We start from the raw sequence: 127,693 nt of genomic DNA, 5'->3' as shown, positions 1-127,693 counted from the left end.
ATCATTTTATAAGAATCAAGTAATAAAAAATAAATAAAATAAATAATAACAATAATAACAGCCATAAAAAATTAGTTAAATTGTGATATAAAGAAAAGTAAATAGATAGTGAATGAAATATATATACACGTAGACATATAAGACAAAACTATTGAGTTAACAATTTTGGATGTAATTGACAATAAGTGAGAAACCTCGATGGTCCAGTTGTACAAAATAAACTTTTTGGACGAAAGTCGCATAACTAAGCAAACCTCAGGGACGATTTGGGCACTTTACTCTATTATAAAGAAAGAGTGAAAAGACATGTCTACCCCTGACTTAACGATTCAATTTAACGGGGTTAGTGATTTGGTTGTAGTTGGCAAGAATTGAGAAATGTGAATGATCCATATGTAAAAAATAAACTTTTTGGATTAAATTCGCATTATTTACCAAAACACAAAGACGAAAATAACACTTTACAATTAACAATATCACGTGCATAACTTATATATTATGAATTTGTGTGTGTGTGTGTAACAACCAACAAAAGATTTCATTAATTTGAAACGTTAGCAAGAAACTAGACCCGTCAAACAAGCAACACCACCGGACAACAAAACAACACACAAATGAGCATAATACAAATGCAAACTAGCAATGGAAAATCCACCCACTTTACAACCCGCAGCTGTCACACCCGAAACCCACACCAATCCTCCCAAGACCACCCGAGCCTCCGCGATCTATTCTTGATCCAAAGAAAGCCAAGCGTTTTGACTTCACCCAAATTGAGACATGAATCGATGTCCCGTTATGAACCAAAGGGTTCCTTTTCTTTCATAGGCATTGAAGAAACACTAAGTGACCCCGGGCAGATTATGGATAATCTGGGGGCTAGATAATGTTTCCCACGAAGGTTAGGTCCAGCAGAGTAAGTTGTACTTTAGGGAACCTGCAAAACAGACACCGTAAGCTCGTCACTGAGAAGGGGGGGGTTCCTCCTTGTGACCACCCTCCGGCGTGAGAATCAGTCTATATTGCTCTTTGAATATAAAAGTATATGAATACTATTAGAGCAATTATCAAGTAAGTTATACAAGATAGTAGATGATCTTACCATTCCAAGATATTGGAGTATTTATAGCCGAAGGTAGGTTTTCTAGAAGGTACAGCCGGCTGAATAGTATTCCTGTTCAACCAACAGTGGATTACGCACAGGCCATACTGGTTGGTGGGTAGGTTACAGCCAACAGTAATAAAGTCGGCTGCACTATTCCACCAACTGTAGACCATGCACGTCCCCCTGACTGTGGATTGTACGCAGGCCATGCTGGTTGGTGAATAGGTTACGGCCAACAGTAATACTATTCCACCAACTGTAGGCTGCGCCTGCTCCACAGTGAGGGTTGGTGAGTAGGCAGCGGCTAATAGTGACAAACAGTACTAGAGGGTGCTCCTCCTCGCACTGTTGTCGGTGAGCTGTCACCCTGTGATTGGCTCATGGGCTGTTCTGGTCAGATCGTCTGTCCTATCCATACCTTGGTAGGTATGGTACAAAAGATCTTTCAGAATCAGACTGGCTCATTTGGGCGGGATTGTTCCCGCCTTGCTCATGCCTTCATGTGACTGCTGAAGTAGCTAGTCTTGTACGTGTAGCCCTGCTGTCTGCGGGTAGCCTTCCCTGATGGCTTGTATCCGCAACTGCGGGAACAGGCGGGGTACTTCACCATTGGGAGGCTTTCCCTGCGTGTACAGCTTGCGTACTGCGCGTAAGATTCTATGAGCATGGTGGGTCCTGCGGGAGCAGATGGCCTTTGCGCAGACAACCCTGTTCAAGGTGAGTCTTGCGGGACCAACTGGTCTCTGCTGGGACCTACCTCTTCAAGTCCCCCCAGTCCAATGTTCTTCTCATGCGTGTTTAATAAAGTGAGGTGAACTTTTGGACTTAAGCAAAGGGTTTTGAAAAGGGTTTTGTAAGGTTTTCCATGGGAAGTCCTTGTCACTTGCAGAAATGCCCGAGTTTCCTGCTTGGTCTTTGGGTATGATGCGGGTAGGTCTGTAACCTCCTCGCAAGTCAGGAGCATTGAGTCCCAGTTGTATGTATTTTCCATGAGGTTTTGGTAGTTTCGAACATAGTGATCAATTATGTTAAGACCACCAATTCCATCTTGGAGCTTCAAACAACGTAGTTCTCGACGCTCCCGCTATGCGGGGATGTTATTTCCGTTTCCGCAAGCATTGCCCAGAAGATCCTTCTTGGTTTCAATTCCCAGCGGAGCGCTAGGTATGTGAAGGGTTTTGCCTTAACACTGTACCTGCGCTCGTCTTACGGTTACTTTACTTCCAAGGTATTCCTGGCGTTAATTCCCTGCGGGTGCTAGGTATGTGAAGGATTTTGCCTTTACACTGTACCCGCACCCGTCTTATAGTTACTTGGTTGCCGAGGAATACTTGGCTTCAATTCCCTGCGGGTGCTAGGTATGTGAAGGGTTTCGCCTTAACACTGTACCCGCATCCGTCTTATGGTTACTTGTTTGCCAAGGTTTTCTTGGCTTCAATTCCCTGCGGGTGCTAGGTGTGTGAAGGGTTTCGCCTTAACACTGTACCCGCATCCGTCTTACGGTTACTTGTTTGCCAAGGTAAGGGGGGATTTTCCCGCTTACTTTTTAATATTTTCGAATTTTGAATTTTGAAATTCGAAGAGTTGGTGAAAAGATAAGAACAGTCCAAACCTCTGAAACGTCGCGCGACAGTTTCTTCTGACTGTGTCAGGACGTGCAGGAAGTTATGGTGACGTGACAGAACATGGTCATTCCAGTCGCTTTTTCAGGCGCGTGGGCGTGATTTTTCTGGCGCGTGGCCGCGAAATTACTGGCACACGTCCTTTCAACAGCTGTTGCCAGCCTGCTTTTTGCCACGTGTCATAGTTTCATTGCACCTTTGATTTCTCTCTCCTCCGCATTAAATTCACCGCATTAATTGCGATTACTATATAAAGGGGAAGAGAGTTATCTGTAATTCACACTTTCACCTTTCTTCTTCTTCTCAAGTAATTTCCGGCAAATTTTTCTGTTCAGTAAAGCCTTACTCTGAAATCTTTTTCTTTTTTCCACCATGTCTTCTCATGATACTGATGATCAGAAGACTGCTGGCGAATGCCAGTGTTCTCTTCCTGTCGATCTGTACCAGTATATCGTCAGGAAGTTCATGCTCGAGTCTCTCGAGCCTGAGTTTCCTGAACCCCACCATACTGTGTACGATGCCCCTAGTGGCAAGATCGGGGTTTATGCTGCATTCTTTGTCTACGGAAACCTTAGGTTTCCGTTGACAAAGTTTGTGTACCGTGTCCTGGAGAGGCACGGTGTGCACCTGACAGAGGTGCACCCCATGGCCATTGCCAAGGTCCGGCACTTTGAGTGGGTGTGCCGGATACTGGGCCTTGAGCCCTTTGTTGACCGTCTGATGACCTTCTACACTTGGAGGTGCATCCAGGGGTGGTACACTCTTACAACCCGTATAAAGGGTTTAAAGATTTGTACCACCGAGCGGAGTCTTCGCTCATGGAGAAGAGAGTTCTTCTTCATATCCGCTCGCGCCGTCCCCATCGCCATGAAGTTTAAGAATGGCCAGGCGCTTCCGAACCTTCCCGCCCTTAACTACGAGGAGGCGGAATGGTTTTCGAAGATATCCCGGGTCCAGTCCCCGGTTTTCCGTTTTCCGGAGTCGGCGATGGTGATGCTGGGGATGAGCCGGGTGTGGAAGGCGGCGAATGCGGATAAGGTTCCGATCGTCCTTGAATATGGTTCGAACTCTACCCCTTATGGTATGTCTTGTTTCTTTTTTGCTGACTACGATTTTTTCTAACTTTCTTGTTGATTTCAGAGGGTAACGATCTTCAGTCGCTCCTGAATCCGCGGGAGGAAGATGGTCCTGCGCGGATGGGTACTCGTGCTCTGGACGAGAACGAGTTGCCCATCCTCGAGCAGACTGCGGGTCGGTTTGTGGAGGTTTACCCGCCAGGCCAAGAGATCCTGAGCCACCGTCGGCCAGGTAAGCCTATCTTCTACCCTGAACCTCTCAAAGCTGTGCCTGCTGCTGGAGTTCATGACATTTCTTCTTCTGAGGAATCCGCAGAAGGTCCTCCACTGGTGCGGAAGAGAAAGGCTGCCGTCGCGAAGGGCAAGGAGAAGGTGGCCTCTACGGCCGACCCGGTAGTCCTATCTGACTCGGAGTCAGATAATGCAGAGGTGGCGGGGAAGCCCGGTGGTGAAGAGACCACCGCTCCGGAGGCTGCAGGTGTCACCTCCGAGGAGGCAGCGGCAACGACGGTTACCGGTGGCAAGAGGCCGGCTCCATCGGGTTCGCCCCCGCTCGTCCGTGCGTTCAAGCTCAAGAAACCCCGTAAGTACCCCCATAATTCTTGTCTAGATTTGTTGTTTAAAATAAATTTTTCTAACACTTTTGCTTGTGTAGGTGTGGATGTTGACGCATTCCAGGGTGGAGTTGGAGCAAGTATTCCCCCGCCAATGACGGTAGGCTCGGTCAGCCTTCCCGAGGCATCGACCCAGGCGTCTACGCCTGCTTCCGCTGGTTCCAGCCTTCCTGAGGCTGTTCCAGCTGAGAAGGTGTCTCCGCCGGCCGTGAGTGCAATTTTTACAGCATCTTTCACGGAGCCGGCGGTTACTGTTGCTGAGGAGGTGGCGCCAACCATGGCTACCACAGCGGCTGCCACTATACCTGCGCCACCGGCACCGACGGCCGGACCTTCAGGTATGCGCCAGGCTTCCCGCCGATCTATGCCACCTTCCCGTCTGCCTGACCTGTTGGATGGATTTCCTTTAGGTTCAGGTGATGGGTTTGGCGGCTATCGGCCTGTTATTGACCCTACAGGTACGTAGGGTTCTTTTTCCTTTACATATTTTTATCATCTTTTCCTAACTGCCTTTGTTTCTTTTGCAGTGTCGGATTCCAATGAAGTGTATGTTCCAAGATGGAACATACGCCGAGGAACAACCCTTCGCACCCCTGTGGAGTGCGTGGACTGGGCTCGCCACGCTGCTCCTCATGGTGCGTTGGGGGAAGCCATGGCTAGCTACCAAGAGGGTAGGCTAACCAATGAGCTTCGGGTTCTCCAGGCCCGAACGCAGCCCCGCGTCGAGCTGCTTTGTCGTGAAAACGACAAGTTAAAAGCAGCTCGCGCCAAAGATATATCTGAAGCGCGGGCTCTTCGGGAGGAGAACCGGCAGTTGGCCGCTGCCGCAGCCGAGAAGGAGAAGGCATTCAAGGCCCTTGAGGTTGAAGTCCAGGCGCGACTCGAGGCCCGCTCCAAGGCTGCCCAAGCTGTGAATGAACAGCTTCGGCTGGCCAAGGAGACTGCGCGAAACTCAACTGAGAGGGCTGCCAAGGCTGAAGCTGTTGCTGAGCCACTTCGCGAAGAGAATGAGCAGCTTAAATGCAAATTAAAGGCTCTTCAGCATGCTCATGACGCCTTGGCAATGGAAGATGCCAAGAAGCTGCAGGAGATCCTTGACCAGAGGGGGGTGCTTGACCGTACTGAAAGGAAACTCAAAAGCGTCGAAGAAGCTGCCGCCAAGGAAGTTCAACTTGCCAACCTTGATAAAAGCGGAGCCGAACGTGCTTGTAAAGAAAGTCAAGCTACCCTCCAATGGTTGCTTCGAGAAGCGTTGCCTCAGGTATCCTCTTTTTCTTTACGCTTTCTGCTCGTAATTAGAAAATGTTCTAAGTATTCTTTTGTAGGTTGTGCGTCAGGTCCTCTCAGAGACCTCTTACGACGATGCAATGAGCGCAGCCCTCAACGCTTCTCATGAGGATGGGCAGAAGACTGGCTTCCTGCTTGGTCTAGGGTTTGCTGAGAGAGGCTTTCCGCCCTCCAACTTCCCTTTATTCAATGTTAATACTGAAGCTGCTTATGACCAAGCTGTGAATCAGTATGCTGCCTTCCCGCATCCAGTGGTGGAGAAGGTGAATGAAGTCGCTGCTGCTGATGATGGGCTAAACATCCTTAAGGCTTTCCTTGGGCAGCCGCGCTCTGATGGTGCTGGCCCAAGCGGAGGTGGCCCTGAAGCCTGATCCTGAAGATCCCTTCCCGCTGCTAGGATAGACTTAGCTTTGTATAGATTTCTTTTAGGCGGGTAGTTACCCAGCCCTTGTAATTGATTGTGAAATATTAATCTCTTTGCGTATAAGATTGTTATTTCCTTGGGTTCTTTGCTTTATAAACTTATGACTTGCATACTTAGTTTAAATTAGCAATTTCCCAAGTGCTTAGAATAAGAACCTTTGAACGTGGTTGATAATGGGTTAAAGTTTCGCCTCCTCCTTCGTGATTGTGCGGGTAAAACCGTCACTTGCACTTGGTAGGATGGCTAATCTTTACCCTTTATCTGACCTGCGTGTAGGTTTTTCAAAATTTCTAAGGCATTAAGTTAAACCTTTGAACGTGGTTGATAATGGACTAAAGTTTTCGCTCCCTCTTTCGTGATTGTGCGGGTGTAACCGTCACTTGCACTTACTAGGATGGCTTTAACTTTAGACCTATATCTGACCTGCGTGTAGGTTTTTCTTGTCCTTTTTTTTTTTTAAGTGTTCATAAGTTAACCTTATAACGTGGTAGACGGTAAGTTAAGTTTGGCTTCCTTGTTCGTGATTGTGCGGGTAAGACCGTCACTTGCACTTCCAAGGATGGCTAAACTTTACCTACATCTGACCTGCGTGTAGGTTTTCCTTAGGAACTTTAACATTTTGGCGTTGTGTTTATGCGGGTATTGCCGCCTTCCACACGCAACTACTTCTTCCCGTAAGGGAAGTTCATAGGTTACAAGCTATCAATACATCGTGAAAGGAGAATCATTTCCATTAGAAGTGGCTCTAGGCCTTTTCTTTACAAGTTGGAATTGATCTACATATAACATTTGCGTAATTGAGCTCCATTCCATGTTCTAGGGATGGGAGTGCCATCGAGCCTTTCGAGCCGGTACGCGCCCTTTCCCAGAACTTCTTTGATGATGTATGGCCCTTCCCAAATCGGGGCCAACTTTCCTGGGCGTTGTTGGTTCGAAGCCTCGTTGTTACGCAGTATGTAGTCTCCTTCCTTGAAGTTGCAGAGTTTTACCCGCGTGTTGTAGTACTTTTGCATTTGTCGTTTGTAGTTTTCTTCACGCACGGCGGCTAAGTCTCTGCGCTCTTCGGTTAGCATAAGGTCTAACCGTCTTTCCGCATCATTGTCTTCTGGTTGGATTAAGACCCTTGGTGAGGGTAAACCGATTTCGACTGGGATCATGGCTTCAGTGCCATAAGTGAGACTGAACGGGGTTTCTCCCGTACTGGTCTTCTTCAGCGTTCTGTTTGCCCAAAGGACGTGCGGAAGCTCGTCCACCCAGCCGGATCTGTGTTCCAAGAGTCTTTTCTTGATGCCTTCGACGATGCTCTTGTTTGCTCTTTCTACCTCACCGTTACCTTGCGGGTGTGCCACTGAGGTAAAGGTGTGGGTGATTTGAAGTTCTTTCAGCCACTGCTGTAGCTTCTTGTCAGCAAAGTTGGTGCCATTGTCGCTTACCAAATTCTGTGGAAGTCCAAAACGACAAATAATAAATTCCCAAATAAATTTTTTGATATGCTTTGCGGTTGTTTGGGCTAAAGGTTTCGCTTCTATCCATTTGGTGAAGTAGTCAATGGCCACCACTAGGAACTGAACATTCCCAGCTGCTGTTGGAAATGGGCCTGTCACGTCAATGGCCCACTTCTGAAATGGCCATGAGGAAGTGACAGGAACAAGTTCATTTTTCGGGCGATGCGTGTTGGGTGCGTAAAGCTGACAAGATCTGCATTTTCTGATGTATGCCAACGCGTCCATATGCATACCCGGCCAGAAGTATCCCGCGTTGTTTAGCTTGGCTACCACAGCGCGGGGGCCTGCGTGTACTCCACAGATGCCTTCGTGAACCTCCCTTAGGAGGTAGTCAGCATCTTGGTTGTCCACGCATCTTAACAATGGGCCAAGAAAGTTACGTCTGTAAAGGGTGTCATTGACCAGCTGATAATTCAGTGCTTTACAGCGTAGTTTTCTTGCCTGTGACTTCGACTCTGGTAACGTTCCTGCTTCAAGGTATTTTATTATTGGGGTCATCCATGTTTCTGTACCGGTTTGGATGACACAAATTTCCTTGTGCGGGACTGATGGTGTTTCGAGGAGTTCCACGCGGATGTCCTTACCCAAGTGGGTGAAGGCCAGTGATGCAAGCTTGCTTAACGCATCCGCAGATTTGTTTTCGCTGCGCTTGACATGTATCACTTTACAATCATTAAAATCGCGCATGATGGCTTTGGCCTGGGCAAGGTACAGGGCCATTGTGTCATTTACAGCCGTGTACGTCCCGTTTATTTGGTTTGCCACTAGCATGGAATCTACATGGGCTTCCAAATTTTTTACACCCATTTTACGCGCAATCCTCAATCCGGCCAGGAATGCTTCATATTCAGCTTCGTTATTCGTACTTGGGAAATCCAGCCGAATAGCATAAGTATATTCCTGGCCTGCTGGGTTTGTTAATTTTAACCCTGCGCCTGAACCCTCGTTACTAGCTGCTCCATCAGTATAGAGTCGCCAGACCTCATCGATTTCGTGTGCTGGGGAGGGTTGAACCTCCTCCTGGCACTCTTTCTCCCGCGCAGCGGGGACTTCGGCAATAAAATCAGCCAGGACCTGGCCTTTAATGGCTGGTCTCGGCTTGTATTGAATCGCATATTCTCCCAATTCAATTGCCCATTTGGCTAGGCGTCCCGATAACTCGGGTTTGCCTAGAACATTTGAGAGTTTGAAGTTGGTGAGAATAGTGATTGGGTGACCCTGGAAATATCGTCTCAACCTGCGTGAAGCGTGTATAAGTGCCAAGACCAGTTTTTCCAGGGTAGAGTACCGGGTTTCCGCGTCTGCCAGCACGCGGCTAACATAATAGATTGGCATCTGGATGCCTTTTCGTTCTACAAGCAGGACTGCCCCAGTTGCTCTATCTGTTGCGGAGAGGTATAGGATCAACTCCTCTCCCGCTTGTGGTGCTGTGAGTGTTGGGAGTTCGATCAGGCGTGATCGAATCTCCTGGAAAGCTGCTTCCGCTTCTGGTGTCCAGCGGAAGTGCGTTTTCTTTAAACAATTTCTTAGTGTTGACACAAAAGGGAACGACCTATCCGCATGGTTTGCCAAAAAGCGGTTAAGCGCGACTAGTCGTCCATTAAGTGTTTGAGCCTGTTTTATGGTGGTAGGTGATTCCATTTTGACAATGGCTTCGACCTTTTCAGGGTTCGCTCTGAAGCCATCTTTAGTAATAATGACCCCTAAGAACTTCCCTTCTTCCACCCCAAATGAACACTTGCTCGGGTTGAGCTTCATGTTTATCTTTCTGAGCGTGTTGAAAGTTTCCTCAATGTCTTTCAACATCGTCTCTGGCTCGGGGCTTTTGATGACCAAATCATCCATATAGACTTCCAAGTTTCTCCCAATTTGGGCGTGAAACTCTTTGTCCATTAGTCGTTGGTACGTGGACCCCGCGTTCTTAAGTCCGAACGGCATCATTTTATAACAAAATGTGCCATCGGGCGTCCGAAAGGCGGTTTTGTCCTGGTCATCCACAGCCATGTGGATTTGATGGTACCCCTTATACGCATCCAAGAAGCATTTAAGGCGAAATGGTGCCACCGAATCCACCTTGAGATCAATTTCTGGCAACGGATAACAATCTTTGGGGCATGCTTTATTCAAATCTTTGAAATCTATGCACATGCGCCATTGTTTGTTATTCTTCGGTACCATTACGGGATTTGCAACCCATGTTTGATATTTGCTAACGCGCACGATGCCCGCATCAAGGAGTTCCTTGACTTGGGTTCTGCACGCGTTGGTTTGCTCGGGCCCCATTACTCTGCGCTTTTGTACGATCGGCGTTACGGCCGGATCGCATTTGAGCTTATGCTCTGCCTTTCCCCGGGGTACACCAGTCATGTCGGCTGGTGTCCACGCGAAGATGTCTGCGTTTCGCTGCAGTAAGCGCTTGAGTAAGGTGCGTGTTGGATCAACAATTGTCGGGCCAATGGTAACGGCCTGATCGGGATATTTCCCATTGAATGCCCACTGTTCAGGCTCAGTGATGGTTTGTTTGGCCATCTTCGGTTTGGGTTTAGAGGAGACAGATGCGATGCATACCTGGGGAATGCCCGTGATCATCGCTACGCCTTCAGTTGTTGGCCATCCCATCATGCCGTGGACTGAGGATACCACAGCGTTGAATCTTGCCATCCCGTCTCTCCCGAATAGGATGTCATACGTATGATGTGGTTTTTTCATCACAACAAAATCCACATCCTCCGTGCGTGAATAATTCCCATCAGTGAGAGTGACGGGGAAAGATAGGATGCCCAAGGGAGTGTTCATGCTGCCGTCAAACCCTTCCATTGAAGCGTAGACCGTCTCCAGGCGTTCCTTGTCTTCATCATCGAGCTTGTCGAAGAACTGCCTGTACATCACTGTCGACGATGCGCCATTGTCAACGAGGGTGCGGGAGGTGATGTAGTGCCCCAGCTGGCTTTTAATGACAATGGGGCCTTCTTTGTTTGGGCCTCCCGGCACTCGCGGGAAGCGCACTTCTGCTTCCTTCCATGCGCATGATTCGGTCATTGGTCTCTTTCTTCCTCTGACCTTACCATGGACCATGTTGATGCTAATGTCGACGGGCTTCCGTCCGTTACCCCTGTACCTGTTGTCGTTCCTTCCTCCCTTCTTGATAGATGCCACGAGGTGTGCGAGCCTCCCATCCTTGACGAATGTCTCGACGATGTCCCTCAAGGATGTGCACTCCTCAGTGCTATGGCCCTTTGTCCCATGGAAGTCACAAGACTTGCTTTGATCCGCATTGGGTTTCTGTCGGATCACTGGAGCTTTTGGCCATGGCAGTTTTTCCGTGGCAAATATCTCCGTGACGCTCTTGGTGAGTGGCGTCCAGCGGTTTTTTCGGTTCAAAGGGTGCGTTTTGTCCCTTCCGCCAACCAGAGGGCGAGAGCTTGAGGGGGCGTCAAAGTTTATCCTTGACTGCCAAATACCTTGCCGCCTCTTTTTGTTTAGCCGGGCGGTTCTTACATTATTCTCCCTTGTCCTCTGCGTGTAGAGGTTTGTATTGTGGGGGAGATCTCTTCCCAGCTGTTTCTCTGTTTCGGCAAAGCGCTTGGCTGCCGTCATTATGGCATCCCACGTGGATGGCATACCGTCTTTACCCGTCAGAGTGCGGATGAGTTCTGGGTATTCAGCGCCCTGAATGAAAGCGGCGCGAACGAGGTCTTCACTGATGTTGCCCAGACTCACCTTCTTGGAGTTGAAGCGGGTGATGAAGTCTAGTAAGGATTCATCCTCTTCTCTGACACAGTTGAGGATCGTCCACTGCTCCTCAGTGTGTTTCCTCTGTTGACTAAACTGTTGACTGAACTTGTTCTGGAAGTCTGCCCAGTCATAAATGTGGTGGACCGGTAAACGGTCGAACCATGCTCTGGCTGCTCCTACCAGAGTCATCTGGAACATGTAGCACCACGTGGGTTCCGTCCAGTTACTGACGGTTGCCCCCGCAATGAACCTGTTCAGATGGTCATCTGGGTCGGATAGACCATCGTATGTGCCAACGTTGGACATTTGTTTGGCACTCCTCGGGGCGATTGCTTCTGCAATGTCCCTTGCAAATTTTGACCTTCCTGCGTTTGTAGCAGTAGGTCTAAAGGCCTTGGAGAAGTCGCGAGAGCTTTTTTCCGTGACTGGTTGGAATGCTTCCCCAAAGTTCCTTTTTGGCTGGGGATCCGTTTCCTTACGCTTCCCTTTCGCCCTATGGCGAGGGTTCGCGTCGGTGTCGGAGTCTTCCCCCTCGCCGTCTGAGTACTCGTACTCACTACTCATGTTGAGGTGCTGGCGAGTACTACCGAATTCCTCAGCTTGTTGGACTGAACGCAAGCGTTCGTCCAACTCAGCCTGAAATTCTCTTTGACGTGCCTCGGCCCATGCCTTCACTTGATCAAGTGTTTGGCGAGGGGCTCGAGGTCGTTTTTCCAGCTGGGCATCAGTGAATCCCAGTGGAATATTTACTCCACTTGCCCCTACATGAGTGACTGGGGTAGTGTTCGTAAAATGTATTTCACTTGCCCCAGCTTGGGTGGCTGGGGTAGTGTTTGTAAACATTGTGTTGCCGGTGTTAACCCCAGTGGCTGGGGTTGTGGTTACCGGAATTTCTCTAGTCATCTTGGAAGTTTTGAAAAACTGGAGAAAGATGTAGTTCTAGCTTTATGCACGGATGGCGCCAATGAAGAAACACTAAGTGACCCCGGGCAGATTATGGATAATCTGGGGGCTAGATAATGTTTCCCACGAAGGTTAGGTCCAGCAGAGTAAGTTGTACTTTAGGGAACCTGCAAAACAGACACCGTAAGCTCGTCACTGAGAAGGGGGGGGTTCCTCCTTGTGACCACCCTCCGGCGTGAGAATCAGTCTATATTGCTCTTTGAATATAAAAGTATATGAATACTATTAGAGCAATTATCAAGTAAGTTATACAAGATAGTAGATGATCTTACCATTCCAAGATATTGGAGTATTTATAGCCGAAGGTAGGTTTTCTAGAAGGTACAGCCGGCTGAATAGTATTCCTGTTCAACCAACAGTGGATTACGCACAGGCCATACTGGTTGGTGGGTAGGTTACAGCCAACAGTAATAAAGTCGGCTGCACTATTCCACCAACTGTAGACCATGCACGTCCCCCTGACTGTGGATTGTACGCAGGCCATGCTGGTTGGTGAATAGGTTACGGCCAACAGTAATACTATTCCACCAACTGTAGGCTGCGCCTGCTCCACAGTGAGGGTTGGTGAGTAGGCAGCGGCTAATAGTGACAAACAGTACTAGAGGGTGCTCCTCCTCGCACTGTTGTCGGTGAGCTGTCACCCTGTGATTGGCTCATGGGCTGTTCTGGTCAGATCGTCTGTCCTATCCATACCTTGGTAGGTATGGTACAAAAGATCTTTCAGAATCAGACTGGCTCATTTGGGCGGGATTGTTCCCGCCTTGCTCATGCCTTCATGTGACTGCTGAAGTAGCTAGTCTTGTACGTGTAGCCCTGCTGTCTGCGGGTAGCCTTCCCTGATGGCTTGTATCCGCAACTGCGGGAACAGGCGGGGTACTTCACCATTGGGAGGCTTTCCCTGCGTGTACAGCTTGCGTACTGCGCGTAAGATTCTATGAGCATGGTGGGTCCTGCGGGAGCAGATGGCCTTTGCGCAGACAACCCTGTTCAAGGTGAGTCTTGCGGGACCAACTGGTCTCTGCTGGGACCTACCTCTTCAGGCATGAAACACATTCTCCTTCTCCTTTCGAGACGAGGAACACTTATGCAACTCCACCAAATCTCGAACACAAAAAATAATGAAATCAGGCGTCTTACACTGTTGAGAAATCAACCTCCACAAAGTTTGCACAAGGCCACACGGAACAAACACATGCTCGACCGTTTCCTCAACCTCTCCACAAATTGGGCATTAAGTTGAACTAACCGGAATATTCCTTTTCCTCAAGGCGTCAAAAGTCGGCAGCCAACCTAGTACCACCCTCCATGCCACGGACATGGCTTTCTTCGAAACTAAACCGTTTCAATCAAAAACATAACCGGGCCGAGAGTAAGAGTTTTCCTCAAGATGACCCCTCAAACTACAAACCATAAGCTCACCAGACGAGTGATGAAAAGCCCTCTTATTTGTTTTTCGGTTTTTAAGCCCTCTTATTCTCCATGTTGAAACTTGAAAGTTAAACAACCGAATGGCTCTTCACCATATATATTTAATATGGGCATTTACATATATCACCTTTAAGGCCTTATGGTTTGCCAAACACCTTATACACCTTATTAACTTTTTAAAAAGTTTATAAGTTATAAGTTGATGAAAATAAGGAATCCCAAACACCCCCTCAGTCTCTGTTCTATGAATAATATGTTTTTATTAGGTATTGTAAATTGATAAAAAGGGTAATTGAATGGTAAAAAATGAAATATGTAATTAAGGTTTTAACATTGAGGAAATATGTAATTAAGAGGCCTAAGAAGAGATATATGTAAAATCCCTATTTAATATTTAAGAAATCAAAAACACAATTCTACAAAATTATAATTAAAGTCCATTTATGCCTTGTGATATAAAAATCGGATTTGATTAATTAAATACATAGATAATAAGGGTTTCCTTATGCATCTCCTTACTAACAATCACTTTATTATTACTTAACTGATAGTTGAACTCTTTCTTTACATACATGCATGCGTGCATATATCTTCGATTTTGTAGGTTCTTTTATTTGTTTATAGATAGCTATATGAAAATATAGCGTGTATAAGTAGGGGTGAGCAATTCGCGGTTCAGAACCGCTAGAACCGCGGAACCGGAACCGAACCGCCAGATCCGAACCGTATTATTGTATTTTGGGTCCGGTTCCGGTTCTTAAATTTGGCTGAAAACAGTTCCCGGTTCGGTTCCGGTTAGAACCGACGGTTCCAGTTATAGAACCGCTAGAACGGGTTAGGTTTAAACTTTGAAGATTATATTTAAAATCCTATTTATTTAGTAGGCTTTCATACTTCCATGTACAATTGACCATCCACGTTCTCACTTTCCCGGTTACATTAAATCCTTTACAATATCATAAACAATAATCATCTTCCACGACCCTAAATCTGATGTAAAAAATAATTCTTTTCTAAAATATTTTGAGTTATTCTAATCTATTTTCAATCCCCTTCATTAAAATATAATATGTTGATATGATAATGTTTTATTTTATGAGTTGTCGCTTGTTTCTTGCACCTTTTAATATTTAATATTTAGAATTTTAATTGAAAACCGGTTCTGGCAAGAACCGTTTACACAAGAACCGTTTAACTCGGTTCTGAACCGAACCGAAACCGTTAAAATACGGTTCGGTTCTGGTTCTTATATTTAGCATTTAACGGTTCCGGTTCGGTTCTCGCGGTTCTAAACCGTTGCACAGCCCTATGTATAAGTACATACGATTTACATGTGTATCATCATGTGAAGCCTAATATAGTTTTTAATTCCATGTGAAGATAAGTAAGGGCCTCGTTCTCAAAAGTTTTGGACCGCATTTAAGAAATTATACATGCAATGGATATTATAATGTAATTTGATTATTTGATCAATTAGGTTGTTATTTATTACAAGTATTCCACAATGTGGCCTTCTTGATCTTGGTTTGATCTCTATGTCGTGCTTATTAACTTTCCGTGTATTTTAGCATTCACTTTGGTGTCAACAGGCCGTGTAGGCCCAATATATTAACCAATTTCTTTAATGGCCCATAACATAAACTATTAAATATCACACCAAACTCCACCCAAAATCATTAACCTAAATCTGCATTCGTTAATTCAATAACTTTAAGCCGCCGCCGCCGCCGCCGTCTATAACCCTAAATGGTAATGATTCATTGATAATGTTAGAGGAAAAGAAACGTCATCGCAGGGTAAACATTCTTTAGTTATTGTTTCGTTACCAATATTTTTTTCTGTCTTGTTTGGGGCTGTTATTGTTAGAGAAATATGTTTTGATTTTATTGTAAGCTTTCGATTCTTTCACGAATATAGCAGTCTTATTTGTTATCGGTTTCATGATGCAGGGCGGTGAAGAACACATAAACGCCTATGACATGTTGATCGTTCATAGAAGGCAATTTAATGCATATGGTAATATTAACGTTTACAATTATTAGATTTTAATTCAACCCCATATTAGTAATATGTGGGTTTTATCGGGTTTTGGGTTTATTGTTTCAGGTTCTTTTGATTTTTTTAATGGTGAAAATACAGCCTGATAACCTAACCCTTTTAGATTTGTCTTTTTTTGGTTCTAGGGTTTTTTGAGTCGAGTTATATCGTGTCGATTTAAATCGGGTTTTGGGTTAAGTAACAAGTTTAATTTAAATTTATAGCAAAAAGAAAAAAAAAGTAACAATTGGCGAAAAGGATGCTATTTGGCAAGCTTTATGTCTGCAAAGTGCATAAAGAAGCTTCAAGTTTGTTTGTTGTGTTGGCTTTATTTAGTCGGCCCATAAATAATATTCGAGAAAAATAATGATTATAACTTTATATGTTTATTCCATTGCATATCTTATTTATCAATCAAACTATTAAGTATAAACACTATTAACAGTACTCTAGAGAAAGAAAAGTTAAAAACTACCAAACATTAAACATTAAGAGTTAATCATTAAGTAATATAAAACAAAACCATTATCTTAGACTGTATGCTGTCATTGAAGCCATCACTGGATTCATCCTGTAATATTATGCCATACAATGCTGACTGGACACTCGTTGAAGCTCATGTTGAAGCCACTTGACCCATGATTCAGGTGAACGGGGGCTTCAACGAATTTCCTATTTTTTTATTTCTAAAATTTAAAACAATATTATAAACTAAAAAATATTTTTTTTAATAAAAAAAACATTAAACATCTTTAAAAAATTTAAGAAAACATTAAAAAATACAAATTTATTAAAAAAAATACAAAGTTATTTCCTTTCTCCGCCTCTTCCTCTTTCTCTTTCTCTTTGATCTTCTTTGATTTCCTCTAGAATAAGCGCATGTTCTTGTTCAAATACCCCTCGGCGACTCGGATCTAGGTTGCTAAATTCCTTGGTAAGAAAGTCCAAGTTCCTCAACCTTTGTTTAGAAAGTCTCGCTTCCGCCGTCGCCGCGATACTACTCGATATTTTAAGAAACGTCTTCGCCAATTTCTGAATCGACATCGGTAGTTGTTCTTTTTCCCTGGTCCCTTCCGAATTGGTTGATTAGGACGTGTGGTTGATTTTCTTGCCCGGGCATGCTTAGGTCGATCCCTAAATGAGCACCCAAGCCAACTCAACCCATTTAGAGCACGACTTGAGTATTCTCAATAACTAATCCTCGTCCCACGTTTTTATCATCCCGTACTTATTAAACACTTCGGCCTTCCGCTCTTCGCAAGTGAATTTGTAGACTTGAAGATCATCACTCCCGCTCGCTCGCAATTGACGAGTGTTTCTGTTATGTAAATTCGTAAACAGTCTGACAAATTTGCGAGTTTCAGACCACCTTCCCGATATCATATTGTCAGCACGTTCTCTACTTACCACCAACGTGTAGAACAATGTGTCAGCACTTCGGTTTACTTGTTCATTCGTGTATGCGAGTGTTCTTAACTGTTGATGACTTGCGTCTGTGAAGGGGGATCGTGGACCAAGTGATTTCATCAGCAAAATGCCAGATGATGTTCTTGTTATGATCCTATCTCGTTTGATTGTAAAAGATGCCGTGGTCACAGGCAGTCTCTCCACAAGATGGAAGCACTTGTGGCGTAATTTGACTCGACTGGACTTCGATGGCACTGAATCTTTAAACAAGATCGGCAATGACGAGATGCTTTGTGGCTTAGAGCGTGGTAAGTTCGTCAACCAGGTGAATAATGTCATCAGCAGTCACAATCATGGGATGGTCCAACGTTTTCGGGTTCGCTTCGATTTGGATTGCAGTTACTCTGAATGCATTGATGAATGGATTCAGTTTGCTATAGACAAGAAAGTTGAGGTGCTGGAACTGAACTTGGCAAAAGAAAAGGTGTTCCTGATCCAGATAAATACTACAATTTTTCGGGCGTTAATGCGATTGTCAAACTTCCAAATGTAAAGAAATTAATGCTGGTAATTGTAGTTGAAGAAGACAATAGTCTACTAGAGTACACTTCAATAGCTCGGGCGTGTCCAAAATTAGAGACCTTTTCAGTATCTGTAAGTAGTTGTGCTATATATGTCTTTAATATATTTAAGGGAAAATTTATAAAATAGGCATCTTGACCAAAAGTTTATCTAAAATAGGCACGAAATTTTCATTTTTTTTTAAACGAGCCAATGAAGAAAATAGGCCAATCACATTAACACACATAAGATGGTTAGGCTCCATTAGCCATTAACCATGGAAAGCTGTTGTACTTGAGAACCTTTTTCTGACGCGTATCCCGATTGAGCCGAGACACTGATACTTAGGCACCTCTGGAGCCTAACCACTCAGTCCAATTGCTTTCCCTGGTTTCAGTGCTGGGACAAATGGTGTCTAGTGGAGCCCAACCATGTTATGTGTGTTAATGTGATTGGCCTATTTTTTTTTATTGACTGGTTTTGAAAAGTAAAATTTTTATGCCTATTTTATTAGTTTTCTCTATATTTAAATTAAAGGCGGTATATTGTTTTTGCAGCCACATTGGTATTCACCCAAGAAAAGGAGGAGGAAAGTAAGACATGTTGTAGCTCCTGAAGGTCACAAACACCTGAAGCTTCTTGAAATTGTTGGATATTATGGTCGAATCAGTGACCTTGAGCTTGCTGTGTATGCCATAGACAATGCTGTTGGATGCAAAAAAATCGTCATAGATCCTGTCTGTGATGCTTTTGCATACAACTTTTCGAAGAGAGAGGAAGCTGCTTGATCTTCTGCCAAGCACCAGCTCACACCGTTACTGCCTTCTGGTGTTGATTTGGTCTTACTCTAATATGTAACTCATGTATAAGTGTTGCTAAATGATGTACAAGTTGCTACTACTTGATTACTTTAGTTTTTCCCTCTTAAAATGCAATATCCAGATTTAGGTCATGCTAAACGTACCATTTCTTCTGATCTTACCATGTACCGTTTGAAACACATGTGATACATGCCGGTTGTAAGTATAGAGTATATTTTTTTATTAGTGTCACATCACGTAGTAATGAAGTTGCATTCATTCAACTTGTTAAGAATATGTTGAAGAAAGTAGAAATCGGAACGGTTAATCTTTTCAAGGCATTACGGGTCACATGTAGAGGCCATATTTCCCCACCTATCGTTACTCAAATGTAAAGATTTTGGATTTTCAACTAACATCATCAATATTAACACTTATCGTTGCTCAAATGTAAAGATTTTGGATTTTCAACTAACATCATCAATATTGAGATCCTGTTGAGTGTGTTTTGAGTTAACCAACCAAACTTGACTCTTGTTTTGAATCCTATTACGCAAAGTCGTCGAGTCCATTTGGCTGATAATCATGTATAATGTTATCACTTGTTCATTTTCAAGAAATCTAAAGAAATTGATACTTGATACCATGAATCACTCTTATAAAACTTGCGAACTTAGTTGCCACCGTCAACACCTTTATCGTTAATGCCCAAGCCCATTATAAAGCAAATACATGTGAACTCACGTTAATAACTATTTCTAAAACGACATGTTTTAACCTGCTAGAAAAATGGCATTACGAAAAAATGTGCCCACCCTTGAAATCAACCTTGAAGCATATGAAATATTTAGAACTAAAAGATGAATATAGCGCTGAATTTACATCGTCGTGTCTATGAAAATTTCCAAAAGCATATAACATGCTGGAAAAAGAGTTATTGTTTTTCTTAAAGTTTAACCTGAACAAATAACAACAATGTGAACATCAAAAATAAAGCTTAGCCTACAACCAAATTCACTTGTATACAGGAATGGAATATAGTATATTTTACAAATCTCACACTCTCATTAACCTTTCCAGCCAATCAACAAGCTTCACCTCGTTCCCACTCAGTTACCGCTTATCGCTTAAGCTAATAAATAACACAAAATATTAAAATTCTCGTAAGCAATTCTTGTCATTATGTAATAGAAGCTTCACCCCATACCCAGTTATAAAACCATGTTCCATGCCCATAGGGTCGTAGGGTGTATCCGTTTATGGTCTTATGTGGTTAAAAAATTTTAAGTTAAGATGACCATTACCCGAAACCCAATGTTAAACTCATCTCAAAAACAGACTTTAAATAGATACTCAACTACACTTCTTAAAATTCTATAAATTTAATAATATCAAATCTCTAACAACTTAAACATACTAGTATTATTTCTTTAGATTATATAATATATTAATATATATTCGGTTTCAATAGGAGTAAATGGGTTAAGACAATCAGGCCGGTATCACCTAAAATACCATACATGTCTATCTCTAAGTCTAACAACTCAAACATGCTAGTTTATTTCTTTGAGATTATATAATATATTAATATATATTCGGTTTCAATAGGAGTAAATGGGTTAAGACAATCAGGCCGGTATCACCTAATACCATACATGTCTCAAACCTATGAAACTTTTTAAAACTTATCCCATATCCAAATACTCGTCACAAATGTCTCAGGTTTGAGTTTTTCTATCGGGTTCGGGTCAAAAGCGTAAATTTTGGAAATTGATTTAAAATGAAAACAGGTTGAAAGCGACCCAAAGTGTATTTAAAAGCTTACCATCTCTTAAATCATTTTGTTCAAGATATTTAGAAAGTATTTTAATAACATAGCTTTTGCAATCATTTTTTATGCAACAAATCATACATAAAAATCAAGAGAAAAGAACAAAAGCCTTTATGGGTCAACCCAGCCCAACCCAACTGGCCCGACCCGTAGCCAAAAGCATAAACCTTTATTACCTGAATATTCTGCAGCTTCATCCTCTCCTGAAAATGCTTGACGGGCTAGAACCATCACTTAGATTCAAATCAGCTTTACTTTTTCTAGCAAACTTTAAGAGTCGCTTAAACCCTTTCGGTCCATCTTTTTGGTTCACCATAGCAGGCGGCTGCTGGGCATTTCCCCACTCACAACTGTCAGCTTCACTCGTGGTCTCCTCAAGAAGCATTTGAAATAAAGAGTGGCGAACACGTGGACTCGAAGCGCCAGCTTGCGCACCAGGATTGGCTGGACCTGGTACTTGAAGCGGGCTTTCTTTACATAGAACAATCTCATCCTGATTATTATTATTATTATTGTTATTATTGTCTTCAATTTCTACCCATGCAGTTGGTGATATTGAAATTGTTGGCTCTTCTTCAATCTCTTTCTTCTTAATCCCGTCATTACCTGTTTTATTGAACCGATTCTGAATAAACCCCTCCGGTTCCTCACATTTAATGGGAGTAAGCAATTGTGCTTCCGACTCCGTACACGATTCTGTGGGTTCGCATTCCATCTCTTGGTTTTGACTTTGACTTGTGATTTCAGTAGCTTCAACCTCAACCGCTTGGCTATTATTATTCTCAGATTGAATCATATCTCCAGTATCATCAGGTTGTTGTTCCTCAGGTTGAGCCACCACTTTACTCTTGACAACAACCGGGCCAACACCAGGCCCAATCCCGGTTCCTTTACGAAGGTACGGTTTCGTTTCCAATGGGACCACACTGCTTTTCTTAGTAACTTTGTTGTAAAAACTGGGTTTAGTAGTGATGGCGGCGGCAGCGGTGGTGGCGGAGGAGGTGGCGGCATTAGGAGTGGCTACCGGAGTCCGGGATTTCGATTTTGCTATCGGTGCACTTTTCGTCACTGTCGGCTGCTTTTTCTCTTTCACAGTTTTAATATTCTTGTTACCATCAGGTGGAGTTGACTTCAGAGTCTTTGGTTGCGGTTTTGACTTTTCAACTTTTGTGCTTGATCGTACAGTGGACGATGTAGTTTGAGGTTTTCGAGTCAAACTTGCATTAGTAGAAGCGGGCCCAGATGGAGTTTTAGCAGGTGATGCACCTGCGGGTCTTGGTGAAGGGGTTGCGGGCCATGACTTGCGTGTAGCGGGCAAAGGCGATAGTTTATTTGTAGTTGAAGTTGCAGATTTCTTCGCAATAGGACCTTTTGAGGCTTCCTTTTTGGTATTTAGCAACTGGGTTGGGTTTTTTTGTGAATTTTGAGGTTTGAATTTGTTCACAATGGGTTTTTTTCGGCTATCAGTTACGTTGGTAGATGCCATTTCAGCTTTTTTCTCATCAAGAAACTTCTCCATCTCTTTGAATTGGGATTCTTTCTCGGTTTTCTTTCCGGAAGCTTCTTTTCTCAGCTTTTCGTCTCGTTTTTGTTTATAATGATCATAAAATCCACCTCTTTGCTCCTTTGGGTTATTTTTACTTTTGCTATTATCATTTGTAACGCTATGACGTCTAACCGGTTTACTTTCCATCATTTTTTTGAATAATTGGTTTAATTCTGCTTCCTTTTGTTGATTCCATTCAATTGAAGCAGGATGTTTTTCATAAATTCCCTCACTTTCATTCTCTGAGTTTTCCATTTCCAGGTTTAATATGTCAGCTTTAGCCTTTTTGGGTGGGGATGATTTAATGTTTTTTGCAGTTTCAGAATTTTGACTAGTTAAAGACTCTGCATTGTCACCTGGCACTCTGTCATCATGGTTGCTCGAAGAAGTTTTGTTAATTGCATCGTTTTGGATTTGGGTAGCAGTGCTTTCACTCATACCCGAGCTCCATCTTCGCAGTACAGCTTTGTTTGCAACAGGCGCGGTCAACACCGTCTTTGACTTCTCGGTTTCCACTGCTTTTTCTTTCTGTTTGTTTTCAAATAGACTGATTTTATCTTGCACACTCATTCTCAATGCATTTTGCTTTGCGGGTGTCTCTGAGTCTTCTTCCTCATCACTAGCGTGAGATGTGGTGTCTTTCTGAGTTGATAATTTCTCTCTATTTGGAAAATAGTTCAGACTTTTGATACTAATTGTAGCCGCCCTGCGTGGGCCCGCTCGTCCGATTTGAACCCGTCTCATTGGAGATGCTAACCTTCTCGGTGTTGCGGATCTTGCAACAGGTCGGCTTCTTTCAACAGATGGTTGATCTTCTTCTTCACTTGAAAATGAATTTTCACTGTCGGTTGAGCTTTGTCTTTCAACCTGTGCCGCTTTTGCAGGTGAGACACCATATTTGACAGGTGGATTTAACTGTGAAGTGTGAGTATCAAGAACAGTTTTTTCTGGTGTAGAGTCTTTTGAAGATGGGAATTGATTCAATTCTGGAAACTTCTGTAATGAGTCCCTGAAACAGACAACTGAAATGGTAAATCTAGATTCCACACATTAAAGAAAGTTTATTTTATATGTGAATAATACCTTATATCTTCTGCTCCAAAATGATGAGCAAAGTTTTCCAAGTTGGAGAGATCTTTAGGTGAGCATGTTATACCAGTAGCCTGATTAAGGGCCTCACCTAATTGTTGTTTCAATTCTGAGAGCCTTGAATCCACTGCTCGTAGTAGTTCATTTCTAACAGAATACAAGTCGGTTGAGAAAATGAAACGCATGAAAAAAAATATTTTTTAAGATGATAGATACAAAGAACGTACTTTGATTCAAAGGATGATGTCATATCAACTTCAGCCTGTTAAAGCATGAATCAAATAGGAATTGAAATGAACAAATGCATAAAAGCAGAAATTATATGATGTTGAATGTTGATAACATAACTTATTAACTTACCTTGGCAAACAATGAAAGCTGGAACTTTCTGGTCTCTTCTAATTGAGTAATTTCATTTCCAATACTAAGAATGTCGGGTGAACGAGCAATGTTCAAGAATCTGACAAGATGAAATTACTAGCATGAGCAAGAAGAGAATCACAGCCTTTCAATCCATGAAAAATAAATAAGAAATATGTAATAAAGATTATATAATATGGATAATGGACCTTGTTAATGTGACTGTTGTAAACCAGTCAGCATTACTGACACCATCAGGTGTTAGAATCCTGAATTTTGAGTCATTGGTTTTGGATGACAAATCTTTTACTTGAGGTAAATGCAACAATAGTTGTTGCAAGTCTCCAGTTGCCACCTTTTCAATTATATTGCTAGTTGATACACATGCCTCATACCTACAGAATAGCAAAGCCTTAAACATTTAGTGATTTGTAGCTATTTATATTCCTATCTAACATTCTATGGTTAATTCCTAGGATCGTCTGAGCCACACCTAATTCTAGCAATCTTAAAGAAGTACAAGTCCTGCAAAAGAATATGCTGTTAACTATTATTTCTTTTCTGTATACACTGAAGCTGTTGTAGATCCCCATTCAATTATTAGCTTTGAAGTTTTAGCAGAGGCATATAACCGACAATAGCATTTTGATTTCTTTACTGGCAAAGGAGAAAAGGGAGCAAAACGCATAAAGCCATCAAGTGGAGGTTGCACCAAGGTATGGTCTCTGATTTCTAACAAGTAACAACTGGCATCTAAAATTCTTACAAAATTAAACAAGACCATGAGACTAGCAATAAATCACAAATGAACAGCTAAACAAATCAAGCTTCAGATTATTTATGGATAATTAACATAAGACGTAAGTTATCATATGCTTCATTGACCCAACTAGATCAATCAAGATTCCGCCTTGCACATTACTTTAACTGGTATACAAATGATCTCTAGAGGCATATTTTCACAGTCCTTGTAGTTACATATGATCTGGAGTTTTTGGCACATGCAATGAGGTCTTAAAAAAATTTTTGAATTGAATTTTAGAGGATTCAAAACCAAGTGAACGGATATATTTGGCAAGTAAAGTCTCAGTCAAATAAATTCAAAAAAGGGTAACCTGTTATGGCTTGGAAATATCTGGAGCTCAACATAATCAAGCGGTGCAACAAGATCAAATCTTCCCTCCATCTTCAACAACCTGAATCAATAAAATTCCTAAATCAACTTCCATTCAATTTCAATTTCTGAAATACCTAATCATAAACTCACTTCAACAACAATGTAAAACAGCATACAAGCAAATTCATTTGTTCAATACTAACATCTCACTCCAAAGTTGCAGACAGATCAACACGTACATCCATTCTAAACTCACACATAACAAATTATCAACAACCTGAATCAATAAAATTCCTAAATTAACTTCCATTCAATTTCAATTCCTAAAATTCCTAATCATAAACTCACTTTAACAATAAATCAAAACAACATACAAGAAAATTCATCAATTCGATATTAACATCTCACTCCAAATTTGTATACAGATGAACACTTACATCCATTCTGAATTCATACATAACAAATTATCAACAACCATTCAGAGAGACACAAATCATGACCTAAAAAGACCTAAATCAACTTGAATTTCATTTCAATTCCTGAAATACATCTTCATCTTCATAAACTCACTTTTAACAACAAATTAAAACAACATACAAGCAATTTCATCAGTTCAGTACTAACATCTCAATCCATATTTGCATACAGATCAACACCTACATCCATTCTAAACTAACATCTAACAAATTATCAACAATCATTCAACAAAACACAAATCCTGACCTAAAAATTCCTAAATCAACTTGAATTCAATCTCAATTCCTGAAATTCCTCTTCACAAACTCACTTTTAACAATAAATTAAAACAGCATACAAGCAAATTCATTAGTTCAGTACTCACATAACAAATTATCAACATTCATTCAGCAAAACACAAATCCTGACCTAAAAAATCCTAAATCAACTTAAATCCAATCTCAATTCCTAAAACACCTCTTCACAAACTCGCTTTCATCAGTTCAACACCAATAACACGTTACTCCTAATTTGCATACAGATCAAGTGATCAACATCCATTCTAAACTCACACATAACAAATTATCAGCAATCATTCGCCAAACCACAATTCCTAATTCAATTTCATTTCCTAAAATACAATATACATATTCACAAACTCACTTTAACAATAAATCAAAACAACATACAAGCAAATTCATCAGTTCAGTACTCACATAACTAATTATCAACAATCATTCACCAAACCACAATTCCTAACCTACAAATTCCTAATTCAATTTCATTTCCTGAAATACCTATTCACAAACTCACTTTAACAATAAAGTAAAACATCATACAAGCAAATTCATCTGTTCAGTACTCACATAACAAATTATCAACAATCAATCACCAAACCACAAATCCTAACCTAAAACCACCTAAATCAACTCAAATCCAATCTCAATCCCTAAAACACCTCTTCTAAACTCACTTTCATCAGTTCAGTACTTCATTGCCAACACTCCACTCCAAATTCGCATACATATCAACACTTACATCCATTCCACCAGCAATCAATCAGCAAACCACAAATCCTGACCTAAAACGCCTAAATCAACAACTAACCAGCAGATCTAGCCTAAAAAAAGCCCTAGCTACAACAATCGCACCTCACCGACAGCATTTCAAATCGATTCGCTGGTAATCAAATCCAGAATCAAGTAAACGTCAGTATGCATGTATGAATCGAAGCAGTAAACAAACACGGAGTGCAGTGTAGTGTACCTAATTGAGCAATGTATATGAAGTCAATGGCGGAAGAAGAAGTTAGTTACAGATCTTGAATGGTGAGCTCGAGTGAGTAGATGTCTGTATGTACTTGATTTTCGGATTTTTGTCTCAACGGCGGTGTGACGAAGGCGCGTTGGGTTACGATTATTATAATTATTATTATTGTTATTGTTATATATTATTTAGCCAAGGAAAAATAGAGTGTGGTGTGATGTGTGTGTGTTGTATATATAATTGTATCGATTGATGCCGGACTACGCGGCGCGTGAGGTGACGTTCTACTTTTGAATGAGTGAAAGCGATGGGGATTTCTGTATTTTTCTTTTTTTATTATTGTTATTATTATGTTTTTTTTTTTTAAATCTCACGTAACAGTAACCAATTTTCAAAAGTATTTCAATTAAGTTACTGATACATATTTTCTTTAAATCGGGTCACTAAATTTTCAAATCAAGTCTCACCAATTTTTTTGTGCGTCAAGAAAGAAATGGAGGATAAGATATGGGGGTCGGAATTTGCAATATATGTAGTTAAATTTAAAAATTTTTAAAAACGTTAATTATATTGAAATTTAAAAATAAAAAATAAAATTCACATCGCCACTCAACGTCAACTTAAAAAAAAAGATAAAAAGATTTTCTATGTGAAACAAAAAAGAAGAAGGCTAAAAAAAACATGTTAAAACCTTTAATTTAATCAAACATGAAAGTTGAGTGAGTTAATTGGAACACTTTTTAAAGTTGAGTTACCTAATTGTAACACTTTTGAAAGTTGGTTACTATTCTCTAAAGTTGTCCCTTTGTTGTTATAGAATAGCGACTATCTTCAGTATGACTAACTGGGTGTTCACTGATACTGGTTTGGAACTCACAGATTATTTCTCCCGAAGGGCATAACCATTGGTTCTCGGGTCCTCTTGTGTCCTCGGAGGAATTTTCTCCCTAGATGCCACTTGACACTAGTTTCGCCGTCACAAGAGTCGAAACTCTCTAATGTACTGCAGGGCCGTCTCCGAGAATTGTTAAAATATTTTGGGCCGGAGGCAAAAAATATTTCGGGTCTTAAGTAAAAGGCGTATTTTTTGGGTTAAACAATTTAATTTTTAAACAGGCTTAAGCATGTTTCAAATGAGACTAGAATCCACAACCTTTTAGGAGTCACACCCCTTTACCACTAGACCAAGCTAGTTGTTAAGTAATTGGGTTTAAATATTAAATATACATATTGTTTTTCATAAAAGTACATATAAATTAAAAAAAACATTTTGAGCCTAATGAGGTGTCGGGCCGAGGGTCATCAACCACCCAGCCCCTTAGGGTCAGCCCGTAGGCAAGATAATACCCATATGTAGCTCATATTCGAACTGGTGATTTCCCAAAGGAAGTCTAGTTTTATCTCACTATCATAAATAACTGGGCTAGCTAGAAGGATTTTGTTATTATTATTATTATTATTTGAATAAATTGATTGAATCTACAACTTTTCTTATATCAAATGGTAAATTTTGTAACAAATACTCCTCGTGATTACAATTTGATTGAAATATTAAATATGTAGGTTAAAATTCATATAGAGTGATTGTGGTAATAACTTTTTTATGATTAATATTTGGGTTCAACTTATGATATCTGGATAGAATTTCTCTTGTAGTAATTTAGGAGTAAAAGTAGATGACTGTGCGAGTTGTCGTCAAGAAAAGAAAATTATATGAAGGGAGTTAGAGGAACATATCACCATTTGTTTGGATTGAACCATCAACGTTTAGATTAATATTCAATTTGTTAGGGTTGAATCATCCATGTTTTAATTAATAGTCGTGTTTTGCAGTATAGATGAGTTTTTTAAAAATGTAAAATGACTAAGAACGTAAAACAGCTGTGAGAATGTGACATTAATATATTTTTCTTTTCAATTTTAAGCCTTTCATTCATAATCACATGATTACAAAACTAAGACACACTTAGACCAAATACATGCTATGAAATAAATGTTAGGTCTTTTTCAACTTCTTATCCTGAGTACCATCATGTTTTGAGATAATTGTTAAATCTCATTAACATGGTTGTCATCTATATAAACCATCACTTGTATCATAACTGATTGAGCTCTATTTTAATCTTACAGATTGGCGTATACTATCTTGTTTACATTCTTTTGTGTTCAATTCTTCAATGATAGTGACACCCCCAGAACTCGGGCACGTCACTTATGTTGGATTACACATCACATACACAGTATGGACTTTATTAAAAACCATTACTAACATTACGTGACAAATCAAAACTTACTAATATAACTTCAATAAAAGTTCTATCCTTGGATGTACTTTAATCTTACATGGCTCGTATCTAATTTGTTAAAGTAACATTCAATAACACTTCACTACTTATAATAGTTCAAAAACCAGTTATAACAAATACAGGCATTAAGTATTTTACTCTATACCATGTTGTAAAATTCTTAAACTTAAAAACTTCTTAAACTACCCTTGTCAAATGTTGTATAATACAGTATAGTCTCTATAGATATATTTTCCTCCTTTTTATTTATTGTGTGAATAAATCTACAATGTTTCTTAATCCAGTAGCATATTTTGTAGCAAATGCTCAACATGATTACAATTACAATTTGATCGAATATGTAGTAATAGGATTTATATAAAATCATTTCTGTCTTGACCATGTGGAATCTGGGGCGGACCTATGCCCAGCCGACGGGTGTCGACTGACCCTGTGAAAAAATCAAATTTAGTGTTACACATTTGATTTTATCGCGAACGAACCCTGTAAAATTTTGAAACCAACCTCTGTGATAATAAGAAAAGTAGCAAAATGAAATAAAAAGAGATTATAAAAAAATTTCAGTCGTATCTGTAACTCTCTTGTTTGAAGAAGTTGGAGATAACTCATTCATGAAGAAGATGAGTTAGTATTGGTTTTGTTGTTTTCAAGGTTAAAGAGAAAGAAATAAGTGCATTGAAACTTTAATATTGCTTTCTTTTTTCTTTTACTGCATATCTATAAATAAAAAGTATATACGTGGGTTTTTTTTGCTTTTTGTGTAGCATAACTTCTTTTACTTGTTATCAACCTATATTCAATTTTTTATATTCCTATAGTTTATTAGTTTTTTTTTTCACTTTATATTGAATTTTAAACTTCAATCAGCTTATTTAATTTATAAGAAATTAACCAACTTTTGATAGGATTCTTTATTTTTGTTACTTATCTGTTGTTCAATTTATTTTAAGGTTTATAATTTAATATACTCTTCTATATTTTAAACAAAAATAATTATAAACAATTTTATCACGTAGTAATATCATTCTTAAGAGGTTTTTAATAAGAAAAACACTTAAACCGATATTTAGGCTCATTAAGTGTATGGATGCTACATTATTCTTCATTGCCAATAATAATTGTTATTTTATTGTGTACTTAAAAGTTAATTTAATATAATTTTATTTATTGTGCGACCCAACCCGACCCGAATTAAACAGAATTTTTTTTAATAGATAGCGATAGACTACTGACCGAAAATTTCCCGACCGCTATAAGAAAAAAGCCTGGATCCGTCACTGTGTGAAAAAAGTTCTTGTTCTTTTAGAAAAATTTTCTATTAGAGTTGTTTAAAAGTCGAAATAGATGGATGTGTGAGTCCTCATTGAAAAAAAATAAGTTATATGAAGGGGTTTGGAGGAACAATCACCATTTGTTTGGACTGGACCATCAATGTTTAGATTAATAATCGATTTGTTAGGATTGAACCATCCATGTTTTAATTAATAGTCCTATTTTGTAAGCATAGACGAGTCACTTCTGTTGGATTTATGTACACATCACATATATCGGTGGCAACTCTTGATTAGTGACAATTATCAAGCAGTTGCAATCTCTTAACCGTTCTTCATAAGCAACAGTTCTAAAAAATCTACCTCCAACTTCTTCTTTCCAACAATCGTTTGTGGTTATTTGTTTGGGTCACATGTTACCAACTATAAAATGTACGGAATGCTAAGGCTGCTCGCTGTGGAAGGGGGCAAAGTTGCCCCCACAGTATCATATCACCGTCGCGTAGGTTTAATGCCCCCTCAGGGCCGTCTTCGAGAATTCAAATACCTAGGCAGAGTATTAAAAAAAGGCCCATAGGCTCTAACGAGTAACGAAATAAATAAAATAGTTTTTTTAATCGACATTAACGTTATAACAATAAAAATAGCAAATATAGTAATAAACTCAAATATAATAGTAGCTAACCTCTAACCGATGATTCGTGAAGCTCTCATAGCATTCTTAACAGCAAACTGTTTGATCACCTATACATATCTATATTAAAATATTAAAGAAATCAATATATATATATATATATATGATTAGTATCATTACAGAACTCTTAAATTATTTAAAAATTTGAAGGAACTCTTAATAACTAACGTTTTTTATAAAACTTTTTGTATGCTAATGTTACTTGAGTGTAGTTTTACCACTATTGATATCTATATTTACGATTGCAATTATGAAAATTAGTTTTTTACACGTATCTATGTTTTTTTACACATATGTAAATTTTTTATCACATAAATTTTACACATGTGTAACTTGTGATTTATATATGTAATCAAACATTTTTTTTAAATATGATAAAACAAGTCTCAAATAATGTTAATATATAAAAAAAGTTAAAAAAATATTTAGTTTTTAAGAGTTACTTCAAGATCTTAACTTTTTTTGAGTTCTCAAATAAAACTAACTAACTATATATATATATATATATAGGGGATGGATCATGCAAGAAGTCAAGTTATAGCGATAAGTGCGAGAAGTCAATCTGGGCCATTGATTACATTAATCAATGGTATATATTGATAATGACAAACTAGTAATTATTAATAATCTCATATACATGGTTTTTAATGTGAAAAGAGTATTTTTGTAGTTTAAATGTATGCACTCAATAATGAAACTCCCACTTGTTACTCCTAAACTTAAGCTAAAAAGATTTATAATTATCAAAACATAAATGATTTAAATTAGCTAAATTTAATATTCGTTATTTTTTATATGGATATAAATTTTTTTTCTTTGTTAACGTTCTTTAACTAATGATTTTGGAAAAAACAAATTAATACTTTTATGGATTCTCTGCCATTGTAATATACATAACATCAGTTTTACATGCACTACATTGTTAATTATGACTATACAACATTTGAAAATGTGTCTACACTACATCAGTTTTACCTATACCCTATGTTAGTTATGTCTTCATAACATTTGAAAGTGTGCCCACACTACGCTAGTTTTGCCTACACTACATTAGTTATGACTACACAACATTTGAAAGTGTGCCTACACTACATTAGTTACGACTACACAATATCTGAAAGTATGCCTACACTAGTTTTGCCTACACTATAGTAGTTATGACTATACAACATTTGAAAGTGTGCTTACACTATATTACTTTTGTCTACACTAAATTAGTTACGACTACACAACGTCTGAAAGTGTACCTACACTACACTCGTTTTGCTTACACTACATTAGTTATGACTACGGAATATTTAAAAGTGTGCTTACACTGCATTAGTTTTGACTACACAACATCTTAAAGTGTCCCTACACAACATTACGTAACTATATATACATTACATAAGATAAACCTACAGTATATTAATTGATTGAAAATCAAAGAGAAAAAAAAAACACTTCACATTTGAGATCAAATAAAAAATAATAATAATTTGCCTTATTTTAAATAAAATAATTTTTGATCAAATGTATTTTAATGGTTCAAATTTTAGATGAAATAAAAAAAATAGATTGTAACTTACCACTAGTTAATAACTTATCATTAATTAAACTATTAATGAGTATAAGTTACAAAAAAAACACTTTGTATTTTACTCATATACTCTTGTATTTAAATAATCAGAAAATAAAAATTGATTGGTTAGAATTTCTTCTTGTAGTTCTCGCACTAAAAATACTTCTGAAATGAACATAATCCTATATATATATATATATATATATAACTAATGAACTTGTAAATGAATAATACTATAATAGCATTATGCATACTTACCTTCATGAGTTCAAGTCTTCAACAGTTCTCTTCTGGCTTCGTCCGTTCGTATAGTTGTAACAATGCTAGATCTGGATCATAATAGTTTCAACAGCTCTCTTCCGACTTCTCCGTGAGTCCGTCCGTCTTCAACAGTTCTCTTCTGACTTCTCCGTGAGTCCGTGTCTCTGTCCATCCCCTTAGGCTTCTGTTCTTCCCTTCTTCACAACCAGGTAGGTCACAATTAGTCAATTAGGTTTTATATTTTGGGCTGCCGGCTACTCGATCGTGTCTCCGTCAGTCCGTCCGTCGGCCTTTTGCTTCCTTTATCTGCTTTATTGCCTATTGGAATTCAATCGGTTTATAGTTATTATCATCTTTTTTTTATATTTTTAATTAATTTAAGCCCAATACCACAAATGAATTATGGTAACACAAAAATTGTGCCCAATAAGAGGATTAATATCTATTCCTATTCTATAAAGAAATTTAAAAAATATATATATATATAAAATAAAATTGTGAGTGCTCCGGCCGGTTGTCCGGGTTGCACCACTCAAGAGCCGGCCATGTGCCCCCTCTACGTCCTGTTGTGGTTTGTTGTCCCATTATATGTACGTATGTGAGAGAGAGAGAAAAGTTAGGTGGTCCCACCTCACCACTCACATGTCGCCCTTCTTCACAACCCCCCCCCCCCCCCAATCGCCCCATACCGATGTTCGCCCCCCAACCAACAAAAGGTCTAATTATAAGAACCTAAAGGGATGAATAGTAAGTTAATTTTACATTTTTAAACTTTTTTTAAAAATATAATATATTGCTATGAAAACTTCGACGAAATAACAAGAAGTTTAAGGTTTGATAAATATTATCAGATGGACACAATTATCTGTAGTGGTTCAGCTGTGTGTTAAATAACACACCTTGCATCCACTCCTAACTCCTAATTGGTTTTCAACCAACAATTTTGTCTTCACTCTTACCTTTCTAAATTGGTAAAAAAAAATTGTGTACAAATTTTGGGAGATCACTAAAACTTCTTACTTGTTACAATGTAAATAGAATCACCACTAACTTTTCAATTTTAATGAACTTGTCACCTCTCTCTTCTCACTGTCTAGACAGTGATCAATTCTATAGTTCTATACATTCTCACTCGCTACTAGAGACCACGACATATGCAAGTATTCTTATAATGGTCACGATGTATATATAGCATCTACATTTCTTAATGGCAACCACTTAATCTTGATCTCTTGGTCTTTCACTTGAATTTATATGAACAAAATTTAAATTTCGGTAAGTGTAAGAGAGATACAAAGTATTGAACTTTATAAAAACAAATTTGAAGTACTAAAATCTGATAGTTGGTCCGTGACCATCTCAATAATATTTTGCAACTTTCGTTCTTTGTTGACTTTTTGCTAAAATGTTAGTTTTTCAGAAGTCCAAAGTGATAGATTGAGTTGTTAAACGATTAGTGATAACATAGATTTTACCTTCTTCATCAGGAATGAATTTGAAACATTTTTGGTAAAACGAACAAATAATGAAATATTTAGTAATCACAAAAGGCCAAGCCTTGCGTTATTTTGCATACTGTGTATTCAATACGACAAAACATGTTGGAAGACTTCTTTCTTTGAAAAACTTTTAATAGAATTTAGTAGAATTACATGCCCAAGACACAATATAGCAATGTTACTATTAATTGTACGATCAAAAGATCACAAAATAAACAAATTTATTAAATATATACACATTTTAACATTACTTATACCTAAGACCACCCCCAAGTCTAGGCATATAATTATTAGTGAAGTAATAATGAATTTCGAGTATTGAATAGATTGGGAACGAAATATCTCCCTTTTCTCTTTGATGCGTGCTTTAGATGACTGATACACGACTAATAAGACGTACTTAGAACTTGTTCGACAAATCTTCTTAGTTTTGTTCAGTTTAATTAGTGGACTGTTGATCAACATTCGATTTGTGATTTCATAATTACTTCCCCACTTAAAAAAAAATCTATTCATGAAAAAATTATGGAGAGTTGCATTTTTGCTTGCAAATTATATATATGTACATACAAATTTAGTTTTGAAATACAAACCCATTATTTAAAATTTAGGATCACGGAAACTCTTTCCAAGAACAAGTACGAGGATTGAATTGAAGTGGTTTGTACGTCTTTGCATATTTCTGGTCATAATTTCAACAATTATATCCATGCATGCATGCATGATGTCAAAAAAATAACACTAAACACAGCACATTAATTAATTATTAATAATATTAGCCTTAGGCATAATTAATTCCTATTTCCTACTAAAAGTTAAATAACCACCATGCATATATATATTTCTACGATCAAGGATAAGTTTTGGTAGATGCAGAACCATATATATTATATACATATAGATTATTGGTCACATGGGTGACTGCTATATTCTCACTTTAATTACTCGAATATAATCAATATATTCCAAATAGATGATCTGCACCGCAGTGGCAGCTGAGATCTCGATCACAATTATTATGTACGTACATTATATAAATAGATAAAGGGTGTTCGGTCATCGGTGGAGATATCTATCTATTAGATTAGACTAAGAGATATACACCTCTCAACAAAATTTCTTTCATTTGTTACGTTTGCGTCACGTCAATTTTCTCCCTATCATTCAACATCACCATTCAACCAAAGAAATACACCATGCTCCATCATTCTAATTTATCATTCCATTATTTAATAATAAAAAGAAATGAAAAAGAAAATAAAAAAAATTGATTGGTTAACCCTCAAATGAGAGGGGAAAGGTGGATGAATGACCATCCTGACAGTGGTCAGTACCCTCGGGTCACGCATGTAAGCTGCCACGTCAGACCAGCGGGCACCCCCATTGGTGTATACCGGTTGGCCTTACCATTACCACCGTCACTATACTACTATGCATGCATGTTCAAAATGATAAATTCGAATATTATTTTAAATATTCACAGTGTCTAGTTTTCTTTTATAAAGTTAAAAACTTAAAATCAAAGAACAAAAAAAAAAGTGAAGTAGAATTAACATCTGGAGCACGTTACATTTGATGCCTTGATGAGGAGTACATTTGATGCCTTCAGTTACAAGCAACCCTCACAGTCGATGATCTATAGCACGTGTTAAAACCGTTAGCGAGACCAAAAATACTTATAAAAAACTTTGTTTTTGTTAAAATTTATATCGGAATATTCTCAAAAATAAAAAAGACAACATATATAGTTTTTTTTAATTACCGTATTATAAATAAAATTTGTGAAGAACATTTTGTTACATGCTTGCATTTGATTGCGTCAAAAATATTAAAAACATTATAAAACTTAAATATTGTAGTTGAACCTCAAATAGTATTCGTGGACGTTGATTACGAGGCATGAAACTTATTTAGTCGTGACAATTAATGATTAATAAACGTGCTCGTTACGGTTAGTTTAAGGACACACGACAGCTTTTAATTGGTTTTACAAACTACTCGTCACGACTAGTTTATAACACATATTTATGAAATTTTTATAAATGATACCTAAAAATAGAAATTTGTTTTCATAAATGCTTATTTTAAGAATTTTCCCAAATATTTACGGCCAAGCCAAACTATGGCCACATCAGAAGGGGCTGGCGAGGCGTATGCATGGTCCTGGTGTGCCTAGGTGGGCACCCCCAACCCACAATAATAAACCACAACATTATAGTTTAACTTACAAGTCTTTTTACTTTTATTAACATGTGATATCGATATATTAGTCAATCTAACAACTTATTATTATAGTGTGTGTGTATATAAAATAGTAAACAAATCAATGATTGGGGTATTGGTTTTCATATTCATGTCTAATCTAATTTAACCATACTATTAAATTAACACAAGTTGCATATAACATTTAACTAGACATTCCATATAGGATGTCAAGTAGATGTCATGTCACTATTTCTTATTATATTATAACTCATGACCCATTTTCCTATTATAACCCGTAAGGCTTTATAAAATTTTGAAAAATATATTATTGTGTGATACGGGTTTCAAACCCAAGACCTAATGTTTCAAACCAAATGCGCTTACCAACTCCACTAAATTGATAATTGTGTTTGATTTCTTAACTTAACATATATAAATGTGATTTCTCTTCAAATATAAAACCAAAATTATTTATAATTATTAACATTTTCATAATTCGCAATATGACATTGTTTTCTCATATCTCTTTAACACAACCATTTAAGATTGTTTGTCGTTTCTCTCTTTATTTTAAAATATAATACATTTTTATTTATTTTCTTTTATAACCTTAGTCTTTGTAAAATTTAGTTTTTAAATCTGTGACAACATTTTGTTATAAATATCATTTTTATACACGTAATATTTAATACAACAATATCGATATGAACGCTTTATTTGAAATAAATCAAACATTAAGATTTGGTTTTCAATTTCAAATTATAGTGCATCATATATCAAAAACTTAATAAAAAGGTCATAAATAAAAATTATTATATGAAACAATTGAATTTACGTATTACATATAATAATTTTTTATTTTTATTATATTTTTCACCCGTGTAGAACACGGACTCTAACCTAGATACAGTAGTTAAAGAATACAATTAAAAAATATTTGAAAATTTGAAATTGGCTATAACAAATTAACAATAGTGAAGACAACCTGCTTTTCTTAATGATGTTTTCTGATGTTATATTACACACACATAATAATCCGTCTTTTAATGCATAACAACCTTAGTTAATGTCTTTACTTTAAGACTTCTTTAAATCAAGAGCTTTCTAACTTAATCATCTAATAATCTTTTAATTGGTTAATCTAGGCTATCAAATTCTATTTCATCATAACATGATTATATACAAAAAAGCGAAAGATAACTGCTGGTTCAAACCGGTCCTATAGAAGAACCATGACATGCAATGTACTTTAAAAGACATAATTAGTTTAGAAACCGATTACTTTAATCATTTTCAATCGCTTTCACACTCAACCACCACCAAACCGAAAGTGGTAATAGGTGAATCTTAAAGGAACAATTTCAATATGAAGTTTTATGAAATTCCCACCAAGGTTTAAAGTTATGTTATCACAACACCATCATGCACTTTTGCTTTATAAACAAAAAAGCATTTGTAGTGGAAAGTAAAAAAAGTTTCAACCACCACCTCCCCACCACATGCCAATAGAGTCACTTTATACTCGTTTTTAGAATTGTTACACCAATTTTTTCTAGAAGCCATGGCCTTTAAGTCTTTAACCTAGTGAAAGCAATGAATACCTATAATCCTATGTATGGGTATGAGGATTCCCAATTCCTTGGGCATTAACCACATGCCAACTACACCAAAACCCTATGAAACCAAACACCATCTTGAATTTTAAATGTCATTGGCATATAATACTAAAGGCACAAACCTTAACACAATTACCTAAAGATGGGTTGATTTGAGTTATCATATAGTAGATAGAATGGGTCAGAGTCGTCCCCGAGAATCTCTAAAAATTTCAGGGCTTGGGGCAAGTAAAAAAAATGGTCCGCTAAAATATAAACTTAATTGGTAACTCATATATTATTTATGTAGTTGTGATAGCAATAGACAAAATGAAAGTATTGTAGCAAAATGATCTAATTTATATACTTAAACGGATCGTGAACCTATCCTAGCATTATTGAAAGCAAATGTTTCGATCAGCCTTTTGTAATCCATACTCTTTAATATATCATTCTTAATAGAAATAATTATTTAAATGTGCTATGGTAATGTTAAATTATGATTTAAATCGCCACATAAAATAAATTGCATATAACTAAATAAGTAATAAACGATAATAAAACTTTATATATATCAATTTGGATTTATAACAATTTATATGGTAATATAGCCATTTTATGTAAAAAAAAAAAAGTTATTAAAACTATATGTAACCGAACTTATTTCTGACAAGTTTATTTGGTAATACATCCATTTTGTTAAAAAAAAAAAAGGTTATAAAAGTTGTAAGGGTGGAATCAAACTTGAACATTTGAGATACAAGCAAACATGTTTTCCAATTTCACTATACAGCATTATTTATCAAAAGCATATCTATATACATAAATGTATTAATTGTATTTTCTTAAAAAGTTTTAGGCTCAAAGGATGGCTGGGCCTTGGGCCTTAACCCTCCTCACCCCTCCCTTGGGTCGGGGCTGCAACGCGTGAAAGTGATCCCGAACGTATTTAAATGTTTACAACCTCTTAAGTCGCTTTATTCAAAAACATATGGTATTGCTATTCGTATTAAATAAATTGTTAGCGGCAGCACTGAGGGGGGGGGGGGCGATGGTCGGGTATTGTGTATACATATTAGTGTGTTAGTTATGTAGTTTTGTTTAGTATATTGTTAGAAGTTTGGTACTTCATGCGTGCTTTTGTATTTCAGGTAATTGATCTTTAAAAGTGCTAAATTGGAGACCTGTACGAGCATGGAATGATAACTTGAAGTTTTGGGAAGTGTTAGAAGGATTCGGGAAGAGTTTGGATAAGAAACCTGAAGCCGATGTGAAAACTGAACAAGATAGGTTGACAAAAAGCGACCAAGAAGTAAAACGAGCATATCCTGGGCTAGAAAATGAGTTACTGAACCCATAATATATGAATTTTGGGTTTCTCAACGAGAAGAATCCAAAAATGAGGTTATCTTCCATCGCGATGGGATGGGCATATGGCCATCGCGATACGCGATGGGTCTCACAGACGGGAAAAAAAGGGTTTTGACCTATATATTCTATTTTACGAACCCTAATCAGATATAACGACTTCCAGCCATTTTAGGACGACGGGGGGTGATTCCGGGAGCCCCAGATCACCTTCGATCACCTCAGGATTCGTAATTCATCATCCTGAATCAATAGCCGAAGGCTAATCGAAGATCATGAGCAGTTGAATCCTCTTGAGTCATTCCTGGGATGTAAAGTTTGTAATTTTTCAGTATTTTCTTCATGTATTAGAACAACTAATTGTAATTATCTTTTGTTAATCTATGAGTATTGATGTTTAGTATTGCTGTGCATTCAGTCGGTTTAGGTTTTTTTTCGATCAGAACGATTAGTTTGCCGGGTGCTATAATAATTGCTCGTAGGGTTGTGTTGACTAGTTAATTACAAGAAAGCATACAATTGCCCTTAGTTGAGTCACACTGGCAGGGACCATTTGATAACCAGTGCCGTGTGTTAGCGATTATGAATGCCTACGGTTTAGTTTGTTAAACAATCTTTAGTTGAATTAGGATAATTAATCCGTTAGGTTGCATGAGTATACTATTAATTGTTTACTTGAATTTCCCAGGTGTGATTTCTTTGTTTATTGATTGAATCTTTGCTAATTACATAATTAATTTTAAAACTGAATCATTTGTTAGTGTGATCAGCATTTTTGACAAATCTTCATAATTGTTTCTTTATAATTGTTTTGCAAATATAGTTAAATAAACGAACAAACGTATGACATTGACCACATGCTTCTTTGGATTCGATACCTTACTTATCCTGTTTATAGGTAAAATTAGTTTTTGCATGATCGGTATGACATAGTCATCAGGGGGCAAAAAATGGTTGCACTAGATTCGAGCCATTTAGCCCGAGATAAAACTCACATTTTGACCTAAACCGACCCGCACAGTCTTTTTTTTTTCATCTCTATAAACACGCGAATTAATGCAATCCATGGTTCACACGTTTTACGACCAAAATTGAATTAATCAAAATCATGAAATTTGGGTGCAACAATAGTCAAGATCAGTGCTCCAAATGAGGAATTCGGCTCTATTTTGAGAAAAGCACTCATGATATTATAGCTTGCGACTCCTAACTTCAAAGTTCAAACATATTAGACAGTTATGCTCATTTTAGGTTAAGCTTCTCTCTCTCTCTCTCTCTCTCTCTCTCTCTCTCTCCTTTCACCTATCCACACACCTTTAACGTGGGGTTCCATACGATCCTATAACTCCTATACGATCGTATATAGGGCGTGTGGGTAACCAAAGGGTGTACGAATATCATATCCCTTGAAATATGCATAAGGGATTTTGACAGTCACATCATCAAACTCCACAAAACCAGGCTATTATATGCACAGTAAATTTACTACTAAATCATTTAAGATAAACCAAATATCATGAGTACGTGTCTAAAACCTAACATCATAAATATAATGTCAAATATCCTTAACTACATAATTCCAAATTCCTTTTTCTAATTATCTGTTATACCTCGACCGAATGTATCACAGATTTCAGATTGAGCAAGAACAAAATATAAATCGCGACTCGCGAGCAACAATAATCACGCCAAATGTTTTAACAATTTTTGAAGAAATTTTAATACCATAAAGCAGCCTCCCTCACTCCTCATGTTGGCATAACTCCTTGAATCAGCACAGGCCCAAGTGACTTCAACAAGTTGGTGTGGGCTTAAGGGTCTTTTTTTAATGACTAAGTTAGCCTTAATGAGATTACTTGTTAACCAACTTGTGTTAAGTGTTAACATTATGTTTACACTTTACATAATTGAGTCTGGCGTTATGTAGGAGAGTTGTAATCATGGTTTTTGAGTTATATTTCCTTGATAATAATATTAGGAGTTATTCAGTAATTTATTGTGTGTTTAATTTAGTTTGGTGTTCATATCGATTCAGGACTTGACTCGGGTCCATGGGTATCATACTTCTCCGGATGCTATCATTGCCCAAAAAATGATAAGCTGAAAAGGGCTCACCTTTCCTAGTAGGAGGCGCCAAAATAGTGCATTTTCGAGTATAGACCATGAAAATGTCAATCCACGAATAATAATAATAATAATAATAATAATAATAATAATAATAATAATAATAATAATAATAATAACAACTTAGCAAGTAGAATCAGGTTAGTATCAGAACTAATAACAACTAACAAAAGTCACCAACATCATAGTCACTGTCATGGTACAAACCTCAGGCAATATTTTCTCAAAAACATGATCTTAACATTCTGTTAATTGTTTCAAAGGCACATAAATGTAACAACATATCCTTATCACAATTCACACCCATGTATATTTTTACATCTTTAGTCGTATTTTACATGATGCGATTTAAATCTTTAGTCGTACTTATTATTCACAATTTTGCTCCTGCATGTTCATTTCAAATCCATTGTTTTCACGCGAGCCATGTATTCGGATAAGCCCGCTACTTAAAAGAAAAATGTTTCCCAAAATATTTACCCAAGTGTGCATTTAAAATTTGGGCTATGTCACCCAACTAGGGTTCATCATAGTGTCTTTGTGCCCATTATGTAAATACCCAATGTGCGACTAGGGTTCATCATAGTGTCTTTGTGCCCATTATGTATATACCCAAGTTGCACATGTGAGAGTATAATACCAATTTAAGATATTATTATTATTATTGGTTACTTTATCAACAACAATCTTATATAATAAAATCACCTTTACCCAATTAAAATCAGACCTGACCCTACCTAAAACTTGAAAAAAATCCAGTCAAATATCAAACTATACCCAAAACCTGTTCTTGCAAGATCCAATTTTTACTTTTGTTGACCATACCTGGAAGGCTGAAACTAGTTCTTACCTGGTTCCGATTGCTAAAAATACCCAGTTTACGCACCTCAACTCATAAACCACCGCAAGTCCGCAATGAGTTAAAAGACAAGTGGGTCAACCGTCAAAGTCCATTTACATGACAGACGTTACTTTTTAGTGAGCTCACAACACATAGTCTACTAAAATTCATAATTTCATAATTGACTCTAACCACCGGAGCAAAGATGTAATGTACTATTAATTTTACCATAACTCAACTTTTTAATTAAGAACTCATAGAAGCAAACCCAACAAGAAATTAAGATAGATTACACCTGTCAGCACAAATGAGTCAAAAGAGATAAAAATAACTTTCATAAATAAACTACAAAGAGATGAAAACAACTTCAGCTGCTCAAAGACAGCCTGATGATACATTACTTGATGCTCATGCAACCAGACAATTGCATAATTCATCCACCCGGGCCAAGCATACCAAAAGGGAAACAACAGATACAACTCAACAGTTACATGGTGTTTGGTTCGATTCGGTTTACATTTTGGGCTTAATAAACCCATACTCTGAAAAATCAACCCAGACACCTCATTAGTTAGACCACACATGAACCAAACCGAGCCTATTACCTGTGTAAATCTCGTTACGCTCTTCATCGTAAAAGAGTGCAGTAATATCCTCCAAGGCTTCAGAAACCGAGCTTGTAATCCTCCGCCCCTGAGCACGCTGCTTTGAGTTGCACCTGCATCTTCTACTACCACTAGACTTCACAGTCTCACTGCAAATGCAATCATTCACTAATGCACCATCGATCGCCTTCACTTTGGCAAGACATTTTCCCGTTAATATGTTGCTAATATTAATCGAACCCGCTGCTGATGCTACATTAATTCAAAGAATTTAGTAAGACGATCAAACAAAATTCTAAAACTTATTATTTAAAAGGTGAATTGGTAAATTATTACCGTTTCCATCTGTTGCAGAATCCTCTGAATCAGCTTTGCAATAAGAGATGATAAGATCTTGATCACTTGTGATGTAGATATTGTTGGTGTTGCAATCTGGATGCCATAATAAATGATCTTCAAATGATGTCACGAGCTCCCCACGAAAGTTCCAAACCGCCACTGTTCGGTTTCTGAAGGTCAAGAATAACTGGTTCTCATATAGAAATATGAATGCTGATGGTGTCATAAACTCGGTCCTGCTTACTTCTGTTAGTTCAGAATTGCGTACCTACATAAAATACGCTTCTTAGATTTGAAATACCAGACATTGGAGTTGTAACAAGACACTTTTTATGCACAAAAAAAAAAGTTATCTTCAAGAAAAAATAGACTTTTAAATATGATCACAGAAACTATATTACTAAAATTATACCCTATTTTTTTAAATAAAATTATATAGGACCCATGTGACTGTTTTGCGTTAAAGATCGCCTTTTTCTACTTGCTCATTTGACCCATTAACGCATAGCCCGAATAAACACGTTCATAAGTAAACCAATCAAAATTGAGTATCTGGCATATTGCTAAAGAGTGAGAATAAGAAAGATTCTTACATCAAGAATTTGAAGATTCTCATTCTCTTGCTTAACAAGAAGCTTCTCATTAAACTGTTCAATGAAATCGACCTTCTTGTTTCGATGAAGAAGATGATTGAAAGTTTTCAACACCGTTCCATCTTCAATGGAGAGAATCTTGAGAGGGACATGACCGCTAGCTTTGTTAAATATCAACAACATGATACCAGGGCTGTTTTCAACAAAATAAAGAAATTGTCACAAACCATATAAACAGTTATCAAATAATTTCAACGTCAAGATAGGAAGATATTCACCTTATTTTGATCTCTTGGACATTTTTATCTGATATCGAGTATAACATCATGTAGTTTTTCAAATCAAACACCTTGTAGATGCTGACAAAAAAAACAAGAACAAAGATTTAAGCCAACAGAACATATTGAAACATTGTGAAATTTAATTAAGAAATTACCTATCTTGTGCTGAAAATGTAAGTACTTTGCCATTAACATCATCAAACTCCACAAAACCAGGCCATTTCAAAGACTCGGACTCAAACAGAGCAAAACCTGCATCTGGTTTACCTCTTCGTATGTATCTGACACAATTATAATCACAACAAATTTAGTAACAAAACTTGTAAAATCAATAATAACTAATGAGTTTTCACGTACTCAATTCCAGTAGTTCTGCATTTCAAGGAGCTAAAACTGTCTGATGCGTAAACTGAAACCGTAATGAGAGAATCATTGTTTTTATTGTAAAACAAGCTTCTTATAACTTCATCTGGACTGACATTCAGGAAGCATATCCTCTGGCTAGTTTCTGCATTAAAAAATACTATTTCAAATACCAACTTTCATCATTAATTACATTTCAAGAAATATTTTTCTCCCTAATTATACCTCGGCTATATGCAGCACAGATTCCAGATTGTGCAAGTGCAAAAACTATATCACGTGCAGCTACAATCTCAACAATTTTTGACCTTTTCTTAAGAAATGGCAATACAGTAGCACAGTGTCCCTTTGGATCATGTGTATCATACTCTTCCTGATGACCCATCAACAAATATAACTTACAAAGTAAAAAATATATATACCTCAATGAAATCTTTGGCATTAAACCAACCCAAAACTAAGAATATTAGACATAACCAAGAAGTATAAATCTTGTCAATTGCTATGAGCACCTAACACTTACACACGTGTTCACTAAATTAAACAAAGCGAAGTGATATTAATCATGCACACAAACATCAACTGAAACACAACTATAATATATTTTTAAATAAATAAATCCTTTATATAACTAATTCCACTAAACCTAAACAAAGTTAAGTGATGTTCATACATGCAAACATTAACCTAATAAAACTATGATATTTTCCACAAAATAAATAAATAAATAAAAGAGAGCCCCTATTGTTCCTGATGACACGTCAGCAATTATAAGTCACATAGTAAAAAATGTGATCCTCAATTGCAGCAAATAAGAATTAAATTTTCTCAATTGCTATGAACACTTAACACTTACCTACATATTAACTAACTAAACAACTTGAACTGATTTTTATCATACACACAAGCATCAACCTAAACATAATAACTACAATATAATTCTAAATAAATCCTTTATATAACTAATTCCACTAAACCTAAACAAAGTTAAGTGATTTTCTATCATACACACAAACTAAATCCTTTATAAAACTAATTCCACTAAACCTAAACAAAGTTAAGTGTTGTCTATCATGCATACAAACATCAACCTAAATATAACTTTAATAGAATTACACTACAACTGTCTATAGGAAGATTAATAATCAAAAGCAAAAGAATGTTTCTAAATATAAGTTACATAGTAAAAAATGTCCTCAATTGCAGCAAATAAATATTAAATTTTCTCAATTGCTGTGAACACTTAACACTTACATACATATTACCTAAGGGAGAGGATCAAGAGAAAACTCACCTTTAGAGAGAAAATTTAAAAACTCCTAAAGAATTATTTTTAATTAAAAATAAAAAAATATTTTCAAAATTCTGTTTTAGCCATTATTCTTATATTTTCTTATATTTCACTCGAAAAATATAAAAAAATAAAAATAAAATAAAATAAAAACAAAAAAAAACCCGCTGTAATGCACATACGTATTACTGTGCGATATTGTTGCATTACACGTGTATTACTATGTATTTTTGAGTTTAATAGTAATTTTTTGCATATATTCAATATTTGTGTATTGTATATGTGTAGTAGTGTTGTATTATACGGAAAAAAATAATAATAAAATAAAAGTCGATGTGGTGCACATGTGCGTTAATGTTGTATTACACATATGTACTAATGTGTATTCGATGTGTGTATTAGTCTTATATTGCATATATACAATGGTGTGTATCAAATATGTGCAATAGTGTTGTATTCTATGCAATACAAACACTTTTGCATATATGCAATGCACACTATTACACATGCGCACTATACCGACGAGGTTACCGACAAGTTTTTTTTTTTTTGAACCAATAACAACATATAAGAATAATGGAAAAAAAAAAGAAACTTCAAAAAAAAAAATTTTAAGTTAAAAATAGTTTTTTAGAAGTTTTTAAGTTTTCTCTTTAAGAGGAGTTTTCACTAGAACCCACCCCTATTACCTAAACTATACAAATTAAACTCATTTTTAACATAACTATAGATAAATAAACCCTTTATATTACTAAATTCCACTAAACCTAAACAAAGTTAAGTGATTTCTATCATACACACAAACATCAACCTAAACATAACTATAACATAATTCTTAATAAATAATTAAATAAATCCTTTATATAACCAATTCCACTAAACCTAAACAAAGTTAAGTTATTTCTATCATACATGCAAACATCAACCTAAGGGGGTGTTTGGGATTTGCTTATTTTAAGCAACTTATGACTTATTAACTTTTGAAAAAGTTAAAAGGTGTTTGGTATTGTGTGTTATTCTGAGGGGATAAGTTATAAAGTCACAAAGTTGTAACTTATTAACTTAATGAAAAGCTATAAGGAGGTAAAATAAGGAATCCCAAACACCCCCTAAATATAACTTTAATACAATTACACTATAACTCTATAGGCAAATTAACAATCAAAACAATAACTTTAAACACAAACACAAACCTGTAAACATATGTTAATAGCATACATATATTAACTAAACTAAACAAATTAAACTCAGTTTTAACATACACGCAAACATCAACCTAAACAAAACTATTAACAAAATTCTAAATAAAAAATCCTTCATACAACTAAATTCCACTAAACCTAAACGAAGTTAAGTGATTTTTATCATACACACAAACATCAACCTAAACATAACTATAACATATTTTATAAATAAATAAATAAATCCTTTATATAACCAGTTCCACTAAACCTAAACAAAGTTAAGTTATTTCTAATTTTCTATCATACATACAAACATCAACCTAAGGGTGTGTTTGGTATTGTGTGTTATTGTGAGGGGATAAGTTAATAAGTCAAAAAATTGCAACTTCAACTTATCCCAAAAGTTACAAGGAGGTAAAATAAAGAGTCCCAAACACCCCCTAAAATATAACTTTAATACAATTACACTATAACTGTCTATAGGCAAATTAAACTTATTTTTATCAAACAAACACACAAACATTAAGCTAAACATAACTATAAAGCACAATTCTAAATAATAAATAAATCCTTCATACAACTAAATTCAACTAAACCTAAATATAACTCCAATACAATTACACTACAACTATCTATAGGCAAATAAATCAATAACCAAATACAAATACAAATACAAACCTGTAAGCGAATGTTTCTAAACCTCTCTTGAGCATCACACATACTAAACGACCGGTCTCGCTTCGAGCAAATCTCTCGCCGTTGAAGCTTCTTCACAATATTCAAAAACCCATCACCAACTCCGCCACGTGGCCGCTTCTTGGCCACCACTCTCCGCCCACTCGACACCCTCGGACTCGCCGTTATCCTCCGTCCATCCATCACCGTTAACCAACCCAACACAACACAAATCCAAACCTTAGAAACTAACACAAACACACACTACCAGCATATTCAATGCTTAATTACAAGTTTACAGCATAAATTCACCGAATTGACCAAATTCAGCAAACGAAACCCTAAATTTGGAAACGAAACCCTAAGTGTGAAAAAATTAGGGGTTTTTGGGTTGTAACGTGGAATTGATAATGGGGGTTTTGAATTTGAGACCTGAATCTGGTGATATGAGATGTATTGTGTATCTAAAGGTTGTGTTTCTCTCTCTAGAAATGGGGTTAGAGAGAGAAATGATAATGATAATGATAATGATAATAATGGAAGAGAAACGTAAAATGAATAAATAGTGTAAGAAGATATTGTGTTGTATTTTATAATGTATTTGGCGTCCGCTTTCATTTCAAAATTTTCAAATTTACAGTCTCTTATTACTGCCTTTTAAATGATTAATACTTCTTATTTCTTACAATATTTAAAACTCACACACCAATTTTTTTTCCCTATACAAAATTGTTACTTTTAGTAGATTATGATAATGAAATATTTGAGTTAAGTTTTGTGAAATTTTCGGTACGAATTTCGATCTCACCCAGGGTTTTATCCCCCTAAGTTTACGCCGGAGAGTCATCCTTTTAACTCTTTTGGTGGCACAACGACTTACGTTATGGTATCTGGAGGGAACGCCTAAGTTAAACTCTGAAGTCAGCGTGGGCCTAGTTAGGGGTGTGCAAGAAACCAAAAAAACCGATTCGATACCGAAAAATCCAACCTGAAAAAACCGAGCCGAAACAAAAACCGGCGGTTTGGTTTTATGTTTATGTAAAAACCGAACTAGCGGTTCGGTTTTGGTTTTGCATGTAATGAAAACCGAAATAACCAAACCAAATTTCTAGATTTTTATTTTTTATTGTAAGTAATTTATAAGAATTTAATAAATGTGTAAGCCAAATACTTTTAGCCAAATGTATAATAGTCTATTAGTTAACAATTAAAAAAATTATTATTTGTACCTAGATTCATTATTTTCGGCTAACTTTCTTATGGGGCTTAAATTTTCAAGCTCGAATAGCAAAATTGAAAAAACCGAAAAACCAAAACCGAACACTTTCAAAAATCCAAAAACCGAAGTTTTGGTTTCAGCCCAAAACCGCACCACGCACACCCCTAGGCCCAGTTAAGACAGCATAGTCTGCCCAAAGTTGGACAACGGGGCGCTCCAAATTTAGAGTATGCGGTGGTCTAAAAACACACTAAAGTTGTAGTTCTAAAAAAACAAAATAAAACTAAAATCGAAAATTCAAATCAACAAAGAAACTGTCGAGTCCAAGAAACACTTCAAGATAATTACACATGGCTAGGCGTGGGCGTCTAATCGGTTTTGGTATAAAAACTGTAGTACAACTTTCGTTGTTTCTGCATTTTTATGTTACTTTTATACTTAAGTGTTTTTTGTTTTATGTTTATAGGTAATGTATCATAATTCATAATTATTGTTACTAGTATCCATGTCTTTTTTACCTTGAATCCTTAATTACGTTTACATGACAAAAGGGCATTTTCAAAGTCGAGGATCTCAATGGGGAGGAAGGTCTTTCATCGTCCAACCCTTTCAATGTGGAGGGGAGCTTTTGCTAAACGAGAGATTTTACCGAATAACTTTAAATTTAAATGCAAGAGAACCCTAAATACTAGTATGTATGTGTCAGTGTGTGTAACAGTTAAATAATAACTCAATAATCAATATATGACAAAACATCTATAATTTGGACCTAGTTCAAGCTTGTACTTGTTATTAACAAGCCGAATTTATGTCTCTTAAGCTGAATGAGTGAATTTTGTCAAGTTCGGTATGCTTGATCAATCTCATTCGACCTTTGAAGATTGTAGAGGTAAATGTCTGCGAATCTCGGCCAATAAGCATTTTTCATTTTTCATTAGGTTAATTTTTATTTTAAACTTTCAATTTGATTTTCTTTCCCATCCCTCGTGGTGTGGTGGTAGATGCGTTCAAGCCTCACAAGAGGCAAAAAGGGTGGAAATTATTAGCTGTTAAAAAAATTTGACTTTCTTTAAGCATTTATATTTCTGAAACTGTTACATAAATGATAAATATAATAATAAAGTCAAGATACTATATGATCTCATACATCAATTAATCCTGTTTCCTAATAAGTATATATCAACATTATCACTGTACTTGAATATAATTATGAATATTCTTGATGAATCTTTCATGTTGCTGCTTGCAGTGGCTGTGATTCGATTCTCCCAAAGACACGCATCAAGAAATTATCGACAATTGTCACGAACTCGTGTGGCTTTTCCTCATGAGGCAAGTGCCCACATTTCTTTATTACTTCAAGGTGAGATCCCGGGATGGCTTGCGAAAGCCTTACCGCATTCCAAGATGGCACGAGTCGGTCACTATCACCCGTGATGACTAGAACTGTTTCATTTGTTCATAACATTAATCAGCGTCTAAACATAAGTTTAGCCCTTTAGGTGTTTACCTATGTGAGTATGTGTTTACACTATGAATGCATTTATGAAAAAAGGACACCAAAAGGGTGCGGTGCGTCAAGCATACGAACCTGGACATGAGATTTCATGCAATCTTTCTGTTAATGGTGGATTTGATTCGGGCAATGAACCAGCCACCATCTCTGCTGTGAATTCCACAAGAGCTCGATCCCAACCCTTTGCTCGTAATGGCTGCAAACAAATAACAAGCGGGTGAGACATATTACTAAATGCAATTCAAAAGGGCCATGTTTGACTGTTACGGGCCAAGCTAGTTACTTACTGAACTTCAAGTTTTGCGAAAATTACCTTTTTGGGTGAAAAAAAAAAGATGATACTAAAAAGACCGCGGGGGGGGGGGGGGGGGGGGATAGAACTAACAAGCAAACATGCTTACTCTTGTATAAGCCTCAAGAACACTGTCGGTAACTTTGCTTGCATCATACCAAGCATTTTTAATTGCTGATATCCCAAATTTACCTATAATCATCCTTACCTGACAAAAACATAAATCAATACTATTAAAGTTCTATTAAACAATTCTTAGACTCGAAATAATTTAGGGGTGGCATTCACTTTGGGTTGGGGGTTGACGCTAATGAACCCAGACACGAAACATGTCAAAGATATCAACCCTAGCACGCACGCACTTAAACCACGTAACCCGAAGAAGACCAAGGTAACCCGTTTATCTAATTATCTAAACAAGTCAAACGGGTTGACTGGTTGTAACCATGTTGTAAATGGGTTAAACAGGTTGTAAACAGTTAGGTGGGTTGTGAATGAGTTGTATTAAAGTTGTAAACGGTTCGCGTGTTGAACCAATGAGTTGTGTATATGTTCTTCTAACTAACGGGTCATCCATTTAATTATTGTACAACACTAACATGATCCATTTATTAAACGGGTTAGGACTGGTTAACCTGAGCACAACTGCCAACCCAAAATATGACTATAGATCATAAATAAATTGACATATGAATAGTCTCATTACCAGCATAACTGCAACAGAGGACCGAAAGAATGCAGATAAAGCTTTCTTGTACAAAGAATTAACCATATTAACCATCCCTTTAAGCAAACCTATTACTGTCTGAGCTATAATTCTTGAAAATTTTGACACCACACTCAACAGACTGAAAAAAGGATTTTTAATATCATCTGATTCTGACCCGCCTTCTTGACTATCTGCTTTGACTTTTTTAGGTGAAGTCAAAGGAGCTACAATTGCGGGGGCGACAAGAATCATAGCTGCAACACGTTCAGGTGCTTGAAAATATGTTTGAGCCACTACAAGACAACCAGCAGAATGCCTGCATCTCATTTGCATCATAAATGATCATTTTACCCTTTTGATAAGCTTGAACTTAATTAAAGAATCATCACATCACAAGTGAGCCAAGATAGAATCATATATGACAATGAAGAAACTTTGCATACCCGACAAGTATCGCTTTCTCAGCAGCCAAGAAATCAATGAAGTACAAAGTTGCCAGTACAGCAAACGCCATAGAATATGGATTAAGTGGCTTTGTATCCCGGGTACTGCCCGCTGGCGCATGATTAAAAGGATTATCTACCCTTGAAGTCAACCCAAAGGCGGGCCTATCGAATGCTAAAACTTTTGAACCAGAAACATTTGCCAAACGCTTCATAACTGCATTCCAAGAGAACAAAGAGGCTCCAAATCCATGTAATAGGATCAAAGGGTATTTAAGTTTTACCATTTGAGATGAATCAGAAATGGTTTCATCATGTGACAAGCTGTGTGGTTTGGATTCTGGTTCACATATCTTGTGGTGTAACTCTAACCCTTGAAACTCACAAAAGCAACTGTCGGGGTCAGCTAAAACTTTGGGGTCAACTAACTCGTCTTGGTCAATGCCAGCTATTTTTCCTGCTTTCTTTTTCTCGACAGTGGACAATGGTTCTGAAAATAACTAAAATTGCATTCTATTAATCATCCAAATTATGAATATTGTATACACATGTAAAAAGTAAAAACACAATATAAAAGTTTGATCCATGGTTATTATAAGCCCTTGTTTCTTGCGCCTAGGCCCATTTTCCAGGCGAGGCCCAATATATGCATTTCTAGAGTTCTAGTCCCGTAGTCCCTAGGCCCTCAACTCTTGAAGTTGACGACACGTCTATTGGTATAGATGATGGATAAAGAACAATGAACATTTGAGCCTTTACTAGTTATCATTACTTTTTGAAACTTTTGGTTTTCATGTTTTGAACACTTTGATACTTTACTTTGAACATTTTGTTATTCAAGTTTTGGAATTGAATTTGAATGACTCTTTTAAAACTTTTGGTACTAATTAGATTATATAAAATGTTATATAATAGCATCTGTTTATTTAATATGAAGAATAGTATTATTTTTCTAATACATACCAATTTTTTTTTTTTAAAGTGCATTTTGTTTTCTTAGGGCCTCACTTATTTTGGTCAAATTGGCCAAATCTTCGCAGTATTTGAAAATTTATACTTATTCTGAAAAACTACATATAAAATTCCAATCCGAATAATAATCCCTATTAATCGCTTAATCACTGGTTGGTACCCCACCCCAGACTAGCGCCTAGCAACACATTAGGGTTGTTCACGAGTCAAGCCTGAGCTCGAAATTAAACGAGGCAGCTCGGCTAAGCTCGAGCTTGAAGTTAAACGAGCCTAAGATCTATTCCACCAGCCGTGCCATGATCTGAGCCGAACTTATGGTGATCTCACCTCGGTTCAGTTTGTTTCAAATCAAGTTTTTTAGCTAGTTTTATTCGAATAATAAACTATTAACTAACTACTACTTTACGGTAAAAGGAGCACCAGTAAATAGTAATTACCGGAATATTCAGCACCAGAGCCGGTAGATGAAGAGGACGCTAGGGTTTTGACGGATAAACGGCCGTTTGTCGTAAGTTGTAACTGCAACGGCGTCGTTTTGAGTTGAATCGCCGGGAAAGTAATAAGGAACGGGCGGTTGGATAATGCGAGCTGGTTAAATGCTACCGGAATCGTCATGATTATTATTATTATTATTATTATTATTATTATTATTGTCGAGAAGTTGATTAAATTAATTAATCAAACCGGTAATGGAATCAGTAGCCGGAGTTCAGTTCCACGGGAACCAACCACCGGCCTTTTATCTTTTATAAATAAATAAATATCCTCAAATATGTAATCACATTCACAGGCAGCCTTTACATTTATTTTTTTTTTATGCTAAAAATAGTCAAATATATATTTTTTAAGTGCGTTGTAACTTCTCAATACCCGAGTCACCGAGTGCGTCTTTCTGATATGGAATTTCAACCGTCCATATTTATTTTGGTGTTTCAGACCCGACTCGCCCATGAAGGGAACCGAGCAATGTGGAAAACCTCCTTCAATTAGCTATCGAATATGAAATCTCAAAGATCCAAAGTCTTAACCTATCACTCACATGCACCAGAAGACCAATTGGAATAGTAAAGTGTATTGGAAAGGTTTGAAAAGGTTAAATTTACTAAACTTGGAATTAAACATTATATAAATGAAAAATTAGATCACGCCTAGTGGTAATAAGACTTGGGTTTTTCAGTGGAGGCACAAGTTCGATCTTCACTGATGGCACTTTTAGTGTATATTGGCAATGAAAGATTTGATAGGTTGTGAATTTGAATCCCGAGCCCACCCCGGTTTTAGTCCCACCGTGTGTTGTGATAGAGAATTTTGCTCTTGCGGTGGCACAATGACTATCGAGTGGCAGCCAGTGGTAAGACTTATCGGGAGAACGCCCAAGCCAAACTCGAAAGCCAGTGTGGGCCCGGTTAAGACAACATAGTCTGACGAGAGTAGGATAACGGGGTTCTCCAAATTTAAGAAGCGCGGCAGCGTAAACACAAGAAAAGTCACGGTTCCAAAAAAAATTAAGAAAGGGTAAGGTTAAATTTGTTATACTTAGGAATTAAACATTGTATTAATGAAAGTTTAGATCATGTGAATTGTAAATTTAAAAGTTAGAAAATTAAAGATCATGTTTTACCACAAATTCTTGTATGTAGTTTTTCATGGGTTGCAAATTGTTGGAGGTTCATGTGGCGTGAATCAAGAAAGACGGTGAATCATTCTTGTGTTTCTTTTCCGCTCAAGTTAAATATGATATGTTAATTATGTTGGCAGTGAATTGTTACCGTTTTTATTTTTTCAAACATTCTATTAAGTGAAGAAGTGACATCCAAGGTTTATAAGATTTAAGTTAAATTCACCAAAAATGGTGCCATATGCCGAAATGGACTCAAAACGTTAAATTGGTGATTTGAACAACCTAACCGGCTAATATTGATTTACATTAGTCAAATGTACTTAACTAAATGCGCAAGGTTTTGAAGCTACTGTTAGAGATTAGGGAGTAAACGGCAAGTCAAAAGCTGTGATTTCACTTCTTGGTGTTAAACTAAGCTCGATTGATGTCTACACTTAAATAATGTTATTTTAGCAGCGTTGGTCATTAAGTTGCTTAATTATATCAATAGATGTGACACTTCACACTTGAATACTTTTGTTTGATTGAAATTTAGGAAGCCATCATTCTTGGAGTGGAACATGCAACGAAAATATATAAACACAACGCTGAATACATACTACTTGAGTATTGGTTTATTGTATGTTCTAACAAAAACATTGTGAAATTCATGTCCATGTTATTATGCCTTCGCCTTACATTTACCACATAATTCAAGCTAAATAACCAACCTTCACAACCAAAGTTAATAAACTTCCCAGTTTGACTTCGGAAGATATGAGGTGATCAGGTTCCTATTGATCTATTTACTGCTATTGAAACATACAAAAAATGATGTTTTATACAGCGCAAATTGGAATGGTTTTGACTATGTTGATTGATCGTGTTGACCAAGCATTGACCCGCATCTATGTATTACCTCCTCAACCCAAAGTCATACTACAAACTATGGCAGTAAATAACATGACACTAGTTTTGTTGCCAATGTCACTATGCAACCAAACATGAATTAAAGAATCATCTTGCTTGTTATATTTGTGAGTGATACATATCAGAATCTCATCTGTACAATTTGGTAAGAAAATGAAAAGAATTACCGTAACTCTGATTGAGTATACAACAGCCATGGAGAAATCCGTGTGGTAATATTTGAATTTTTAAAACAACCGAAAAAATAGGCTAGTGGACCCATCACCAAACGACCGTATGTCAGCTGGTCTAACCAAAGCCCTGCATAGAGGACACGTCCGCTCCCTTTCAAACCTAAAAATAAAACAATCGTCAGGCGTCAACAAAATTTGTACCAACAAATGTTTAAAATTGCCCCTGACCCATTTGGACCCATTTGACGTTATCAAGTTTTGTAAGAGTGAAACCTAGTTTGACCCGTTGTATAACTTGAGTTGACCTAAATAAACCTGTATGCATAAATGTTCTACCCAGATCAACACATTTGGATATATTTTAACTTAGCAAATTTTATAAGAATGACACGTTTTGACCCATTGTATAATCTGCATCAACCTAGGTGAACTTGTATGCAAAAATGTTCCACCCAAATCAACCCATTTGGACCTGTTTTAAGCTGGCAAGTTTTATACGAGTGGCTTGTTTTGACCTGTTCAATAATTTAAGTTGAGCTAAATGAACCAGTATGCAAAAATGTTCCACCCAAATCAACCCATTTGGACCTGTTTTAAGCAGGCAAGTTATATGCGAGTGGCTTATTTTGACCCGTTCTATAATTTAAGTTGAGCTAAATGAACCCAATACCGGCCCTTGTGTATAATGCAATAAAGCATTTGCTTAGGGCCACCATATATTTGAGGCCTCAATTTTAAAAAAGATATATATGTGTATATATGTTATTTTAAGATCCTTTGACCATATTGATTCATAATTCAATCTTATTCTAGCGATAGCAATGAATAAAAGGATAATGTCTAGAAAAGTTACTTGGTTTGTGTGTGAACAAATAAAAATTGCATATAAAAGTCCAACTTAGTATTTATCTACTTGTGCAGATTTGAATATGTTTTTCTAAAATTGTTAACTACATTTTCAAATCTTTAATTTGGTTCCATATTCTAAGTAAATTGTTGTTTTCTTAAACCCAAACCAACCAATTTTAGATCGAACTCCTTTAATTAACCTTGATTTGCATTCCGATAACAAACTTTTCTTAGCCGAAATAAACAACCTACTTGTAAATAAATTAGGTATCATATAAGTTTGTTCTACAAGTGTTTTTTTAATAATTTTCACGATAAATAAAAGTCAAAAGTGCGAACATAAAATTATAGAAAGAGGGCCTCCGGTTTTTACTTCGCTTTGGGCCCCCACAATGCTTGGGCCGGCCCTGAATGAACCAGTATGCAAAAATGTTTTATCCAACTAAACCGAAAACGAAGACGCCGACTCCAAGTAATATCATGTTGGAGAATTTACACAAATGGCACGCCAACGTTGTTTTGTAAATCAAAAAGACACCTAAGCATTAAACTTGTGCACTCCTTTGTATCTACGTGTATGTGTGTGTATGTATGGGTATAGTTTAAGGAGAATCTGACCATTCTGAAACACAGTCTTCACAGAAAATGTGATTGCAACATAGCAATATAGGTGCCTGCATCTTTTCTTGGCATATGGCACACATGTCACCCGCCTCACTTACCTACTAGTAACAAACAAATAACATGAAAAAGAATACGGCAATGTCTAAAATGCCCCTTAAGGTTATAAGTTTGTAATGATTACTAATGGGCTGTCTCATAACATATAATGCCTTAATAACACACCTGTTCAGATGTTGCATATGACCCGTAATGCATTTCTTTTCGTGATAAAGCCTTCAATGCAGCATAGAAGGATCCAACCTATAGAAAAGATAATAATTCAAACACATAATAAAATTTGTTGAAATGAAAATAGAAAATTCTGGAATTCTTGATTTTTATACCTTACCAACTACCGATGTAAGCTTAAATGTCAAATATAACCCTGTTATCAAAGACGAAAACAAGCTCCCGTATTCTTTATTCAAAAAGAATCGGTACCAAACTGGTGCAGGCAAAAACGCACGATATAGCAACAAGGCGTACTCTACCAAAGTTAACATTTGACTCTAAAATACCAAAAATACCCCCATCAGAAAGATAAATCCAATCAAAACTTGGCACGTGTCCGACTTTAAATTACCTGCCTACGAAAATTATGGCCCCTGCCATTTTTATAGTACATAAGCAGCACCAACTTTAAAGTCATAGCTGCCTGCCGGACCATTGTATCTGCAATTCATTAATGTTCAAGTGAAAAAATGTAACACTTCAATAAATGGAATTAATTTCAACGTTTATAGACTTAATAGAGTTATAGTTCATACCATTTACAATTATTATGAATATAGCATGCCAAAATGGTGGTATTGTTTTTGGTGGAATCATGAACAGGGGATAACTAAGATCATTGTTTTGATACCACCAGTATACTCCGATCACATGAAGCATGAAGATCATAATGTAGCCGATAAGAACATATAACCTTCTTTCCCTCTAAATTATTACCAGAAGATGATTAATTTGAATTATTGGAATACTGGAATTTCAATTATTGTGTATAATCATACCTTTAAAGCTGTCTGCTTTCTTAGAATATCATTTGACTTGTACATGAACGCGGTTACATATATTGTTACAAAGCAACCTAAAATCAACCATCAATAATACATAAACAATTAAAATATGAAATAATAAGTTCTGAGTACGGATGCGTAAATTTGTACCGAGTACCAATATCATACAGGTACTTACTACCTGGGGCTGTGAGCAAACCGAAGCGACGAGACATTGTTCGTGTTCGTTTGTTAAGCTTTTGTCACACAAACGAACGGTTCATGAATGCTTTACCAAACGAAATTTCGTGTTCGTTAAAGAATCGAGCTTGTTCGTGTTCGTTCGTTAATTTTTGTAAACGGGCGCTAATGGACACTAACGGGCACAAACGAACGTAACCGGAAACTAACTGACAAGTATAAACCGAACACCATCCTGGTACCGATCACACCCGCTCGTTCATTAAGCTTTTATCGCACAAGAGAATGGTTCATGAACATTTTACCGAACAGAATTTCATGTTCGTTAAGGAATTGAGCTTGTTCGTGCTCGTTCATTAATTTTTAATTTTGTAAACAGACGCTATTGGACACTAACGAACACAAACGAACGTAACCGAAACTAACACAAGCAGAAACCGAATACCGTCCAGGTACCAATCCCGTCAGTTAATTTTGTAAACAGACACAAACAAACGTAACCAGACACTAACGGACACAATTACAAATCAATACCATACCGGTAACAGTATTCCTTTTGTCATTTTTTCGGTATTATATCAGTATCATTCGGTTTCGGTAATTTTAATGGTACCGGTATCTATCAGTACGATAATCTGCTTATACTAACACACATTTTGGGTCCCTAAATACCTTGCAAGTGTTGCCGAATGAAGACGACGATCAACAACAACGAAAACGGAAGAATCTGTTCAATCCATCTCGAAACCTGCTGCAAATCATACCTCTGTTGACTCAACGAATCACTACTACTACTGTTATTAATATTATCAGTATCATCATTATTATTATCATTATTATTGTTATTATTATTATTATTATCCACGTCAGCAGAATCTCCGGCAACCGATTCACCACCACCGTGTTCCTCCGTTTGATCTCCATCGCCCATTATCCGAATCGAAACATCACCGGAGTCACTCAAACTCCGAATATTAATATTATTATTATTAGGATCCGGTTCATGAGAACCGTGGGTTGAGGTAGGGCGTAGAAAGCCGGAGTATTCGAAAACGGTAGTAACTAGAGCTTGTAAAAACCGAACGACTGGAAACGACGTCGTTGTTTCCATCAGTCGGAGGGTTGAATTGATGATTACGAGTTATATATTTATAAGATTAAGAGAATGAATAATAAATATTTATTAGAGTTGAAAAAGAGGAATGGATTGGGGGAAATAGTGAGAGCATGAGCATGTATTGTCTGAAGAAGAGGATATACGGCGACAGTCAACATGAAATAAACATAATTATTTTTCGGTATAACTTTCTTTTTATGGATATGTTTTGTTTTCTACATATATTAATTAGGCTATGTTATTCATACACCAAGCAGGTTATTCAAATACCAGGAAGGCCTATATGCTATACGACTCGTATAGGTGTGGTGTCAGGTCATTTTCAAGTCAGGCGTGTCAGTTTTCATTTATTTGTATCGTATAGCCCTTATACGAGCCGTATAGGGCTATACGACTCGTATAGAGTCTGTTTGACTCGTATAGGTTTTTTTTTTAGGTTTTTTAAAATTACAAAATATTAAAAATAACATCCGAGTTGTTTACAAAATAGAAACACGTAATTTAAAAGTAAATATTTTGCTATATACATAAAAACATACAAACAACATGAGTGTTTTTGGGTAACAACTTTTTATATGTGGTCATGCAATCCATTTTGGTTGACGTCCATGTGAGTTATCTAAGCTTTTGAAATATAACTGCTATAAAATAAATACGCTTGTTAATGCAGATGTTTTGATTTGTATTAACTTGTATTTTGAAATATAGCCTTTATAAAATTATAGTAGTTCAATACCCTATAGTTACATGACGAATGAAATAGAGGTTGTTGGGTTGGAGCAAGAAAAACTGATACATGGCCTATACGGGGTCGTATACAATCTATACGGCTCGTATAGACCATAAAATAATTATAAATATTTGGTTAAAGTACAGCTGACATGCAGTCTATATGAGTTGTATAGACCCTATACGGATCGTACAGGTCTATACTGCTCGTATAGGGTCTATACTAACAAGAATATCTATACGACTCGTATAGACTGCAAAAAGCTGTCACACTATCACCTCTTTACGCATGTTAATAAGTTAGGCCTATACGACTCGTATATGTAGGCCCTATACGAACCTTATAGCCTTATTCATACACCATGAGGATGGTGTTTGTATATAACAACCCTATTAATTTTATGAAAAGTTGTATTTTTTATGATACACCACGAGACTTTTATATGGGTCGTTACGGTCGTATATGGTTATACGAGCGTATCGAAAGCTTTTGTAGAAAAACATCATGATATAATCTTAAACGAATGTTTTCGGGATACAACTATAAATTACTTAGCTAAGTACGTTATGCAAATTTAAATTCAATTTATCCTGTTATATTATTCAGTCTTTCAATATTTTACTCATCTTTAAGTCTTTATGTAAATATAACTTCGTAAGGCAGCGTATTTATATTTTCTCTAACTTTCAGGATAAAGATAACAAAACACATTATAAAAGCGTCTAAATTTTTTTTTTAAAAAAACTTGTTTATACGGTCGGGTCGGTTACCTATATAACCCGTATATGGCTATACGAGTCAACAAAAACAATGACTAAGATGTCTGACACAAACTGACACAACTCATGGGCTATGTGAGCCATATAGGCAAAAAGTGATGTGTGGGAATCCATACTGTGGTTAAGGTATAAAATATAAAGCCATGGGTTCAAATTCTATAAAGTGTAAACAATTTAGTCGTTAAAAAAAAGCATTATTATCTTTTAGGTTCGTGTAGCGTTAAATAATGTCTTTTTGTCTTTACCAGTGGGTGTGTAGCGTTTCATGGTGAATTCGTAAGAGTGTAATGACATTTAACCTGACAGGTTTTAAGCACTTATAATATTTGGGTATGTATAGTTATATGTACTTGGTGAATTACACATGTATTAAATAATGTATTATTAGGAGAAGCTTACTAAATAGGGGCATGCTAGGAAATAGGGTGTGTATGGGTCGGTTTTAGGCTAAACTATAACCCTAACCGAGATGTCAGTTAATGGATAACATAATCATAACCAATCACCTGTTATGACAGATTCGTTAATCGGTTTTGAAGATATTACCCAAAAAATAATGTTATTGTGCCTAAATGTTTGGTATCAAATATTACCCAAAAAAAAAAAACCCGACATGACTTCATCCAAAACATATATAATCCATAATATTAACACCAAGTATTAAAAAATGGCATTATATAATTCAACAATAAAACCTAAGTTAATTTGATAACAAAAATGTGAAACCAAAAACAACAAAATTGTATGGTCTGACAGAATAAATATCTAGTCATTCCCACTTTAGTGGGATTATAATGAGCTTAAGGTGTGTAATTTAAGGTTATGGATTTATGAGTTTAAATCCTGCATAGTGTAAAAATTTATTCGTTAGAAAAAAACGATAAATATCTAATTTCCTAATATTTTAGAATTACTTTTTTTTGGAAAATATAAATTATACAAAAAAAAAGAGACATAGGTTGACCGTTGCACTTACCCAGGTCACACGGATGACAATGGAGCAGTTCGCTAGTTGTTTTCTGAGAATATATAATGGAATAAATTCTCTGTTATATTTAAACAAATATTTAAAATGAGGGTAAATTAAAATAAGAAAGTATGATATTTGTAGGAAGGATAATAAGTAATCTTATCTATTAAATTTGAATTTAAATACTTAATATTAGTTTGAGAAAAAACTAAAGAGAAAATAAGAAAAATGACAAAAAAGGAAATAACACATATTATTGACTTTCTTTTTTCACATGCAAGTCACATGTCATTTTTCCAATCATTTAAAACGCTCATAACTTTTTTATATGACATTGTTTTTACAAAAAAAAAACCACCATAATAACGAGTGCTTTTGTATCTTTAATATGAGTATCATATTACTATATAAAAATAAAAAAAAATTAGTGGGTTTTTATGCATTATGTTATAGGTGTTGACTAGTGTGTTTTTTCTTCATTGTTTTTTTATTGTGTTTTTTTTTTCATTACCAAAAATGTGTTTATTCATCGTGTTTTAGTATAGAGCTTTTTTTTTTCTTTTTTCTTTTAATTATGTCTTAGCATTGTGTTTTACAATGATATTTTTTTATTATGTTTTAGCATAGTGTTTTTAATATTGTGTTTTAGCATAATGGTTTTTTCGTTGTGTTTTACATAATCTTTTTTATATTGTGTTTTAATGAATTGCTTTTTTTTTCTTCGTTATTTTTTATACATTGTGTTATAGACTATGGTCAATTGTTTTTTCGTCATTGTGCTTTACAAATTGTACTTTTACTAAATTGTGTTTTAACGGATTTTGTTTTAACATAGTATTTTTTATTCATTGTGTTTTTTCGATATCGTTTTTTTTCATTACTAAAATTGTATTTATGTGAAAAACACAAATTGTGTTTTACCATAGCATGGTGTTTTTTAGATAAAAATCATAATTGTGTTTTTGAGGTATTTTTTTTATCCACTGTTGTGTTTTAACCAGAATAGTCTTTTTTAACTTTAATAGTCTTTTTCAACTAATACACAAAATCTGTATGCACAAAAAAGCAGAACTCAATCATAAATTGATATATAGCTCCGGCATACAATAATATACAAACTCTAAATATGCAAAAGTTCAAAATCGAACAATCTCCATGTTCCGGCGAAGCTCCAACGTAATCGAACTGATACGCAAAGCTCCCAATATTCTGTCACGAAATCGAACCGATACTTACACATAATCGACGACAGTTGGTCAAGCAGTAACATCGACACCCAATTCGAACGTTATATGAAGAAATCAAAGGTTTTAGATCTGAAATCGGTTATCGGAGCTGATGGCGGAACCGACTGGAACAAATAACGACGGCTTTGAGATGTAGGGGCTCGGTGATGGACGGTGGAGCGATGGGGGTAGATTGTGACGGAGGACAAACTATGCCGGCGGTGGTGGCAGCCTGATGCCTTAGTTGGAGCTAGGTGAAGATGATTGATTTAATTGGACAAAAATACCCTTCTTAGCCGAAAGTTAAACTCCTTATTTGAACTCAACCCTTCCTTTAAAATGATTATTAGTTTATTTATAAATCCAATCCTAATAGGTTATATAATATATAGAGGATAAAAAACAATTTAAAAGGAATTATACCTTTCCGTATTCGTAGGTAGAGATGGGCAAAAAAACCGGTTGGTGAACCGGTTCAACGGTTTAAACCGAAAACCGGTTTTTACAAAAACCGGTTATTTAAAAACCGGTTTGACCGGTTTAGTAAACGCCGGTTCGTATATCGGTTGCAAGTTATAGAGAAAAAACCGGTTACTGAACCGGTTATGGAAAAACCGGTTAATTTTAAAACCGGTTATTATGAAAAAAAACCGGTTTTTAACCGGTTAATTAAAAAAACCGGTTATTAACCGGTTCTAACCGGTTTCTAAACCGGTCCTAACCGGTTAGACCGGTCCGAGTTTTGCACCAAAAAAACCGGTTAATAAACCGGTCCGGTTATTTAAAAACCGGTTTTTTTCCAGGCCAAGAAAAACCGGTCCGGTTATTAACCGAACCGGTTTTTTAAAAAAAACCGATTTGTGCACCTCTAATGGTGATATCATATATGAGCATTAGTTGGTTGATGATAGAAAATTAAAATTCAAACCCAAATTAGTTGTGTTGTAACTTTCTTAGATGAGACCGGTATACCAATAACAACCATGGTTACAGAAAGGATATGATCCCGGATAACAACATAGTCGACAATGGATAACGGTATGTGTGTAGGTCACACAATCATTTAACAATCAACAAGTAGAATTCATAGTTTCTCAACTTCACCCATTAACTACATGGGTGACCAGTTACACTTACTTCATACAACCAAGGTAACATTATGCGCATTTACCATCTCATGCCGTATCCCAAATAAAAGTATAAATACTTACCAGTCATGACTCATGAGGAAAACAGTCTACGTTATCTTACCTACTATCGTTTACACGATATTGCTCTCTCGACCATAAACACATACTCATTCTCACACGAGAGGTTTGTCACATGAAAATATTTTCTCACCAAAGATGTTCAAGTTGAGGCTGTCAATGTCTTGTTATGTAAAGATACAACTCACATAAGATTTTCAAGTTGAGTGCCCGTGAACCATCTACCCGCCGCCCATAGTAACAGGAATTTCAAATTTGCTTCTGACGCTACATTGACGAAACATGGCAAACCAAGTATAGCTGAGCAAAGTGAGAAGGCCATCAATTGAGCGACATTTAGATTTCAAAGTAGAAGATAATCCACTCAATGACGCATGTAAATGTTATTTTTGGCGTATGAAGCGTTACATTAGGGTTTATAGTTACTAAAGCAAAATAATCATTGCATGACGATATTGTTCAAGTTTTCTTTATATAAATAAACAGGTTTGTAGGGAAATAATAATCGACCACAAGCACCTTCTTTTGATGTAGATCTTAATGATTCTGTGTGTCTAATTAAAAGTCATATGTGACATACTTAAATTTAGTGTATTAACTTCGAAGTATTTTATTCACAAAATAATGATAAATGCCAAACATATAAGAGAAACGTGAAAAGTTGTGGTAGAAAGTAAAATGTTAAACTTTTGTTTAAAGTCTAAATAGTGATAGGAACCTTATTATCATTTTATCATTTTATCATTCTTTAACTCTTTGATATTTAACTTTAACTCTTTGATATTTAAACTTTAAGCGTGACAGAATGCCTAACTCTTTGTGTGCGTGTGTGTGTCAAAAGTCACCTTCCGAGGCCTCATGTGGCGCCCCAGTGGCCCGAGAGTTAGCCAATGTGTCACATTTATAATTAGGGTCAATTGTTTCGTTCTATATTGGATTCATCAGACAAGCACCAACAACAACTGCTTGTGACCAGAGGTGTGTTCAGTGTGCAAGCACACCGAAACATGTTCACGTCTTTGTCCCTCTACATCGTCCCTTGTGAAGTCCATACTAGCTAGTAAATCCAAACGTTAATAGTACAAAAATAGCGAAACAATATTCAAACAAATCTGTGATAATAAGATATCATAGAAGTTACACAACGGCCCAACACTTGTTTTTGTTTTCTCAAATCGTGTGTACATAATATGGGTTTTGGGTCCACATTAAAGATTTGGGGGGCTTTAAATTGTGGTCCAAACCTAAACCGGCTTTAAACTTTGGGTTTCATGTGGTTCAACCCAAAACATAGAGGTACACAAACCGTGTATTTTTAGGAACCAGAACCGGGTATGAACCGGTTTCGGGTATGGTCAACAAAAGTTAAAACCTGGCCGGATAGGAACCGGTTTCGGGTATAGTCGGGTATTTGACCGAGTTTTCCAGGTATTTTTCGGGTTTCGGGTAGGCTCGGGTCGGGTTTTGACCGGGTAAATGTGGAACTGGTTCCGGTGGGTCCGGGTCTAGTCCGGTTCCAGGTAGAGGTATATGGAGAAACCCAATATCAGGTCGTACCCACGGGTCAGGTACGGGTAGGAACCGGTTCTGGGTCGGATACATCAGGTCGAGTCCCCAACCGGGTATTTATATATTCAATCATACTTTTTATCCACTTTACTTTAAATAATCTGTAGCATTTTATTTTATGTACAAACTCGTTTTATTATCATTAATAATAATGCATAGACTCTGAATAACTTATACCGTCCATTAGAACCGTAGAAGTCATTTAGCCAGTATTATTAACAAGACGATATTTCATCAATGCAATGAATTGTGTACACAAGAATACAAGATCAAGAACAACGTAACTCAAGGCGACAAGGCTGATCAGCTACGAGGAAACACGTTTTGAGATTAAAAAAAGGCGTGCTAAACGAGGGACCATCTCAAAACATTTGCAGGCGTTACTTGTACATACCCGGAGATTTACACATTAATCACTTCCATAATGACACAAACATTTCAATAACTTACCAAATGACTAAATTTCATATGAAAATCAATTTCATATGTAAAATTTCATATTATTATTATTATTATTATTATTTATTATTATTTTTTTTTTGAAGAACACGGGCCTACCATGTGATAGTATGATGATTTTGTGAGTTTAGATGAATCGTTTTGACATTTTAATAGAGGAATTCAAATGGTTGAATGATGGTATGTTGTCCAACCACCACCATCTTTTTTGCCACCACATTTATTTCAATCTGGTAGGATTTGACCCACCGAGTTCAGGTAGATGGTGTAGATGGAAAGCAGCCACAGGTATATTGTGCGACAAGAGTTTCCCGACTAAACTAAAGGGAAAATTCTATAGGGTGGCAGTTAGACCTGCAATGCTATATGGAACAGATTGTTGGGCCATCAAGAAGGCACAAGTGCGGAAGATGGAGGTAGCAGAAATGAGAATGCTACGTTGGTTGTGTGGGCACACAAGGCTAGACCGAATAAGAAACGTTGTGTTTCGCGAGAGATTAGGGGTGGCGAACATAGCAGACAAGATAAGAGAGTGGAGATTGAGATGGTTTGGACATGTAAAGAGAAGACAGACGACGAATCCTGTTAGATCCGTAGAAAACATTACTATAGAGGGGAGGAGGGGTAGAGGACGACCGAAATTGATTTGGGATGAGAGGATTAGGCATGATTTGATAGACCTAAACCTCTCCGAGGACATGGTCGAGAATAGGAATTCGTGGAGAAGTAGAATTAAAGTTAACAATTTTTAGAGAGAATTGAATACCTTAAGGCTTAGACTTAACTTATTTAGGTCACATACCATAATGGTTTTTCCCTTATATATATTATTATTATAATTATTATTAGCTTTTATATAGCTGTTAAACTGTGATCATATTATTAATATTATTATAATTAGTAGTAGTTTTTATATAACTGTTAAACTTTGATTCCCTTTATTTTGCTTCATACACATGTACTTAGAGCCGAGGGTCTCTCTGGAAGCCACCTCTTTATTCCTTTGGATAGAGGTACGGTGTGCCTACATCCCACCCTCCCCAGACCCTACTTATAGCTTTGCTGTTGGTGGGATTTTACTGGGAATGATTGATTGATTGATTTATTTCAATCTGGACATAATTATCTCACTGTTCACAGGTACGAGTAATATAATATTATGATATTTTATTTAGTCAAATAAAATAAAAGTGTCACAACCGTTTATGAAAGTATGCATCATCACTTCAACACAAGGAGAAATCTTAAATTTGAAATATTGGAAATTTGAATTCACATGTTATTATGTGAAGCATATATGTATATGCTTATCGAAAGCTAAAATTTGTCTCTAATTTACTGAATGGCTATATCAACATCATATATATTTAAGAGTGAATTACACGGATTTTCTCCCTAGTAGCTGAAAATACCCCATAAAAAAGGTGGTAAATGTTTCACACGTCACATTAATTAAAATAATATTTAAACTAAATGTAGGGGTATGGTACTAAACCCGGCTTACGACCTTAATTTATTATGTTTGGCTTATTTTATTATATGAACTAATACAATATTATTGGGCTGAGGGGGTTTTGTGGAGGTAACCCTAACTGGGCTAGGCCCATTAGGGTACCATGATGGTGGCCATGAGGCTCCCTATATAAGGAGGTCTCCACCTCCTTTTTAAAGGTTGTTCTCAATAAGAGCCACCACCATAACCATTTTTGTGTCTGTAAACAAGAGATCCTCGAGATTTCTTAGCAGTCACCTCCGCACCCCCAAAAACCATTGCAGATCTGAGCGGAGGAGAGCGAGATTTGGTTACATCATCCCGTAGAAGACGATCCGAGATTTGGTTAGATCTCAAGCAACCGGAGAAGAAGATCGAGTCGTGGTTCGTTCATCTCGAAGACCGGGGAACATCGTCATGGATCAGGTCAGATTCATTTTATGTTTCTTCATTGGCGCCATCCGTGGGACCGGCAACGAACCACGTCTTGATTTTCGTCTCGGTTCTCAGATATATCCATGAAATATTCCAGATCTAGGATTTTTTCCTCTCTAGAAAAATCCAGATCTTGAAGTATAAAAAAAATATATATATTAAAACTACCTGATTCGGACGGTCAAGCCTCCGGATCTATGATGGTTTTAGATATTCTCTACTCCAAGCTTCAGATCTGTTTTTACACGATTACAAATCGAGAATTACAGATCTGGGTTATAGATCTGAGTTTTTTGTGTAATGGAGACCAGATCTGATTCAGATTTCTTCATACGCGAGTTTGTTTTAGCAATAATCACGTTTCAGATCTACATTTTTGAAAAAACCCACTAAACTTTGAGTGGTAAATATTCTCGGAGCTAGAAAAGAGGTGTCACCATCGGTATGAAGATATTTTAAAAGGAAGGGTACAACTCGCATAACACATAGTACAACATGCCTATGCTTTGTATCCTATTAAGGGGACAACCTCTGAACCCTTCATACTTTTTCTGCATCGTGACTCCGGAGAACTTTCCCTAAGTCGTACACATGAAACCAACAACGGCGGAATGCTCCGATGCCTTGCATGCGCGACCCCGCGGATCAACGACCCGCCATCATGCATGCGCGCCGCCTTGGATGATGCATTCCTCCGCCATGCACAGGCGCCCGGTGGAACAACTAGCCGCCATGCATGTACGCCCACGGATCACCTTTTTGCTTCCATGCATGCGCCGCATCGGAGGAACACTCATCGCCATGCATGCGCCGCCTTGGAGGAAGCCGCATCGAAGGAACACTCCGACGCCATACAAGTGCGCTGCGGACGAACTCTCCCGGCCATGCATGCGCCGCATCGGAGGAACACCCAGACGCCATGCATGCGCAGTGCCGAGGGTCAAGACTCTATTGCCATGCATGCACGCCACCAGATATCAAGTCTCTGCTTCCATGCATGCGTACTGCCGAGGATCATCACTCCACCGCCATGCATGCACACCACCTCCGCCGAGGAACCGCGCCTCCCGCTTGTCAGATCCACAAAGTCCGCTATGACCGAAAAAGTTTATACACATGCGAAGGATAGACCCGCTTGTACACTACCGTCAGCCGCGGGTCATAACCGAGATCCGCGTATTAACACCTGCGGGTTGGCAATGCCACCCGCGGGTCGTAACCATGCTGCGTGCCGCCACGTATCAACACCTGCGGGTTGGCAATACCATCCGCGGGTCAACACCTGCGTGCCACCATGCATGCGCGCCGGCGGGTCCTCTCTCCGCCGCCATGCATGCTCACGGCCGAGGATCAAGACTCCGCCGCCATGCATGCGCGTCACCGGAGATCAAGTTTTCTCTTCCATGCATGCACACTGCCGAGGGTCAATTAACACGGGTCTTTTATGAACGTCGCGGGTCTTTATGAACGCTAAGGGTCACTTACCGCGGGTCACATGTGTGTTCCTTAGAATAAATTCCAAACAGCTGGAGGTCACCCACACACGCATATCGGTGCTCCTCCATCACCACCGGAGCAACTAAAGTTTAACAGTCTCGGAAAAACTCCGCCACCGCGCAAATATCCATGCTTCGCCGTGATGCATGCGCGCCCGCGAGTCATCACTCCGTCGCCATGCATGCGCGCCCGCGGAAACCACCATGTGGGTCGGAAGGCGACCCCATGCCTTCGGTTTTACGCAGAAGACTCCGCCTCAATGCATGCGCGCCCGTGAGTAACCGCTCTACCGCAATGCATGTGCACCGCGAATCAAAACCCCATGCGGGTTGGAAGACGACCCCATGCGGGTCAAAAATAGTACAATATGAGCTTGGAAGACGACACCATTCATGGGCGCCGTGCTCCGACATAACGAACTCTGACCAAGGCGGGTCACCTGCAAGTTCCGCAGGTAAGCACCCGACCACCGTTCATGTGCGCCGATGGGTTTCAACAATACGTCACCATGCATGCGAGCTAAGGATCATCGCGTCACAGTGCATGCATGCGTGTCCCGCTGATCAACTCTGCGCCGCCATGCGTGCGCTTCCGCAGATGAACAATCCGCCGCCATGCATGCCCGCCATGCACATGTTGCACTCCACCGACATGCTTGCGCGCCGCTGCTGATAGTGCACTACGCCTTCATACATCATGCGCGCAGCCGCGCGTCAACACTTCGCCGCCATGCCGCGTGCCGCCACGTATTAACACCAGCGAGTTCGCAATGTCACCCAGGTCACAACCGCGATCCGCGTATCAACACCTGCGGGCCTGCAATGCCACCCGCGGGTCATAACCGCGATCCGCGTATCAACACCTGCTGGCTGGCAATGCCACCCGCGGGTCATAAAAGCGATCCGCCTATCAACACCTTCGGGCTGGAAATGCCACCCGCGGGTCATAACCGCGATCCGCGTATCAATTCATGTGGGCTGGCAATGCCACCCGTGGGTTATAACCGCGATCCGACATTCTGGTGAGTTATAGTTTCGCCAACTTGCAAGCTTCCTTTAATAGTGTATCAATGCCCTTCAGCGAGCCAACACAAATTACCGAGGGTCAAGTGTAAGCACTACCGTCGCCGGTCACGTGTACGCCGCGGGTTTCTTATGAACACCGCGGGTCGCTTACGCTGGCGATCCAAAACTAATCAGCGCGGGCAGGTCAGCACCAACTACCGCGAGCTTCATTTGTGCTCTGGCGGGTCCACGCCGACAACCTCGGGTCTGACGCACGCTGGGTTAACACCAGCTCCCGCGGTCTACATCCGCGCCATAGCTGAACAACCCCGATCACCATCGGACATCCTTCTGTTGTGTTCGCCATGCTCTGTTTCAACCTTTCAAAGGCAAGTCTGGCTACAGCTGTATTTATATTATTCATATGGATGGCTTGAAGTTGGTGAAGAAGAATTAATTTTCAAGTTTCATAAACGACCCTCTAAATTTCATGATCATTTTTTTTTTGAGGAATAAGTTATCAAAGCAAGGGTTTGATTTATTTACACTCCACCCCTTCATCTTTGTAACAAGATGGAAGTAAATTATGGAAGCCTTCCTCGATCAGATGGTGTCGTTTCCACAAAAAAAAAAAAAAACGAAAAGTATAAGTATATAGGATTTGCATGAAATGGCACAAAAAGTGCTTATATTAATGCAAAATATATGGCTACGCGCCAAACTTAAAGGTTGGGAATCCTAATAAACCCGCTCGGCTATGCGTCGAATATTAGGTTGGGCAAACTTCATAATTCGCCTAAGGATGGAAGACATCCGAATATATAGGTTGAGAATCCTAATAAACCCGCTCGGCTACGCGCCGAATATTAGGTTGGGCACACCTCATAATTCGCCTAAGGATGGAAGACATCCGAATATATAGGTTGGGAATCCTCATAAACCCATACGGCTACGTGGCCACACTTAAAGGTCGGGAGCCTAATAATATCCCACATGGCCACGCGCCAAACATAAAGGTCGGGAGCCTAATAATATCCCAAACGGCCACGCGCCAAACATAAAGGTCGGGAGCCTAATAATATCCCACATGGCCACGCGCCAAACATAAAGGTCGGGAGTCTAATAATATCCCACATGGCCACGTTCCAAACATAAAGGTCGGGAGCCTAATAATATCCCACATGGCCACGCGCCAAACATAAAGGTCGGGAGCCTAATAATATTCCAAACGGCCACGCGCCAACGTAGGTTGGGCACACCTCATAATTTGCCCGAGGATGGGAACCTTGTAATACATCCACTTTTAGTTGATATGTTTTTGCAGGTTCGGCTACGAGTCGCACAAGCACCTATGACATTATTATTATTATCTGGCCGTTTGTGCCTCCATTATTATTTTGAAGACAAGTTGGGATAGTCATCATGCATAGAAGAGGCCCTTGTGGGCCAGTCATTATCATCATATTATAGCTCATAAGCCGCAACTCGCGCATGCTTCATTATTTTATAGCTCGTAAGTCGCCTCGCGCGCAAGCTTCATTATTTTTATAGCTCGTAAGCTGCCTCGCGCGCAAGTTGCATTACATTATTATCGAGATGCGCACTCTATCTTTTATCAGGCCCCGCGCCACTATTGTTATGATGCGTGCTATATCTTATTCATGCCAGTGCACCATTATTATCATAAGGATCACAACATGTCACCATCATGGAGAAAACCTCTCAAAACTCAAAGACAATAAAGACAAGGCCGAAGAAAGGGGAAAAAACCGCCTCATATCCTAACACACCTTATGAAGTCCAGCGCTCCACCTAAACGCTTGCACGCCTAGGAGCAACACTGGACTTGGGGGGCTTGTAGGGGTATGGTACTAAACCCGGCTTACGACCTTAATTTATTATGTTTGGCTTATTTTATTATATGGACTAATACAATATTATTGGGCTGAGGGGGTTTTGTGGAGGTAACCCTAACTGGGCTAGGCCCATTAGGGTACCATGATGGTGGCCATGAGGCTCCCTATATAAGGAGGTCTCCACCTCCTTTTTAAAGGTTGTTCTCAATAAGAGCCACCACCATAACCATTTTTGTGTCTGTAAACAAGAGATCCTCGAGATTTCTTAGCAGTCACCCCCGCACCCCCAAAAACCATTGCAGATCTGAGCGGAGGAGAGCGAGATTTGGTTACATCATCCCGTAGAAGACGATCCGAGATTTGGTTAGATCTCAAGCAACCGGAGAAGAAGATCGAGTCGTGGTTCGTTCATCTCGAAGACCGGGGAACATCGTCATGGATCAGGTCAGATTCATTTCATGTTTCTTCACTAAATAATAAATAAACTCTTTTTTTAAATAAGTATACGATGGTGATTGACAGAAATTGATATCACAGTTTTAATTCATAGAATGGCATGGTGGAAACGTCCCGTTACACAATCCCTAATTAGTTCATAGGAAGAGCCTAAAAGTGGGAGATAGAAGAGTCACTTCCATACACGTTTTATTTTGGCTTGGTTTTAACTTAAAACATAAAGCTAAAATGGTTAGCTTTAACATAATTTTTAGCTTTATGAAAGTAAATGATTTTACCAATCATAATTCACATTTGGGCCTTAATACATAGTGAAAATTTCATATCCTATCCTTCATTGATACTTACCTAATTATCTAATGGTTTGGTTTGTTTCTAATGATTTTGTTATCTATTAGTTCAACTCGGTAATTCGGTTTTGTGAATGTGTGAAAACAAAACCAAACAAATATAGTTGTTAGAGGTGGCAGGATGGATGAGTCGGGTGTTTGGTCAGGATTAGTTTGGGTTAACATGAGTACGGGTCAGGATGAGTCATTTGAAAAAAGAAGTTAGGATGAGTTTGGTTAACTTAACTTTTTTTCCTCATTTAAAAAAAAAAAATTAATGGTGGTTAACTATGCATTATAATGCTATTATACGTTACTTAAAAAAAGTATTAAGCTGAAAGAATTTATTTCCAGGTTTTGATATTCCTTTTAGACTGTGTGTTGTCGTTGAAGTCGGAATCTGAATTCATCTAATAATATCATGCCATCTAGTGCTGACTAGATGTTGACCGGGCATTCGCTGAAGCCACCTGAGGCGGTTGTGGTTCAGACGAATTTTCTTTTCTTTTTTTCACTAAAAATTTAATTAAAACTATAAAATAAAAGATATATTTTATAATAAAAGATAATAATATTTTAATATTTTTTTTATTACTAAACCATCTAATAGAAATTTAGGCCAAGTAATACAAAATAACTTGATAAGTTGGGTAAAGAATTAAGCCATGAATTATGCATAAAATAAAACCCATGTATAAAACAAATTAGATCATACTTTGCCTTTTTCTTTGTCAATGCCTGCTGTAGCAATCTCTCTCCACCATCTTCATTCTTCTCCACCTCTTCTTCACCAATTTCACACTAAGAAAAAAAAAGGAACAACATTATTTCTCTTCAGTAGCCGCTAGCTTGCAGGGCGGTCGCGCCGGTGCGTTGTAGTGTTCGTGACCGACGTGGCTCGCGCTAGGCCGCTCGCGGCGGTGGTGGCGGGCCACAACGGACCGTCTTAGATCATATGAATTGACTTGACAACTACGCATTAAGTTTGCTAAGAAAGAAACTAGGGGCACAATTTCTTTTTGTCATGTGGTGGGCTATTTGGAAGTTACAGAGTGACACGGTTTTCTCAAAAATAGAATAAACTATAACGACCGAACTCTTATTTGATGATGTTTATTTCTTGTTTTTTTGTTACTCGGGTAGGAAGGAAAAGTGTAAAACTTATCAGATAAAGTGGTTGAAAAACCCTATTCTAATCGACTAGTTACGTAATTTCTTTGTTTTTCACCCGGCTAGTAGTTTGCTAGTTGGTGTTTCTTTTTAATGCAATACCGTTGTTTAAACAAAAATATTAAAAGTTAGCCCGCACTTAGATTAAGCTTTGAGAATGAGAAACATGCGAGACATGCGTAAGTATACTTTTAGTTGAATTCGACAAATTATCTATTCCACGTGTCTGTCATCTTTTAAGTTCGATTCCACCATTTCAGTCATATTTTCTTTCTCTGTCTATGAAATTTCAAATTATTACTTTATTAGTATACATCAAAATGACTAAGATGCATAATTGTATAAATTTTAAGCATATAAAAGGTGCATAACATGATGTGAAAATCAATTATTTTGCTTCATCTTTTAACATTGATACAAATATTCTAACAATTTGTCACTCAAGTAACTAATGTGTAGGTTTTTGAATTCCCTCTTAACCTTAAACTTGATGGACACTTTCAGACAGAAATATGTTGATGGTGCTTCGAAAGTTTAATCGAATAATTTACATAAAAACAAATGAAAAATATACAAAATATGTTTACGATTAGGAAAACAATGTGTGCGAAAGTCATTTCAACCGTTTTATATGAGACAAAATACCCATCACAACGTTTCAGTTATTGTATGAGTGAGATTATCCTTGACAAATGACAATAAAAACGAAAGTCAGAAGTCACTGGTTAAACTGTAATTATTACGACAAACGAGTCATATTAGATTACTAAAACTCAAATTTTAATTATTATTATTATTATTATTATTATTATTATTACTACTACTACTACTGATACTAATAATATATAATAATAATAACATGTAACAAATGAAATGGGTTTAAAAAATTTCCTATATCTTGTTACCAAATAACACTAAAATTTGAATTTTAATCCATTATCATAATTTTTTTAACGGTTTCATATCTGCTTCTATTAATCATCGTAAACCCTTGACAACAAAATTAGATGGAAGACATCTTACCACCAACATGTCCCTTTAAAACAACTCATTATCATAATGGGTAGAAAATCTAAAACTTTTGTTAAAAGCTCTTCACAAACTTACGGTTATAGGTATGACTTTAGTCATTAGACTATGTTCGGATAACAAGTGTACCGTTTAATATAGAACTAGTTTCAAACATAAAATTACTAGAATCACATAAATACTTGTACGTATTACTTTAAGTGTGATAAATAAGACAGCGCAAACCTCTAACTTTCCACCTCTCTCTCTCTCTCTCTCCCCCCACATATTTCTTCCGATTTTCACTATGTAGACGTATTTTATTACGTTTCTTGAGCTAATATTGATTATGCATTGAATTTAACCCTTATACAATATAACTGTCCAATTTATCATAGTTAAATTGAAATGAAATAATTTAACTAACATCCTAAAAACTTACATTTAAATCAGTAGTAACTTATGAAAATCAAATACTTAACAAAATTTACAATACATATTAGAAAGAATTAAAACAAATACAACCGTTAGAAGTATATATTATTTTCTTTGTATTTTCTTCATGTTTGGTAGGATTTGAACGTACAAAAAGAACATCACCCATTAAAACTCATACACCCTAAATATGATCGTATAGCTCCTATACGATCGTATAGGAGATTTTCGATCGTATTGAAGCTATACGATCATATGGAGCCCACGTGACAAAAGTACAAGCAAGATATTGGTACACCCTCCTCATACACCCTAAATACGCTCGTATGAAAGCTATACGATCGTATGGATCCAACGTGATCAAAGTACACTGACGTACGGAGCATGATTAGAAGCCATACGATAGTATGACTCCCATACGATCGTATGGAAACCAAAAAAAAAAAAAAATTATTGAGACGTATGTCTTTAGATCTGTGGTCGTAATTGTTAAATGAATATGGTATAATATACCGTACATGCTTACCCTCGTTTTACGTAATGAAACGATATAATATTCCGGACGTGATATAATATTCTGTGTATTATTTGACTCGACACAATATTCCGGACGTGATATAATATTCTACCGGTTTTAATATAAAAACACGAACGACACAAGTTTTTTTTCTCATTCGTTCACTACCAAACCAACGTGAGTGATGCCAATTTTTGGCGACGGCGATAACGATAATGAATTCTATAACAACATATAAGTGTTTACAACCGATCAGGTCTAGTTTTTTAAAATTATGTTTGTCTTATTTAAGTATGAGCATCACTAAATATTTATTTTGTTTCAGTTGTTTGGGTCTCTCGATGAACTGAAGGCATGGGCGCAAACTATAGGTCGTGAGAACGGTGTCGTTATAGTCACAGAACGGTGTCGTTACAGTCACAGAACTAGCAAATTGGCTTTATGCAACATTTTTTTCCCTCTACATATACGTTCTTGTGCCGATCGAACAGATCAAGCAACCAGTTATGCGTTATAAAAGTTTAAGCCTTTTTTTAATGTTATAATTTCATAAAAAAGTTATACACAAAGATCTAAATATTAAAGGGTAGTTCACACGCATCTTCAAAGTTATACTCAAAGTTAATAAGGTCTTCAAAGTTTCCGGTTGTAAAAAAAAAAACATACGATCGTATAGCTGACATACTATCGTATGAAATGTTCCTGAACAGCCGACCAGATCCTATGAAAAACTGAAGTTCTGCATTGCCATACGATCGTATGACAGCTATACGATCGTATAGCTGTGGTGTGTGGATAACTCAATTGGTGTGTGGATAACCAGTTCCTAAAAAAACAAAACAAAAGAAATAAAAAAAAAGTGTACATAACATAACTTAAAGACATAATCAGAAATACAAATTATAAATCACAATGAAGGTGCAAATTAATTACTTTTGCAAATAATTAGTAGACCAAGAAGCATAATTCTTCATTGTTTCTTCCAACGGTAAGTAAATTAAACACCAGCATTTCAATGCTCCCACAATTAATTAATTTTCGATTCAACAAGTTTCATTTCAGCGTTATAAGCTAAGCCTACCGTTGCAATTTCAAATTCATCCAATTCAATTCACATTTTAGGTTTTTGGTCGGAATTTGAGCTTCCGGTTTGCTGTCTACTGCTCGTTTTCATTACAGGTATTCAATCAGTTAATCATCTGTTAATTAACTAGTGAATCGTCTACCGATTTGATATTATTATTATTATGATTATAATTATAATATAATCGGATTTTGTTTGTCGTCAGGTGATTTAGTTAATTATTTATTTTAGGGAAGTTGGATTATATTATTTAGATTGTTGTCATCAGGTCAAATTCAGTCGTCAATTTACCCTAAATACAAATGCTTATTATCAAATTAATATATAATCAATCACATGTAAACAAGCACGACCTCGGCTCGTTTATTATTGGATTATTTTATTTTAATATATTATTTTAACTATTTAGCTATGTATTTATGAATATAATTTTTATATGTAATGTAATATATTAGTTAATTATTTTTATCATAATTTTGTACATGATAATAGTTTATATTTAAATATGTAAAATTCAGTCTTGTTTCTTCTTCAATTAACCCTAAATACAAAAGGTTATTATTAAATTAAATTAATATATTATCCAGTGTAAACGTGCCGAGCTTGTTAAGGCTTGAGCTTGGTTCGTGAGTAGTTTTTCAAATCGAGCTCGGTTCGTTATTATTTAATTATTTTGTTTTAATATTTTTCTAACCATTTAGCTATATATTTATGAATACAATTTTTATATGTAATATAATATGTTTCTTAATTATTTTTGTCATAATTTTGTACATAATAATAGTTTTTTTATAAATATATTAAGTAAAAACTATATATATATATATATATATATATATATAAAGCTTGTTTAGGCTTGTGATCCGGCTCGAGCTTGATATGTGAAGCCCGGGCTCAAGCTTGTTTATAAAATGAGCCTCATTAAAAGCTTGAGCTCTTGATTCGAGTTTTTAACGAGTGGATCGGCTCGTATACACCCCTAAGTTAGTTAGTGAAATGTCTATCTCGATTTGATAATTGTGAAGTTATTAATCTATATTAGGGAAGTTGGATGATCTGAATACAACTGTTGATGTTAAAATGCTGTCTTGTCTGTTCTTCAGTTTACCCAAAAAACAAGAGGTTATTAAATAATAAATAATATCTGTATTGACAGTATATATTCTGTTCTGTATTTTATAATTTATATATTTTTGTTCTATAGATTGTGTCCTCTCAAATATATTGTTTCACAAGTTGCTTTTGTAACCGGAATCTACATTTTAAATACAAATTATCATAGGTTACAGGGTACTAATTATGTATTTAATATCAGATTTGACCTTAATATATATCTTCTTATCATTTGGTATTTTGGTTTGTAAGTTAATAAGATATCAGTTATATACTGATAAATAAAGAAAAAGAAAAACCTTAGAATGTCAAGTTTGGCATATAAAGATTATTTATGATAAATCAACCAATTGCTTCTTGTTAAGAGTGAAGCATATCAGCAAGAAAAAAAATAATAAATAAAAAATAAAAAACAAAAATAATTACATTAGAAAACACTTAAAAAACGAATTTCTCATTTCGTTTTCTTTCTGATTTCTGAAATGCTGAATTCGTGACTGAGTATATGCATGACATCGCTCCTGAAATGTTAAAGAACTGAGATTTATTTTGATTATGGTTAATATGATAAAAGACATAAGTACTTGATTGTTCGGGTCACATTCACGTTCAACTAAAATGAGCCCGGTTCGTGTCCATCTGATGGGCTCACGGGTGACCCATTTAACCAATTTATTTGCATAATTTTTGCAAAATGTGATTTATGTCTTTTTGGTTGAGTATTTTTATTTTTATTTTTTTGTCAAAAATATAAAAATTAAAAGAGAATTGGGCATCATTTTTTTTATAGTTTAAAAGTTACTGTTTCATACACATTTGTACTTTTTGGTACTGAATTTGTAATTGTATAGTATTAACACCCAAAAAATAGAAAAAATTCTTTTTTTGGGCTAAACAGGTCGTGCTCGAGTTCATGTGTTTGACATGATATTGGGGTTCATGCCATGTACGGGTTCGTGAAATTTTTGTTTCGTGTGGGTTTGACCCACCAAACCATGAACAAGGCCCGCTTTGTACCCCTACAATGGGCCACCATATTTTGGATAAGTCCATATCCATCCCTTCATGTAAGTAGAGGATTTACAAATATTATGAAGCCAGTTTATCTTACAATAATTTGGATGGTTGAAATTATGCATTTCATTTTACATCAAATAATTTCAATGCTTTTTCCAGAACAAATGAATGTACTTTTGCTTTTTCTTTTTATTAGTGATTGGTCTTTTTCTTTTTAGGTTTGATTCTTCTTGTCACTATAAACTCCTTTATTTTGTTTTTTGTATAATATTTTTGTTCTCTGTTTAAATAGACAATGACTCATGTATTCCATTATATAAAAAGTTAATCCACAACATATTTAAATTCCTTACTTATGGTTCTCTAAATCACAAACAAATCTTTCTCTACGTACATGATTGAATTGTTCTTTACTAAACATTTAATCTCATACTTTCTACCGAAAAATAAAGTTCTAATAATTATTCTCTGCTTTTTCCCATATGAAAAAAGGCGAAAGAGGTCAAGATAATCAGACTGTTGTCCATCAAAGTTTGATACTTTATCGAATTCACTTCACTCCATCACTTTCATTTTGAAGATCTTGCAAGGTACGAACTCATTTATTTTCATTTAATCGATTTCTGTTAAATTTATGTGTTCTTAATCTGCATTGTATTCAAATTTCAAGACTTTTTCACTTCTTCATTTAGGTGATCAAGGCTATTTGTGTAATTACACTCGATGAGAAGCCTAATGAAGCTTCAGTTATTATCAGTGGCTACTTTCATTCTCCTACTATACAATTTTCACTTCAAAATTGCTGACGCTGAGCTGGATTTGAACTCTGATGCTGAATCACTCCTTAAATTTTCTTCATCTGTATTGCACCTCAGAAAACTTAACTGGAATTCATCAATCCCTATTTGCACTTCATGGGTTGGTATCAAATGCAACGCTGAGGGTAAAAGAGTAATTGCAGTTCATCTCCCGGCAGTTGGACTTTTTGGTCAAATCCCTGTTAACACAATAGGAAAACTAAATAATCTCAAAGTTCTTAGCTTAAGATCCAATTTCCTTAGTGGGACCCTCCCATCTGATCTACTGTCAATCCCATCTCTTCAATCAATTTACCTTCAACACAACAATTTCTCCGGTGAAATTCCCATTTTACCCCTGCAAACGACCGCATTAGACCTCTCGTTCAACTCGTTTTCTGGTAGCATCCCCCAACTTAATCTCACTCGCCTCCGGGCATTTAACATTAGTCACAACTCACTAAACGGGTCAATCCCAGTTTCCCTCCAAAAGTTCCCGGTCTCTTCGTTTGAAGGGAATTTGTTATGTGGGCCTCCTTTAAATCAATGCTCACCCTTGACTTCCAATATCCCGATCCCACCCATGAACTCAAACAAAAGAAAGAAACTTAGCATCGGTGCTATTATAGGCATCGCTATTGGAGTCTTCTTTTTCTTAGTTTTACTTGCATTATTATTATTATTATTCTTTTTTTGTTTAAAAACAAAAACAAAAAAAGAAGATTCGGTTGGTGAGTTAAAAGTCCAGGCTGTCACGCCAGGGAAAAATGAGAAGTCGGATGATTTTGGAAGCGGGGTGCAAGCAGCCGAGAAGAACAAGCTTGTGTTCTTTGAAGGAAGTGTTTATAATTTTGATCTTGAAGATTTGTTAAGGGCTTCAGCTGAGGTTCTTGGAAAAGGGAGTTATGGGACCGCGTATAAGGCAATTTTGGATGAAGAAACAACGGTTGTGGTGAAACGGATTCGGGAAGTTGGTGTTGCTAAAAAGGATTTTGAACAGCATATGGAGTTTGTTGGGCAGGTCGGAAGGCATCCGAATATTGTGCCGTTATGTGCTTATTATTTTTCCAAAGATGAAAAGCTTCTTGTTTATGAGTATATGCACACCGGTAGCCTCTCGTCAGTTTTGCATGGTATGCAAAATTATTTTAATTGTGCAGTTGTGGTGTGGTTTATGGGAGATGGGTAAGTTGGTAACGGGTGAAAACGGGTGATCTTATGATATGGGTTGAAACGGGTCGGGTCAGGTCAGATTTTCGTTTTAGTGTATACCTGATATTTTAACTTTTTTGAGGGAAAAAAAACATTTTAGGATGTTTTATACACTATAAATACATTTTAGGTGACTTTCAAACCGTTTTTAGCTCGTTTCTTATCACACACATTTAACCATCAAAAAACAAAAAAAAGCAAACAACTTGACCCGCACATAAGTATATGGGTCGACCCGTTGAACTCGGGATATTTCCTATAATATTATTACCTTTTAACTACATTCTCTAATAACACAGGTAACAGAGGAATAGGAAGAACTCCATTAAACTGGGATGCAAGAGTGAAGATATCACTAGACGCTGCAAAAGGGCTTGCTCACATTCACTCAGAAGGCGGTGCTAAATTCACGCACGGTAACATCAAATCATCAAACATCCTACTCACCCGAGACCTTGACGGTTGCATATCCGATCTGGGCCTCGCCCAATTAATGGCATTCCACCCTCCAAAATCCCGTTGCATTGGGTACACAGCACCCGAAGTAACCGAGGCCCGAAAGTTCACTCATAAATCAGATGTTTACAGCTTCGGAGTCCTTATTTTGGAGATTTTGACGGGTAAAGCACCTATCCCGGCATCGGGTCAAGAAGATGTGGTTGACTTGCCTCGGTGGGTCCGGTCAGTGGTCCGGGAAGAGTGGACTGCTGAGGTGTTTGATGTGGAGTTGATGAAGCAAGAACATGTGGAAGAGGAGATGGTTCAGATGCTTCAGATTGGGCTTGCTTGTGTGACCCGGATTCCTGACATGAGGCCATCAATGGAAGAAGTTGTTAAGATGATCGGGGATTTACGACCATTGGATTCAGATTATCGACCATCGTCTGATGACAATAGGTCTAATGCTGTGACTCCATGATTGCTGTGCTTGATGGGTGGTATTTAAAGCTGTTCAAGAAAACATTGCATTGCATTGCATTGCATTTGTGTTTTTTTTGTTATTACTTATTAGTACTTCAGTTTTGTGTTTTATTTTCAAATTCAGGTTTACTTTTATAATATTTACAACTAGTTCTGTGTATGTGTGCGTACGCTGGGTGTCCCCAACTGACTGGATGTTTCATGTGTGCATGTTTGATGATAATAGATAAATACGTTTATAAGTTAGCTTTTGGGTCTACATTTTGTCTCTGTGGACTGAGGAGAAAGGGGGCTAGGCGGGAAGAGGATTGATACAACATGGATTCTGGCAATGCAATGTAGTTGGACACTTGGACTCTCATGTTGATCCGAACGAATCATCCTTTCCACGGAGGCAAATCTTTGCCTGTTAGGTATGACGGTAGCAAGTTACAAATTCTGCCTCGGCAGAACATATATCTCTATTACTATGAATTTTATAAGTGAAGTAGTTAATAATGGGGACTAAGATATTAGAAAGCATGTGTTGTCTTTCTAAAAAAACTTAAAACACACACACTTATGAGCTTATGAATGATATGCACTCAACTCGTCGATGGATAGTCCTCGAGTCTATGAATTTATGCTACAAAGCAACACAACAAACACAAACAAAAAACAACTTGAATCAGTAAGACCATGAATATTGATTCAACAGAACTAAATCTTTTAAACAAGATCAACTCCTACAACCAACATCAATTTAAAACAAAGCAAAAAAAAAACATTAATAAAAGAATAAGACTACCTCAACAGCTAACTCAACCTGAAATTAACAGCTGCAGCACCATCCAATATCAAAGTCCACAGTCCACACACCTAGCCACCGACCCGTCTCGACCACTTAACAAAACTTCCAATGATTATCACAATTCACACATGTCACAAACGTGGTCATCGGCTCATCAGCACTCCGAGTCTGCAACTGATAATAAGTGCACATCCGCTTCCCACACCGCCCACATTTAAACTGATCAGTGGTAGCCTTTGGCGGCCCGCCACGTTCACACTCAAACAAAGCCTTCTCTTTAATCTTCACATTCTGCAATTGCCTCTCGGTGCTCGCCATCTCCTCAGGCGTTAACTCCACAACCCTCTCGGGTTTAAAATCCCCGACAAGAATCTTCCTCCTAAAATCAGGATTCTTAGGATCCTTAACGTTAAACATTATAGACCGGTATTTAAACTTCTGGGCCCCATTAGATTTCCCCCATTTCTCAAACATTGCTGACTCAACCGCCACCGCCACCCTGTAAGGATCACAGGTGGTCACTTTAACCCTCAGTTCGTCGTCATTATCATTATCAACCTCTCCTGAAACTTTGCATAATGCCTCTGCAAGAAGCTCACGGATTTTGTCACGAAGCGGATCCTTGCAGTAAAGGAGAGAGTTTAGCTTCATGGGTGGAACATCGTTTGCCACGGGTTTCTTTTCGACTTTGACAACGTTAACTTTCTCGACTTTTGCAATCTCCGTCTTTTCAACCTTGACAGAATTGGTCCTCTGAACTTTCTTTTCCATGGTTGGAGATTTCTTGATGTCCAAGTTCTCATTTTTCTTGTTCTTTATGGTTTCTTGAACGATTATGGCTTTCCAAATCTCCACCAGCTCGGAGGCAACCGATTGAATCCTTTTTCTTGGATGTTTTGTTAATTGACGAAGACGTTTTCCCACCTGATGAAATCACAAACGCATAAATATTATATATAATCACATTATACAAATCGCAAACGAACAGAATGAACACGCAACCGAACAAAAAAAACTTAAGCAAACGAATTTTCTTGTTCGTGTTCGTTTATAAACAAACGATCTTTAAAATACGAAATGAACACCAATTAAAAGCAAATGTGAATGTGAATGCCCAAATTAAAATCCAAAATACTATCATTACATCCAAATAGATTTCAAAAATAAACAAAGATGTCTAAACAAACGATTTTAATATACGAAATCAAACGAATCTAAAAATTAATCCTTTGGAAATTCAAACAAGTGAACGTAATTGAACGAACAAGACATTTATTAAATTTGCCTTGCTCATTCCTTTAATTATATAAACCGAATACGTGTTCATGTCCGTTTCATTTCTTGAATGCACAAACATAATTCCTTAGGAAATTTATCCCGGGCATTCGTTTAATTAATATATATAAAATTCGCATTTGCGTTCGCCTTCATTCATTTAATCATACGAATAAAATTTGCGTTCATGTTCGTTTCGTTTCATTCCGTTTAATAAATGCACAAACATAATTCATTAATAGTTTAATAATACCTATCCCTGAATCAAAATTAACGCAAAACACAAATCCAAATTCACAATTTTATTTTTTTTCACATAAACATCTAACAAACCAACCGCAAAAACAAACCGAACCCACATGCATTCATCATTAACCCATTAATAATAATAATAATAATAATACCTGGGTAGACACAAGAATCTGATAATTAACCGGAAACTTCTTCAACGCCAACAACGCATCGACACATCGGTCTTCCTCCGGCGACGTCGTATCCACCTCGCCGGAAACAACCGCGTCGGCGGCTTTCTTGGCCGCATCAAAGAGCTGTATTAACTCCGTCTCCATGAATTGAATGGAATGCAATGCAATGGAGGTGAGAGTTGGCAGGTATAGAGGAGTGCGGGTTGATCGCGGCCGTTGATGGGCACGTGTGGGGGTGATCGGACGGTGGAGAATGGAAGGCTTGGTGAAGGGTAACACGTGTGCAAGTTGAAGGATGGAGAGCCGTATGATGTTTTGTTGGTTGTTAGGGTTTTGGCCGTTATAAGTGGTTTGGTTTGGTTTTGTCACGTGAGGGTGGTTGTTGATGGCACGTGAGGCTTTGGTTTGTTTTGGGCTTTGTTTTGTTTTATGTTAAGTGGGCTGAATGCTATTAGTAGGCCTAGAAATGAATATAAAGGGTTGGATTAGAGGTGCACAAATTAGGTTTCTTTAACAATTGGTTTCGGGCATAGTCGGTTTTTGACTGGGTAGAGTTGCAAGTAGAGGTGTACAAAACCGGTTTTAAACTCAAACTGAACCGGTTTATAAACCGAACCGGTTTAGTTAATGGCTGGTCAAAACCGGTTTAACTCAAACCGGTTTAAACACAAGATAGGCCGACCTGGTCACGTCGGTTCGGTTTATAAATCGGTTTAACCGGTTTTAGCCGGTTTTAAACCTGCTTTTCTCAAACCGGTTCGGTTTTAAAACCGTTTTGGTAGATCTTAAAGGGAACCAGTCCTGAAACCGGCGGTTTGGGTCGGTTTGAGTGAAACCGGTTTTAAACCCAAACCGGTTTGGTTCGGTTTGCCTAAAACCAGTTTCAAACCTGTTTTTTTGTACACCTCTAGTTGCAAGTGGTTTGGTTTTGGTTTTGGTTTTGGTTCTGGTACCGTTTTCTATGAGGAGCCAAGAACCGGTTTGTACCTGTAGTTTGGGTAGGATAGACCCCGCATGCTGAACCAGAGCCCCTGACCTACCCGGACAACTAGTATAGGCTGATTTCAGTTCCTCAAAGAAAATGAAATTGAAACCCGAATCGGTTCCACCTATACCTGGTTAAAAACTGGACCGAACTAATAAAAATCCAGACACCCGAACCTACCCGGAACCAGCTCCATCTCTACTAGTTTATGATATATTTGTTGATCATAACCGGAATTGGTTATTAGAAAAAAAAACCCAAGTTGTGCATGTGTAAAGATGATAATAATTAGAGGTGCACACTTTTTGGGGTTTTTTTTTTTTTTTTTTTTTTTTTTGAAACTGGTTTAAGCTATGAACCGAAGTAGTATGGTCAATTTTCGTTAAAATTGGATTGTTAAGGTGGAAAACATTAGAATTCTATATAAATTGGTTTGGATCCAAACCGATACCCAAAACAAGGTTTAAAAATTTGTTCATGGTTAAATTTCACTATTTATTATAAAAGTTACAAAGTGAAAAAAATAAAATAAAAAATAACTGAAGTTCACTTTTTTGTTTAATATTTAAAAACACTCAATACGTATTTATACTAACGTATGAGGTCAAAAGGGTATAAAAAATTAAAAAAAAGGCAAAAGATACGATCCAACGATAAAAAAATGGTTAGTGTAACGGCTATATCGAGTTTAATGGCAAAAACCGGTTTTTCAAATTAGTTCGTATCCGAAACGGGTTTAGGTGGTGAAAGGGGAACTGATATACAAATTGGCAGTAGATCGGATTGGTTTGTGACTCTAAAGACCTCTAAAATGTTCGGGACACTGTCATTAGAAACACTGAACATAATGGTTATCTAGGTGCTTAAAATGTCATTATGCTAGTCCATTTTTCACATGTATGAATTTATTAGTTGAATGTATAGAAATATGGGACATTTTTTTAAAATTAAAATTAATAAAAATAATAACGATACTCTCGTTATTAATATGAGAAAATAAGTAGTAAAAATACTATAATATAAATAAAATAAGCAATGAAATAACATAACAAATATGCTAAATGATTCAACTCAAGATCTTCAAATGATAAAGTCTTCAACTTGTTATTCAGCAACATCTTCTTATAATCTTCTTGACACGAACTTAAAAAATAAATTTTCCAATTTTTACCACATCAACGACTTCTAGTAGTCTCTTTGGCTGCAAGAATGAACGAAACAAAAGTTGACGGTTGAGGATGAGGCACGCGCTCGACACGCTTCCTTTAAAACAGATTTTGCGCCTCTACATAAGATAATGCGTCTGACTCTCAGGGTACAATAACCGAAGCAGTTAATATTGCCGGAGATGCCCACGCGCCCCGAGGTTACATCAGGTAAACTGTAGTGTTAGAACTTGTGAAAAAAATAGAATAAAAAAAGTAGAGAAATCAAGTAGAGAAACTCATCTCTATAAGTTCCCAATATATGAGTCTTCAAAGCTTTCTTCTTCACCAATAACTTTTCATACATGCATTTATTTTCCTTGAATTTTCTAACTTGTATTTTTTTCTAGTTCTTTTTCTTTCAAATGAGGCACATAGTCTACCATATATACAAAAGTTATGGATGATGAAAAATCTCTCTTAAATAGAAATTAATTAGATTTATAAACTCTAATAAAACTAATCAAGTTCATTAAGTAACTCTACTTAAGAGTTTCACCATATAAAAAGTCTAATAATAATCATTTCAAAAAGTTAATTTTCATTCACTATATTCCAATTTTCTAATAGAATGTATGTTTGATGATACACAAGTGAAAAGTTGATACGCAAATGTTGTTTCTAGTAACTCAATTAGTTAGAAGTTTGGCGATTGGACTAGACCTGTATACTTTTGCAGCCATATTTGATCCTTGGTTCCTTACCAAAATATGCATGATCAAGACTAGTTTTTGAACTCATTAATGTAAAACTTGGTGCAATACCAACTTAAAGGATCCGGATGGTTAATACGAAAAGTATGAGGCTAGCACGGAAGATCTCAAAGGACAGTTTGGTGGAGATCTAAAGTTCATGAACCAAGTTGAATAACTTGTTGCCAAAGTTATCTTTTTATTTATTATTAAATAAATTAGAATTCTAGTATTATTATGATTCCTAGTTTGAGTAGAATTAGAATTGTGGGTGTTATATAAACCTATCAAAAGTTTTATTTGTAGTTAGTAGTATGAATTATGTTCTTGTTTCTTATTAATAAAAATAGTCGCATAAACGTTTTATGTAAAATTATGTTTGGTGTTCTTGATTCATTTGTCTAAGGTTTAACAGTTAATTTATTAACAAATCGATTTAGAATTCAGGTGAATGACAAATAATTATCCAAATCCTAAGTTATTAAAATAATAATATGTCTATAATAAAACGTAACACACTAGTTATCAATCTAAAATATATATAAACGAAAACCCAAAAATCCTATGTGTTGCGATGTGGTCGCTCCCCTCTTTTATGGAAGCCACCAGATTTCTTGATTTTTAAATGGAGGCCTCTCATTGATTTAACCCAAATTCATGGGTATGGGTCTTACCAAAACCAGATAGCTCTTAAACGGGTTATAACATCTCATTAAATTAAAAAGTAATCTTACCAGTTATTTGATATGAAAATCCTACAAAATAGGAATAGACTAAAATTTAATATCCAATTTAAAAAGAAAAAGATATTATTTATAATTAATAAACAATTTTATAGTAAAAAACATAAGTAAGTCATGGGTCACCAAATCTAGATAGCTTTTAAACGGGTTGTAACATATCATTTATTTATGAAACCCTTTCATCATCAAACCCTAAGTATATTATTAACTTTCTTACAACAAAGAAAATTAAAATCCAAAAAATAAATATTAAAAAAAATGAAATATGTAAAACAACCGTTCTCTCAAGCTAGATTGCTTTATTTGTAAATGAAGGCTTCTCACGCATTTGACCCGAATTCACGGGTAAAGGTCTCACCAAACCCAGATAGCTCTTAAACGGGTTATAACATATCATTATATTAAAAATAATCTCATCAAATATTTGATATGAAAATCCTACAAAATAGGAACATACTAAAAATTAATATCTTATTGTATTTTAAAAAAAGATATTATTTATAATTAAGAAACAATTTTATAATAAAGAAAATAAACGGTTAATGGGTATCACCAAACCCAGATAGCTTTTAAACCGGATTATAACATATCATTTATTTGTGAAACCATTTCATCATCAAACCTCAAGTATATTAATTATTAACTTTCTTACAATATATAAACTTAAAATCCAAATACACACATATATATATATATATATTAAAAACGAATAATATAAGGGATAAAATCTAGTAGTTATATATACGAGATACTACCTTAACTAGTAGCACTACCAACATATTACTATAAAATATCCATTTTCACCTGTTATCAACCTGTTTATTTTTTAACTCTACATATAATAAAAGAAAATGATATTGATGAGTCATTTTCGTGAACCGGTACTAATTTACAAAGTTTTTTATGCCGGCTAAATTTTGGCCTTCTTTGAACTTATTTTTTTTACTTATCTAGCAGTTTCTGATTGCTAGCTTACCTTTGAACTTCTATTTTGAAAAAGAATAAGGTGCTGTTTGTTTTTGAAGACAAAAACTGTCTGCAATCTAATCTCATCTTATTTCATGTCTGTAACTGAAGATGTGGTCTGAATGTCTGCAATCTGAAAATATAATACTGTTTGTTTTATAAACTGAGTATCGTCTGCATAAGCTGAAAATTAGTTATCTATCATACATATCACAGTAGATAGAAATCATTTAACGTCTGTAGACTAGTAAAATAGTTGGTGGTGGGCGGTGGACGGTGGTGGTGGCGGACGATGGGGGGTGGTGGTGGTGATGGACGGTGATGGTGGTGGACGGTGTTGGTGGTAGATGGTAGGTGGTGTTGGTGGCGGACGGTGGGTGGTGGTGGTGATGGACGGTGATGGTGGTAGGTGGTCGACGATGTTGGTGACGGATGGTAGGTGGTGGTGGATGGTGGGTGGTGGTAGTGGACGATGGTTGTGGCCGACGGGTGGGTGGTGGTGGTGATGGATGGTGGTGGTGGTGATGGACGGTGGTGGTGGGTGGTGGATGGTGTTGGTGACGGATGGTAGGTGGTAGTGGTGGGTGGTGGTGGCAGACGGTGGGTGGTGGTAGTGGATGATGGTTGTGGCCGACGGGTGGGTGGTGGTGGTGGTGATGGACGGTGGTGGTGGTAGTGGGTGGTGGCGGTGATGAACAGTGGTGGCGGCAGACGGTGGGTGGTGGTGGTGGTGGTAGTGGGTGGCGGCGGTGATGAACAGTGGTGGCGGCAGACGGTGGGTGGTGGTGGTGGTGGTAGTGGGTGGCGGCGGTGATGGACAGTGGTGGCGGCGGACGGTGGGTGGTGGTGGTGGTGGGTGGTGGTGGTGGCAGACGGTGGGTGGTGGTGGTGGTGGTGGCGCATGATAGGTAGTGGTGATGTTGGACATTGGGTGTTGGTAGATGTTAAGAAGTGTGAAGAAGTTAAACAATAGCTTCTTTTTTAAGATCATAAAAGCAGTTTACAGATCTTATTCTAAAAAAAAAAAACAGTCTTCAGAAGCTTATGTCTGCGCGCCCGCAAACATAAGCATCCTGCAAACGTTTTAAAAAAAACAAACACAACCTAATTGTCACCAAGTCTACTTAATTTGAAGATTTTTTCTGTTATTATGTTATCATTTCATAAAAATAAATAAAAATTTGACATTTAATTGTCAAATCTCATCATATAGATTTAGGAAAATAAAACACCGTAAATCTTAAAAGGCGGATGCATGTCTTATATTCCTGTCCACATAAAAGAACATTCTGCAAAAGGTCACATGTTCTATGTTTATCGAGTTAGGTCAAAGTCAGGCTCAAGCATGACTGGGAACAGTAAGTTACAAAAGCTATCCATTCACACTATACTAACTAATTATATATCTCAATAATATTTATAAAATAAAATATTAAGTTTTATATAAATTTAAACAAAAGTGTTCACTTTAAAGAAGTTAATGCTTCTTTCACAAAAAAAAAAAAAAAAAGAGGTCAGCGCTAGATACGAAAAATGTCTTTTTAGAGGATAGGTCCCCGTTTTAAGTCTTACTAAGCAGTTTAGATTTATTTTCATGTAAACTAGCGTATGAGTAATATCGCTGACCAGTCGTCGATTAATCACTATATGGTCAAAATTAAAAATTTTGGTATATATGTATATTTGAAAAATTATATATATATTCCAACCCGTTCAATCCTAGTCCCAGACCCACTACTCAACTAGAGCCTAACGAGTATGGTCAACCCAACCCTTTTGAAGGCCTAAAACGAAACGAGGATTCAAGGCATTTTTCAAGTTTTATTGTTACAAAGTAAAACCACTAACCACAGATATGTTTATCTTTTCAAATAACTTAAGTGTCATTTTCATCATTTAGCATGTTTTTTTGTGAAACTTTGGTCTAACTTTCATCTTTTAGTATGTTTTAAGCTAACTTTCGTCTAAATTAAAGGCCTTATCCAAATGAAAATCTAAAGCCCTAGCTTGATTTTAGGGTAAATCTCATAGAATAGTAACCAACTTTCAAAAGTGTTCTAATCAGGTCACTGATGCATATTTTCCCCAAATCAAGTCACTGAATCTTCAAATCAAGTTTCACCGATTTTTTTGTGCGTCAAGAAAGATATGGCGGATAAGATGTGGGGGACAGAATTTGCAATATATGTAGTTAAATTTTAAAAAAATTAAAAAACGTTAATTATATTAAAATTTAAAAATATAAAATAAAATTCACGTCGCCACTCAACGTCAACTTCAAAAAAAAAGATAAAAACAATTTCTATGTAAAACAAAAAAGAAAAAGGCTAAAAAAACATGTTAAAATCTTTAATTTAATCAAACATTAAAGTTGAGTAACTTAATTGAAACACTTTTTAAAGCTGAGTGACCTAATTGAAACACTTTTAAAAGTTGGTAACAAGTTACATAATACATTAATACCGTCCTTATCGCCTTACATAAATGATAAATGTAGGATGTATCAAGTTAAAGGCCAAGATTCAACGACAAAGATGGAAGGTGACGTCATCATGCACCATCATTCTTCCAATTATGCTCATTCAAATTATTGAAATTTCTAAGAAAGTCTTAGGCTATTTCCGGTTACCTTCCTCAACATCCTCACCACACACATACATGTGTTTATATATATATATAAATATATACACATATATTAGAAAATACACGTGACCAGTGACCAGTGACCAATAACTGGAGTTCACTTGTATTTGTTTACATGTGAACCAATCACAAACTAATAAAATGGAGGAAAGTTTAACACCCAACAAGAAAAGATTAATAAGTGAGTTAACTAAAGGAAGAGATTGTACTAAACAGCTTCAGAATCTACTAATTCACCAGAGAGTGGTTGATGGTGGGCCAGTGTCAGCTCAAGATCTTATGATGAAAATAATTGGATCTTTCTCCAACAGCCTTTCCACCTTGAGTTCTGGTGAATTATACCCGGCTCGGGCGACTACGAAGACGGAGTATGTGGGATCGGGTTTTTCGGATGACCGGACGTTGGATTTAGGCGAAAGCGAGAAGAAGCCGGGGGTGAGGGACCGGAGAGGATGTTACAAGAGACGGTAAGAGCTAAGAATTAATTCGGTGTTTGGTTGATATAATTTGTTAATTATGTTAAGTTCATACATGATCTGCCGTTTGAAATGACGGATCATAGCATTGTTGTCAATTGTGTTAGAATTTGTCTGCTGAATTGGATAATTCACACATGTTCCGTCATTTTTAATGGAGGAATCACTTAAGTAATAATTATCCATGCAAGCCACATCCCATCGAGCATATTTCCTGACTTTACACTCTTTACGATCCGCCATTTAAAATGAAACACGTAGGAGTTTTCCAGCTCACCACACCAAACATACACCGACATAATATGTAATGATGTTAGGATCTGCCATTTAAAATGACGGATCGTCTAGAAACCAAAACATTTTCATCTCTCTCCCAAAAACCAATGAAGCATGCGAATTTTTTCATTCTTTTTATAAAAAGTTCACAAAGCCTAGCATGTACCATCCTTGTTATGTTTACACTAAAGTACATGTAAAGTTGCAGTATATACAACTTTTTAAGGCTTGATTATTATTTTGCAGGAAGACAGAAGATTCAAGGGTTACAATTGTGGATACTATTGAAGATGGGTATGCTTGGAGGAAATATGGACAGAAGGAGATTCTTGATGCTAAATTCCCAAGGTGCCATTTGTCTATATTTTCTCGTTTTCAATTAATTAATACTTATTTTTATATTTTTATTGCTATTCATCAATTCATAGTCACTTTCAAAAATTATTAAAAAAAATATATAGGGTGAACAATATTTTATTCAAATTTTACTTATGAACAAAAGTTTATATATTTCCTTCACTCACAACAACTTCCAAATATTTTATATGATATAGAGAACCCATTTACAATAAAATAAAGAACCTGTTAGGAATGCTAAACAAATCTAAAAGAGTGACATAAAACCAAAAATTATATAATTTTTGGACGAACTCTTACATTGAAGTTTCGGCTCGTGACAATTGAGTTAGAAGATACAGGACCACTTAAACAAAAACTTCATCTAAATTATGAGGATTTTTTTCATTAAAGTTTATTAAAAAGTAATAGTTATTTTATAGTTTAACAAAATTCTTTTGCATGCAGATGTTATTATAGATGTACGTATAAAGATGAGGGATGCAAAGCATTAAAACAAGTCCAAAAACAAGAAGACGAGCCAGAAATGTTTCATATCACATATTTTGGGTCTCACACATGCCAAAATACGAACAAGAAAACACAAATGTTCTCACACTCAGAAGATCTTAGTTTTTTTCTACTTAATTTTGAAAACTCGAAAACTAGTCATTCACCAAGTAGCCTCTCGACTATCACAAACGCCCGTAACACCCCCTCACTAAAGCAAGAAGACCATTCAAATAATCATGACACATCATCCAATTATTCATGGAAGGACATGATTGGTAATTTGGAGTCATCCTATGATGATATCTTCAAAGATGGTATTTCTATGGATGATTTTAATCTTTGTTAAAAGTGAGAATATATAATTTGAGTTTGTTTAAATAAACAAATTCGTTTAGTATAATTTAAGCATGGGTTGGATAGATGACAAAGTGTATTGGAAGTTGATACCATAGTTAAGATTCTGGTTATCTGTTTTGTTGATGAACGTTGTGGCATGATCATAATATTGTATGGTGTGGTACAAATAATTGCACATCTTATCATGTTTATGTACTTATGAGATAAAAGGTGGGTCCTAATTTGATTGTGCATGAACCAAGAGGAAAGGAAACTATAGATAAAATTATAAAGTAAAATTAGTTTATGCCTACAAAGAAAAAAAAATTTACAGATATGCCATTTGCCCATGAATTTATTAGTTATCTGCCTTAACTTTTGAATTATGGTATAAATAGACATTTGCGCGTGACTTATATCAATATTTTTATGATTGAACCGTTATTGTGCCTAACTTTTGAATTATGGTATAAACTAGTGTTTACCCAGCGCAACGGGGCAATACTAAAACTCAAGCGTTGTCAGTCGTAAGTATTGAGACGGTAAGTCGATGCGAATTCGGTTGGTTCTAGTTACGTGTGTTATTGTACCAGAACTAAAAAAAAAAAAAGAAATAATAAAATTTGAGGTGAATCAATGGGTAGTGTCAGCCCGTAAAACTCGGGCGTTGGTAAAACCCGATTGTTGTTGATCCCGGGTGTTGAGGCAGTGAGTTTACGCAAATTCGGTTGATTTATGTCACATTCGTGACGGTACCGAAATTAAAACAAAAAAAAAAACAAACAAATAGGCATTTTGTCAATTTTCGTTACGTTTGTCACGATACTAGAACTAAAACAAAACGTGTTGAGTCTACTCGATTTTGGTATGTTCCCGTCATGTTCGTTACGCTATCGGAACTAAAACAAAACAAAATTTGCATCCGGTCTGCTTTCGTTACGTTTGTTGCGGACCGAAACTAAAACAAACCAAAAAGGACCAATAAAGTGACGCGAAGTTGCCCAATCAAGACTTTGCGGCACCAGACTTCTTGTTTGTATTATATAGTAATTGGCATTTTCACGTGAGTTATATCAGTATTTATACGATCGAACCGTTATTAAACTAGCCGTTTTATAGTTTAATTGCCTAGTCAAACTGATTTAAAGAATCCGGTGACGTAATAAATATATTAAAATTTTTAAATATAAGTATAAACCTAATTTAAAACAATATATGGAACTTTTGAAAAAGAAAAAAAATTGAAGAAAAAAGAAGCTTTGAAATATGGTGTAACCACCTAGTTTAGTGCAATGGGACGATCGATTCAAATAGACTCAATCGAACTAGCTGGTCTAATTCGGTAGAAAAAAAAAATTGCACGTCTAGTCAAAATATACACAACTGGACCACATGATGTCATATATGTTAAATTTGCAAGATGATGATTAGACTTAATTGAGTACGCAACTCACGAACATAAGGGCTGAACAAAACTTGCTTGTTCGACATTTTTATTATCAAAAGAAAAAGAAAGTAAAATGCTAATTTGAATCTAATAATAATCTAAACATTAAAACAAATGAAGTAACTAAATGACCCTTGAAATTTTAGTGATCTCCTCCTTTCATCCCTCGAGATCGGATGTACCTCCCTATTCAACATTGCTCGTTTTAACACTGCCTCTCAATGTTGATATTCTTCATGTTCATGGCTTCACAAAATCCTTTGAGCTTCACACTTGACAAACTTTTTGTAAAAACATCGGCTACTTGCTCATGTGAAACTAAAGCACCCTCTTCATATTTTAACACTAAGCCCAAAAAATGACTTAGCTTTCCAATGTCTTTTATATAAAATCTGACACACAAATTTCGTTTAAGCTACTCGATCCATCTATGCCATCTCTGGTGATTAATAAATCATCAACATACACCAGAACTACAACCAATTTAGGCCCGTTTGCCTTGACAAATAAACTCGCATCATCCTTAGACATCTCAAAGTCATTATGTTGCAAGAACTCACTTATCTTCCCGAACAACGCTCTCGGGGATTGCTTTAAACCGAATATAGCTTTTGTAATGCATACATAGTCGGGATGCTCATTGATTACGAACCCTTCCGATTGCTCCACATGTATAATGTGATTGAGATCCCTGTAAAGAAACGCATTCTTTACGTCCATTTGATGTAGACCCCAATTCTTCCCGACGACAACCGCTAGAACAATCCGAATGGTTGTTAATTAGCCACGGGACTAAACGCGTCTTCGTAATCAACTCCATATTGTTGAGAGAAACCGCGTGCCACTAAATGGGCCTTATGTCGATCAACCGAACCATCCGCTTTTCATTTAACTTTAAGACCGACTTACACGTTACCGGTTTTACGTTAGCGGGTTTTGGAACACCCACATCTCGTTCCTTTCCATGGCCTTCATTTCTTCTAGCATGGCATCACACCATTCAACCTTTTTGCATGCAATATTATAGTTTTCTGGTTCAATTTCATCAACTACTGTTAACGCCACGTTTGCATTTGGCTTCTTAACTCGAGTAGATCTTCTCAGTTCAGTTTATGGACTGTTTTCAGAGTTCTCACTCAATGATTCTGCTGAACCGGTCTTCCAAAGCTGCCGTCTGTCTTGGTTCCAACCGCGGACTATTTTCTGGGCTCGTCTCGTCCACTTCAGTCGTTTGGTTATCGTCATTAATAACATGATTAATATTCTATCTTTCTAGTTTTTCCTTAATAAACTCGGTGTCCGGTAATGCCTCTTTTCCGGCGGACCACCATGACGAGTTCTCGTCAAACACTATGTTATGTGACACATAACACCTATTTGTTACTAGGTCACAACACCGTGAGCCTTTTTGTTCCGATTCATAGCCAACAAAAATACATTGTATCGCCCTCTTCTCCATCTTGTATCGTAAATGGTTCGACACGAGTACCTAGCAAACACATCCGAATACGCGGTAATAAGATACGTTATGTTTTATATTAAATAACATTTCATACGGTGATTGGTACTCTTGTTCTTGTTGCGGTAACCGATTTATAACATATGCCACCGTATGCATTGCTTCAGCCCAGAACCGACCAGGAACATTTTTAGCATAAACAATGCTTATACACGTTTCACTTAGATGTCGGTTCTTCCTTTCGGACATGTTGTTATGTTGTGGCGTGTTCGGGCACGTTAATTGTCTTCGCATTTTGTTTTCTCTTAAATACTTCTCAAACGCAAACGACAAATACTTCCCACCCTTATCCGATCCTAAGCATTCAATCATGCACTTAGTTTGTCTCTCGGCCTCCTCGAATAAATTGAACTTTTCATACACTTCAGATTTTTCCTTCATAAAATCCACCCACACATATCGAGAGAAATCATCTATGAATGTAACCATGAACTCGAGACATTTAACAGAGGGCTGTTTCACCGGACCAAACACACTCGAGTGAATAAATTCTAACGGCTCCTTAGCTTTATAACTTGAGTTTCCATATGGTTGCTCATAGGCTTTTCCGAACTTATGCCCGACACACGCCGCTTCTTTCTTTATTGCAAACTTTGGTAAGCCTTTGACCAACTCGTTTTTCACCATCGGTTCTAGTTTTTCGAACCCCACATGGCTTAACCTGGCATGCCTTAAATCTACAGTTTGACTTCCCCTCTGATGTGTTGTAAAACACACGTATTTTCCGCACCTTTTATCTACGTAATATATTATATTTTATGTGTTTTAACTTGTTTTATATAGGTTTTACGTAAGTTTATTCATATTGTAGGTTATGGGTTACAAGGAAGAAGAAACCGAGTTTTTCGAGCATGTTAAGGGCCTTTTACGCATAGGATTTCAAGAAACAACTCAAGGCCCAGCCCGTATGCATCATGGAGGCCCAAATCTTACATTATATTATAATATATAAAAAATAAAAAAAACCCTAAGGGCTGAACAGCAGCTGCGATCGCAGATCAGCAGGGAGAGCAATGGAAGAAAAAGTTTTTTCGACTTAGAGTTAGAGCTTGTGGCGGCTAGGGAAGGAAGAAGGAGTCAAGAACAAGCTTCGGGATCGTTTATCATTAGTTGTGGCAGCCGAGAACAGCTCCATATTCGTCTTATATCCTTCCATTCATTACTTTGTTCAAACACTTTGATATTCTTGCTTAATTGTTAACTAGTTTTGCAATTGATTGAGAGATTGACTTGTTTATGATTAGTATTGGTCATTGAATAATTGTTATGATGATTGGAATGGTTTATTTGATGTTTTTATTACTCAATTGCTGCTGTCCAAATAATATGCTTGGCTAATCTTGTCGGTTCTACCTAGGAATGATGATACTTGTTAGGTTTTGATAGGTTTTATGGATTGTTTGATTGATAGACGTATATTGTTATTGTAAAGTTTGATTTAGACATGAAATAGGTTGTGTTTAAGGGCTGGAAATTTTGATGATTCATTGCATAAACCTCGTGTGTCGGTTGATTAGTTTTGTATTGATTGATCGGTGCATTGTTTGATTCTAGACTGTGTGTTTAGGGTTTGTTTGCGGTAGGTACCACCGTAGGGTTTTGTTGCGTGATTATTTGGATTAAGTACAACGGTTAGACACCTTCTTTGACACCAAGAAGTGATAAGAAGTTAGGGTTGTCTCATTGCCTTTGCATGCTAGAATAAGGATTGCGCGAAAGCGAGTTTGTTTCTTGTCAGGTTTAGGTGTTTTGAGCGACTAGTTGATCTATTTTGGTTTAAGTTGAATTGTTCCTCTATTCTTGGTTGTGTAGTATTCATTGCCATTAGGGTCGAGTGTTGGTGAGACCGATAGGTGATCCTTCATTAGAACACGTTAGCAATTGTTTCCCGGTTTGGTCGTTTTAGGCAATTTTGAGTAGTTTAGGCTTGTTGAGTGAGACCAAGAGGTGATCCAGTGAGCCCGAGCGATCCTTAGTCGTGTCATCTTTAGGGACCGGTGTCTTGAAGTCATTCAATCCATTAGCTTGTTAGGCCTACAATTTGATTCAGACCTAGGTAGACGTTTTTCTCCATCCTAAGTTAACACAGTTAGTTTTTCGTTAAGTTTTCTATTTTAGGTAACTTTTGTCGCTCAGTCTAGTTAGTTCAGTTAAGTTAAAAGAAATCAAAAATCAATTAAATATTATTCTAAGGTAGGTCTTGTCTAGGGTTAGTAATCGTTAGCGTCTTATGTGTCCACGTGTTCGATACTCAGACTTCCTAGGTGTGACATTTGAGCCAAAACGAGGTACACCTCAGCTCGTATTTACCATTTAAGTAAATAAACGCCTTTTGCGTAACAAACGAACGATTAACCGAACGGGTCGGGTTATGACCCAGATATCTCGGGGGGCCATTTATAAGTGATATACGATCTATACAAGCTAAAATATTAGAAATATGGCCTTAGTTTGATAGCAAACAAGTTAAACGAAAACATGCTCGTTTAACTACCCGCTATAGATTTAAACGCGAAAGATAGTTACAAACCAAGCACTGTATCATCCGTTAAGCCGAAAAAGACTTACCAAACACTTATTTGAAATGTTTTAAGCGATCCGTGAAAATATTTTTGATTTTTACAAACATATAGTATGTTTTTATAATTTTACACAAAACTAGCCGAAAAACACTCGTTTTCGCGTTGTTTAACGCACCCGATAAGTTTTTAGCGCCAAAAACTGAACCCGACCTAAATTTGGACCGGGCTTTTCGTATTTGGGCTTGAGAAATCAGAAACTTGGGCCAAAATGGGCCCAAAGGGGGCCCATGATGGTCCGATCGCAGCCGCCACCCCCCCTTGTTTATTCTTTCACATTTAAACTAGGTTCAAGCCATTTTTAACATCATTTCTTGGAAAACTCTGGACACCACTTCTGTTTCAGCCAGAAAACTCCCAAAACCCTAAGGTAAGAGCTTAAATAAGTAGCTTTTGAACTTGTTTAAACTTGTTTAATACCATAAAAACATGTATAGGTTACTAAAAATCATTCCTAACCGTGTAAAAATCCTAAAAATGGTCCATAAACATGTTTTGATCATACACATAGTAAGGAACCTGTTTTTATAATTTTTTTGGCCATAAACACGGATTAAAGGGTTGAAACGACGTTTTTACGGTTCAAAAGTTCGTTTTTGTGCACTAGCCGAAACCCTAACTTAAGGGCTGTTATGTTGATGAAATATTGCTTGGTTTGTGACATAGGACTTTTACCTAGCTTGCTAAAGCACAAGAACCTGAAAACTTGATTAAAAGGTCGGAAACGAGCCAAACCCGCTAAGGTAATGCCGAAACACTCGCTTACGGGCTATTTAGGTTAAGGTTGTGATGTGCATATTGTTAGGACTTGAAATTTTTCAGGGACATCAGGGATCATGTCAGTGAGTCCCTGTTCAAATTTGGTAATTTTTCGACCGTTCGAGAATATTTGGAGAATTTATTACCGAATTAGGACGTTTATTTGGGAAAAATAGCTAAAATACTTCAAAAATTATGAAATATTTCTGGGAACTCATATTTGATGTATTTTGATCACATATGAATTTTTGGATCATTTGGAGAAGTTTAAAGGTGTTTTGTTTATTTACGTTCGTGTGAATTTTTACAGCCGAATTTGGGCCGAAAAGAATATCGCACGAGCTTTTTTACATTCTGGAATTGATACAGGTTGTTTTGGGACATGATTTGAGTATTCAAGAATTTTTGGTGAATTTTTGGAAATTGTTTGGGGTAAACGGACGATTTTCAGCCGAAATATAGCTGATAAAATGAATTTTTATAAACTAATAAATCAGTAAATAAATTCTAGAAATATTTTTATAAAAATATAAATATTTTAATTGATAAGTGGTTAAATTTTCATAATTTAATGATTAACAGTTAATTAACTATGCTAATCTGAATATTAAACAAATTCAGTTTTTATAAAAACCGGCAAGTTCGCGACTAGTGAACCTGCGGAAAAATCAAAACACCAAGAGTGATCAAAAATCATATTTTTGGACTAATTAAGTAAAAACGAACTTTTCTATGAAAAACCTGGACAATCCAGATGGATTGTGCGTGTTTCTTCTTAAATCAAACTGAATAAACGGAAACGGGCCCCGTGGTTAATCCGGGACCCCAATATGTGATCTTTCTTTATAACTTAATCATTTTGTTAACCAATACATTTACCCAAGCTTATTTTCCCATAACTGTTTTCTGAACGCGTAAACGAGCAACTTGGCCAAGCTGGGAAAACGGGAGTCTGAGCCAAGTTCGATTTTAAGTATTAGACATTAAACAACATCACAACCTAAGCCTATTGCCACTTTCTGGGCGTTCCAGCTACACCCAGATTAGTTATACAGCCCAGTTTAGTATTGAGATTATAATAATATTAAAATATTAATATTATTATAATATTGATTATAGGAACTACTGATAGCGGACCGAACAAAACGCGAGTTGATACGGTACGGAATATCTACAAAACCGTGAGTTTCATGACCCCACTTTTAAACTGTTTTACGAACTTTTGGGGTGAAAAGCATGTTTGATTACATATACATACCTGAAACATGTACTGATGTGAATTATCTAAGTGCTAACACACGAAAGTCCCCACGATCACAGTGATTAACTTCGAGCCGGTGGCTTGTGAATAGTACTATTGGTTTGACAAACCCAAACAGAATCGGCCTGGTTGCCGTGTCACATAGCGCCGTTTGCACATGACCATATTTATACAAACAGGCTATGTAGTGTTAGACATAGCTACCCGGGGCATGTTGTGGGCGAAAAGGGGCCACAGTGGTTGATTGAGCGTGGGAAATGGAGGCACGCAGCACGAACAGTCCAGGCTTCACTGTAGCTTAGCATAATTACATCACATACATCATTTACATACATACATACTTGTTTCATGATTACAAGTGTTGACTTGTGAATACTCATTACTGATTTCTTGAAACTCGTGAAACTCACCAACTCTAGTAGTTGACCCGTCTTAAACTGCTTTTCAGGTGTACCTAAATTTGAATGATTTGGTGACCTGTCACTTGCCTGAAGTGTGTGGTTGATGCTATGTGAATAGAAGCAAAGACGTTAGTAGTAAGAACGTTTAGTTAACGAACTAGTTTTGTTTGTACCACCTAGATGGTAAAACAATGATAGAACGAAAAAATGTAATATATTGTAAATTAGTTTTTGTAATGTTTCTTCATAAACAATATGTTGATATCAGAGGTGTCTGTTACATTCCCGTTTTACGCTTCCGCATTGTGCTAGTAGGGGTGTGACACTAGGTCTATACTACTTGCGATCGGTACACTTGCCGGTTGTGTGTAGTTTTAGGATTTTCGTTTTAATATTAAAGCTTAGTTGTGAGGGTCATTATAGATAGGGTTATTAGACACACATCACCCTCGTTTTGTCAGCATACGCAGATTCAGTGGATAAAACTTAAACATTGTCAGTTCGTTTTCCTTGCAAAATAGGAATGGATGGAGTTTTAAATTTATCAAAAATTAATACGTTATCTTGTCCGAACAGACCATATTTACCAGTTGAGGTTATTTATGGTACCGAGAATAGATTCTTCTTCATTCTTGGAACATGGAAAACATTTTCCATCACGACTCCTTTTGATTACCATTGGCTGGAAACTGAACCTGTCGTATGTTAGTGTCAGGCCCCGTTTTGTATATTTAGTCTTTTGTATTGATTCAATTATGTATTTGGGCCGATTGGTCATTTTGTACGTTGTTGGGCCACGGTCCTTTGTAAAGAAGCCCATTGGGCATTAAATTTGTTTTACTTCTCATGCATGCTTCCATATAAATAGGAAGCATGCCATGAGAAGTAGTGTGTGGATAATTCAATAGAAAACCTTTTGGCAAAAACTCCATCACTCTTTCTCTTCTTATATCTCTCAGCTCTCTCTCTCTCTCTCTCACTCACTAACCTTTCCTTGACTGAAAATAAACACAAGATCCGAGACCTCTTGGTTGCTTAGTGTGATTTCCGCTAGCACTAAGTTAGGTTGATCCAAAGACGTTGTTAGATCCACCCGAATAGGGACCTACAATTGGTATCGGAGCTTCGGCTCACTAGTTGAGGTTTTTGGATCACAACCTTGGGTTTTGATCTTGAAAAGAAGAAAATAAGTGTTCAAGTGTTCTTGACAAGAAAATATCAAAAATACAAAAAGAATTGGCAAAAATTTCATAAAATGTCTAAGAAAGTGTTCTTGGTGGAAATCTTAAGTGTTAAAGGTAGTGTTTACGGGTTCCAAGTTTGTTGGATTGATAAGTTAAAATTTCGCTTCGCTCAAGCATTGAATCAAACCTTGTATTTGTACTGACAAAAGGGGGTGGAACAGATCCCAAGGAAGATTTGCTTTCAGAAAGATAAAATTCTTTCGCTTTTCTTAGATTCTTTCGCTTCGCTTAGAATCCTTTTGCTTCGCTTGAAGCTGTTTCGATTCGCTTGAAGCTATTTTGTGCGAAAAAGTTGACTGTTTTGAAGATTAAGCCTTGTTGAAGGCTTGTAACTACTTAGACCATGGCTAGCACTGATTCAGAACTATTGAAGGGTTATTTGCTGTTGGAAAATCAAGTGGGAACACCTCAAAAACCTCCTAAGTTTATGACCTTAGATGATAACTTTATTGATTTTAAATGGAGGTTCATGAACTTTATCTCATTAACTGAAACTGATTTGATGAGATGTTTTGAAGAGGGTCCTCATGTTCCAGTAACTCGCACTGATGCTGGGGAACAACCTAAGGCACCTGAAAATTATGATCAAGATGATTTGGATAAGTTAGCACAAGACAAGAAAGCGTTTCTGCTGTTGACAGTTTGTCTTTCAAATGAGATCATTGAGACTCTACGTGAACACAGAAGTGCCAAGGGATTATGGGAAGCTCTTGTTGAGATGGTTGAAGGAAATGCTGAAATTAGAGAAAATAAGAAAGCACTATTGAAGAAAGAATTCAACATGTTCAACCATCATCAAGGTGAAGCTGTGCTAGATTTAGTGAAGAGGTTTGAGAAGCTCATGGTCAAAGTAAGAGCTGTAGGTGTTAACATTCCCAACACTGATGTCAATCACAAGTTGATGAACTCTTTGCCTTACAGTTGGAGTGTAAACACAATAACGATCAAGAGAACCACCAATCTGAATGGGATGACAAACAGTGAATTGATATCCACTATCAAATCATTTGAAATGGATGAACAGATGAGAATGAACAATCACATGAATTCTCTGAATCAAGCCGGAGTGAGTACTACATCTTCAAGTGTGCCAACTGCTTTTGTCAGCAAAATCCAACAGAATATGTATCCTGTAACCAATCCAAAGTACTCACCAAGTGTTCCTCCACAATCAACATCATTCATCTCCACCAGCAACCCATCAACTCCATCTAGTGCAAGTTCGTTTCAAAAGGCAGTTGACAGTGTAGTTGCTCAAGCTCTGAAGGCACATGGAATTTCTGCAACAAAACCTCAAGCAAACAAGCCCTCCAGCTATTGTGAAGCCATTCCCATGCTGAATGATTCAAATGTAACACTTGTTAAAGCTTTTCTGTCTTGTCATGAAGAGCTATTGCAAGGGAATCTGTTACCGGCTCAGTTTGAGATAGGTGATTTGATGGACATCAAGTACCAGGTGGCCATGGTTGTGCAAAGGGCCACCAACTTCTTCAAAACCTACGGGAATAACAGCTTTAATGATTCTGATCGAAAGCGAATTGGTTTCGACAAGAGCAAGTTACGATGCTACAATTGTGCAAAAATGGGTCACTTTGCCAGGGAGTGCACAAATCCTCCCAAACCAGCAAACGATATTCATGTGACAGAAGTAACTGATGAGGAGAATGAGAAAGCTGCTGGAAAGAGGCCTGAGGAACAAAATCCAAACAACTCAGCTCCAAGAATCAGGAATCGTCCATACAAGGGCAGCTCAAGTTCAAACTCAAGAGCCCTTGTTTCTCAAACAGAGGTCCACACTGGTATGGATTGGGACGAACAGTTTCAAAAGCTGCAGAATCCACTGAATATGGCTGGCATGGTTTTCACTTCAAACAATGAAGCCTCTTCATTTTCTACTGCTGGTTCAAGTACATCACACCTTGATGAGGTAAAATGAAATCTTTGCACGGAAGCTTGTGTTAACAAGGTTACATACTATAGATACTTACAGGACGAAGTTTTGAAAGAAAATGCAAAACTTCGTCAGTTGAACACTGAATATGTTAAAGCTGATAAGATCTACATTGAAAATATCAAAACTCATCACGATGATGTAGCTAATCTTAGACTTGAAATTTTTCGAGAAAAACATAATGTCATTTATTATAAAGACATAATTAATGATTTAAAAGAAGAAATTAAGAAATTAAAACTCAAAGTTTCTGATAAGAAAGGAAAGGAAAAACAAGTCGAAAGATTTGAGGCATCATCTGAGAAATTAGATGATCTTATTGGAGCCCAGAGAAGTACTAAAGTTAAAGCGGGGCTGGGGTACGATTACACTGCCGTACCACCACCATTCAATGATAACTACACCAGTTTGCCCCACTTTAGCTATAATACTTCTCCTGATGAAGAAATGGCGTACGGGGTTAGTAGGATACCAAAACATGTGACATTTGTTCCCGCAGCATCTCAAATTGTTGCTCCAATCCAATCATTTGATAAATTTAACGTCAATGTGTCTTGTGGAGCAGGTGATATAAACTATGGTGATTGTGGGAAGGTTAATCAGGGTTTTAAGCAAAATGGAGGATTAGAACCACGTTTTGAGTCTTGTGTGGGTCTAACAAAAACTATTAACAACCCTGTCTGTAATAAAGTTTGTGAATCTATGTTAGGATGTTTAATGTCGAGATCAAAAACTGTATTTTGTGAAACCACTAGTGAAGACAGTTGTAATGATGTATGTAATGAAAGTGAATGTTCTTCGTCTGATTCTGAGTGTGAAATAGTTTTTGATGAAACAAAAGAGGCTATAGTTGATGAACAGACAAGTTCTAGTTGCTCGTCAACTGATCGTAATTTTGAGAACTTGAGAAAACAAGAAACTGCTTTTGAAAAGGAAAAACCAAGCACGTCGTGTAAATATGTGCCTTCAAAGAAAACTTCATTTTCACAAAATACTGATTACAGTAATAGTTCTCAATTTTATGATCAATTTGATAGTACCTATTACTACTCTGGTCAGAAACCTAGGCAATCAAATTACTTTGCATTTAATCATTCAAATGTGTTCTCAGATAGAGGTTATCAAAATGTTAACCCTACCACATCACCTCACCCCACATATTTCAGTGATCAACATGTCTATGATTGTAACAAAAGAAAATGTTGTTTTGTGTGTGGAAATCCGTCTCATCTTGCAAGACATTGCAAGAACTGGCATAAGAAACAAAGAGACGCTAAATGTAAGTTTGGTCAGACATTTGCTGAGTTAACTGTTCAATCTAAGAAAATGTCTTATCAAACTTATCCCTCAGCTAGTAAGACGGATTCAAAAATTAAAAAAAACCAACAAACCCAAGAAACCATTTTGGCTAACACAAAGAGAAAGGAAGCGGTTAGCCAAGGGGTCAGAAGCTGAAAACCCTAAAATCCCCTCTAAACCGTTTACCAAAGCAAACAAAGAAGATTTGATAGTCAAGCCCAAACCAAAACAAAGGCAATCAAGAAAACCTTTACAGAACCGAGGAAATCGTAACACAAGTTCCTCGAGTGATTGCACTTCAGATTCAGATTCTCCAAAAGATTACATTTTTAAGAATCATAAAATAAAATTGGGTGATTTTCTGTTTGCTTTTCCCGAGACAAGTTCGTCTCGGGGCCCTTCAACTAACTAGCTGCTCATGTATGTAAGGACAGCCTGGAAGGCCTGTCAACAACATTTGGTACTTGGACAGTGGCTGTACCCGACATTTGACGGGAGATGAGTCCCTATTGTTGGACATGTTTCCTTTGCTGGTGACGTAGGAGGAGAAATCACGAAACAAGGCAAAGTCTCAAATGGCACATTAACCTTCGACGAAGTCAATCTTGTGGAACAGCTCAACCACAACCTGCTAAGCGTCTCTCAGATCTATGATAAGAAATTTTCAACTCTTTTCACTGAAAATGAATGTCTTATTCTTAAACCAGGCTTTAAAGTCCCTGAAGAGTGGATTATGTTGCGTACTCCAAGGCACAATGACGCTTACATTCTGGACATGAGAAGCAATTATTCCATGCGGTCTGCTTCCTGCTTAATGTCCAAGGCCTCGGAGAACGACTCATCCATATGGCATCGTCGTCTAAGGCATATCAACTTTAAGAACTTGAATAAGTTGGTTAAAGGTGACCATGTGAGGGGCTTGCCAGTAAAATCTTTCATTGTGCTGAAAAATGTTTATCTTGCTTTAAATGCAAACAGCACAAACTCCCTCATCGTCCTAAGACTGTCAATTCCATAAATTCCACTCTTCAACTGTTGCATATGGATCTTTTTGGTCCCGTTCAACCAATGGCAATAGGTCGAAAAGCCTATTGTCTGGTTATTACTGATGATTACTCGCGTTTCAGTTGGACTTTTCTAGCTAGGACACAAGGATGAGACATCTCAGTTTCTTATCAGATTTATCGTATTGGATGAGAATCAGACGAACAAACGAGTCAAGTGCATTAGAAGTGACAATGGAACAGAATTCTGCAACAAAGTAATCAACGAATTCTGTCACAACAAGGGCATTCTACGTCAATTCAGTGCACCCTACAATCCTGAACAAAATGGGGTGGCTGAACGACGAAATCGAACACTGGTTGAAGCCGTAAGAACCATGCTGTCATACTCCAAACTCCCTTTATTCTTCTGGGGGGAAGCCATTAACACTGCTTGCTACACTCAGAATCGTGTGTTGCTGAACAAAAGACTGAATTAGACACCTTATGAAGTCTTTTATGGAAACAAGCCAAGGGTTAATTTCTTCAAGACATTCGGATGTCCTTGCACAGTGCTTCAGTCAAATGTTGCTACAACTTCGAAGTTTGCTGAAAAGGCAGATGAGTGCTATTTTGTTGGTTATTCTGCTGACAAAAGTGCTTATCGTGTCTTCAACAAGAAATCCCGAGTGATTTTGGAATCCTTCAACATTGATTGGCAAGAACTAAACCCTACCGATGCACACAATGGTCCTGATTGGATGTTTGATTATGAAGGCTTGTTCAGGCAGTTTCGAGGAATGTATGTACCACCTTCTGCACCAGTGATGTCTCCTATTGTTTATGCAACAACTCCGACAAATGTTGATCAGTCAATCTTGATGCACGTCGTTGTGAAAGGTCTGACAGATATTCAGATTGCTGCACCTGCACCCGCACTTAATGTCCCACACGCGGAAAATCAACCAATTCCGGCAGTCATTGTGCAAACATCTGCAGACTCTACTGAAATACCCGCTGTCGAAGACACAGATGATTCAGACACCGACTCATTTATGTCAGCTGACAATGTGGAAAACAATCAGACCAATCAAGCGGTGGATCAACAAACCCACCAAACGGAAACTTCCCAAGCTGATGATCCGAGTATGGTTGAATCAATTCCTACACCTTCCTCTGAAGATGACATCCATGGATCTACCGAGGAAGCTATTCAAGAGAATGTGCAGAATGACACCGTTCCTATTGGAACTTCTCGCAGCACTGACTCATCGTCGGTTCCTGCAATCGTCGTACCTTTCTACGACAACCTATGGGAAGGCGCCATCGCTTAGGAACATTTGGTTGATCAAGAAGAAGATGCAAGCGATCCCCAACCAAATGCTGCTGTCGATATGACCGCAGTCTTTCATCCCATAGAGAGCTTGACCATTGAGCTTGAGGCAACACCATGTCGAACAAATTCTACAGTTACCAATCCATCGCCGACATCTGACTGAGAACATCATTGGAGATCCGACCGCTGGCATCCAAACACGCAGCACCTCTGGTAACATTAACACATGTCTTTTTGCTTGTTTTATTTCACAGGTAGAGCCCAAGGACTACAAAGTTGTGTTGAAAGAGAACTCTTGGGTAGAAGCAATGCAGGAAGAGCTGTTACAGTTCAAGAAGCTAAACGTTTGGAGGCTAGTGAAGAAACCAGATCACAAGAAGCCAATCGGAACAAAATGGGTGTTCCGTAACAAGAAAGATGACAAGGGGGTGATTATAAGAAATAAAGCCCGGTTAGTTGTACAAGGTTTTTGGCAACGAGAAGACTTGATTACGATGAAGTTTATGCACCGGTGGCCAGATTGGAAGCAATTCGTATCTTTTTGTCCTATGCCTCTTACATGAATTTCAAAGTATATCAGATGGATGTGAAGACTGCATTCTTTTACGGGAAAGTAAAAGAAGAAATTTATGTTAGCCAACCACCAGGTTTTGAAGATCCAAATTATCCTGACCACGTTTACCGTCTTGACAAAGGACTTTATGGTCTTCACCAAGCTCCTCGTGCTTGGTATGCCACACTGGCTGATCATTTAGTAAAGAACGGTTACAAGAGAGGCATTGTTGATCAAACTCTCTTTGTCAAGAAAGTGAAGGATGATTTAATTCTCGTTCAAGTATATGTTGACGACATTATCTTCGGGTCCACGAATGAGACTCTGTGCAAGGAGTTTTCTGAGATCATGCAGAAGTGATTTGAAATGAGTTCCTTAGGGGAGATGACTTTCTTCCTGGGCTTACAAGTTGCGCAAAGAAGGACGAGACTTTAATTCATCAAGAAAAGTACGTTCATGACATTGTTCAGAAATTTGGATTCAAGGACTCAACAGCTTTCATGACACCAATCGCTACGCGTCCTGTTCTCGCTCCTGATCCATCAGGAAAACCAGTCGATCAACACCTTTATAGGTTAATGATTGGTTCCTTGATGTATCTTACTGCAAGCAGACCGGACATCATGTTCCCTGTTTGTCAGTGTGCCAGATATCAGTCTGACCCAAGAGAATCCCACATGACTGCTATCAAGCGTATCTTTAGATACTTGAAAGGGAGACCACGTTTGGGTCTTTGTATCCAAAAGATTCTCCCTTGGAACTTCATGCTTACACCGACAGTGATTATGGGGGTTGCAACTTGGACAGAAAATCCACATCTGGTGGGTATAAATTCCTGGGAGATCGGTTGATCTCATGGCAGTGCAAGAAACAAGTTACTGTGTCTACATCCACGGCCGAAGCCGAGTACATCGCCGCATCCAGCTGCTGTTCTCAAGTGATATGGATCTAGCATCAGCTGTTGGATTACGGTTTGAATTTCTATGGATTAACGATCAAATGTGATAATGAGGCGGCCGTTGCTATTGTTAAAAACTCGATCCAGCACTCAAAGACTAAGCACATTGACATCCGGATACATTTTATTCATGATTGTTATGATCGCAAGCTTATCGACATACAATGGGTCCATACTGATTTTAACTTTGCAGATCTCTTTATAAAAGCTTTCAGTCGTATCCGATTTTTGTTTCTCGTTGAGTCTTTGGACATGATTTCCTTTCAGTAAATTTTATCGTCTATCTTTTAATTTAAAACTGTAAATATTTTTCAAATATGTCACACTTTTAGAGGAAGAAAATGAGTTAACCTTAACTCACCAAAAAGATTTTAAATTTACTTTCAGTAAAACAAAAATTGAGTCACTTGACTTAACAAAAAGATTTTATTTTAATATATAATATTGATTTCATCTTTACTACTATTAAAGTAAGTCTAAGAAAATTAAAAGGAATTGTCCCGTTTAGAGGGAGCTCCTCCTTAGAGGGAGTCGGATAATTAAACTTTTCAAATTTTGAGAAATTGATCCGACCAGTGGAAAGTGATAGTACATTGGTTTGTAATGATTCTAGCGCGTTAAAAGAATAGAACAAAAGGCTACAAGGTCATACACTAATGTGTAGGTAGGCTTGACAAACAAGTAAGTGTCAGGTGATATAAACTTAAATTCTTGCCGGTACTAGTGGATATACAATTATGAAGCGGTTGCTTGATTCCATAAAGTCATATTCATGAAGGCAAAAATTTAACTATACATGTCATACCCAAGCCTCTCTTTACCTGATCACATTCGTCTTATGAAAGTCAGTGTCAATTTTAGTTTTCATTGAGTCAAGTAAAAAGTCAAGAAAAGCAAGAAAAAGAAAACAAAAGAGTCAGAAACACAAAAGAAAAGAAGTCAGAAAAAGAGTCAGTCCTAGGAATTTTAACTTCTGCTTTATTTCTTCATTTATTTTCGACTCAAGCCTTGGACTTTCTACGTTTGTAGTCATACAAGATCTGATTGTTAAGTCCCTGAGTCTTCTGCTTTGTTTTATTTTCTTTCTTTTGTTCAAGCCTTGGACTTTCTCTGCGCGATAATATGGTATTATCCGACCTGATTGTTATGGCCTGAACTTCTACCTTATTTTAATCTTTCTAGATCGAGTCAAGTGTGCAAAGCACAAAGTGTCATGTGTACAATGTACAATAAGTCAAGTTTGTTAATAAGTGTACTGTGATCAATCAACTAAGAAAGGTCTAAGTCAAGTTGAGGTGATATGTTAACATAAAGTAGGCCTAAGATATGATGGAATCAGTAACATGTCTGATTAAGTGGGGACCACATAAGCACCGTGCCTAATTGTACTTTAAACGTATCACTTTTGGCATCAAAACACTTGTCAAGTTAAAAAGGAGGACAATATCTATAGTCAATGATGAACTTGTGTCACAATAATTTCAAAAAGGAAACGCGATCTAGGGCTTTGCAAATCAATATTATTCCATATCGTGATCATTCTTTGAAAATAACCAAAGAAAATTCTATGTAAATTAATTTACTTTTACTAATTTTAACTTTAAAATGCTTTAAATTTTTAAGTTATACCATTGGGTTTATATATACCATTGGCTCAATGTGTTAGTCATTATTAAGTTTTTCTCGTTTGTCGTTTATACCATTGGTTCAATGTGTTAGTCATTATTAAGTTTTTTTCGTTAGTCGTTTTCTTAATAAAAGTTTGTGTTCTTGATTCACTTGCCAAAAGTTTAACAGACACGTCTGCAGGATTTTTGTAATATTCTTGGCCAAGACGTTCTAATTAAATTTAAAAACAAGTATGCGATAAATTACTTAATTGATACTGTAATTCATCAAACAAACAACTGATCATTTAAGAAAACTGGAGACAAAGAGATGACAATAACAACAGTCATAGCATCCAAAAGCGTTAACACAAAAAAAAAAGGCAGAAATGTTTAACAGGGCGGGCAATCAAGCAGTAACGAGTTGTACAACATGTAGTAGAAGATACACTTACTCTGATAACTTATTTCGTACTTGAATCGCGCATTAGAGTATAGACAAATTCACACCTGGAGGCAATATTGGTGTGAGTTGACGCCTCGCAGCAGATCGAGCAGCTTGCTGTCTCTCTGGCAAGTCCTGTTTAGGAAAATCTTTCGCATAAATCTGACAGCAAGGATCTATCACAATTTCCTTTAGCGCAGCAGCACTCTCCATGACATGCACAGCAAGCTCAAGGTCACTGATTCGACCGTAATATCCAATTATATTAAGAAGCTTCAGGTGTTTATGACCTTCAGGTGTTACAACTCGTCTTACTTTTCTTCCTTTTCTCTTTGGCGTAAACCAATGTAGCTGCAAAAAGAAAATATCGTGGTAATCACTTTATATTATATTGGCCCATTGTAAGAGTGAGTTTTATTGAACGAATCGTTAAAGCGAAGTAAATTGACTCGTTCAGTAGGTTTTAATATGGTTCGGACCTTGTCTTACAGTTTCTTTCTTGTTTACTGCTTATAACAAAATTAGTAGTATTTTAGTTGTCAAATATATATTGATTTGATTATTTGTGTCGCAACAATACATAGCCCATAGTTGGCTAGAATCTTTTTTGAACTCCCATCATATATTTGTAAACCGCGTTTGATATTATTTTCAGGTATGTAATTATGATTTTTTTTTTTTGATAGTTAGCTGTATATCATTTGGATGTTTACATTACCTTTGTTGTGAAGCTGCTGACTATAATGGAAAAACTATGGTAGTTGCTAGTTTTGATGGTGATTGCTTAAGGTTCTTTGTTAAATTATGCATCTGTCATTATTCTTTTACCCTTATATTGCCATTATCTATATTATGTTCGTTCGCCAACTTTAATTAAGAGGAGTTATTGGTTTCATATAGTAAGCTTATTTCTTTGCTTGAAAAGATAATCTTGAATGTTGAAGAGGTAGGTCCCAGCAGAGCCCAGTTGGTCCCGCAAGACTCACCTTAAACAGGGACGTCTGCGCAAAGACCATCTGCTCCCGCAGGACCCACCATGCTCATAGAACCTTACGCGCAGTACGCAAGCTGTACACGCAGGGAAAGCCTCCCAATGGTGAAGTACCCCGCCTGTTCCCGCAGTTGCGGATACAAGCCATCAGGGAAGGCTACCCGCGGAAAGCAGGGCTACACGCACAAGACAATAGATACTTCAGTAGTCACATGAAGGAATGAGCAAGGCGGGAACAATCCCGCCTAAATGAGCCAGTCTGTATGATTCTGAAAGATCTTCTGTACTATACCTACCAAGGTATGGATAGGACAGACGATCTGACCAGAACAACCCATGAGCCAATCACAGGGTGACAGCTCACCGACAACAGTGCGAGGAGGAGCACCCTCTAGTACTGTTTGTCACTATTAGCCGCTGCCTACTCACCAACCCTTACTGTAGGGCGTGCGCAGCCTACAGTTGGTGAAATAGTGTTACTGTTGGCCGTAACCTATTCACCAACCAGCATGGCCTGCGTATAATCCACAGTAGGTAGGACGTGCATAATCTACAGTTGGAGGAATAGTGCAGCCGACATAGTTACTGTTGGCCGTAATCTATCCACCAACCAGTATGGCCTGTGCATAGTCCACTGTTGGTAGAACAGGAATACTATTCAGCCGGCTGTACCTTCTAGGAAACCTACCTTCGGCTATAAATACTCCAACATCTTGGAATGGTAAGATCATCTGCTATCCAGTTATCTAGCAATCTCTTAATATACACTTATATTCAGAGCAACCTAGTCTGATTCTCACGCCGGAGGGTGGTCACAAGGAGGAACCCCCCCCTTCTCAGTGACGAGCTTACGGTGTTTGTTTTGCAGGTCTCCTGAATAACAGCCTTCTCAGCTAGACCTCATCCGTGGGAAACATTACTTAACCCCCAGATTATCTATAATCTGTACCGGGTCACTTAGTGTTTCTTCATTATCTATAACCCCCAGATGACCATCTGAACAGGTTCATTGCGGGGGCTACCGTCAGCAACTGGACGGAACCCACGTGGTGCTACATGTTCCAGATGACTCTGGTCGGAGCGGCCAGGGCATGGTTCGATCGTTTACCGATCCACCACATATATGACTGGGCGGACTTTCAGAACAAGTTCAGCCAGCACTTCAGCCAACAGAGGAAGTACACTGAAGAGCAGTGGACGATCCTCAACTGCGTGAGAGAGGAGGATGAATCTTTACTAGACTTCATCACTCGCTTCAACTCCAAAAAGCTTAGTCTCGGCAACATAAGTGAGGATCTGGTTCGCGCCGCCTTCATCCAAGGCGCCGAATACCCAGAACTTATCCGCACGTTGACGGGTAAGGATGGCATGCCATCAACTTGGGATGCCATCATGACGGCAGCAAAGCGCTTTGCCGAGACGGAAAAGCAACTGGGAAGGGATCTTCCCCAGAATACACACCTCTACACGCAGAGGACAAGAAAGGACAATGTCCGGATCGCCCGGCAGAACAAAAAGAGGAGGCTAGGTATTTGGCAGTCAAGGGTAAACTTTGACACCTCATCCAGCTCTCGCCCTCTTGTTGGCGGAAGGGACAACACACACCCTTCAAATCGAAAACACCGGTGGACGCCACTCAAGAAGAGCGTCACGGAGATATTTGCCACGGAAAAATTGCCATGGCCCAAAGCCCCATCGATCCGGCAGAAACCTAATGCGGATCAAAGCAAATTCTGTGATTTCCACGGGACAAAGGGTCATGGTACTGAAGAGTGCACATCTTTGAAGGATATTATTGAGACATTTGTCAAGGATGGAAGGCTTGCACATCTCGTGGCATCGATCAGGAAGGGAGGAAGGAATGACAACCGGTACAGAGGTAACGGACGAAAGCCCGTCGACATCAGCATCAACATGGTTCATGGCAAGGTCAGAGGAAGGAAAAGACAGGTGATAGAACCATGCGCGTGGAAGGAAGCTGAGGTGCGCTTCCAGCGAGTGCCAGGAGGCCCCAGCAAAGAAGGCCCCATCGTCATCAGAAGCCAGCTGGGGCACTACATCACTTCCCGCACTCTTGCTGACAACGGCGCTTCGTCGACAGTGATGTACAGGCAGTTCTTTGATAAGCTGGATGATGAAGACAAAGAACGCTTGGAAACGGTCTACGCTTCAATGGAAGGGTTTGACGGCAGTACAGAAACACCCCTGGGTATCCTATCTTTCCCCGTTACTCTTACTGATGGGAATCATTCACGCACAGAAGACGTGGATTTTGTCGTGATGAAAAAGCCACATCATACGTACGACATCCTATTCGGAAGAGACGGGATGGCAAGATTCAACGCCGTGGTATCTTCAGTCCATGGCATGATGGGATGGCCAACGGCTGAGGGTGTAGCAATGATCTCTGGCATTCCCCAGGTATGCATCGCATCTGTCTCATCTAAACCCAAACCGAAGAAGGCTAAACCAACCATCACTGAACCGGAAAAATGGGCCTTCAATGGCAAATACCCCGACCAGGCCGTTACCATTGGACCAACAATTGTTGATCCCATCCGCACCTTACTCAAGCGCTTACTGCAGAAAAACGCTGACATCTTTGCGTGGGCACCAGCTGACATGACTGGTGTACCCCGAAGTAAGGCGGAGCATAAGCTCAAATGCGATCCGGCTGTTACGCCAATCGTACAAAAGCGCAGAGTAATGGGGCCTGAACAAACTAACGCGTGTAGAACCCAAGTCAAGGAACTCCTTGACGCGGGCATCGTACGCGTTAGTAGATATCAAACATGGGTTGCAAATCCCGTAATGGTACCGAAGAATGACAAACAATGGCGCATGTGCATAGATTTCAAAGATTTGAACAAAGCATGCCCCAAAGATTGTTATCCGTTACCAGAAATTGATCTCAAAGTGGATTCGTTGGCACCATTTCGCCTTAAATGCTTCTTGGATGCGTATAAGGGGTACCACCAAATCCACATGGCCATTGATGACCAGGACAAAACCGCATTTCGGACGCCCGATGGTACATTTTGTTATAAAATGATGCCATTCGGACTTAAGAATGCAGGGTCCACGTACCAACGACTAATGGACAAAGAGTTTCATGCCCAAATCGGGAGAAACTTGGAAGTCTATATGGATGATTTGGTCATCAAAAGCCTCGAGCCTGAGGCGATGTTGAAAGACATTGAAGAAACTTTCAACACGCTCCGAAAGATAAACATGAAGCTCAACCCGAGCAAGTGTTCATTTGGGATGGAAGAAGGGAAGTTCTTGGGAGTCATTGTTACTAAAGATGGCTTTAGAGCGAACCCTGAAAAGGTCGAAGCCATTGTTAAAATGGAATCACCTACCACCATCAAACAGGCTCAGACACTGAATGGGCGACTAGTCGCACTTAATCGCTTCTTGGCAAACCATGCGGATAAGTCGTTTCCTTTCGTGTCAACACTGAGAAACTGCTTGAAGAAAACGCACTTCCGCTGGACACCAGAAGCGGAAGCAGCTTTTCAGGAGATTCGGTCACGCCTGATCGAACTCCCAACACTTACAGCACCACAAGCGGGAGAGGAGTTAATCCTATACCTTTCCGCAACAGATAGAGCAACCGGGGCAGTCCTGCTAGTAGAACGAAAGGGCATCCAGATGCCAATCTATTATGATAGCCGTGTACTAACAGACGTAGAAACCCGGTACTCTACCCTTGAAAAATTAGTCTTAGCACTTATACACGCTTCACGCAGGTTAAGACGATATTTCCAGGGCCACCCAATCACCATTCTCACCAACTTCAAACTCTCAAATGTTCTAGGCAAACCCGAATTATCGGGACGTCTAGCCAAATGGGCAATTGAATTGGGAGAATATGCAATTAAGTACAAGCCAAGACCAGCCATAAAGGGCCAGGTCTTGGCCGATTTTATTGCAGAAGTCCCCGCTTCGCGGGAAAAAGAGTGCCAGGAGGAGGCTCAACCCTCCCCAGCACAGGACGTCAATGATGTCTGGCGACTCTACACTGATGGAGCAGCCAGTAACGAGGGTTCAGGCACAGGGTTAAAATTAACCAACCCAGCGGGCCAAGAATATACTTACGCTATTCGGCTGGACTTTCCAAGTACGAATAACGAAGCCGAATATGAAGCATTCTTGGCCGGTTTGAGAATTGCGCGTAAAATGGGAGTGAAAAACTTGGAAGCCCACGTGGATTCCATGCTGGTGGCCAACCAAATAAATGGAACATACACAGCTGTGAACGACACCATGGCCCTGTACCTCGCCCAGGCAAAAACCCTTATGCGTGATTTTAGTGATTGTAAAGTCATACATGTCAAGCGCAGCGAAAACAAATCTGCGGATGCGTTAAGCAAGCTTGCATCACTAGCCTTCACCCATCTGGGAAAGGACATCCGCATTGAACTCCTCGAAGCGCCATCAGTCCCGCACAAGGAAATTTGTGTCATCCAAACCAGTACAGAAACGTGGATGACACCAATAATAAATTACCTTGCAGCAGGAATACTACCAGAGTCAAAAACACAGGCAAGAAAACTACGCTGTAAAGCACTGAATTATCAACTCGTCAATGACATCCTTTACAGACGTAACTTTCTTGGCCCACTCTTGAGATGCGTGGACAACCAAGATGCCGACTACCTCCTAAGGGAAGTACACGAAGGCATCTGTGGGGTACACGCAGGTCCCCGCGCTGTTGTAGCCAAGCTAAACAACGCGGGATACTTTTGGCCGGGGATGCATACGGATGCACTGGCATACATCAGAAAATGCAGGTCTTGCCAGCTTTACGCACCTAACACGCATCGCCCGAAAAACGAACTGGTTCCAGTCACTTCTTCGTGGCCATTTCAGAAGTGGGCCATCGATGTGACAGGCCCATTTCCTACAGCAGCAGGAAATGTTCAGTTCCTAGTGGTAGCCATCGACTACTTCACCAAGTGGATAGAAGCAAAACCTTTAGCCCAAACAACCGCAAAGCATATCAAAAAATTTATTTGGGAATTTATAATATGTCGTTTTGGACTTCCACAGAATTTGGTGAGCGATAACGGCACCAACTTTGCTGACAAAAAGCTACAACAGTGGCTAAAAGAACTTCAAATCACCCACACCTTTACCTCAGTGGCACACCCGCAAGGAAATGGTGAGGTGGAAAGAGCAAATAAAAGCATCGTCGAAGGCATAAAGAAAAGACTCTTGAAACACAGATCCGGCTGGGTGGACGAGCTTCCGCACGTCCTTTGGGCAAACAGAACGTTGAAGAAGGCCAGTACGGGAGAAACCCCGTTCAGCCTCACTTATGGCACTGAAGCCATGGTCCCGGTCGAAATTGGTCTACCCTCACCAAGGGTCTTGAGTCAGCCAGAAGACAATGATGCGGAAAGACGGTTGGATCTTATGCTAACCGAGGAACGCAGAGACTTAGCCGCAGTGCGTGAAGAGAACTACAAACGACAAATGCAAAAGTACTACAACACGCGGGTAAAACTCTGCAACTTCAAGGAAGGAGACTACATACTGCGTAACAACGAGGCTTCGAACCAAGAACGCCCAGGAAAGTTGGCCCCGGTCTGGGAAGGGCCATACGTTATCAAACAGGTTCTGGGAAAGGGCGCATACCGGCTCGAAAGGCTCGATGGCACTCCCATCCCAAGAACATGGAATGGAGCTCAATTACGCAAATGTTATATGTAGATCAATTCCAAAACTTGTAAAGAAAAGGCCAAGAGCCACTTCTAATGGAAATGATTCTCCTTTCATAATGTGTTGACCTTTATCCTTATGAACTCCCCACTGGTGCCGGTATTTACCGCATAAATGGAGAGAAATAAGTCGTTGCGTGTGGAAGGCGGCAAAACCCGCATAAACACAACGTTAAAAATAAGGGAAACCTACACGCAGGTATGATGTAAGTAAAGTTTAGCCATCTTTGTAAGTGCAAGTGACGGTCTTATCCGCACAATCACAAATAAGGAAGCAAAACTTCAAACTATCATCTACCACGTTCGAAGGTTATCCTAAAAAAAAAAAAAAAAAAAAAAAAAAAAAAAAAAAGGATAAGGAAAACCTACACGCAGGTCAGGTATGGGTAAAGTTTAGCCATCCTACCAAGTGCAAGTGACGGTTCTACCCGCACAATCACGAAAGAGGAAGCAAAACTTTAACCCACTATCAACCACGTTCAAAGGTTAACTTATCCTAAATACTTAGAAATTTCGAGGAAAAATGAGGAAAACCTACACGCAGGTCAGATGAAGGTTAAAGTTTAGCCATCCTACCAAGTGCAAGTGACGGTTCTACCCGCACAATCACGAAAGAGGAAGCGAAACTTTAACCCATCATCAACCACGTTCAACAGGTTAACTTATTCTAAAAAACTTGGAAAATTGCTAACTTAAACTAAGTCATGAGTTTATAAAGCAAGGAATCCAAAGAAGGAAATAACAATCTTATCCGCAAAAAGATTTATATTTCAATGATATATTACAAGAATGGCCGGGTTACTACCCGCCTGAAAGAGTAAATCTATACAAGTCTATCTTAGCAATGGAAAGGGATCTTCAGGGTCAAGCTTCAGGGCCGCTTCCACTTGGACCCGCTCCGTCAGAAGAACGGGGTGGTTCGAGGAAAGCTTTGAGGACAGCTAACCCATCATCAGCAACAGCTACTTCGTCCACCTTTTCCACCACTGGATGCGGGAAGGCGGCGTATTGGTTCAATGCTTGGTCGTAAATGGCTTCGGTATCCACATTGAACAAAGGGAAGTTGGAAGGCGGGACGCCTTTCTCAACAAACCCTAGACCAAGCAAGAAGCCGGCCTTTTCCCCATCCTCATGAGAAGCGTTGAGGGCTGCGCTCATAGCATCATCGTAAGAGGTCTCTGAAAAGACCCGACGCACAACCTACAAAGAAAAAATACAAAGTATTAGAACCTTTTCTCTTACAGAGAAAAGCGTGAGGACAAAGCTAAACATACCTGAGGTAACGCTTCTCGAAGAAGCCATTGGAGGGCAGCTTGAGCTTCGTTATGGGCGCGTTCGGCTTCGCTCCTGTTAAGGTTGGCAAGTAAAACTTCCTTTGCGGCAGCCTCTTCGACGCCCTTAAGCTTCCGCTCGGTGTGGTCAAGCACCCCCCTCTGGTCCAGGATTTCCTGGAGTTTCTTGGCATCTTCCATTGCCAAGGCATCATGAGCGCGTTGGAGAGCCTCTAATTTGGCCTTGAGCTCCTCATTCTCCACACGCAAAGGCTCAGCAACGGCTTCAGCCTTGCCAGCCCTCTCGGTTGCGTTTCGCGCAGTCTCCCTGGCCAGCCGAAGCTATTCATTCACAGCTTGGGCAGCCTTGGAGCGGGCCTCGAGTCGCGCCTGAACTTCAACCTCGAGGGCCTTGAAGGCCTTCTCCTTGTCGGCGGCAGCTGCCGCCAGCTGTTGGTTCTCCTCCCGAAGAGCACGCGCCTCAGATACGTCCTTGGCGCGAGCTGCTTTCAACTTGTCGTTTTCACGACAAAGCAGCTCGACGCGCGGCTGCATCCGGGCCTGGAGAACCCGAAGCTCATTGGTTAGCCTACCCTCCTGGTAGCTAACCATGGCTTCCCCCAACGCACCCGGGGGAGCAGCGTGGCGAGCCCAGTCCACGCACTCCACAGGTGTGCGAAGGGTTGTTCCTCGGCGAATGTTCCATCGTGGAACATACACTTCATTGGAATCCGACACTGCAAAAGAAACAAAAGCAGTAAGGAAAAGATGATAAAAAACATAAGGGAAAAAGAAAGGAACCCTACGCACCTGTAGGGTCAATGACAGGCCGATAGCCGCCAAACCCATCACCTGAACCTAAAGGAAATCCATCCAACAGGTCAGGCAGACGGGAAGGTGGCAAAGATCGGCGGGAAGCCCTGCGCGTACCTGTTGGTCCGGCCGTCGGTGCCGGTGGCGCGGGCATGGTGGCAGCCGCCGTGGTCGCCGTTGTGGTCGCCGCCGCGGTCGCCGCCTCATCAGCAGCAGTAACCGCCGGCTCCGTGAAGGATGCTGTAAAAATCGCACTCACGGCCGGCGGTGACGTCATCTCGGCCGGAACAGTTGGCTCAAAGGAATGAGCAACTGGACCAGCGGATGCAGGCGCAGGCGCCTGGGTCGATGCCTCAGGAAGGCTGACCGAGCCTACCGTCATTGGCGGGGAGGTACTCCCCTGCGTTTCACCCCGGAGTGCGTCAACATCCACGCCTGCATAAAGAAGAAAGTGTTAGATAAATTTATGAAGTAATAAATCTACAAAGACAACTATGATTGTACTTACGGGTTTTCTTGACCCTGAACGTACGGACGGGCGGGGAGGAACCCGATGGAGCCGGCCTCTTGGTACCGGTCACCGTCGTCTTCGTCGGTTCTCCGGAGGTAACGGACGTAGCCTCCGGAGCAGTGGTCTTCTCACCACCGGGCTTCCCCGCCACCTCTTCACTATCTGACTCCGAGTCAGATAGAACCACCGGACCAGCCGTGGAGGCCTTCTCCTTCCCTTTCCCGCCGGCAGCAGCTTTCTTCTTCCGCACCAGTGGAGGAGCATCTGAGGATTCCTCAGAAGAAGACAGGTCAAGAATTCCAACAGCGGGTACAGCATTGAGGGATTGAGGAAAGAATATCGCCTTACCTGGCCGCCGGTGGCTCAGGATCTCGTGGCCCAGCGGATAGACCTCCACAAAACGATCCGCCGTTTGCTCCAGGATGGGCAACTCGCCCTCGTCCAGAGCACGAGTACCCATCCGCGCGGGACCGTCGGTTTCCCGCGGGAACAGAAGCGACTCCAAATTATTTCCCTCTGAAAGAAAAGAAACAGTTAGAAGACAAACTTGTATCAAAAAGAAAGACAAGACATACCATAGGGAATAGAGTTCAAACCGTATTCGAGAAGGATGGGAACCTGAGACGCATCTTTCCACACCCGGCTCATCCCTAACATAACCATCCCGGATTCCGCAAACCGGTAAACCGGAGATTGGATCCGGGATATCTTCGAAAACCATTCCGCCTCCTGGTAGTTGGGGGCGTGAAGGCTCGGTATCGCTTGGCCATTTTTAAACTTCATGGCTAGGGGGATGGCGCGGGCAGAAATGTAGAAGAATTCCTGCTTCCACGCGCGAAGACTGCGCTCGGTGTCGCAAATCTTCAGACCCTTAATGCGGGTCGTCAGGGTGTACCACCCCTGGATGCACCTCCAGGTATAGAAGGTCATCAGGCGGTCCACATGGGGCTCGATGCCCAAAATCCGGCACACCCACTCAAAATGGCGAATCTTGGCGATCGCCATGGGGTGCAGCTCGGTCAAATGAACACCGTGCCTCTCAAGGACACGGTAAACAAATTTTGTCAATGGGAATCTAAGATTCCCATAGACAAAAAACGCAGCATAAACCCCGATCTTGCCTCTGGGGGCATCGTACACGGTCTGGTGGGATTCAGGAAACTCAGGCTCGAGGGGATCGAGCATGAACTTCCTGACAACATACCGGTACTGATCGCCGGGCAGAGCACACTGGCACTCGCCAGCAGTACTCCTGTCGTCGGCCACAGCTTCAGCATCACGTGAAGACATCTTGCAGAGGAAGAAGAAAACGATTTCGAGAGAATGCTCGATTAAATAAAGGAGTATTCGCCGGAAATCGCCTTAAAAATGAAGAGAAGAGTGGAAAGTGTGAATTGCAAATAACCCTCTCCCCCTTTATATAGTAATCGCAATTAATGCGGTGAATTTAATGCGGAGGAGAGAGAAATCGAAGGTGCAATGAAACTATGACACGTGGCAAAAAGCAAGCTGGCAACAGCTGTTGACAGGACGCGTGCCAGTAATTTCGCGGCCACGCGCCCGAAAAATCGTGCCCACGCGCCTGAAAAAGCGACTGGAATGACCATGTTCTGTCACGTCACCATAACTTCCTGCACGTCCTGACACAGTCAGAAGAAACCGTCGCACGACGTTTCAGATGTCTGGACTGTTCTTATCCTTACCAACCTTTCGAATTTCAAAATTCAAAATTCAAAAAGATTCAAAAGTAAGCGGGAAAATACCCCTTACCTTGGCAACCAAGTAACCATAAGACGGATGCGGGTACAGTGTTAAGGCAAAACCCTTCACATACCTAGCACCCGCAGGGAATTGACGCCAGAGGTACCTTGAAAGTAAAGTAACTGTAAGACGAGCGCGGGTACAGTGTCAAGGCAAAACCCTTCACATACCTAGCGCTCCGCAGGGAATTGAAACCAAGAAGGATCTTTTGGGCAATGCTTGTGGAAACGGAAATAACATCCCCGCATAGCGGGAACGTCGAGAAATACATTGTTTTGAGGCTCCAGGATGGAATTGGTGGTTTAAACATAATTGATCACTATGTTCAAAACCACTAAAACCTCAAGGAGAATCCACACAAGTGAGACTCAACGCTCCTGACTTGCGAGAAGGTTACATACCTACCCGCATCATACCCAAAGATCAAGCAAAAAAATCGGGAATTTTTGCAAGTGACATTAGGAAATCCGCGGGAAGAATCCCCACGGAGAACCTTAAAACTAAAAACCTTTTCAAAACCCCTTGCTTAAAGTCCAAAAGTTCACCTCACTTTATTGAACATTCATGAGAAGAACATTGGACTGGGGGGACTTGAAGAGGTAGGTCCCAGCAGAGCCCAGTTGGTCCCGCAAGACTCACCTTAAACAGGGACGTCTGCGCAAAGACCATCTGCTCCCGCAGGACCCACCATGCTCATAGAACCTTACGCGCAGTACGCAAGCTGTACACGCAGGGAAAGCCTCCCAATGGTGAAGTACCCCGCCTGTTCCCGCAGTTGCGGATACAAGCCATCAGGGAAGGCTACCCGCGGAAAGCAGGGCTACACGCACAAGACAATAGATACTTCAGTAGTCACATGAAGGAATGAGCAAGGCGGGAACAATCCCGCCTAAATGAGCCAGTCTGTATGATTCTGAAAGATCTTCTGTACTATACCTACCAAGGTATGGATAGGACAGACGATCTGACCAGAACAACCCATGAGCCAATCACAGGGTGACAGCTCACCGACAACAGTGCGAGGAGGAGCACCCTCTAGTACTGTTTGTCACTATTAGCCGCTGCCTACTCACCAACCCTTACTGTAGGGCGTGCGCAGCCTACAGTTGGTGAAATAGTGTTACTGTTGGCCGTAACCTATTCACCAACCAGCATGGCCTGCGTATAATCCACAGTAGGTAGGACGTGCATAATCTACAGTTGGAGGAATAGTGCAGCCGACATAGTTACTGTTGGCCGTAATCTATCCACCAACCAGTATGGCCTGTGCATAGTCCACTGTTGGTAGAACAGGAATACTATTCAGCCGGCTGTACCTTCTAGGAAACCTACCTTCGGCTATAAATACTCCAACATCTTGGAATGGTAAGATCATCTGCTATCCAGTTATCTAGCAATCTCTTAATATACACTTATATTCAGAGCAACCTAGTCTGATTCTCACGCCGGAGGGTGGTCACAAGGAGGAACCCCCCCCTTCTCAGTGACGAGCTTACGGTGTTTGTTTTGCAGGTCTCCTGAAGAACAGCCTTCTCAGCTAGACCTCATCCGTGGGAAACATTACTTAACCCCCAGATTATCTATAATCTGTACCGGGTCACTTAGTGTTTCTTCAAATGTGGTTTTAGATTCGTATTTATTTCCTGGAAAGATTGTTGAAGATTGCAGAAGAATAGAAGACGCAGTCAATAATTTGTTTGTATGTGTTTTTATATGCTAGAAAACATCCGTAGATTTCGACGAAAAGGAATGCCGGAATAGAATCTTTTTGGTTGGGTGTATATGATATTTTAGAAGTTTGGAAGTCCGGATAAATATGAAATTCACCTACTGTGTTTAATGGTTCAGCCAATGCTTTGTCTTTGATGTGGGTATCTAAACTCAAGTGAGTTTATCTTATATTATATAAATTTTCTACGTTTTAAAAATCCAATACCGGCTAGCTCATTTAACGTGTTTACATAACATTTTGTAAGATTTGATGGTTTGGGCCAACCCTTTGCACATCTAGGTGGTTGTTTAAACCAATTGGACATCTAGTGATCAATTCGCTCTTTTCACAAGCGAATTCGACTACTCGAGACGTGTCTGACACACATTTCAAGGAATTGCTTAGGTGGCAAGGGAGTTCATTAAGTTCCCTTGCATTCAAAGGGAACTCAAAAAAACATATAGCTTGAATTCGTTTGCGCAAGGAGTTCTTAAAACCATCTAGATGTGCAATTAATGATTATACGATATCAAAAATCTCAAAGGGTTGAACTTTTTTTGTGATTAAATATATGAATTGTGTTTCGGGTTAAGCAATTTTACCCTTGAACCCGAAAAAGTTTCCAACTTTGGTTATTTGCATTTAATTTAAACGTATTAAGATATATATATAGCACAATACTTACACATATAGAAAAAACCTCCAATCTTGGACAGGCCATAGCTATCGAAGTGAACTCTAGTAGACTATCATCTTCTTTCACGGGCATTGCCAGAGTTAATTCCTTCACATTTGGAAATTTAATAATGGCATTAACATCTAAACCTTCCTGGAAAAAAAAATGAAAACACACAATCTTTTAGTAGGTTCATAGCCTCATACGCAAGGAAACCAAAAGTATCAAATGCATCTGCTATAAACACGTGTTGGCTGTCAAGGATTAATGCTTTCTCTTGTTTGGTAACTTTGCATGACGCAGTTTATTAAAGATTATAAACATATTAGAGAAGAATTACTAACCTCTAGAGAGATGTCCAAGGTAAGAATCCGAAGGTAGGCAGCACAAGATGAGAGCTGACTGAACACATTATTCTCTAATCCTACACTAACTTCACCCATATCAAGTTGTCTAAGCTTCGGAAGGTCAGTGAGATGGAATTCTATGTCTGGACCACTATATATAAATGCCACAAGGTCGAAACCATATAAAGAGATGGATTCGAACCCAGTGCAATCCATTAACATAAAGTATTTCAAGTTAATATTGTCCCGTCCACCAACACGAAAATGAGTGAACAAATGCGAGTTATTCACGTCAAGCTTTACAAGATGTGGAGAATTCTTTAACAATACGTCTAGGGTTGGTTCGTCCAAGTTGATACCGTTCAAGAAGATTTCTTTTAGAGGCAGCGTCTTCACAGCCATAACATTAGTTAAGGATGGTAACCGGAGATTATAGTTTTCGGCTAGATCACGGCATCTTTCACAACCAAACGAGATACGATCATTAGAAGAACATCGTTTGGCATTTTGCTGATTTCATCAATCAAATTTGGCGGTCCACGACCCCCCTTCACAAATACAAATCATCAATTAACAACAGTTAATAATAATAATACTCGCATACACAAAGTCACAAATGAAAGTAAGCCTAATGTACGGATTGTATGTGTGCAACATTCACATCAGTTAAACCCTAATAAGAATAATTAATATGCAACATCCAGTGTTTAAATCACTTGATAATTAATCCATATGGTCATATGAACATGTATTCGCGTGCCTTTTCAATCAATCAATCAGTGAATAATCCTTAGGTAAATATATTATGCTGATTAGCGATTACAATACATACACAAATGAAGCAGTGTAAATTTACATAACTGAAGCCCTAAGAACAAAAAGACGCAAAATTCAACGTCACTTGATAATTATTCAGCTATTGTGTTGATCGGTGAATAATCCTTAGGTAAACAATGGTGATTACAATATATGATTGCATATATGCATGCACAACTTAAGCACTAAACATAGATTGTGCAATTTTCACATCACTAAAACCCTAGAATATAATAATCATCATAATATACATTAGGAATAAATGATCGGAACACAACCATTGCAAAATCAGTGGTTAAACTTAAATCACTTGATTTTAGGTTAAATTTTAATCGACATTTAACTACTTGAAACTACAAATTCAACTGAATTAGAATTAAGTGGAGAAAATGAATAAATTAATTAATCACCTTCTTCTTCTTGTTTTGAGAAGCTGAAGATCGAAGCCTTTTGTTTTTCATTTTGAGTTGAAGACGAAAATGACGGAGGAGTTGGACACTTGGACACAGCAGCGAGTTTTTGGTTTTATATTAATTAAGCTGCTGATTGCCATTGGGCCTTTGATTTTGGTCCAAACCTGTCAATTAAGATTGCATTTGGGCCTTGATTTTCGATCCTCTGTATATTATGGCTTACTTAAGAGGTGCACAAAATACCCGGTTCCGGACACGACCGGGAACCAGAAATACCCGGTCAAAACCCGACCCGACCCGACCCTTCCTGAATGCCAAAAAAACCCCGAAAACCCAGTCAAATACCCGATTATACCGAGAACGGTTCCTACCCGACCCAGTTTTGACTTTTATTGACTATACCTTA

General features: G+C 38.1%; 8 protein-coding genes across 11 annotated transcripts; 3 read left to right on the top strand and 5 right to left on the bottom strand.

The window, feature by feature from the left end:
* The first annotated feature begins 17,320 nt into the window (after positions 1 to 17,320).
* On the top strand, positions 17,321 to 18,552 carry LOC143558863 (F-box/LRR-repeat protein 13-like). Its single transcript, XM_077047618.1, has 3 exons — positions 17,321 to 17,687; positions 17,729 to 17,857; positions 18,322 to 18,552. Exons 1-3 carry the CDS (start codon positions 17,331 to 17,333, stop codon positions 18,550 to 18,552), a joined length of 717 nt encoding a protein of 238 aa, XP_076903733.1. The 5' UTR covers positions 17,321 to 17,330.
* A 1,791-nt stretch (positions 18,553 to 20,343) lies between these two features.
* On the bottom strand, positions 20,344 to 26,338 carry LOC143558876 (uncharacterized). 3 transcript variants are annotated; one of them, XM_077047629.1, is made up of 7 exons: positions 26,230 to 26,338; positions 24,506 to 24,586; positions 23,600 to 23,785; positions 23,391 to 23,490; positions 23,258 to 23,292; positions 23,025 to 23,177; positions 20,344 to 22,950 (listed from the first exon to the last, which is right to left on the bottom strand). In XM_077047629.1, exons 2-7 carry the CDS (start codon positions 24,574 to 24,576, stop codon positions 20,589 to 20,591), a joined length of 2,907 nt encoding a protein of 968 aa, XP_076903744.1. In that variant the 5' UTR covers positions 24,577 to 24,586; positions 26,230 to 26,338; the 3' UTR covers positions 20,344 to 20,588. The 3 variants fall into 3 exon arrangements, with proteins under 3 accessions (XP_076903744.1, XP_076903745.1, XP_076903743.1); XM_077047630.1 differs by lacking the exon at positions 26,230 to 26,338 and adding an exon at positions 24,785 to 24,825; XM_077047628.1 differs by lacking the exon at positions 26,230 to 26,338 and having other exon boundaries at positions 24,506 to 24,762.
* Positions 26,339 to 42,204: 15,866 nt separating this feature from the next.
* On the bottom strand, positions 42,205 to 47,509 carry LOC143558875 (uncharacterized). 2 transcript variants are annotated; one of them, XM_077047626.1, is made up of 8 exons: positions 47,289 to 47,509; positions 44,361 to 44,508; positions 44,130 to 44,280; positions 43,928 to 44,053; positions 43,770 to 43,850; positions 43,492 to 43,684; positions 42,896 to 43,166; positions 42,205 to 42,811 (listed from the first exon to the last, which is right to left on the bottom strand). In XM_077047626.1, the coding sequence occupies exons 1-8, from the start codon at positions 47,487 to 47,489 to the stop codon at positions 42,522 to 42,524; spliced, it is 1,461 nt and encodes a 486-aa protein (XP_076903741.1). In that variant the 5' UTR covers positions 47,490 to 47,509; the 3' UTR covers positions 42,205 to 42,521. The 2 variants fall into 2 exon arrangements, with proteins under 2 accessions (XP_076903741.1, XP_076903742.1); XM_077047627.1 differs by having other exon boundaries at positions 42,205 to 42,805.
* Positions 47,510 to 49,672: 2,163 nt separating this feature from the next.
* On the bottom strand, positions 49,673 to 53,065 carry LOC143558844 (uncharacterized). The gene is made up of 6 exons (XM_077047601.1): positions 52,874 to 53,065; positions 51,465 to 51,954; positions 51,019 to 51,337; positions 50,422 to 50,520; positions 50,096 to 50,216; positions 49,673 to 49,950 (listed from the first exon to the last, which is right to left on the bottom strand). Exons 1-6 carry the CDS (start codon positions 53,049 to 53,051, stop codon positions 49,736 to 49,738), a joined length of 1,422 nt encoding a protein of 473 aa, XP_076903716.1. The 5' UTR covers positions 53,052 to 53,065; the 3' UTR covers positions 49,673 to 49,735.
* Positions 53,066 to 55,193: 2,128 nt separating this feature from the next.
* Positions 55,194 to 58,973, bottom strand: LOC143558862 (uncharacterized; the record flags this gene model as incomplete). Its single annotated transcript, XM_077047617.1, has 8 exons — positions 55,194 to 55,299; positions 56,607 to 56,710; positions 56,835 to 56,912; positions 56,996 to 57,160; positions 57,235 to 57,323; positions 57,419 to 57,587; positions 57,662 to 57,738; positions 58,520 to 58,973. Coding segments are annotated over 8 exons (1,242 nt in total), but the record flags the coding sequence as incomplete, so codon positions are not given.
* A 20,486-nt stretch (positions 58,974 to 79,459) lies between these two features.
* Positions 79,460 to 82,296, top strand: LOC143558873 (putative inactive receptor kinase At3g08680). The gene is made up of 3 exons (XM_077047625.1): positions 79,460 to 79,908; positions 80,011 to 81,248; positions 81,627 to 82,296. Exons 2-3 carry the CDS (start codon positions 80,042 to 80,044, stop codon positions 82,244 to 82,246), a joined length of 1,827 nt encoding a protein of 608 aa, XP_076903740.1. The 5' UTR covers positions 79,460 to 79,908; positions 80,011 to 80,041; the 3' UTR covers positions 82,247 to 82,296.
* A 680-nt stretch (positions 82,297 to 82,976) lies between these two features.
* LOC143558842 (transcription elongation factor TFIIS-like) lies at positions 82,977 to 85,005 on the bottom strand. Its single transcript, XM_077047600.1, has 2 exons — positions 84,718 to 85,005; positions 82,977 to 83,962 (listed from the first exon to the last, which is right to left on the bottom strand). Exons 1-2 carry the CDS (start codon positions 84,880 to 84,882, stop codon positions 83,132 to 83,134), a joined length of 996 nt encoding a protein of 331 aa, XP_076903715.1. The 5' UTR covers positions 84,883 to 85,005; the 3' UTR covers positions 82,977 to 83,131.
* Positions 85,006 to 92,113: 7,108 nt separating this feature from the next.
* LOC143558841 (putative WRKY transcription factor 70) lies at positions 92,114 to 94,088 on the top strand. Its single transcript, XM_077047599.1, has 3 exons — positions 92,114 to 92,439; positions 92,971 to 93,072; positions 93,529 to 94,088. The coding sequence occupies exons 1-3, from the start codon at positions 92,114 to 92,116 to the stop codon at positions 93,917 to 93,919; spliced, it is 819 nt and encodes a 272-aa protein (XP_076903714.1). The 3' UTR covers positions 93,920 to 94,088.
* The last annotated feature ends 33,605 nt before the right edge of the window (positions 94,089 to 127,693 follow it).

The sequence above is a fragment of the Bidens hawaiensis genome, unplaced genomic scaffold, assembly GCF_021521415.1.
Source record: "Bidens hawaiensis isolate Kalapana, Puna unplaced genomic scaffold, B.hawaiensis_p1.1 tig00019661_1, whole genome shotgun sequence".
Lineage (NCBI taxonomy): Eukaryota > Viridiplantae > Streptophyta > Magnoliopsida > Asterales > Asteraceae > Bidens > Bidens hawaiensis.
This window is presented reverse-complemented; position numbering and strand designations above follow the sequence as displayed.

Coding starts and splice junctions, on each gene's coding strand:
- LOC143558875 (XM_077047626.1), bottom strand. CDS start 47,489: ATGGATGGACGGAGGATAACGGCGAGTCCGAGGGTGTCGAGTGGGCGG. Junction 44,281..44,360: donor CTGTGCTGCATATAGCCGAG/GTATAATTAGGG, acceptor TTTTTAATGCAG/AAACTAGCCAGAGGATATGC. Junction 43,851..43,927: donor ACATTTTCAGCACAAGATAG/GTAATTTCTTAA, acceptor TTTTTTTGTCAG/CATCTACAAGGTGTTTGATT.
- LOC143558842 (XM_077047600.1), bottom strand. CDS start 84,882: ATGGAGACGGAGTTAATACAGCTCTTTGATGCGGCCAAGAAAGCCGCC. Junction 83,963..84,717: donor AGATTCTTGTGTCTACCCAG/GTATTATTATTA, acceptor TGATTTCATCAG/GTGGGAAAACGTCTTCGTCA.
- LOC143558844 (XM_077047601.1), bottom strand. CDS start 53,051: ATGACGATTCCGGTAGCATTTAACCAGCTCGCATTATCCAACCGCCCG. Junction 51,955..52,873: donor CTCTGGTGCTGAATATTCCG/GTAATTACTATT, acceptor AGTTATTTTCAG/AACCATTGTCCACTGTCGAG. Junction 49,951..50,095: donor GCATGAAATCTCATGTCCAG/GTTCGTATGCTT, acceptor CAAATGAAACAG/TTCTAGTCATCACGGGTGAT.
- LOC143558873 (XM_077047625.1), top strand. CDS start 80,042: ATGAGAAGCCTAATGAAGCTTCAGTTATTATCAGTGGCTACTTTCATT. Junction 81,249..81,626: donor CCTCTCGTCAGTTTTGCATG/GTATGCAAAATT, acceptor CTAATAACACAG/GTAACAGAGGAATAGGAAGA.
- LOC143558863 (XM_077047618.1), top strand. CDS start 17,331: ATGCCAGATGATGTTCTTGTTATGATCCTATCTCGTTTGATTGTAAAA. Junction 17,688..17,728: donor TGAACTTGGCAAAAGAAAAG/GTGTTCCTGATC, acceptor TTTTCGGGCGTT/AATGCGATTGTCAAACTTCC. Junction 17,858..18,321: donor TAGAGACCTTTTCAGTATCT/GTAAGTAGTTGT, acceptor TTGTTTTTGCAG/CCACATTGGTATTCACCCAA.
- LOC143558841 (XM_077047599.1), top strand. CDS start 92,114: ATGGAGGAAAGTTTAACACCCAACAAGAAAAGATTAATAAGTGAGTTA. Junction 92,440..92,970: donor AGAGGATGTTACAAGAGACG/GTAAGAGCTAAG, acceptor ATTATTTTGCAG/GAAGACAGAAGATTCAAGGG. Junction 93,073..93,528: donor CTTGATGCTAAATTCCCAAG/GTGCCATTTGTC, acceptor TTTTGCATGCAG/ATGTTATTATAGATGTACGT.
- LOC143558876 (XM_077047629.1), bottom strand. CDS start 24,576: ATGGAGGGAAGATTTGATCTTGTTGCACCGCTTGATTATGTTGAGCTC. Junction 23,786..24,505: donor ATATTTCCAAGCCATAACAG/GTTACCCTTTTT, acceptor GCTATTCTGTAG/GTATGAGGCATGTGTATCAA. Junction 23,491..23,599: donor ACAACAGTCACATTAACAAG/GTCCATTATCCA, acceptor TCATCTTGTCAG/ATTCTTGAACATTGCTCGTT.